This window comes from Peromyscus maniculatus, chromosome 4 (assembly GCF_049852395.1).
Source record: "Peromyscus maniculatus bairdii isolate BWxNUB_F1_BW_parent chromosome 4, HU_Pman_BW_mat_3.1, whole genome shotgun sequence".
NCBI classification, from domain to species: domain Eukaryota; kingdom Metazoa; phylum Chordata; class Mammalia; order Rodentia; family Cricetidae; genus Peromyscus; species Peromyscus maniculatus.
The window spans coordinates 14,866,358-15,007,403 of NC_134855.1; the positions used below are offsets into that span (position 1 = coordinate 14,866,358).

General features: G+C 50.2%; 2 protein-coding genes across 15 annotated transcripts in view; one reads left to right on the forward strand and one right to left on the reverse strand.

The window, feature by feature from the left end:
* The first annotated feature begins 4,482 nt into the window (after positions 1–4,482).
* On the forward strand, positions 4,483–73,367 carry Camsap1 (calmodulin regulated spectrin associated protein 1). 3 transcript variants are annotated; one of them, XM_006980993.4, is made up of 18 exons: positions 4,483–4,774; positions 26,365–26,627; positions 27,329–27,490; positions 40,511–40,591; positions 41,525–41,557; positions 44,039–44,180; positions 49,986–50,125; positions 50,213–50,309; positions 50,661–50,838; positions 53,699–53,790; positions 54,436–54,520; positions 55,112–57,479; positions 59,024–59,160; positions 59,678–59,886; positions 60,187–60,289; positions 61,551–61,666; positions 62,201–62,319; positions 72,265–73,367. In XM_006980993.4, exons 1-18 carry the CDS (start codon positions 4,621–4,623, stop codon positions 72,565–72,567), a joined length of 4,782 nt encoding a protein of 1,593 aa, XP_006981055.1. In that variant the 5' UTR covers positions 4,483–4,620; the 3' UTR covers positions 72,568–73,367. The 3 variants fall into 3 exon arrangements, with proteins under 3 accessions (XP_006981055.1, XP_006981056.1, XP_076425313.1); XM_006980994.4 differs by lacking the exon at positions 41,525–41,557 and having other exon boundaries at positions 4,502–4,774; XM_076569198.1 differs by lacking the exons at positions 41,525–41,557; positions 44,039–44,180 and having other exon boundaries at positions 4,515–4,774.
* Positions 73,368–86,349: 12,982 nt separating this feature from the next.
* Kcnt1 (potassium sodium-activated channel subfamily T member 1) overlaps positions 86,350–141,046 on the reverse strand; it is a 61,710-nt gene continuing 7,013 nt past the window's right edge. The window contains exons 1-32 of one of the 12 annotated variants that reach the window (XR_013050433.1): positions 132,324–132,839; positions 126,405–126,446; positions 119,745–119,824; positions 118,424–118,523; positions 116,037–116,093; positions 115,582–115,630; positions 114,698–114,757; positions 114,413–114,487; positions 114,262–114,345; positions 113,592–113,686; positions 112,484–112,664; positions 107,025–107,189; positions 106,546–106,682; positions 104,973–105,036; positions 104,775–104,883; positions 104,182–104,290; positions 103,821–103,970; positions 103,213–103,451; positions 101,696–101,942; positions 99,978–100,083; positions 98,635–98,807; positions 98,227–98,298; positions 97,973–98,107; positions 97,351–97,462; positions 94,060–94,161; positions 93,682–93,765; positions 93,433–93,558; positions 93,103–93,123; positions 91,969–92,339; positions 90,524–90,586; positions 87,165–87,252; positions 86,350–87,039 (exon numbers count right to left, since the gene is read on the reverse strand). Coding sequence is in view for 10 of the 12 variants with exons in the window: in XM_015999482.3 (XP_015854968.2) it covers positions 86,919–87,039; positions 87,165–87,252; positions 90,524–90,586; positions 91,969–92,299; positions 93,103–93,123; positions 93,433–93,558; positions 93,682–93,765; positions 94,060–94,161; positions 97,351–97,462; positions 97,973–98,107; positions 98,227–98,298; positions 98,635–98,807; positions 99,978–100,083; positions 101,696–101,942; positions 103,213–103,451; positions 103,821–103,970; positions 104,182–104,290; positions 104,775–104,883; positions 104,973–105,036; positions 106,546–106,682; positions 107,025–107,189; positions 112,484–112,664; positions 113,592–113,686; positions 114,262–114,345; positions 114,413–114,487; positions 114,698–114,757; positions 115,582–115,630; positions 116,037–116,093; positions 118,424–118,523; positions 119,745–119,824; positions 126,405–126,446; positions 132,324–132,610 (3,864 nt within the window). In the remaining 2 variants the exon portion in view is untranslated. Of the gene's footprint in view, positions 87,040–87,164; positions 87,253–90,523; positions 90,587–91,968; positions 92,340–92,451; positions 92,846–93,102; positions 93,124–93,432; positions 93,559–93,681; positions 93,766–94,059; positions 94,162–97,350; positions 97,463–97,972; positions 98,108–98,226; positions 98,299–98,634; positions 98,808–99,977; positions 100,084–101,695; positions 101,943–103,212; positions 103,452–103,820; positions 103,971–104,181; positions 104,291–104,774; positions 104,884–104,972; positions 105,037–106,545; positions 106,683–107,024; positions 107,190–112,483; positions 112,665–113,591; positions 113,687–114,261; positions 114,346–114,412; positions 114,488–114,697; positions 114,758–115,581; positions 115,631–116,036; positions 116,094–118,423; positions 118,524–119,744; positions 119,825–126,404; positions 126,447–132,323; positions 132,886–141,046 lie in introns of those variants that run through there. The other 11 variants (XM_015999482.3, XM_015999483.3, XR_013050434.1 and 8 more) reach the window with 11 other exon arrangements.

Genomic DNA, 141,046 nt, shown 5'->3' on the forward strand with positions numbered 1-141,046 from the left:
GGGGGTCGTGGTGCACACCTTTAATCCCAATACTTGGGAGGCAGAGGCAGGCAGATCTCTGTGAGTTCAAGGCCAGCCTGGACTGCAGAGCAAGTTCCAGGACAGCCAGCCTGCATAGTAAAATCCTGTCTCAACCTCCACCCCACCCCACCCCAAAAAAGTGTGGGACCCCAAAGCAGCTGCAGCAGAAAATATTTTTTCTTTTTCTTTTTTCTTTTTGTAGTCCTGGGTGTCCTGGAATCTGCTATGTAGACCAGGCTTGCCCCTAACTCACAGAGTTCTGGGATTAAAGGCATGAGACACCACACCTGACTTTGCAGCAGAAAGTCTTTACGCTTCTCAGATGGCTTCCTATTAGCTGCAGAGATGGAGGTCTCCACCTTCAGTTAACCTTCTCCAGTCTATATACTTTAGGCCACGAGCAATTAGGGTGCCGTGGAATAATCCTTTTGTATACTGTAAAGATTTGTCACTCGAATTGGTTTAAAAAAACACTGATTGGCCAGTAGCCAGACAGGAAGTATAGGTGGGGTGACCAAACTAAGAATTTTGGGAAGAGGAAGGGCAGAGAGGGCAGTTGCCAGCCAGACGCAGAGGAAGCAAGATGAGAATGTCATACTGAGAAAAGGTACCAAGCCATGTGGCTAAATATAGATAAGAATTATGGGTTAATTTAAGTGTAAGAGCTAGTTGGTAATAAGGCTGAGCTACCAGCCAAGCATTTATAAGCAATATTAAGCCTCTGAGTCAATTACTTGGGAAGCAGCTGATGAGTATTTGGGAGCTGCTGGCGGGACAGAAATGTCCACTACAACCCAGCAGCTGTTCTGCTCAGAGGACAGCATTATATGACAGCAACCCATGCCTGCTTTCCCTTATGGCACTGTATGCTATGACTCCCAGGGCCTGGTCTCTCTGTTATAGCAACTGCATCCTGTGCTTCCTGGGGCCTCTGTTCTCCTTTATAGTTACAGCAACCTGTCTTCCCTACTCTTCTGTTCACCTTTACCTCAACATTCTTAACAAGGGTTGATTTGGGTTGTCAACTTCATTTCATTCATTTCAGCCATCTCTCACCCCTCCTGCCATGTCTTCCCTGCCATGTTGGATTCCACCTTCAAACTGTGAGTCCTGAAGTTGCTACTTGTTAGTATTTGGTCATAGCATTAAAAAAAAAAATAATTAATACAGGATGTGAATACTCATTGTGAGGATGTCTGTCCCCTTCAGTCTTTTGTTTCACAAAAGAGACTGCCAGGGATAGTAAGACACCACCAAAACTCAAAGTCACTCTCCAGATTCCTGAACGAACTTCCCTCTCCTCCCCTGCCTCTCCCATCTTGGTTGAAGACAATGCTTAGGCCCAAATGGACTTAGATAAAATAGACAAATTCCTAGAAAGACACAAAACATGGAACCTGACTGAAGAAACAGGTAATCTGAGTAGACCTATAGCAAGGAAGAAAGTTTGTCATGAACAGCCATTTATTGGCTGGCAGGCTTGCTACACCTGCTGACCTGAGTTTGGTCCCTGGAATCCACTGTGGAAGAGGAGAGCTGGTTCTGAAAGCCATCCTTTGACTGCCACAGTGCGCTGTGGCACATGCACTAGCATGACCCTCCTCACCACAAGCCACCCATTAAGACAAGACCAAGGTAGGTCTATGAGATACTTAGGGAGTCCGTACCAACTCTTCCCCAGACTATAAGAGGGGCGGGTGTAGTGGCTCACACCCACAATCTTAACACTTTGGGAGGCTGGGCAGGATTACCATGAGTAGGAGCCTGGCATACAGAATGAGTTTCAGGCCAGCATGGCCAGTAAGGTCTTGCCTCAAATAATTAAACCAAAGCGAAACAAGACCATAAAGGAACCCTTCCAACTTACTTTATTTGGCCAGCAGCAATCTGCTACTAAAACTGCCACAGGCATCACAAGCAAACTGAAGACTAGACTCTGCCATGAACACTCAAAAGATAGCAGTAAGCAAAGGTAGGTACATATGAAAAGGATTATGCTCCACGCCAAGTGGAATCTCTTCCAGAATACAGAGGTGGATCAGTATCTGAAAACCAGTCAGCGTTATACACCACAGACAGAACAAAAACCTTTATGTGACCAGCAGGTGTAAAACAAAGCCCTAGACAAAAACCCCAGTTTCTGAACTGAACACCTTTAATCTCAGCACTCAGGAGGCAGAGGCAGGCGGATATCTGTGAGTTCAAGGCCAGCCTGGTCTATAGAGCGAGAGCGAGATCCAGGACAGGCACCAAAACTACACAGAGAAACCCTGTCTCGGAAAACCAACCAACCAACCAACCAACCCACCCACCCACCCAAACCAACCAACCAAACAACAAAAAAACAAAACCCAGTTTCGTAAGGAAAAACACTGTGATGACTTGGAATGGATGGATTTCCTGAGCTTGATAAGGAACACCTACCAAAACCCCACACTCATAATGCAAACTGAGATCAGATTAAGACAAGGAACCTGCTTTTCTCTGCTATGCCACAGGGCGCTGAAGGCTCTAGACCAGACAGAAAGGCAAGAATGAAAAGGCACCCCAGTGGGAAAGGAGGAAGTAAGGTTGGCTCTCGATCCACAGAGGACATGTCTGTATTTAGGACATCTAGAGAACCCACCAAGAGACCATCTAAACTAGCAATGGGCTCCTCAGAGCTGCAGAATACAGGGCCAGCACACCAGATCACTATCCCCGACCCCTTTCCACCTCGCTCCCATTTGTCAGCTTTGCCCTGCTACCTGCCTGGCATGACCCCACATCCCAGCCAGGCCAAGCTCTGCTGTTCCATCCCCTTTGGTCTTACACTCTTTTGCTCCTGGGGATCTGGGTTCAGTGACTGCTGTTTCTTACACACTGGGGTTTACATCAGCCTACTATAGCAATCCAGTCTACTGCTTCCTGGGCAGACCCACACCAAGCTTACTTCTTGCCCCTTTCTGCCCAAATGCCCCCCTCTTGTCTCTCCCTGGTTACCCAGTCCTAACAATTTTTTTTTAATTTTATTTTTGAGACAGGGTCCTACTATGTAGTTTTGTCTGACTTGGAACTCGATTAGAAACGGATGGCTCTGAAGTCCCAGAGATCCACTTGCCTCGGCCTCCCAAGTGCTGGGATTCAAGGTGTGTGCCACACCAGGCCTCTATCCATTTTTCTATTTTGTTTTTTGAGACAGGGTCTCATCTCCAGTATGAAGCCGGCCTTGAATTTCATCCAGATCCTCCTGCCTTCACCTCCCCAGTGCTGGGATAACAAGCACCGGATACCATGCCCAGCCTCATCCACCTCTTTTTGATTGCATGCATTCTCTCCTCCGCATCCGCTCTACCCACTGCCTTTTTTTGTGGGTAGGGAGGCTCTGACAGTGATAGAGGTTAAGCTTACAGATGGGGGCCAGTACGGCCACCCACACCCGAGGCGCTGGGTTCCTGCTGCTCCCCAGGGGCTGGTACATACACTGTCGGCTCTCCAGTGACATCTTCCGCATTGCGCATTGCGCACCCAGGTTTCACAAAACACTCTTGCTCCTTTCAAGCACTAAAATGCAGGCCACACGCGGCGTTGGTCTTAAGCTTTCATTCTCCCTAGGCGCCGAACCTGAGCGAGAGATCATGCCAGTGCCCATTTGCGGTGAGGGGTTCGCGGTTGCTCCGGACTCCAAGCGCTGCTGGGGTTGTTCTGGATCTGATGCCAGGTGCTCTTCCCGAGCCGCGCGCACTCTGCCTGCCCCGGTGGCGACGTCTCGGGATCTCCGTCGGCAGGCGCAGCGCCCGTGAAGACCTTAAGGGTGCTCAGTTCTCAGAGAGGCGGCCTTGTCAGAGGTAGAGACGCAGGAGTGAAGCTCTATCAACCCGCGGCGCCCGATGATACTCCCCCAAATCCCAGGAAAAGTGGAGTCCCCAGGAGAGTAGACTGCGCCTGCGCAGGACCCGGGCTGGGGGCGGGCCAGGGGCGTGTCTACTGTGGCAGAAGAAGGGGGCGAGGCTGGGTGGATGGGCGTGGTTACTGCGCTTGAGGATGAAGTAGAGGCGGGGCCAAGGGCGTGTCCACGACGACTGACGACCGGGACTGGGCTAGGTTAGAGGGGCGTACCCACTGCGGAGGAGGCGGGGTGGGGGCGGAGCCGAGGGTGTGTCTGGAGCGCCTGAGGAAGGGGACAGGTACTGAGCTTGCGGAAGGAGGGCGGGGCGAGCGGGGGGTACAGGGCGGTGCCTACTGCGCCTGCGGAGAAAGGTGGGGCTGCGGGAGGCCCCAAGTGCGCCTGCGTGACGCGGCGGCGGCGCGTTAGCTTCTACCCGTTGGCCGCCGCCTCAGCTGCCGCTTCTCCGGGGCCGCGCACGCGCCGCCGTCGCCGCCGCCCCCGGCCCGTCCCCGCATCGCGCCTGCCCCGCGCCTGCCTTGGCCGGCGCTTGCCCGCCGCCGCCTCCCCGGCCCGCTCGGCGCCTTCTCGGCCTCGGCTCGGCGCCCGCAGCATGCAGCAACAGCCCGGGTGGCGGCGGCGGCCGTGAAGCAAGGGCCGTGCGCCCGAGCGGGCGGCGCGGGAGGGCGGCGGCGTCTTTGTTGCGGCCGGGCCGCCGCGGCCTTTGTCTGCAGATGGACGCGGGCGGCCGCTCCGCCGCCGAAGGCTGGAGGAGGATGGAGGCGCCGCCGGAGGGCGCCGACCTGGTGCCGCTGGACCGCTACGACGCGGCGCGGGCCAAGATCGCAGCCAACCTGCAGTGGATCTGTGCGAAGGCCTATGGCCTAGGTGGGCGGGCGCGGCAGGGTCCGGGTCCGGGGGATGGGATTACAGGGGGACGAACGGGGAACGAATAGGGCTCTGGGATGGTACTTGAGGGGAACCGACGGAGCATGGACTGGTATCGGACGCGACCGGGAGATGTCGGGCGGATGCGGGAACCGGGGGATGGGACCAGCGGGAGACCGACTGGGGTCGGACTGGGACGGGGGATGGGACCAAAGGGGACTGCGATAGCTGTGGGCTGGGATCAGAGGGAGAGAGACGGGGAACGTATTGGACCAGGTATGACACCAGAGGGGTCGGAAAGGGGACTGACATGCGGGGAGATGAGACCAAAGAGGGTCGGACGCTGGACGAACCGGGCAGGGAGGTAGGACCAAAGGGGACCCGACGGATCTGGGGGATGGGACACTGGGTAAGGTCTGGGGACAAGGAATGGGAGACGGAGCCAAGGTTGGGAATGAGGCCGGTGACAGGGCCAGGGCGCGCCTTCGCGTGGTGTCGGTTCAAGACTTGCTGTCCTGGCGGCGGCCCAGGTGAGCGAGCGCTGAGGTCGCCCGGGGTCGGTCCTGGCACGGGACTGCGCTCGAGTGTCATCCATACTCTGAGTCTCCGGGTGGGGTGGAGGGTGCCTGTCTGGTGCAGTGTTATTCTCTAGCGACTGGACTGGCCCTGTGAGTCCAAGAAAGACTCTCTTGTCTGAATAACCACTGCCTAGGCATCTCCTACTGCAACAGTGACCAGAAAGGCTTAGTAGTTTGAGTAGTTTGAGGCTTAGTCCAAGGGGACAAACCCAGAGTCCCGGCTATTCTGGTTTATGTATTAGGAATTTTGATACTTACCAGGACATGAGCCATTGGAAACTCCAGAGATATATTTTGTGGTACACAGATTGTGCAGAAACCGTCGTGATCCCCTTTGGTTAATTCCTGTTGTGAAGAACAAGGTAACCTTGTGATGAAACCCCATTGATGAGGCCTAATATGCTTAGTGGATTAAGACGCTCTGGTTTGGTGCTCTGGGAACTTTGCAGTCCAAATAGTGCTGGTAATGAATTGACTGGGAGGCTCTAGTATCAGTGACAAGTGCCTTGTTTCAGGCACAAAATGAAGGGTTAAGAACTTGTGAATCCCCCTAATTTGAAGCATAAATTGCCCTTATTCTGGCAGAAACATTACAGACAGGCTGGGTTGCTGAGATAACCCTTTCAAGAAAGGGTTAGGTGACCACTTTAGAAAACTTGCTAAGCAGGTGTTCTCTGTGACAGTGGACTGTGTCGTTGCACCTCCCACTAGTCATAAGGACAGACATGTTTAGTGAGTTTGGGGAGTAAATAAACTGCTTTATTTTAAACTTATGCTGTGATGTAAAGCTAGCCGTGAGGAAGTAGTTCTTTCTCTTACAGTTTTCAGTTTTATAATTCTTGGTCACTGTTTCTGTTGGGTTTCAGGTTTTGCTTGATGGTGGAGAAACACTGCTGTGTAACTGGCTTTACCTGACTTTAAAAAGTACAATTGAAGAAGCTGGGTGGTGGTGCTCATGCCTTTAATCACAGCACTCCAGAGGCAACCAGAGAAACCCTGTCTTGAAACTCGTCCCCCCCCCCCAACCAAAACCAAACCAATCCAAAGCACTGAATAACCACTGTAATTGATAAAAAGGTGTCTGATACTTAACTAGAGCAGATAGTGAGTGTCTAGCCATTGGTCATATCTACCATCACCAGCCCCACAGAAACCTTCTTACCTTGGCAGACCCCCCCCCCACACACACACCATAAACCTTTGCTTGCTGTTCTGAGCTGTATCATTCAGTTTTTTGTTTGTTGTTTGAGACAGGGTTTCTTTGTGCAGTCCTGACCGTTCTGGAACTTGCTCTGTAGACCAGGCTGGCCTCAAACTCACAGAGATCTGCCTGCCTCTGCCTCACCAGTGCTGGGATCAAAGCTTTGGGCCACCACCGCCTGGCATCATTCAGTTTTGCATTTTTTTTTTTTTTTTTTTTTGAAACAGTATCTGGCTTGGAATTTCTTACTTAGACCATTCTGACCTTGAACTCAAGAGATCCACATACCTCTGTCTCCTGCTGGCTGGCATTAAAAGTGTGTGCAGACATACTGGGCTAGTTTTTCGTCTTTTCTAGCCTTTCTAGTGTTATCTTTTGAGGTTTTCCTTCTTTCTATAGTACGTTCTTAAGTTCATCTTAGCTCTCAGCATCTTTTGCCCTGCTGTTTAGTATTTGAACAAGGCTAGCCTACCACATGCCATGGTTCTACTCACAGGTGCTGGCTCATTTCAGATTTTTGCTTTTAAATATGGTGCATCCTTGTGTACAAGTTTTCACTTCTGTTTTAACCTTTGTGCTGGGCATGGAACTCAAGGCTTTGCTAGGCAAGTACTCTTGCTGAACTGCCTTCTGTGTTTTTAAGATTGGACATGTGAAAATAATTTACTCAGACTCTGTTTATTTACTTTCTAGTTTCTTTAACAGGGTGTGTTTAGTTATGTGTAGCCTTAACATTCAGCTTGGGATTTGTAGTATTGAGATAAATTTCCCTCTCTCGTTGTTGGCACCTGGTTTAGTTTAGTTTTATTCTAGCACCAGATTACTCATGAGATCTGATGCCTCATCAAATAATGGAGCAAATGAGCTTTATGGTTTTAGATTTGTTTTTTTGAGACAGGGTTTCCATATGTAACAACCCTGGCTGTCCTGGAACTGGATTTGTAGACCAGGCTGGCTTGGAACTCACAGCGATCTGCCTGCCTGTTTGTGCCACCATGCCCGGTGGTTTTAAAATGATTAAGAGTGCTCATATGAGGACTTGGGAGGAAGAGCAGGCCTGAGGACCACCATGGGGCCTGAGCCTAGGTGACCTCATGACCTGAGACAGGCCTCTGCTAGCAGAATGCACTTCATATGGGTGTTAGGAGGTCTAGTTCCCTTCCATTAATTGTTGTAAATGAGGTTTCCATTCTATACCCAGAATTTGGGAGGTGCCAATTTATATGACCAAGCTGGCTCAGCTGGAGAGGTACTAAAGGTGTTTGTAGCCTGGTATGAATTTAGTTCTACCAGCCAGGAGTTGTGTCTTTCGGGAATCAGGGTGGGGAGGGAGTTTTGGCAAGATACATAGGGGACCCCCTGCCCCCATAAAACTCTGATCCTATTCCAGGGGTGAATCTTTTATTTTTTGGCAACCTCTATGTGCCTCTCAGCTTAGGCTGCTGTTCTCTGGTCATGCTGCTTTTCATTTGGATGCTTCAGTGACAACGTAGTTTGAGTGGGTGGTCATAGGGAAGGGGTCTTGTATGCTTTATGTGTTATGCGCCTTTTGGTTAAGTCACGAAGTGAAACCAGTTTTCATTCTGTGTAGGAGTTGAAAATGTGGAACTGTGGGGCTAGCTACTGGAGACTCCATTGTCACTTGCCCCTGGGAGTCTATGATCCTGTACCAGGCTGCTATCCAAAGTGAGTGACAAGCTCTGGAGCTCACCCTAGGCCTTGGGCTTATGGTCATGAAGAAACATTTTCTCCAGAAATGATTCTGCTCTTGTGCCACAACCAAGATTTGGGGGATGTCCTGTACTTCTATTTTTAGGTTCCTTCTCTTCTTTTTCTGGCAACTCTTGCATTGCATTGACAGTCTTTTAGTTATTTTTTAGGAGTAACTTATTAGGCATGCTGAAAATTGTTCACTTAAATGTGTCTGCAAAGAGGAGCAAAGTCTGCTTAGCTGCAAGAGTGTGGTAGTGTTTGTTGTTTGATAGAGAAATTCCGAGGGGTGAGTGGAAGGACCATTTATTTGACAGGGTAGTGTGCTAGACGAGGGCTGCAGGAGTCCTGGCTTTGCTTCTGGTCCATTTGCATTGTGTTTGTGCCCTTAGCAAGCTCAGAGTATCTAGGCTTTGGTTTCAGGGGACAGTGGGGGAATGCGAGTTTTTATCTCTCAAGGACAGTGGAACACACAGGGACCGGATGAGAAGGCTCTCAACTGTTTGCAAGGAGATTGCTCTGTGGCTCAGCAGAAACTGATTTGTCCTTCTGCCCCAGAGCTGAGCTGTCCTGAATCCTAGGCCCAGTCAGGAGCTCATCCTTCTCATTTTACCAGCAGCAGCAGGCTGAGTAGGAGAGGGGTGGTGGCCTGGCTGGAGGTTAGGTCTACTAACCAGGAATGCTGCTCCCCATCCTCTTTTCTACGCCCCTGATCTCCCATGCTCACCAGAGTCCTCAGACTACTAATTTGAAAAGCACGCTGTAGAGGAAGAAGTCATAAGCAGGTCTGTGGCCCCGTGCAGCCCAGTTCCTAGGAAATCTGTGCTGGTGCTGCTGCTGGCAGCAAAGTGTTTTTAAGCTGATTGGTCTACCCAGTGTTAGGAGCAGAGCCCTTTCCTAACTCTAGGAGTCACCACATTGCCCAGAGTCATGGTATTGTTTGGTTTAGAGGCATTTGGTCAAAAGGAGTTCACTACTTGGAACCTCTTTCCATAGCTCCCGAGCTGGCTGGGGCTGCTCACTGCTCCTTTCTTTTCCTGGACTGGGCAGGTTTCCCTGGAAGCAGTCTGCACCTGGGCCAGTTCAGAAGTGTGTTACCGAGTTGTTCTAGGTCACAGTTATGTTCAGACTACTGGTTCATGAGTTCAGATTGTGGTTTTATTTATTTTTAAGTGTCTGGGTACATTGTCTGCTTGTATGTCTGTGCACCGTATCTGTACCTGGTGCCCACAGAGGCTAGAAGAGGCCATCGGGTCCCCTGGAGCTGGATGTACATATGGTTGTGAACTCCTTGTAGGTGGTGGGAATTGAACCTGGGTTCTCTGGAAGAACAGCTAGTGCTCTTTAGCGCTGAGCAATCTCTCAGCTTCTAGACTATTGTTTTTAAACAGCCTTTTGTTATTCTTGGCAAGTGAATTGGGTGTTTCTGGGTGGGAGGGTCCAGGATCCTCAAGTGTTTGCTGACCATGAGAAGAGAAGCTTGATGCTGTAGGAGCTGCTGGCTGGCAGTGGTTGCCATGACCCCTTTCTCTACAGGGTGTCTGGAGAAGTTCCAGTCTTCTGCTTTTGGTATTTCTGCTCTCACATGCACTATTGTGCCCACCTGCAGAATACTCATGTGTTTGTTATGTTCTGTGGGAGGAGTTTATGTTTTTAGGGTTGTGCTTATACATGTTCTCCTTCCTGGCCTGATGCCAGGAGTTAAATACTAATCAGAGAATGAAAATCTGTCTTTAATCTCTTAGCTAATCCTTTGTTTGACCCTCCGAAGGGTTAGCTGCTATTGTGTTTCAGAATGCTAATTTTGGCTATACATTCAAATGGCTTTTAATGTGTTCTTTCTTTTTACTTTCTTTTTTTAAAAAGAGTGACGGGGTCTCACTCTGTAGCCAAGGCTATCCTGGAACAAACTTACTGCTGCCATATTTCTTGTGTTGATTTTTGTTTCAGGATAGCCCTGTCAACTTCAGGTATGCAGATGTCCCCTCTATCTCAAAGTTGCACTGTTTAATAACCTGGATGGCTGTCAATTGTCATCTTGTCTGAGGATGACCAGCATGGAGCCAAGCTTACTTTCTTCCAATGGCTATTGTGTGCATAACTATTTTGCAGTATAGGCAATATAAAAGGAGAAGGCACATGGTGCTATCTACTTTGTTGATCAAAATCCTTGTGAAATGTGGACATTGATGAAGGAACTAGGAATAATGGAAGGGCTGGAGATGACTACTGGGACTGGGGAGGCAGCTCAGACACTAAAGTGCTTGCTAGGCGTGGGGCTGGGGAGATGGCTCAGATTGGTAAAGTGCTTGTTAAACAAGCAGGAAGACCTGAGAGAGTCCCAGGACCCATAGTGAAAAAGAGCCAGGGATGTTGGCGAGACGGCTCAGCAGCCTGACAACCTGACTTTGATCCCTGGAATCTGCGTAATGGAAAGAGAACTGACTACTACAAGTTATCCTCTAATCTCTACACATATGCTGTGGCATGCACAGGTATACATGCATACATTCGAATGAATAAATATTATTGTGTTGTTTTTTGAGACAGGGTTTCTCTGTGTAGCCCTGGCTGTCCTGGAACTCACTTTGTAGACCAGGCTGGCCTTGAACTCTGCCCCGAGTGATGGGATTAAAGATGTGCGTCACCACTGCCTGGCATAAGGTAACTTTTAAATAATAAAAAAGTCAGGCGTGGTGGTGTATACTTGTAATCCCATGCTGGGGAGGTAGAAATGGTTTATTTGACCAGCCAGCCTGGCCTACGCTTAGGCTCCAGGTCAGTGAGAGACCATGTGTCAAAGAACAAAAGTGAATCACTCTGAAGGTTGGTGAAGGCCTGGGCAGCCCAAGAGCAGGGGGTGGGTATCTGGCTGCACCATTGTGTAGCAGCCAAGTGATCTTGTGCATTGAGTAGATTAATTGTGCTGAGGTAGAGGCGTAAGGACTGACATAGTAGGTGATTAATTTGGGAATAGTCTGGGGCCAGGTTGTTTACAGTGCTCCTGGTGCCATCGGGGACTTCTTTGATGTATGTGCCTGGGAACACTTGAATAGGAGATGGTTTGCTGAGAGCCTGGGAATGTGCTTTGAGCAGTTATTCCCCAGTTGCTACAGTTTCAACCAGTCAAAATTAGAGGTGTATCAGTCTAGGTGAACATTGTCTTATGACCTGTGGGACCTGAAATGGAGCTTTGAAACCCGCCCCCCCCCCCCCCCCCCACACACACACAAAGACCTATAAGGAGACTCCTGGGTGGTGCCTCGTTTACACAGGAGCAGATGCCACTGGCAGGTCAGGTGAGGAAGAAGAGGGACTCCTTTGAGGGGATCTGGAATGCCCATACAGAGAAGGGGAATGGAGGCAGGTGTGGGTGCAACTTGCTCAAGCACAAGCCCAGGCAAGTGGAATTAGAAGCAGAGATTAGCTTGGACAAAAGGCTGAGTTTCAGATCTTGAGATGTCTTAGATAACAAATTGGTAAATCCTTGCAGGGGTTACTTATGGACTCCTTATGGACAGTTTCTGAGGAGGAAAGAGATCTGGGCTTTTTAGCAGGGCACAATGAGTACTGCTCACTATTTACCAAGTGGATACTTGTTTTGGACCTTTATTGGTGTACAATTTATATTCAGTAAAGCACATGAAAGCATATGGTTAGATAAAGTTTTGGTGATGTGCCTCCTCCAGACCCTGTAAGTCTCATACTGGCCTTTCTATACCTGCTTCCGCCTAGAGTTTCCTATCATTTGTAACATGAATTGTTAGATGGTGGGTGCCAGTTGTAGCACGAATCTTAAAAGGTCTTATTAATAAAAACAAACCCAGAGCCAGGTATTGGGGTGAACGCTGAAAGATCAGAGAAACAGAACAAGCCACGTCCAACCTCACCTTGCCAACTTCTCAGCTGATCCTGTTTCCTGAGACTGAAAGCCTCTGAGTCCTCATCTGAATTTATCTCAGCCGAACTGCTGCTAAAAAGCCTAAAAGCTTAAAAGACTCTAGTTCCTGGTCCTCACGCTTTATATACCTTTCTGCTTCCTGCCATCACTTCCTTGGATTAAAGGCCTGTGTCCCCATGCCTAGCTGTTTCCAGTGTGGCTTTGAATTCAGAGATGCGCATGGATCTCTGCCTCTGAAATGCTAGGATTAAAGGTATGTGTGCCACCATTTTCTGGCCTCTGTGTCTATCTAGTAGCTGTTCTGTTCTCTGACCTCAGATAAGTTTATTAGGGTGCACAGTATATTGGGGGACACAATGTCACCACAATCATTTAAGCAAATCAAAGTCCTGCACCTAACTTCCTTTACACAGTATCTTTGAGATTCATCCATATATCTCATGGTGTACTGGTCTTTGCTTAATAATAGTATTCCATTGTATGATTAGCCCACTTGTCTGTTGATGAATATTGTTAGGGTGGTTTCTAGTTTGGGGATATTATGAAAAAAGCTGCTATGAGCATTCATTTGCGTGGGCAGATTTTTTTTTTTTTTTTTTTAATGTTTCAAGACAGGGTTTCTCTGTGTAACAGCTCTGCCTGTCCTGGAACTCACTTTGTAGACCAGGCTGGCCTTGAACTCAACAGAGATCCACCTGCCTCTGCCTCCCAAGTGCTGGGATTAAAGGCATGTGTCACTTTAATCAATTTTAAAGCAATGGGCAGATATTTTTATTCATCGTAAATAGATGTAGGATTTGTAGGTCATGAGATAGTGCATGCTTAATTCATAAGAAAGTACGAAGTTTTCCAGAGTGGCTGAGTCATTATTTCTCATGAGCACTGTATGAGAATTCCAGTTGCTCTGCCTTTCATGTCAGCACCTGGTGGTGTTGGTCTTTATACTTTTAGCCAGTCAAGTGGGTGGATTGCGCCTTCCTACTGTGGTTTAGTGTGCATTTCCCTGATGACTAATGAAGAGGAGTCCTTTAAAATATGCCTTTTGTCCATCTTAATTTCTTGCATTGTAATAATAGCTTTTAGGATCTTGGACAATATAAGAAAAGTTAAATTATTTTGAGGTTTGTTAACATGTAGTTGTAAGACATTCTGCAAAGGTCCTGGGTGTTTTTACTCGGTTCCCCAATGGTAACTTCTTTTTTTTTTTTTTTTCATTTATTTATTTTTATTTTATGTGCATTTGTGTTCTGCCTGCATGTGTGTCTGTGTGAAGGTGTCAGGATCCCCTGGAACAGGAGTTACAGACAGGTGTGAGCTACCTGCCATGTAGGTGCTGGGAATTGAACCTGGGTCCTCTGGAAGAGCAGCCAGTACTCATAACTGCTGAGCCATCTTGCCAGTCCCCCCAGTGGTAACTTCTATAAATCTATTAGAAGGTTAGAACCAGATGTGGGACTTTGGCTCCCCTCAGAACCTCCTGTTACCCTTTCAGGGCTGTGACTACCTTGCGTGTGCTCTGGCTACTGCTGCTCTTCCCTTCTCGTTGACTGGACAGCCCGCTGACTTCACTGCTTAGACTAGCCTTCCCTGTAGCTCACACTCTGGTTGATAGTTCATAGTTTGTTGTTTTGTTTCTTGGGTGGTTTTGAGATGAAGCTTATGTAGGCCAGGCTCAACTAAAGTATGTGGCTAGGGATGACCTTGAACTCCCAGTCTTGCTGCTTCTACCTCCCCAAAGTGCTGAGATTACAGGTGTGTGTCATCATGCTGGACTTAGGTTTTCACGTTCATCCATTTCAATGTATGAAAAGTTTCCTCTGATGCTTGCTTTTTTTTCATTTGGATTGCTATGAAAAATACCATAGCCTAGGTAATTCATAAATGATGGAAATGTGTTGCTTACAGTTCTAGGGGCTTGGAAGTCCAAGGTGAGTGCAACGGCAAGGTCCTACATTTGATAAGGCTCTGGTCCTTGTTCCATACCCAGCACCCATAAAACTGGGTATTGGGGTACATGCCTGCAATTCTAGTACTTGGGAAGTAGAGGCAGGAGGATCAGGATTTCAAGATCATCCTTATATACAGTAAATTGAAGGCCAACCAGAACTACATGAAATCCTGTTTCTACCCCCACCCTACATTGAAACATTCTGAAACAATACAATCTGAATATACCAGTTTGATACTTACATGCTGAGGAATGATGAAGGGAAATAGTTTTGTGTATTAATTAAGCTATTATGTTTCCATAGGAGCAGAAAACGTTGTATGTACAGTAAAAACACATTACTGTTCATGACATAGAGTAGCCTTGAATCTAAGGTGAGGTATTTGAGGTTGTGTTTGTTGGTATTGTGTGGTGTGATGGCATGTACAGTGTGCATGCTTTGTGTTCAGAACCACGGCTGCAGTGAAGCTTCTTGATGAAACATGAGTGAACACTGCCAGAAACATCTTGGATCATTTGATTGTGAATTGGTTTCTGGTTGTTGTGTATTTGGAAACCTTTTACTATTATCATTTAATTCTCTAGTTCCCACGTTCAGTTATGTAGCCCCACATGGGCTCAAGACCTACAGTGTAAGAAGCTGGGGCCTAGAATCTAATTTATTTTGGTGAATGTTTGGGCATGTAGCAGAGAACATTTCAGACAGCTTCTTGCTCCCCTCCCTTGCCTTCCACTCCTCTTGTTCCTTTTGGCTAAGTAGACCTTTCTTTAAGGCTCTGCTGACCAGATGCAGGAGGTCCAGGTCCACGTGCAGTTCCCATGTGGACCCTCATAGATTACGGTATGGCACCATCTTTCATTTCAAAATCCCCAACCCCTGGGGATAGAATGGTGTGGGTGGAAATGCTGTTCATAGCTTGAGCATGAACGGGTAGAAGAATATCAGAGTAAGAAACTAAGCTGGTTGTTTTGGGGGAAGAACTGGAGTATGAGGTGATGAATTGGGGGCTTTAGTTTTCTTTCCAATCCTTTCTCTAATCTCTTAACATTAATCTTTTTCAGCGGTACTTCCCTCCTCCCTCTTTGTTCATATTAACTGACTTATTTAAGAATGAAGGGCCCAGGAGTTCCCAGATCCAGGTGACTTTCAGGAAGCAGGAGGAAACCCTTCTCTCCCCTGGGGATGTTCTGCCTGTTGTCACTCTGGAACCCCTCATGTTTCTATAGTCTCTACAGTGAGCTGCTTTGCCCCAGCTTGGCTTCTGTAGACTGGAGTCTGTGGACCCAGAGTCCGGCAGTAGGCATTTGTCAGTAAGTAGCAGCCTGGGCTTTGTGCGCAGTAGAGTCTGCTGGCTCGTGGTGTTCTTGCTGGCTGTGTCTAATAAACAGCCTGGTCAGTTGCTGATGAACAAGTGCCAGAGTTTTCATGCTCGTGGATTTGTCTGTTTTATTAGCTGTATCAGCTGTTTCATGTATTTTGAGTCTAGTTAGTAAGACTAACACTAAGGATTTTACTGTTTGTCTTTAGGAATTTCCTTTTTTTAAAGACAGGTTTCTCTGTGTAGCCCTGGCTATCCTGGAACTCACTCTGTAGACCAGGCTGGCCTGGAACTCACAGAGATCCACCTGCCTCTGCTTCCCGAGTGCTGGGATTAAAGGTGTGCACCACCACTACCTGGCCCCCTTCCTACCTTTTATCAGCCTGTTGTCCCTACTTAGCTGTTTTTCACTTGGTGCAGTCTGCTGCTGTGGTCAACTGCAGTCTGAAAATATTTCATGGAAAATCCCCAGAAATGATTCCTAAGTTTTAAATATCATGGCATTTTGACTAGCATGGTGGTTCTCAACTTTTCTAATGCTGTGACCCTTTAATGCAGTTCCTTATGTTGTGACCTTCAACCATAAAATTACATGGGTTGCTACTTCATAATTGTAATTTTGCTACTGTTGTATATCTTCATAATATGAATATCTGATATGCAGGTTATGTGATATGTGACCCCTGTGAAAGGGTCCTTCAACCCCCAGAAGGGTCTCAGCCCACAGGTTGAGAACCACTGGAGTGGCATGAAACTTCCTGGTATCTTACAATTGCTTTATTGTAAGTTGAACTTCATCAGTTATGTCTGTATAGGGAACAGGGATAGGTTTGGCACTACTCCAGTTTAGATGTCCATGGGTGTCTAGAAACCAGTCCTGGCAGAAGAGGATAGAAGGCACTGTAGTCCTTTCTGATAATGTAACAGTTACTTAAAGAATTTAAAGATTTCTCCAGGAAATCCCATGCCAGGGGAGGAATTTCTGGAGGAGAAAGGTGTCCTGGAGAGGGTTAATCTCACAGCTCTGATAACTTACATGATACTTATTACCTGATACAGTGCCTAGTTCCTGGCTTTTCCTTCCTCTTTTCCAAAAAGTGTAATGTGGCTAAAGGGAAGAAACAGATCTTTTTCTTTCCCCAGTCCAGTCTAAAACTTACATTTCCATTGACTGATTCTCTTCTTTTGGTAGAAGCCAGCAGTGGACTTTAGATTTTGCTAACACCATCTTCTTCTTTTTTTTTAATGTATTTTTTTTTTCATTTTATTTTCTGTGTGTGGGTGTTTTGCCTGGATGCATCTCTGTGCACCATGTGTGCTGGCAGAGGCCAGAAGAGGCAATGAGTTCCCCAGAACTAGAGTGACAGATGATTGTGAGCTGCCATGTGGGTGCTGGGAATTGAACTCCGGTCCTCTGGAAGAGCAGCCAGTGCTCTTAACCACCGAGCTATCTCTCCAGCCCCCCTTACTTCTTATTGAATACTGTTTGCATTTTATATATATATATATATATATATATATATATATATATATATATATATATATATATATATATATATATATATCCTCTACCTTTGGGCTATATCCCTAGTCATGATGTATCTGTTCCTATTTTTATTTTTTAATTTGTTTTTCCATCCTTTATCCCCTCTGTCCCTTCCTCATTTCTTTTTGAGACTAAGTCTTGCAATGTTAAACCCAGGCTTGCTGCAAACTGGTTTATCTTACTGAATTAGAAGTGAATTTCTTGTGAACAGTATATTGCTGTATTGCTTTTGTTGGTGTTGCTTGAGACAGGGACTCTGTATTATGTAGCCTTGGCTGGCCTGGAACAAATTATGTAGACCAGGCTGGCCTCAAGCTCACAGATCTGCCTGCCTCCGCCTCCCGAGTACTGGGATTAAAGGTGTGCGCCACCAGGCCTGGTTCTGGTGTGGTAGTGTTGTTTGTACCCTGTGTCTGAGAACTCCAAAGGACAGGCTGCTGTAGTTATCACAGTACTCATTTCTTCTGCCTTTTCTTGATGCTTAATTTTCTTCTGTCATTTTCTTTCTCTTTGGAGAACTTGCTTTAGCCATTCTCATAGTTATCTTTATTTTACTTATTTATCTTTAAAAATTATTTTATTATGGGAGGTGGAAACAGGTGGATCTCTGTGAGTTCGAGGCAGCCTGGCCTACAAAGTGAATTCCAGGACAACCAGTACTGTTACATAGAGAAACCTTGTCTCGAAAAACCTATCTGTCTGTCTGTCTGTCTATCTATCTATCTATCTGTATAAATATATATGTATTGCATATATTATATGTGTGTGTGTGTGTATGCATATAGATGTTTTTTGCTTGCATGTATGTCTGTGCACCACTCCCCTGCTTTGTGTACAGAAGAAGGTGTCAGATCTTCTGGAACCAGAGTTACAGATAGTTGTGAGCCGCCATGTGGCTTCTGGGACTCAGGTACTCTGCAAGAATATCCAGTGATCTTAACTGCTGAGCCATCTCTCCAGCCCCTAGTTATTTGTGTGTGTGTGACAGATGTGAAATGTGTGTATGTAGGGTGTTTGTGTTTGCCACCGTATATGTGTGGCGATCAGAGACAACTTAACGGGGTCAGTTCTCTCTTTTTTTTTTTTTTTTTTTGGTTTTTCGAGACAGGGTTTCTCTGTATAGCTTTGTGCCTTTTCTGGAACTCACTCTGTAGCCCAGGGTGGCCTTGAACTCACAGAGATCCGCCTGGCTCTGCCTCCCGAGTGCTGGGATTAAAGGTGTGCGCCACCACAGCCCCGCTCTCCTTTTTTTTGGTGGGTTCTTAGGATGGAACTGAAGTCATCAGGCTTGCCTGTAAGCACCTTTGTGTATTGATACCACAGCTTCAGATGAGAGTCCCACTGTCACTGAGATGGGAATTCCTTCCACAAGTATGCCTTTCCTCTGCTTTGGAATTTTCTTTTTAGCTTTAGAAGTTTGAATATATGTCTTGGCTCAGATTCCTTTGGGTTTTCTTGATTCATGGTTTGCTCATTGTCTTAAAATCAGTAGGTTAGTGTCTTTCACTGCATTTGGTAAGTTTTCAGCCATTAATTTGCTCTGTACTCTCCTTGCCACCTTCTTCCCTGGGACTCTGGTGGACAGTACCTCTCCCCTAGGTCTGTTTTCTTCTTCCCCAGTTCTGGTCTCCATCTTCTGCCTGTGGTTCAGATTGGATGGATGCTGTTGATTTAACCTTAAAGTCCGCAGTTCAGTCCTCAGTCATTGTTACCCTGCTGTTCAGCCTGTCCAGTGAGTTTCTAAATGTCCGTTGCTCTACTTTTCATCTCTATATTTAGTGCTTTAAAAAGCTATTTGCCGGACTTTGATAGTTTGCTTCAGAGTTTGTAACCCCTGCAGTCATTGTGTGCTGGCTGCTTTCAAATGTCAGATATGTTTCAACACTTGATGCATCTTGGTGTGTGTCCATCTAGAGTGGCAATTTCAGATGATTCCTGGTCTCTAAGTTATTACAGGAGGAGCCAAGGCTCTCAGACTCTTATTTTAGTAGCTGGTCTCCTGTTGGTTTGCCTGCAGCCTTGAGCTTCATGGTTGGCTGTGGTTCCAGTAAGTCCTGTGCCCCAGCCCTGTGCTCCTAGTTCAGTCTACTCCTCGGGCTCCCTGCTGCTGTTGCTTTAGGGCAAGAGGAACTTTCCAGGCTGGGTAGGTGGGACTCTGCCTACAAGATTGCTGCTTATGGTTGGCCATCTCTGCTTCCTAGGAGGAGATTGTACAGTTCTGACAATTTATCAATCCATTTTATAGGGCAGAACTGTGATTGGCCATTGATGGGCAGGACCACTCCTTGACCAGGACTTCCCTTTCTTTAAGCCTAAATTTCATGTCAGTACCCTAAAGATGGACTGAGGGGATTTTGGACCCCTTTATTTGTTCTTGCCAATGTGATCACAGTGAATAAATTGCTATTTTTCTGTGTCTCACTATCACTTGTCTCATTAATTGATGTATCGAGGACAGGTGGCCAATAGCTTGCTGGGGATGCCAGGGACCAGAATTATACACCCAAACCTCTGGTAACAGCTGCACATGGAGAGGAATTTCATGACCAGCAGGGAGGGAGAGTATCTTCTCTGCCAGGTGCTTTTGGTGAGACCTTGTTTGTTGTGTTCCCTGGTCCGTGGTGGCTGTCTTTGGCTTTAGGGAAAGATATCTGTGGCTGAATATGGTAGCAAGAGCACCTTTGCCCCACCGCATCGTGTCCCCATGTCCCCTGCTGCTTTATTGTTAGTGGGGCCTCCTGTTGATCCCCCCCCCCTTCCATGGACCGGAAACCAGTTGCCTTGCCTGTTTTGCCTGCTATATGGGAGTGAGCAAGCATCAGGCCTGCCTCCAGTGGGGGTGTCCTGCAGTGTGAGGACCAAGCCGGCCTCCTCTCTCTGCTTCCTAGTTCCCCTCTGCTTGTCCTTGATGTGTTTCGGGGTTTGTAGCTGCCTTCTACACAAAGGGGCAAGCAGGGATGGTCTGCTGGCCTGGCCTGACAAGAGCTCCCTCTGGCATATTAAAAAGCTATTTTTGCCTTTGGATTCTGTCGATGTGACTGTAGTGCTTTTTAGATGTGGATTTCCTTTTTGAGTCTCTGGTATTTTTAGTTGTTTCATAAATTTTACAAGTATTGGAAAATTTTCTGCAGTGTCTGCTTGAACATCCTTCTGCCATATTCCTTCTCCTTTCTGGGCCTGCGGCTCCTTTCTGTGGTCTGACCGCCATTGCCACTTGCCCTCCCTGCCTACTCCTACTCCTCATTGTCTTACTGTTCTTCATATGGATACTTACTGTCTGCTCATCTGCATCTCGCCAGTGTCCAGTCTTAATCTGCCTTCACAGTCCATTTTGTGAAACTGCTCAGTCATTGTGTGTGTATTGATTGATGTTCTAGAATTTCTGTTTTGCTCTTTCTCTAGTCTATCTCTTTTTTTCCCCTTTATTAAAAATACTTTTGCTTTTCTGGCTTGGGTGTCATCCACAGTCAGCTAGTCTGTGGCTGATCAGTTCTGTGGCTTTCTGTGGGTGCCTGAGCCTGACTTTCTTTGAATTTGTTTATTTTAGGGTTTGCTTGGCTTCCTGGGCTTCCTGGGCTGGCCTTGAACTCACCATGATCCTTTTGTCTCAGCCTCTCTAGTGCAGAGAACAAACACATGTCATACTCTTTATGTGGCACCACTGGCTGACACTACCGTCTGCTGCTGTGTTAGAGCTTTCACAGTTGTGGCCATTCTGGTTGCAGTGGATTAGAGCACATGGGTCTCTTGAGGTGGCCAGGACATTTAGATACACACTTGACTGTAGCAGGCTTTCTTGGACCACTGGCCCCCCAATCATGACACGGAGACTTACTAGTTATGAATGCTTGGCCTTAGCTTATGCTTGTCCCACTAGTTCTTATAACTTAATTTAACCTGTTTCTCCTCACTTGTGTTTTGCCGTGGGGCTTTTACCTTTCTTTCGTTCTGTATGTCCTACTTTTCACTGCTTCCTCTGTGTCTGTCTGTCTGGTGGCTGCCTGACTGGCTGGCTCTGGGTATCTTCCTCTCTTTCTCCCTCCTCTCTCTTCTCCTACTTATTCTCTCTGCCCACCAGCCCTGCCTATCATTCTACTGCCTAGCTATTGGCCGTTCAGCTTTTTATTAGACCAAGCAGGTGCCTTAGGCAGGCAAGGTGAAACAGAGATACATCTTTACATCATTAAACAAATGCAGCATAAACAAAAGCAACACATCTTTACATAATGAAAAAAAAACCCAGCATAAACAAATGTAACACATCTTTGCATAGTTAAAGTAATAGTCCACAACACCCGACATCCCTTCCCTTCTGTTTTGGAATCCTTCCCCACTCTCTGAGGTCCCCTTCTTAGCCTCTGACTAGAAGCCCAGCCTGCACACACCTGAGGCTACACTGTACAGAGAGGCTGTGGAACCTTCTTTCCCTTGGTGTATCTGTCCCTGATGCTGCTGAGGCATGTTGGTTTTGGTGGCTCTCCCCGGTGTGTTTGGGTGGAATAGAGGTGGCCTTATCATTACCAATCTCTCCTGACCACCAATTAGTTCCTTTGGCTTGTCTTCCTTGCCTGCCTAGCACAGGGTGAACTGCCAGTCTGCCTAGCTTCCATTCTCACTGTGCCCTCTTTCTGGGTGACTCAGCCCCATGGATACTTGTCTTTCTGTGTTCGTACATAGCATACATAAATGCTATATTTTTAGTTTGTGCTTGTGGCCCCCACATGTCAGCTTCTTCAGATTGCCCACCCCTATACCCCCCTTAGCCATATGTCCATTACGGAGCTCCTCTTTCTGCCATGGTCATCTTTTGGGCCATAGTTCCTAGTTTAGTCCTGTCCTGTGCCTGGCTGGTGTCCAGGCCTGTCTTCTACTCTGTGTAGGAAACAGCAGCAAACATTATTTCTTTGCCCTCTTCTTTCTATTATTTCCTAATACAGCCTATTCTAGTTTATCCTTTTCTGTGCTTCTAGAATGAAGCAGTATATGAGCCTACTTAGTGCCTCGACAGTCCCACTGAAGGCACAGAATCCTCTCACACTATTCTGAACTGTGTTGTCAGATGAGAGTCATTGTCATGTTTTGTTTTGTTTTGTTTTTTCTTACTTTCCTAAGCTGGACTCTGTGCACACTCAAGTGTGATGCTCCTTGTCATGGAAATTGCCTACTTTTTTTTGTCCTCTTCAGAGCCTCAGAGCATTTGTTGAGGGTGATGGCCTTCTACCTCCTTTTGGTGGCCCAGCGTGTTCATGCATTTCCCAGTTCCTATAGGTGCTTAGTAATTGTTGAATGAATGTTTGTAAACTACTGTCTTTGTCTTTAGTAGAGAAACAAGTTACTCAAAACACTCAGAAGGCATTTATAATGCCTTTGTATTATTTTTAAAATATCATTATCATTTTAAAATTATGTGTGTGTATGTTTTGGTATATTGCTATGGAGGCCAGAAAGGGTATTGGAACTTTTTTTTTTTTAAGAATTACTTATTTATTTATTATGTACACAGAAGAGGGTGCCAGATCTCATTACAGATGGTTGTGAGCCACCATGTGGGTGCTGGGAATTGAACTCAGGACCTTTGGAAGAGCAATTGGTACTCTTAACCTCTGAGCCATCTCTCCAGCCCCGGTATTGGAACTTTGCAGGCAAGTAGTTATAAACTACCCTGAATCTTGGTCCTCTGCAAGAGCTATATGTGTTTTTAACCATTGAACCATCTCTCCAGCCCTATGTTACTTTAAGCATAGTTATTGACGGCTAGATATTAGAAGAATAGGTGTGTGCAAACATAGCTTCTGACATGGACTGAGCTGAGTATTTTCTAGGAACAGTCACTGCCCTGGTGGACTGGGAAGAATGGGGGCTCCCTTTCTGAGCTAGAGACAGTTTCTGCCCTGAAGGGCCAGGAAGAGGAAGTTCATTCAGTTGCTGAGTGGGCTGTAGCACCCTATGGCTGGATTGGAGGGAACTCACAGGTTGTGGAGTCTACTGATCTGGGATTGTTGTCTACCTACATAATTGTTCTGATTCCCTGTCATGAATCTCAAGTGTTTAGGAATGATTATTGTTTGTACAGGATCCAATGTGATGCTGACATGAACCACTTCAGGCTGATTGTTTGCAAGTGACCCAGGAAAACATTTCCACTTGGACGTTTGGCTTGGCTGCTTTTTCCTGTCTTGCTAGTTTCCAAGTTCAGGCTGCTTATGTCTTTATACTGTGACTGTGAGCTCCAGATCCTCCCTAAGTCTGTCCAAGGCCAGCTCTTGGTTGTGCGTCTGTGGTGTCCTATCATCTCCTTCCCTGTAGCAGAGTGAGACTCTGGGGTTGCTCCTGAGCTGTGCTATTTTTGCTTTCAGAGAGGAGCCTTACCTAGGCTATCCAGGTGAGCAGGGAGAGTGCCTTAGACCAGCCAGAATGTCTTGAGATAGTCTAGACATCACATGGATGTCATGTAGGTGGTTCAGAGGAGGTGCCTGGGGCTAGTATACATGTTGGACAGATACACATTCATGGTTTTTGGAGTCTTAAGGTGGGCAAAGTCTCCTCGGGGTGAAGCAGATGTGTTCTTGGAATTTTTGAACATGCAAGAAAGACCTGGACAGAGCTTGAGGTATGGGCTGGAAGTCAGGCAGGGAGTAGCTCTTGCTGGGAGCCCTGGTGGTGAGATGCTGCTCCTAGGCACTTAAAGAAGGTGTAGGCGCCTAAAGTGACTCTTGTCTCTTTTTCCTGGCAGCTGCACAGACTTGGGATTGGGACTCCCTAGCTCAGGACCTTGCTTGATTTTACCAGTTCAGAGCCAGATCCCACAGTTGCTGTTGGTGTGATCTGTGCCTCTCAGCTCTGTCCCATGGAACTTCTCACTCTTGAGTGTGGTGTGGCTCCTCCCCTCTTTTTGTGCTCTTCACATGGCACTACAGCTCTTTCCTCAGCCATCTGACAGGGCAAGCAGAGGCCTTCCCATGTGGAATACCCAGGGCTCGTTCTTTTATTCCACCACGTCCTATTTAGTGTTAGAACTGTAGATGGCTTCAAAATAGAAGGCTACCCAGTGTGGTCATCAAGTATGGGACTTGACATCCACTAAGCCTGGGCAGAGTGCTTACAGCCTTCCATGTTGGCACTGGTGCTCAGCCTTGTTCACTAGTTTAGTTGCTATAGTGACCAAATTCTATGTCCACAACAGTGCTTCAGAATTAAAATGCCAGTGTAAACTCTGGCCATGTTGTTAAAAAATAAGAATCAAGGGGCTGGAGAGATGGCTCAGAGGTTAAGAGCACTGACTGCTCTTCCAGAGGTCCTGAGTTCAATTCCCAGCAACCACATGGTGGCTCATAACCATCTGTAACAAGTTCTGGTGCCCTCTTCTGGCCTGCAGGCATACATGCTGTATACATAATAAATAAATAAATCTAAAAAAAGAAAAAAGAAAAGAAATAAGAATCAAAAGTGAAGTCTGGGGATTGTGGGGCAGGGCTGGTAAGATTGCTCAGTGGGTAAAGGTGCTTGTCATATAAGCCTAACCAACATGAGTTCCAGCCCTGGAACCCATGTAAAGATGGGAGGAGAGAACCAGCTCCACATGTCTATCCTGTCTTTCACACTCATGTAGTGGCACATATATATGCACCCTCATGTGTATATATAATAATAAATAATTAAAAAATGATTGTAGGACAATAGCAAGGATCTAGAGACTCGTAATTAGACCTGGGCCTCAGAAAATAGTACCTACAGAAACAAACAGAAGGGAGCAGAGAAAGGATGCTGGGGCAGGGGGAGGTAGTCCCTGAAGAGCTGACCTTCTTTCACTGTGGTGTCTAGACCTGGCACAGAGCTAGAGGAGTTTGGATCTCTTCCTAGGTCGGGTTGCTATTGCTCTAATGAAACACCATGACCAGAAGCAAGTTGGGGAGGAAAGGGTTTATTTGGCTTACACTTGCATGTACTTCCTTCATAACTGAAGGAAGTCAGGCCAGAAACTCAAAAAGGGCAGGAACCTGGAGGCAGGAGCTGATGCAGAGGCCATGGAGGGGTACTGCTTACTGGTTTCCTCCCCATGGCTTGCTCAGCCTGCTTTCTTATAGCCCAGGACCACCTGCTCATGGGTGACACCACCCACAATCTAATTAAGAAAATGGACCAGGCATAGTGGCACATACCTTTAATCCCAGCACTTGGGAGGCAGAGGCAGGTCTGTAAGTTTGAAGCCAACCTGGTCTACATAGTGAGTTACAGGACAACCAGGGCAATATAGTGAGACCTAATCTCAAAAGAGAAAGAAAAAAGGAAAATACCCTAGAGGCTTGCCTACCGCCTGATCTAATGGAGGCATTTCCTTAATTGAGGTTCCCTCCTCTCAGATGACTTTAGCTTGTGTCAGTTGACGTAAAATTAGCCAGCACAAATGTCCACTGATTGTGGGGTGATTGTTTCTAATGTATTTCTACCCGTTTATTTGAATACCTTAGTGGTGATGGCAGCTTTCTAAACTCGGCTGGAGGTAGGGATGTTTGAGAAGACTGAACTCTCCATTCTCTGCAGTTGTGGATACAGACACCAGAGGTCGGGGGCCCTGGGTAAAGGAATGGGATTCTTCTTTAGGACTTTGTGCTTTCTACAAAGGATAGCTATTGATATCTTACAAGGCCAGGGTGGTGCAAAGAGGGTACAGAATCAGTGGTCACACATTTGGCCCCCTGTGTCTGCTGTAGGCAGTGAGTGCATGAGAGACCAGATTGCAATTAGTTCCTGTCTCTTTTGACATTGGACTTGTGGCATCTTTTTTCTGTGCCTCAGTTTTCTTGTCTGTAGTGTGGGCACATTATTCATTAGTCCTGATCCATAGAATTGTGATTAAATAGTGTGCTGCCTGAACCAAAGATGAGTGAAAGCTGATTGTCTTTGTTCTGTTGTAGTTACACTGGCACCAGATTTGGCTCATTCCTTAAAGAGAAGGCTTTTGAGTCTTTGCTGTTACCTTGATCTTGACTTTGGTTGGAAAGAAGACACACAGAGCTTCCTCCCAATAACTAATGCCACTGTGCTCACAGCCCCCTATTTGAGGTCACCAGATGCTGCATCATCCTAGCCCCATGGCATCTTAGTTTCCTTTGAGTCCACTAAGACCCCAAGACTTCTGTGCTTCTGTCCCACCGTCATTCAGGTGATGATGGCAGTTGAAGACGCCTAATATTGCCCCTGTTGTGCAGACGCTGATGAGGCTGTCTGTTGGCCCTGGACCTTTGAATGTTGATTGTCATCTGGTCAGTGGCTATACCTTGGTTGGCATTGTTCTGGAAGGTTCTCCTCTGTGTGTCCTCATCCATCTGGTGATGCTTCAGACTGGATTGTGCATGTCCACTCACCCAGTGCTCTCTCTTGTCATAGACAACATCCCTGAGGACCTCAGAGACCCTTTTTACATCGACCAGTATGAGCAGGAGCACATTAAGCCACCCGTCATCAAGCTTCTCCTGTCAAGTGAGCTGTATTGCCGTGTCTGCAGCCTTATCCTAAAAGGAGACCAGGTGGCCACCTTACAAGGACACCAATCTGTCATCCAGGCCTTGTCCCGGAAGGGCATCTATGTGATGGAGAGTGATGACACCCCTGTGACAGATGCTGACCTCAGCCAGGCACCTATTAAGATGGTAAGTCTCTGACAGGCATTCCTTCTGCTCCCTTGGCTGAGCAGGCAAGACTCAGTGCCCTGCTGTTAGGTGACAGATGGTGAGGTCTGACCATGTGTATTGGTAGTCGTTAATGACATGCCTGTATCTTAAAGACTGTCATCATTCTGGAAAGAGCAGCTTGCTTTTGGTTCTTCTTACTATGATGCAATGAAGTGTAAAGATGTAAGTGTGGTGGGGCACACTGCAGAGCCTTCCCGTCGGACGGCTGCACTAGCCAGAATCAGTTGCCTGTCCTCAGAGGCTGTGCCTCTTCAGATCAGCCTGGCACCTAGTCCACTATGTCCTTGCATTGCTTTTGTTAACTTGTTCCCTGGCATTTTGCATGCCATGCCTTTTTTCACTCAGTTTAAGGGTGACATGTTGTGGGTGAAGAGAAGGTTCTGAAGAGAATGAAGGTAGGGTGTGATACAGAGGAGGGTCCTGTTGGCATCCCAGAGCCTTAGGAGGCAGAGGAAGGGTGCAGCCTCTTAGCACAGCTTTTCCAGGTCCACAGAGGAAGCTTATAGTCTACTGGTGAGAGATGAGGACCTTGGACCACTGCTGCAGTCTGGAACAGTGCCCAGCCAGTGTTATCCTTTGCGGGGAAGCTAAGGCAGAAAGTTTTCTTGCATTGGGACCCATAAGAGGTTTAGGGTACTGACTGCTGCCTCTGTCCCCAGAGTGCCCACATGGCAATGGTGGATGCCCTGATGATGGCCTATACTGTGGAGATGATCAGCATTGAGAAGGTGGTGGCCAGTGTCAAGCGATTCTCTACATTCAGCGCCTCAAAAGAACTTCCGTATGACCTCGAGGATGCCATGGTATTCTGGATCAATAAGGTAAATGCCTGTTAGCTCTCTTCTTGATCGAGAGCTGCCTGCTTTTTGTTCCTCATGCTGGAACCTAGCTACTAGAGCTTGTTTAGGACTGACTACATGATACTGTATCCAGCTAGGTGTCCAGTAGATTAGCAGACAGTCCTTACTTCTGGGCACTGAGAGTAGAGCAAAAAAAAAAAAAAAATAGGTTTGTGTGTGGAAATGCACATGTGTGGTTACAGCTAATGAGGTGTCATTTTTATCTGAGATACTTGTATATAGTACTTGTTCGCAATCTTTGCCAATAATTATTGGGGAAGAGTCAAGTTTCTTGTGTATTCCCGTGTTTGAGTGCTGGTTGATTTTTATCAGTGTGTACGTGTGTATACACATGTATTCATGTGGGAGTACAGATGTGCACATGCCACGACATGCCTGTGGAAGAAAACCTCAGGGGTTGGTTCTTGTTTTCCACCTTGTTTGAGACAAAGTCTTTGGAACTCCACCTCCCATTTTGCTGTAGGAACACTGAAATTTCAAACTACTGTGTTTGGGGTTACATGCTGTGCTGGCTAGTTTTAGGACATCTTGGCTCAAGCTAGAGTCATTTTGGAAGAGGGGACCTCACTTGAGAAAATACCCCACTAGATTGGCCTGTGGACGAGCTTCTGGTGCATTTTCTTGATTGATGATTAATGTGGGAGGGACCACCTGTGCTGGTGGTCTTTGGTGCTATAAGAAAGCAGGCTGAGGAAGCCAAGGAGAGCCAGCCAGTAGGTAGCCTTCCTCCAATGGCCTCTGCTTTGTTCTTGCCTCCAGGTTCTTGCCTTCACTTCCTTCAATGATGTACTGTTACCTGGAAGTGTAAGATGAAATAAATACTTTCCTCCCCAAGTTGCTTTTGATCATGGTGTTTTATCACAGCAATAGAAACTGTAACTGAAACACATGGTTTGGGGGATCTGATTTGGTTCTTCATGCTTACTTAGCAAGTACTTGACCTACCTACTGAGCCCCTTGTCTTAGTTAGCCTTTCTATTGCTGTGAAGAGACACCATGATCACAGCAACTTTTGTTTTTCATTTTTCTTTATTAAGAAATTTTCTGCTCACTCTACATACCACCCACAGATCCCATCTCCTCCCACCCCCCAGCCCTCCCTCCCAAGCTACCCCACATCCCCCAAATCAAGGTTTCCCATGGGGAGTCAGCAGAGCCCGGCACACTGAGCCTAGGCGGGTCCAAGCCCCTCCCCACTGCACCAAGGCCCACAGGAACTCTTATAAAGGAAAACATTTAGTTGGGGTGGCTTACAGTTTCAAAGGTTTAGAACCATTATTATCATGGTGTGACATGGTGGCATGCAGGCAGACATGGTGCTGGAGAAGGAGCTGAGTGTTGACATCTTGACTTGCAGGCAACAGGAAATGGTCTGTCTCATTGGGCATATCTTGAGCATATATAAGACCTCAAAGCTCACCTCCAGTGATACACTTCCTCCAGCAAGGCCATACTTATTCCAACAAAGCCACACCTCCTAATAGTGCCACTCCCTATGAGCTTATGGGGGCAAATTACTTTTCAAACTATCTCCTGCTCCCCCCCCTTTCTTTTAAAAGATAACCCAGGTTGGCCTCGAACTTGTCATGTAGCTGAGGATGACCGTGAACTCTGATTCTCCTGCCTCCCAGGTCTTGGGGCAGACATACAAACATACACCATCATGTCAGGCTACATCCATATTTCAAATAGACACAGTATTTTTGTCTTCTGATTTGTCCCTGGTAGACATATGTGCTGATTTGAGATTATGAAAATTATGCACACGGCCACATAGCTCTCCATCCCTGTCCCTTGTTCTTGGGTCACAGACAAATTGGCACTGTTAGACTTTAAACTGTGTCTTGGTATCTGCTTATCCAGCCATATTCCCACTCTAGGATACTTCTTTTTTTTTTTTTTTTTTTTGCTTCAGTTTTCATAAACAGCTCTTTCTTTCTTATTTAATATTTCTATTTGTATTTCATAGTTTTTTATTTCTTTAGCATTTCCATGGCAACTTACAATCCTTATTTACACACACACCCCTGCCCAGTGTGGCTTTTCTGGTTGTTGGTAGATTGTAGGTTTTTTCCTTGGTCAGAGTCATTAGATGCAGTGTGTGCTTCTGGATAAATGTTCTCCCCACTCTGCATCCAGGGTGAATTGCCTAGCATCCAGCAAGATGGAGCTCTCTTGCAGCCTTCACTACATTTGTGTGTTCTTAGAGTCCTTTATACAACTTCACAGGAGCCTCACAAGCTTCAACATTGAGGTCTGTATAGCATATTGAGTTTCTTTCCTTGTGGTGTCCCTCTGGGACCCTATATTCGCTAGCTTAGATAGTAGAAGCCTAGTCTGCCTGCATTTCTGCCATTCTGAACGCCTTTTCTCCTCCTAACTTGAGGTATAGTCGATACATCCTTTCTGTAGAGCCCCACCCCGATCTGATTGTGCGTGTTGGGTGGAAAGTCTGTCTGACACAGGACTACAGCTGAGCAAGTGGTATCATTCTGGTTCTTTGTGATGAAGGTGACCTGAATCATCACTGGTGGTCACTTAGGGTTTCCTTATCTCCTAAGTGATCTGGGTTGTACCATGGTCCATCTTTCTGGGGCTCATTTAACTTTTTGGTGTGTGTGATATGCATATATGTGTTTGCATGTGTATACGTGTGTATATGTTCATTGGCATGAGTACATGTGGAAGCAAGAGTTCAAAAGTTGTAAATATCTTGCCATCCAGGTTTTTTTTAAATAGGGGCTCACACTGAATGGACTGCTCCCTAAATGGCTAGAGTGCGTGGCCATTAGTCCTAGGTCATCCTATTCCCATCTCAAGTGTTGAGATTTATTTATTTATTTATTTATTGGTTGGTGCTTGGGGTTCTGAACTCAGGTCTTCATGCTTGTGCAGCTAGCGCTTTACCTTCTGAGTCTATGTCTCCAGGATTTTACTGATGCCTGTGGTTTAAACTCACTCTGCTGAAACATAACTTACATGCCACATATGGACATGGTTCCTTGCATTTTAACAAGTGATACCATCCTTTAAATAGCCAATTCTGTCATTCTCAGAATGTTGCCTTAGGCTCCTTTGCAGTTAGTTAGCCCTTCCCCCAGGCCCAGGCTCATACCCATCTCCTTTTGTCTGTCTGTCTGTCTGTCTATCTATATTTTATGTGCATTGTGTTTTGTCTGCATGTATGTCTGTGAGGGTGTTAGATTTCCTGGAACTGAAGTTACAGACAGTTGTGAGCTGCCATGTGGGTGCTGGGAATTGAACCCAGGTCCTCTGGAGGAGCAGTCAGTGCTCTTAACCACTGAGCCATCTCTCCACTGTCCCCCTCCCCCATCTGCTTTCTTAATGGGATTAGTTTTGCTTCATCCAGGTTTTGCTTAAAATGTTCTTGCACTTGACTTTTTTTTACTGCACCAAATGTATCTATAAATAGTTTGGTTCTGTTTATGCCTTGTAGAATTTCTTTATATGACTGTGTCATGATTTGTTTGTCATTCTTCTGCTGAGGGACATCTCAGTGCTTTCCAGTTTTTGAATAAAGATGCTGGGGCATTTGGATGTATCCCTAGATGCTAATACTCTTCCTTTGAGTGAGTACTTAGTACCATTGCTGGGTCAGATGAGTGTATTTTAACATACTTGATTAAGTTGTTTTGTTTTTGACAGGGTCTCACTCACTATGTAGACCATGCTGGCCTCAGTCTCACCAACTGCCTGTGACACCAAGTGCAGAGACTAAAGACCTATTCCACACCCAGTATTTAGTTAGGTCTTAAGAAAAAACTGCTAGAATATTTTCTAAGTGGACACCTTTTTAAATTCAGGGACAGGGTAGGAATCTTTTGGCTTTGACTGTTAATCAGTTCTTGATCATTTGGTCTTTGATTTAGGACATTTGTGTGGTTGTGTAGTAGAATCTCTTGTGTTTCCAGATGTCTATATTTTTGCAAGTTCTTGTTTGAATATTTTGCACAACTTTTATTAATTTGTTTTTTTGTGTGTTTGAGATAGGGTCTTACTTTGTAGCTGAAGCTGGCTTGGAACTCTGTGAATCCTAAGCTGTCCTTGAACTTTTGATCTTCCTGCCTTAGTCTCTTGAATGTTGTGATTACAAGTGAGTGATACCATTCTTGGTTTAAACCAGTTTTTAATTGGGTTCTTTGTCTTAATCTAGTTGCACGAATATGTGTACCTTGTTAGGAATGTATGTTGTGACTTTCTTCTCTTTTACCATTTCTTAACCATTGCTTTCCCAAAGCAAAGGTTTCTGGGATTTTAAAGCCTAGTTTACATTCTTTCTTGCTAAGTGATTTCTGCCCTGCCCCAAGATTCAAGGATTTGCTTCCTTGCTTCTTCCTAGTGGTTTGGTGGTCTTTGCTCTTTCCTTGAGCTTTCTGATGTACCTTGAGGTTATTCACTGTGCAAGAAGCAGGGAAGGGATGTAATCTACCTGCTTTGTGCACAGAGAGCAGTTAGAGATTCCCTATAGCAGAGATTTTTCTTTCCTCTGCATGTTACTGTGGCAGTGGCTCTGTTGGGTCCCATTTGAGCTGCACATGTGAGTCTGTCTCAAGATGTTCCTTCTCCATTGAACTATGTGACTAGTTCCATGGTAACTTGAGGTGAGTGTAGCTTATACAGACAGTAGTCTGTAATAATAATTTGAATTTAGATAATACATGGTCTTTGAACTGGATTCTTTTTTATTAAAGAAAGAATTGTTTTAGCTCTAGTAGGTTGTCTTCATGTCCTCATGAGTTTTTAGAATCAACTTGTTGGTTTCTACAAAAAGCATTTGTAGGGATTTTGATTGGAATGATTTGAATGGATTTCATTGAAACTAGATCAGTTTGAGGGGCATGGATGTGGTACCCTGTTGAAGAATGCAGTCCATTGTCATACTTTTGTTCATGAAATTTATCCCCAGCATTTCAGTGTTTTGAGTGTGTGTTTCTTAGTTCCATTTCCAGTTGCTTGTTGCTAGTCTGCAGAAACACAGTTAAATTAAAAAAAAAAAAAAAAAAAGCCCTTTCCCTTATGGAATTGGTTAGGACCTCTTGTAGAATATGGAGAAGTGGGAGAAGAAAGCTTTTGTTTGTCCCTAATCCTCAGGACCCAGATAGTGGTCTGCTATTTTTTTTTTTTTTTTTTTTTGTGGTCTGATTGTTCTTTATTTTATATCTAGCATCCACTTATGAGTGAGTACATACCATGACTGTCTTTCTGGGTTTGGGTTATCTCACTCAGGATGATTTTTTCTAGTTCCATCCATTTGCCTGCAAATTTCATGCTTTCATTGTTTTTCTCTGCTGAATAGTATTCCATTGTGTATATGTACCACATTTTTTTTCATCCATTCTTCCGTTGACGGGCATCTAGGTTGTTTCCAGGTTCTGGCTAGTACAAATAGTGCCGCTATGAACATAGCTGAGCATGTATCTTTATGGTATGAATCAGCATTCCTTGGGTATATGCCCAAGAGTGGGATGGCTGGGTCTTGAGGTAGTTCGATTCCTAATTGTCTGAGAAACCGCCATACTGATTTCCGCAGTGGTTGTACAAGTTTACATTCCCACCAACAGTGGAGGAGTGTTCCCTTTGCTCCACATCCTCTCCAACATTGACTGTCATTGGTGTTTTTGATCGTAGCCATTCTGACAGGTGTAAGGTGGTATCTCAGAGTCGTTTTGATTTGCATTTCTCTGATGATTAAGGATGTTGAGCATTTCTTTAAATGTCTTTCAGCCATTTGTGATTCTTGTTTTGTGAATTCTCTGTTTAGCTCTTTAGCCCATTTTTTAATTGGACTGTTCAGTACTTTGATGTCTAGTTTCTTGAGTTCTTTATATACTGTGGAGATCAATCCTCTGTCAGATGTGGGGTTGGTGAACATCTTTTCCCATTCTGTTGGCTGTCTTTTTGTCTTATTGACTGTGTCTTTTGCCCTGCAAAAGCTTCTCAGTTTCGAGAGGTCCCATTTATTAATTGTTGTGTTCAGGGTCTGTGCTGTTGGTGTTTTATTTAGGAAATGGTCTCCGGTGCCAATGCGTTCAAGAGTGCTTCCTACTTTCTATTAAGTTTAGTGTAACTGGATTTATGTTCAGGTCTTTGATCCACTTGGACTTGAGTTTTGTGCATGGTGGTGGTCTGCTATTTTTACTCTAATGCATCCCCCCCCCCTTGTTTTGATATTAGGACGATACTGGCTCAAAAAAGATATTGGGATGTTTTCCTTTTTCTGTTCTGTGCAGTAACTTGAATATGATTGGTTTCATTTCCATTCTGAAACCTTTGGACTTGCTGGTGAAGCCATCTGGGCCTGGAGTTGTATATGGGTTTAGTTGTGAAAACTTCTATATATACTTTAAGTTATTTAGATTTTCTGTCTAATTTTGTGTCAGTTTTGGTATTTGTAGCTTTCATGGAGTTCATTTTAAGTTGTTGAATTTATTAGCATAAACTTTTGACTTTTTTTTTTTTAACTTTTTGGGTAAATGTATCTGCAGTCTGTAATGACCCTGTCTTCATTTTCTGATGCTGATCATCCTTTCTTCCTTGTTTTTTTTTTTCTGGTTTACCAACTTTATTAATCATCTTCAGAATATTACATGTCTCTGCTATTTAATATTTATTTTTTCTTTACCTTTTTTTTTCTTTTAATTTATTTTACTCTCCTTTTGTTTTTATTTCATCTTAAATTTATTTATTTGTTTTTGTTTTTGTTTTTTTGAGACAGGATTTCTCTGTGTAACAGCCCTAGCTGTCCTGGAACTTGCTTTGTAGACTAGGCTGGTCTCCAACTCACAGAGATCTACCTGCCTCCTGAGCATTGAGATTAAAGGCACATGCCACCACGCCTATCTTTCGCACAACCATGCCTGGCTTACCTTAAATTTATTTATTTAGCGACAGGTTCTAATTCTTTAGCCCAAGCTGCCCTTTGAGTTCCCAGCATTTCTCCTGTCTTAGCCTCAGTGTTCACCTCTTGAATGTTGTTACTGGCACATAGCAACTGAGCATGTTTGTGCAGTGATGTTCCAGCACCATGTAATGGTCGGATTCAGTTAGCACATCCATCATCTCAAGCATTCATCTTCGTTATGGTGAGAGCAGACAAACCTTGTTTCTAGGGGCTGGGCAAGTAGCACAGTGCCAGAATGCTTGTCTAGTGTGCAGGAAGCCTTGGGTTCTAGTCTCAGCACTAAAAACAAAAGCAAAATAAAATGTTTCAGCTATTGGAAGCATTACACACTCTGTCTTCATACATTGTTAAGGTAGAAGCTAATTCATTCAAACTTGCCTTGCTTCTCGTCTGTGAGGCTACGAGGTGGTGCCTTCCCTCCGGCAGTGCTTTGCTTTGTCTCATGTACTTGAGTATGTTGTACTTCATTCCCTTTAAAATACTTTGTTTCACTTGTGGTTTCTTGTTTTATCAGTGGATTATCTGAAAAGACTTGTTTGATTTTTTTTTTTTTTTTTTTTTTTTTTTTTTTTGAGACAGGGCTTCTCTGTGTAGCTTTGCGCCTTTCCTGGAACTCACTTGGTAACCCAGGCTGGCCTCGAACTCACAGAGATCCGCCTGCCTCTGCCTCCTGAGTGCTGAGATTAAAGGCGTGCGCCACCACCGCCCGGTGACTTGTTTGATTTTTAATATTTGGAGGGAATTCATTCCAGAGACAGCTTTGTATTTGGGGTTTTGTTTTTTTAAGATTTATTTTTATTGTTTTTATTGTGTGTATGCGGGGGTGGGGAGTGGGGCTTGTGCATGTGAATGCAGGTACCTGCTGAGGCCAGAGGTATAGGATCCCCTGGAGCTGGAGTTACAGGTGGTTGTGAGCCACCCTAAGTGGGTGCTTGGAACCAAACTCAGATTCCTTGAAGAGCAATATGTGCTGTGAACTGGAGAGTCATGTCTCCAGCCCCTGCTTTTTGAGTTCTGGTTGAATTTGGTGGTGTGGTTTGAATCGTGGGGTGACTGAGTCCCACTGGCAGCTGGTGGTACCTGTCTGTATGTGTTGCATTCTTCCTGCTCCTGGGCCTGAGGGTTGTTCTCGGGGGGAACAGGCGTGGCAGCACTGTCTGTTTCATGCTTCCTTATGTCTGCTCTGCACTCCATAGGTTCAAAGTCTCTTATCAGGGTTTGTGTATTTTTATGATTAACCCCTAGTCTTTAAGCTGTGTCTATCACCAGTGATAAATAGCTCTTGCCCCAGAGGTTTCTGCATTTAGAACCTAGTATTTTTCCAGCTGCCTGTGAGCGGTATTGGTGTGCCTATGCTGTACCTCTTTAATCCTTTGTAATTGTTTCGTGTGTGTGTGTGTGTGTGTGTGTGTGTGTGTGTGTGTGTGTGTCTGTGTGTGTGTGTGTGTGTGTGTGTGTCTGTGTGTGTGTGTATCTCACTATATAGCCTGGCTTGCATAGTCTCATTATGTAGATTATTCTGGCCCCAAACTCACAGTACCTGCCAGCCTCTGCCTCATGAATGCTGGTATTAAATGTGTGCACAGCATACCCAGCCCTTTTACTCTGCTGTCTTCTTCCTATTTAAGTGCATTCTTGAGCACCGTGTAGTTTGCCATCCTCATTTATGCATTTGATAGCCTCTGCTTTATCATTAGAGACTAGACCAGTAAGAGCGGTGTGATTGTGATTGTCCATGTGGCTGAATTCTACCATCTGGCCTGATGTCTGGTTATCTCTTTTTTTTTTTTTTAACTTTCCATCCTTTCTTTCTTTGGGTTACTTGAAGTTCTCCAATATTTCATAGGAGTTGCTGTAGGTTATGACGTGCATTGTTAGGTTGCCCAGGGCTACTGTGACCAGAGTGATGTGTTCATGGTAATAGGAGACATATTTTTCTCCTAGGACTTTTGTCGTTGTCGAATTCATTTTGTGGCAGCCCCACCCAGTTATGTTCTTTCTACTTTCAACAGTCACTTGTTTATTTTGTTTTTTGTTGTTTTGTACTAGCTGTGGTTGTTGCTGTGGAGGCTGGTGCTGACCAATGCTTTCTGGTCCTTGTGCCCTCCCCGATTGTGAAGGACTAGCAGTTCACAGTGACCATGCAGTTTCCACACTGCAAAAAGATAAGGGATTCTTGATATATTAAGGACATTTTTTTTAAAGGACATTTTTGTGTATGCATGGGGTTGGGGGGAACATGCGTGTATTTTAAGTGCAGGTACACAATGAGACCAGAGGAAGATGTCTATTTGTTTTCTTCTCTTCTTTCCTTATCCGCATGACACAGGGTTTCTCACTGAACCTGAAATTCACCATTTTTTTGGCTAGACTGGTTGACCTGCAGTGATCCTCTTCTCTTTGCCACCCAAAGTGTTGGGGCCACAGGTGCACATAGTCATGCTCAGCTTTAGAAAAAAATTACATTTTGTCTGTCTGTATATACAAGTATGTGTGCTTATACTCATGGTGCCATGTGGGGGTCAGAGGACAGCTTGTGGAAGTTGATTCTCTAATTCTACTGTGTGGGTCCCAGGGATTGAACTCAGATTATCAGGCTTCGTAGCAAGTGCCTTTACTCACTGAGCCTTCTTGCCAACCAGCTTCTTCCACCTCCCCCCTCTTTTAACACTGGGACTCACTGGACCAGCTCCCTAGCATATACATACACACACACATACATACATACATACATACATACATACATACATACATACGTGTGTGTATTTATATATATATATAAAATTTACTTTTGGTTTGTTTGCTAATTGATTCATCGATTGATTAATTGATTGACAAAATCTCTCTATATAACCCTGGCTGTCCTGGAGCTCACTCTGTAGACCAGGCAAATCTCAAATTCACAGAGATCTGCCTGCCTTTGCCTTCCAAGTGCTTGGATTAAAGGTGTGTGCAACCTCACGTGGCCTGTATTTGTATTTTGAATGGGGTATCACATATTCCAGGCTAGTCTCATACTGGTTATCGCTATGTAGTTGCAGTTGAACCTGAACCACCAATCCTCTTACCTCTACACCAAAGGTTACACCTAGTTTTATGTGGTGCTGAGAACTGAACCTAGGGTCTTATGAATATTAGACACTCTACAGACTGAGTTGTACCAACCCCTTCCCTTTTTTAAGAGACAGGATTTTGCTATTGATTCTAGGCTGGCCTGGAGCTCACTATGTAGCTCAGACTAGGCCTCAAGCTTTCAGCAGTCTTACCTCAGACTCCCAATGTTATTTATTTGTTGGCATTATTTACCAGGCTCAAGAAAACATGAGGTACAACGGAACCTCTAAGAGTTTTTTATTAGGGAAGAGAAAGAGTGGAGGTGGGTAGGCCTGCTGAAAAGAAAGGTGCTGGGGTGGGGGATGTGTGCTACCTCTGGCGAGAGGGAGAGAGCGGGAAGCGGGTAGAGCCTGCTTTGATAAGTCACCTTGTGCATGCGTATATGGCTTATGTGGCTACGCCACACATGCATGTAGATTACCTGATCACACTGCATGCAGATTATGTGCCCATGCATGCACAGGTTGTGTAGGACATAAGGCCCTGGAGTGACTAAGCATTTTGTCTGACTGCTGACAGCACATGCAAGGTCATGTGACTCCGGAAGTGCTAGTATACTAACTAATACCCAAGTGCTGGGATGAGCTTTGTGCACTGCCTTGCCTAGCTTAGCTTTGCTCTTGTGTAATCCTTAGCAGTGTCTCAGATTTCTAGGTGTCCCTAGGTCCCATTTGGAGCTGACTGCACTTGCACATTGCCAGCTCCATTTTCCCACCCACCTGTTAACTCTCGTAGTGATTTTTATAGACTGAGTATGCATTCACTGAGCCTTGGCTTCCTGGAAATCACTTAATAGACTTTTTTTTCAGGTCCTGCAGCTGGATATAGACAGTGGTTGACAGTCTCTGTCTTTGGATGAAGATGTTGCTTCTTGATTGCAGGGTGGGCACTGGGGGCTAAGATGACAGTTTTTGTCCCAATTATGTTTTTAAAGTTAGTACTGACTCTTATGGTCAGCCCTACTTCCTCCTCAGAAGATGGGGGTGTGTGTCTCGTATCCTCCCAATCCTCTTCCCGTCTGTCTCTCAAGCCCGCTCCGGGGCTAGCTGGTGTGCTCTCCCCTCTGCTTTCTGGGCCACGTGACTCACAGTAGATGCTTGGTTTACTTTGCCATGGTTATTATCCTTGATTTTGAAAAATAATGTATATTTTCCTTTAAAAATGCCCATTCTATCAAAAATTTGAAATTAATTTACATTTTAGGCACAAAGATAGGATTTTATATAGTACTTTTTAAATGGTTTTGCTTTCTTTCACTGTGTATCTGAGGAGGACCTTAAACTTCTGATCTTTCTGCCTGCACTTCCCAACTTCTAAGACTACAGGCATGAGCCACTTCAACCAGGGTTTTTTTTTTTAATTTTTTTAATTTTATTTTTTAAATTTATTTTATTTTACAATACCATTCAGTTCTACATATCAGCCATGGGTTCCCCTATTCTCCCCTCTCCCACACCCTCCCCTTACCCTCAGCCCACCCCCCATTCCCACCTCCTCCAGGGCAAATCCTCCCCCCAGGACTGCGATCAACCTGGTAGACTCAGTCCAGGCAGGTCCAGTCCCTTCCTCCCAGACTGAGCCGAGTGTCCCTGCATAAATAAGCTCCAGGTTTCAAACAGCCAACTCATGCAATGAGCACAGGACTTGGTCCCACTGCCTAGTTGCCTCCCAGACTGATCAAGCCCATCAACTGTTTCACCTATTCAGAGGGACTGATCCAGCTGGGGGCCCCTCAGCCTTTTCACCCAGGTTTTGTTAGTGGCTTTACTCTGCTTCAAAAATCTGACTGTTGGGTTGGTGAGATGGCTTATCAGATAAGGATACTTGCTGCCAAGCCCGCACACTGGAGTTTGGTCCTTATCTGCATGGTAGAAGGAGAGAACTGCTTCTGCAAATTGTCTTCTGACCTCCACATGTGTACTGTGGCACTGTGAGCACAAGTACATGAACACACATAGAGATTGACAGACAGACAGACAGACAGACAGACAACCCAACTGACTATGTGCACCTGTGGCCTTGCTCTGGGTGGGGCAGAATAAGCGGTTGAGAGCCGCCATGTGAGTGCTGGAAATGAAGCCCAGGTCCTCTGTAAAAACAAGTGCTTTTAACCACTGGGCTGTCTCTCCAGCCCCTTTATCTTCGTTTTAAAGAGATTTTCTACCTTCTTGATGTTATGTCATTCACATATTTATTTTTGTTTGTTGATGAGCCATTCAGTACTGCACATGTTCACCTGATTGTCACTCTGGCCACTCCTCTAAGTATTAATGTGTATGTTTACAAAGTCTGCTATTACACAAATTAAGAAATTGTATTGTGTGTGTGATGATGGATGTGTGGGTGCACACGTCGGCAGGCTGTAGTCAGAGAACAACTCTGTGGAACTTGTTCTCTCCTTCTGTCTTTATGTGGGTTCCGGGGATAGAACTCCAGACACTAGACTAGAGTGCTGAACTATCTCACTGACCCCATATAAACAGAAATTGGACACTGTCTTAATTTCAGGAGAGATTACTTAAATCTGTGGTTTTAAGGGATTTACAGCTTGGATTTTATAACTGAATTTTATTTGGTGTTGACTTTCTGTGGTCAGAGGAGGTGTGACCCAAGATTAGGTAGATTGTTATGGGTTGTCTGCAGACAACTGTGTTCACAGTGTGCATGGGGTCTGGCCCTCAGGATTCCACAGTGGTGAGGGAAGAGCCTTACTGGTATTTGGAGGTATTTGGAGGTATTTGCAGGAGCAGGCTGACCCTGTCACTCATGGCAAGTTTTGGGTCACGTAGAATCCAACTGTTCTGTATCTTTGTAATTGGCCTGATGGCACCTGTGTCTTAAGAGTTAACAGCAGGTGCTGTGGGATCGCCTGGTGATGAAATGGAGATATAGGGGATGACATGGGGGAGCAGTGGCCTTCTTAATGCATTTTTCTTCTGCCTTAGGTAAATCTTAAAATGAGAGAGATAACAGAGAAAGAAGTTAAATTAAAACAGCAGCCACTGGAAAGTCCCGCTCATCAAAAGGTAAAGAGTAAATTTAATTTCTTCAAAACACATTAAGTTAATATTGGTAATTTTTTATATGTCTGTTTCTACTTGATCATTCTGTATTTTTATCATCCCAAGCAAGCCAGCCTCTTAGATTATCCTGGTGGCTGATTCTCAATGCCTCAATTAGGAGTTACCATGAACAGCCTGTCTTCTATTCCTCACCCCCAAAAAGGGCTCATGGTTTGTTGAACAGGGGTATTCTGGGAGGACTTGGGAGGTTCAGTAATGGAAGTAATGTAGCCTGAGCTGGGAGTGAACTTATGAAGGTAAGAGATTGAGCAGACAATGCCCTGTAGAAGCTGTGCCCTGCAGATTCTTGACATGGCCTGATAGGTGCCATGAGGCCGGCGGCGGTCTGAAGCCCAGTGCCTGGAGCCAGTGGAAAGTGTGTACCTTGGGATGGATGCAGATGGGTGCATTCATTCCACATTCTGGCTTTGGCCTTATCCCTGGCCATTTTCTCTTTTGTCAAGGCATGTGTCACAGTCAGTGGTGTGTACACAGGAGTGCCTGACTGTTGACACAGTTTTACCTCTGAGAGCAACATGTCTTCTCCCCTTGTGGTTTTCTCTCTATACTGGCCAACTCTAGTCAGTCGGGTCGAGTGCCTCCTTAATCCTTGGATGGGACAGACAGACATGGGCATAGACCTCTAGCCTGGTCCCCTTGACTTTCTCAAGTTTGGAACTATTCTTTGCCATTATGGAGGATAGAGTTGTGAAGGGGACAAGTTATCTTCCAGTTGAATTGCCTGTATTGTGATCAGCTGAGGTCATACACACTGGAAAGCCTTTGCTTCCCAGAGGCCATCTCCACCTCTTGCGTGTGAGCGTGTGTGTGTCATGGCCACACCTGGACCCGCAGTGCTGACATTCCTTTCCACCTTCCTTCCTGCTTCCTGAGCAGTCTCCCTCCAAGTGGTATTGGAAGTTAGTACCCGTAAGTGACTCAGGCCACCAGCCGCAATCTGCAAAGCCATCTTGTTGCCATCATGCGCTTCCATTAAAATTGCTCGCACCCAAGACTGGGTTTTTGTTTGTTTAAATGTCCACCTGGGGGTTGTGTTACATGTTCTCTAGCATGAGCCCTGCTGGCCACGCTGATGGGCTTTGTTATGTGGCACTTTGGAATGCCATGTCCATTTACTCCAGGTTCTAAGTGATCTCTAAGTGACCAGTGTAGCATAGCTGACAGGACACTGTTGTTCCTAGTAGACACCAAGATAGTGACCTAGTGGCTGGCATCAATCCTTAACCCTTTTTTCCTGCTGTTACTTTGCCTGAGGGGCAGTATCTACCATGACCTTCCCTAGTACCTGTATTCAAGGCTGTCAGGTTGGGAAGGTGTTCTCCTACTGAGGGCACAGGCGGACTGCAGAGAGGGCTCCTGCTGGTGTGTCTTGATGTGGTCTCCTTTTGCTGTCCCTTAGGCCTATATAGAAGTCAACTCAGATTCTGCAGGCTGAGTTAGGTCAGTTCAGATGCAGGGCTTCTGAAATAATGAATTTTCACACAAATTTTAGAAACCAGGATTTGGTTTAGTAATTCTAGCAGTACCTAACAGGTGCCCAATTCTGGAAGTAGACTAGTTTGTTACTGCCTTTATAGGAAATGCCTGGTGCCAAGTGGTACCTTTTCATGTGAACTTTTGGGCACAGATCTCTTTGTAGATGGTTTGAGTGTGCCCTTTGATTGCCTGGGTCCTGTAGCTTCATTATTTAGCCCAGATTGTCCTTTGGGTTCCCACCTGAGGGCCCCATGTAAACTTAGGTTGTACTTCCTGATGGTATGTTAGTGAGGAGGAGGAGGAGGAGGAGGAGGAGGAGGAGGAGGAGGAGGAGGAGGAGGAGGAGGAGGAGGAAGGCATGCTTAATGCGTGTTTGAGTCCTGGGTTTGACCAAGGCAAGGGCTTACACACTCAGGCATCAGAGGTTTGGTTTCAGATAAGTTTCATGAAAAAAGAGAAATATAACCAAAAGCAATCTCCCTTAACTTTCCTTTGTTAGAGAGGCTATGGGTGTCCTGTAGTGGTGTTCAGTAACTAGACCAACAAGAAAACATGTGGTAAAGGTTGACAGGTTATGGGTCTTATCTAAACATTTCACAGCTAGAAGTTAGAAGATGTGAGTGAGCAAAGCAGTCCTGTGAGCCTCCTGGGCCCCTGTAGTTTAGTGTCAGCCCAATTTTTACCCATGCCATCCATCTTTACTCAAAAAAACCATTTGCTTTACTGCATGCCTGCTCACTCCCTGTCTGCTCTCTCTGTGAAAGCCTGGCCTGGAGCATGCTGTGATGCACTGCATGCTGGAACCTGTGGACTTTGCACGTGTGGTACAGTATGAGGCGGGTTCCCTGTGGTAGTACGTGTCATGGGCTCTGAGAAACAAGTTAAAATGTGTGTTGGAACATACAGTCAACACAAAACAAGCCTTGTTGCTAAATCTAAGGGAATCGGTTCCAAGTGTTCTGATGAGCATCACTACTGGTTACGAGTATCTGTAGAGGCATCAGCTTGCAGTCTAGATTCCAAGATGATTTTTTGATTTGGACTCACCTGCAGAACTCTCAGAAACCAACAGTTCTTGTTATAGGCAGGTGCTGGCTTTCTTTTAGTTTCTGTTGTGTATGTGCCCCCTCTGTAGAAAATTTGGCCGTTGGGTCTCCTGCCCTGGGCACTGATGCAGGCAAGAGCAGTACACTGCAACTCTCGGGGCGTTGTCTCTGCACTGAGCAGTCCCCTCTCAGCTCAGCTCTCTCTGAACGTGGGCAGAGAGGCATGGGCTGTGGTTCTTAGAATACCGACAGGTAGCTTCCTCGGGTGTGCACATAAGGGAGCCTTGGCCTAGCATTTGCTTGATGATCTTGTGGGTTTTAGTACTGATGTTTCACTTGTAGTTCTTGGTGGCTGGTGTAGTAGTGTGAGAAATTTTGTTTAACCTGGTTTCTGAAATTTCTCAAACTATCAATTAATGCTATTTTGTAATTCTTAATGACCAATGTTAATATTGATAATACTTAGGAAAGTGCCTGTAGCTTGGGTCTTTCAAGCTGTGAATGCTCACTGTTTAACTTGTTTCTCATTAGTTTGTAATGCATCGGCTTATGATAGTATAGATATTGCGTTTTGTCTCCTTCCTGAGTGTACCCACCGCCAGAGTCAGTTTAGAGTTAGACTGGCCCTGGTGGTGTTAGCAGTGGATCTCTGCCATCCAGTGTACCCATGGGCCCCAGTCCCTGGATCTGACTTGTTTGTTCTGGACAGAGGGTATCATCCACACAGTCTGAACTTTTCCAGGCAATAACAGTTGGTCTTCATGTGGCTCTAGGCTTGGTGTAAATCTTGCTCTAGCAGTGTGCCTGTAACATACACAGGGTGAAGCGATCTCACACGCAGAGACCATTTTCCTTTTATCAACTGCAGGTCCGCTATCGGCGAGAGCATCTTTCTGCTAGGCAGTCACCCTACTTCCCGTTGTTGGAGGACTTGATGAGAGACGGCAGTGATGGCGCTGCTCTCTTAGCGGTGGTTCACTATTATTGCCCAGAGCAGATGAAACTGGATGGTGAGTGGAGAACGAACACTTCCCCTGAACAGATCTGAAAGGGACCAGTGTGCATTTCACATGCAGGAGAAACCCAAGGAATTAGCACGGAGTCCCTGTGTTAGTTGGGATACTACCACGTACTAGAAATGCCCAGACACCAAATACTTATTCATAATCTGCATCTTATGTGATGTGGAAAGCGCCCACTAAGTATTTGGATAATATGTCATTGTGTTTTGTGACTTTATTTCTGTTTCAGAGTGAATGAGATTTAAAATCCTTCCTTATTGAAACATTTAGAACCTAAGCCAGATAGGGTGGCATTCACCTTTAGTTCTGGCATTTGGTAGGCTGTTAGGACCAAGATCAGCCTGGGCTGCATAAATGAGACCCCTGTCAGAAACCAAGGGCAAATAACTGTAGAACTTTCTGAAGACATGAGAATGAATGGTAGATTCAGTCTGTCTCCTGCCGTGGCCTGATGCCAGAAAACCTCTTTCTGGGTGCTCGTGACCTGTAGCAGGGAGGAGGAAAAGGGAACGGTTGTGAAGGGCATGGTACAGAGCTGCCAAGGTGCTGTCAGTGGCTCGATGTCCTAAGTCTGGAGTGGGCAGGTAGGAGGCCAGGGGCCCGACCAGTGCCTGCACTGGGATAGTGTCTCAGACTTTAGCCCTGGACAGCTCAGGCTGTTGTTATGCCTACTCCAGGCATGGAAGTGCAGATAATACATTTTTTACAGACACAGAGGTGACTTGAAAGACAGGGAAAGGGGCTGGAGAGAGATGGCTCAGCGGTTAAGAGCACTGATTGCTTTTCCAGAGGACCTGGGTTTAATTCCCAGGCCCACATGGCAGCTTACAACTTTCCGTAACTCTAGTTCCAGGAGATCTGAGACTGTCATACCAATGCACATAAAATAAATTTTAAAAAATTATTTAAAAAGTAAATAAATAAATGTCTAGACAAACAGATGTGGACTAGGTATTGAACAAGTGAATAACTACCGGAACCATAGAACACAGCCTGAAGTGTCTATAAGGGAGGTGGGTGCCTGACATGTGTATGTCTGAAAGCAAGGAGCTTAGTAATTAGTGAACTAGGTCCATTTCAACCAATCCTGACACAATCCCAGAGAAAAGTAAAGGGAAGAAAAAGAAGTTTTGTGACTGTCTATAGATTGAACAACTGAATTGTAAGTTCCAGGAGCTGGCTAGCCAGAGAAGCAATACAGTTCACCAGCTAGAATTCTGGAGCTGCCACAGAAAGGTAGAAAGACTGGCTAGCAGCCATGCCTGGGGGTGTCTTTGAAAGTCAGTCTGAAGAACAGTGAGAGCCTGGGTCCCCCTTGCTTCCAGCAACACCTTCCATGTCCAAGGCCTGGGGATATGAACATACTTGGGGGAGACCAAGCCTGTAAGTCATGGTCTCAGACTCCAGCTTGGGGCAGGCAGGGGTGAGGTGACCAGAATCAAGGCTTTTGTGTGAGCTTCTTCCAGTCACCGGTACCAGTAAGCCTCACTTCCTTGCTGGCTTCCACAGGCTTATTTGCCCCACCTGCAACTCAGGGAAGAGTCTTCTTGCAGAAACTGGTCTTAAGGACAAGACCCACAGTGACTGAGGTTTGCCATCAGCTGGCTTCTTGCTTTGGTCACCTACAGCAAAGCCCACTTCCTGCTACCTCCCTCTAACAGTGAAGGGGTGCCCAGACACCCCTGACATTGAGGAGATCCCCTAACTGCAGCTATAGTTCAGAATATACATCAGTAAGAGGCTGGGGACCTAGAATGAGTACTGGGAAGGGGCATCTAGAAGACTGCCATATGGTGTGTCCACATTAGGTTCCATAGAGCTCTGAGGAAGTATGCATTTTGGTGTCTGAAGTGTAAGAGTCTATTAAAATGTTAGATGGCTGTGTAGAAAAAAAGAATCTCCCAGAAAAGAGGGGGTGGGGGGAAGCAAAGGAGAAACTAGAAAAATGAGATCTATATAGGAGGAACTAACAGAGAATAGAGAGGATTTAGCCAAGGGAAGTGTAGATGCCCCGGATGAACATAAAATTTCAAGAGTCCACTGGATGTGTCTAGTTGAAGGACTGTGGTGGTAGACATTCTAGGAAGGCCCCAAATAACTTAGTGGGAAGACAAAGCAGGTTACAGAGTAGGGAACTGTATGACGGCAGCAGATCCCTCAGCCAAGTCCTGGAAGCAGCTCAGCGTGCTCTTTCTAACCTTCCTGCCTCTGCATTCCAGGCTGCTGCGGAGAGGCTACATAGATCACTTCATTATCTTCGTAGAGTTTAAAAGACGTTGTATCTTGTTGTAATAAAAATTAAAAAGTAAGCTGGGCACTGGTGGCACACACCTTTAATCCCAGCACTCAGGAGACAGAGACAGACAGATCTCTGAGTTCAAGGCCAGCCTGGTCTACAGATTGAGTTCCAGGACAGCCAGTGCTGTTACGCACGCACACGCGCACACGCGCGCGCGCGCGCGCACACACACACACACACACACACACACACACACACACACACACACCTGTCTCGAAAAAGCAAAACAACAAAATTAAAAAGTAAATTTAGCAGTAAAATAACAAAGTAGAAACATTTTAAATGTTTTAAAGAGAAACTGTAAAACTAAAAGCTGTTCTTTTGACAGATCAATAAAATAGATAATTTTCTGGACTGATGAGTCAATAAAACAGGGCAAAATAAAGAATGCAGAAAACAAAATGACATAAATTCAGGTCTAGTAGATATCAAATAAAAACATGAAGAGTATTCCTATGCTGTGTATGTTCAGTGTATGTGACACAGCTCTGTATTGGAGAAAAAGGAACGGGAGAGCTAGAGACATAACTACAAGACAGATGGACTCAGGCGTGAAGACGTGCATATATCTTCGTGGGATGACTTTTTGTGAGAACTTTTCCTGGTGCATTTACCAAACTTTTAAGGAATTGACAGTTTCTATGGTTTATAAATTGTGTCAAAGAGGGGGCTGGAGAGATGGCTCAGTGGCTAAGAGCATCTGGCTGCTCTTCCAGTGGTCCTGAGTTCAATTCCCAGCAACCACATGGTGGCTCACAACCATCTATAATGAGATCTGGCGCCCTCTTCTGGCATGCAGGCAAACATGCAGACAGAACACTATACATAATACATAAATAAATCTTAAAAAAGAAAGAAAGAAAGAAAAGAAAAGAAGAAAAGAACCTGGGAAAAAAATTGTGTCAAAGAATAAGGAAGATGGGATGTTCCTGGTCTTTTAATAAGAGGATTATCCCTGACACACTGGGAAGAGACCCCCAGAAGACGACAGTTAAGGCTGGCTTGTCTTGTTACCAGAGATTGAAACCTTGTATAAAATGTTGGAAGACAAGACTCTAACCTTTGTACCTCCTTTTACACAACTGACTGAGTAGGTGCAGTTCCTGGCCTGCCAGTGATGTTATTTTACCTGGTAGTGGCTGTGGTCTCCAGGCTGCCACAGCTGGGGACCAAAGCATGAGCAGGAATAGTCCTTTGTGTCCTTTAGGTTGACTGGGACAGAAGCCCTGGAGGAGGAACCCTGTTGATAGCCCAGTAAGTCCTAAACTTTTCTGTAGTTCTTGGAAGAGGCTTCACATTCTTAGATGTGGAGAGGCTGTATCCCAAAAATGATAATTTCTTAACTGTTCTGTAAATATATTGCCAGTCTAGTAAATACTTTTGTTTTTTACCAAGATTGACAGACAACACGGGCAAAGTTGTCGCATTTTATTTTGGCATAAATTTAATATGTAGCAGACAGCTCAAGGAATTTGTTTTTTAAATCTAACCTTCCCAGGGTACTACTTCTCACGTTTATGTTTGGAGTAGATTAGGGAACAGAGGCTTTCCCGGCAGCACTGGTGTGTTTATGGCTCAGGGACGTCCTGAGGCACACTATTTGAGACCTTGTCCAGGCTTGCCACTTGTCCCAGCGACGTCCTTTCACCCTGTACTCACTGTTTTCACTTGTCAGGCCTTGAAGTCTCCCTGAAGCCACAGTGCCCAGCCTTTGCCTTTCTTGATTTTCAGGCTGTTGAGTTGGTCCATTGTCCTTTGGTTGGTTGGTTGGTTTGGTGTTTCCTTATGATGTGTCTGACTCAGACTACAGTGTACATCCTAGCATCCATGCCCTCTGTGCTCTTGGTCAAGATGGTGTGTGCTGGCCTCTAATCTTAAGACCCCTCAAGAGAAGTGCTTCATGTTTCATGATTAGCTGACTGCTTTGTGGGGGAGGCCTTTGGATTCTGAATCTTCATTCGTCATCTCCCTCCTCATCCGATTTTCACCACTGGAGTTTCCAACCTCATTTCCTGTTTCTTGGTTCTTAGCTGGCATTCTGCAGTGTCTTCTCCCTGCTGATTCATGGATTGAACTCTCATTACGATCTTATGACCTTAATAGCTTATGTTAGATTCCATTTCTCTCATCATACTTATTGCTCAAGTTTTCACAGATTTTAGCTGCATTAATTTTGAAGAATAAGAACATGGGGTCCTTGTTCTGCAACTGTTAGATTTTGTTTGATTTCTCACTGTGGCTTTGGCCCAGGACAGTCACTTGGAGCACATAATAGCACGCAAACCGCAGAAGAGATGTTCAGTAGAGAGTTGTGTGTTGAGGGTCCACATGGCCTAGAGGGCAGGGAGGGCTGGGCAATCAGGATACTGTGGCAAATAGGATTTCGTGACCAGGTGACTGCCTCACTCAATGTTGACACACCCTCTTCTTGGACTAATGACCTAGACTGGAAAACAACATTTGAGGTCTTTGAAAAAAACTTTTGTCTTATTTTTGTACTTGAGTATGCTGGACGAGTACTCTCTGCCCGCCCGCCCTGCCCCCCACCCCTTTTTCTTTTTTCTTTCTTTTTTTTTTTTTTAAGGTGGCACATATTCAGAGGTTTGCATTGTCTCATGATCCTACAACTGCTGTTCACTGGCTCCTACTAAGGAGCAGCTGGACAAACACTGGAGACCCCTTCTCAGGGGTCCTTATTTACTGCCTGTACCGCATTTCCCAGCGGAGGGTCTGCTCCTGAATTTTCAACCTGAGAGGTTGGAAAGGTCCTCACCTCTTCATAGAGGAGGCATGTACTATGTGTCATCTTGATTTGGAGAATTAGAGACCTCGCTTAACAACTGTAATTTTGTGCATATCCTGGCCCCTACCCTTTGCAAATATGAAATTAACCTTAGGCAGAGTTTCTGCTTGCTGAAGGAAGTCCAAACATTTCTTTAAAGTCATTTTAATATTATTGATATATGTGGGTATTGGTGCGGTGGCGTAGATGTGGAGGTGAAAGGACGTCTTTGTGGACTTGGTATTTTTCTACCTTTCTGTGAGTCCTGGGGATTGAACTCAGGCTGTTGGGATGCAGGGCAAGAGCCTTTACCTGTTGAGCCATCTTGTGGACCCAGAAACACTCTCTAGAAGGTGATGTCCACTGTTCGTCTTTTGCCTGCCCTCCTGCTGGGGATGAAGCCCAGTGCCTTGCACACACCAGGCAAGCACTCTGCTACTAAACTCCACCTGCAGCCTGCCACGGTCATTTTAGGAATCCAGTCTCGAACTCTCATAGGATTTATTTTATAAATGCGGGTTCTGGAGATTTCCCATATTTTCTTTCTGTGTTTAATGTCACCTGTGAAACTTACTGTCTTTTAAAATCCCATAATCTTACTATATCACCACCCCTTCCACATAGAGTTTCAGTTCAGAATTGTGTATCTACACACACCCATGTGAGCAGAATATGCATATTGTAACACAGTCTACCTGACTGATTCTACTAGATATTTGCCTGAAGGAGGTGCCATCGATGGCCGACAGCCTGTATAACATCCGGCTTCTGAGGGAGTTTTCCAACGAGCATCTGAACAAGTGTTTCTATCTTACCCTGGAGGATATGCTGTACGCTCCCCTAGTGCTGAAGGTAAAGCTGCCATCAGACATGTACTTAAAGCCAGCTGCCTATGAGCAGGTACTTACTGTGCGTGGGTTGTTGTGTGTTTTGTTTTAGCCGAACGTTATGGTTTTTATTGCTGAGCTCTTCTGGTGGTTTGAGAACGTCAAACCAGATTTTGTTCAGCCCCGAGATATTCAAGAGCTGAAGGATGGTGAGTGGCAACTGAATGGTCATAGTCTTGAAAGCCCAAAGGATTGAGGAAGCCCATATATCTGTAAAGGCCAAGGTGTCCTGTCTGTCAATGCTTGGGCAGACCAAAAGCCCAAGCTTGCCTTTTCTGTCTGTTCATGTTCTAATCTGTGCTGTTTTTCAATTTGATATTTGTAACAGTCTTTGAGGGTCAGCCTATGGCCTCACCTGTTAAAACCAATTTTGAGAAGTTTGGTTTCAAGTAAAAAGTTGAGTTGTTTTCACGGTTATAAAAGCTGTAGGTTCTCTGTTTCTGGCTGATATTGTCATTATAAATAATAAATATATTTCTGTAAAATTGCTATTTCTGTAGCTAAAACAGTGTTACAGCAGAAGAGCAGCCGACCTCCCGTCCCGATTTCCAATGCAACCAAACGCAGTTTCCTGGGTAGTCCTGCCGCCATGAGTCCGGCTGACCTGCCACCACCCACTCAACCTCTCCCTGAAGGCAGCCATCGGTACCACCTCCACTCGGAAGAGCCTGAGTGTCTGTGAGTCTGTCGTGTTGCTTTGGGGTCAGTTTACCATCCTGTTTCCTTTTCACATAGTACTCTGAGAAATCAAAACTCTCTCTTAATCTAGGTAATGCAGAAAGCACCTGAGTAGCTAGCTCCTGCAGCTGTCTGTCCTCCTGACTGTTCCTCGTCACTCAGTCTTCTCTCTGGAGGCCAGGAGTCTGGAAGCCTCTTAGTTGCAAGGTTTTTAAATAGGAGTATTTATGTAATGTAATAATCAATACAATTTAAATACATCAAACTGTAGTATAGAAAGGAGATTTCTCCATCGCCTCGTCACAGTGAATTACAGCTTCACAAGTGGTCTCTTGGGGAAGAGACTGAGGAATAGTCCAAATTTGCTCTGAAATGTAGTCTGATAGAATTTAAGAATGAAGGATGCTCATCTGTAAGCAATACTCGTTCATTTGCTTCAGTGAGCAATGGATTTGACAATGAGACAGTAAATGGAACTCTTGAGTGTTTTTTGAGAACTGATTTTTGTCATTAAGACCTAGAATTCAGCTGACTGGATCCAGGTTGATTGGCTACAACCAGGTCATTGGACATGTGGGATGAAGATGAGAGAGCTCATTTTGGAGGGGGGTTGAGCCTCTTGTGGGGGAGGAGGCCTGTGTCTGGCTCAGCTGAGAGAAGATTTTAAAATGAAAACATAGTTTTGAAGTATGGAGAGTGAATTGAGATTTAAGGTTAAAACAATACTCAGAAGTGATTTTGAATGGCACATGCAGCTGAATGGCTGGTTAGACGCATGTTGGAAAGGACCTCAGCTTTCTCAGATTGACACTAAGGACGCTAGAGGGTTGAGCCAGGAAGGGAGTGTTCAGAAGGCCACAAAGCATGTCGGATGGTGCTGGGAGTGTTTAAGGGCTGAGACTCACTGACAGGATCAGATCCTTGGAGCAGAAATGGAACGCTGTGTGTGGCTCAGAGCCCATGGATACAGATGGTAGCATCTCAAGGGCAGAGCTACACAGCCACATGGCTCCTTCTGTGGGTACCTGGGCATTCTTGCCACAGTCCCTGTACTTTGTGGTCAGATCTAGTACATGCAGTGTGTATGTGTGCATGGCAGTTGGTTAAAGCAGCATTGATATCCCATGTGTAACAGTGGCTGTGAAGGCTTTCTCATTTATCAGACTCTTCCCTGGAATAGCTGTGCACTGTTGCACATCCTGGCTCTGTTCTCTTTGGTTTTCACTGGTCCTTGTGCTGTGAGTGGCTGTAGGTTTGTAACCTTTACTCTTTGCTAGGGCTGGTGGGAGTCTCTCCTTGCCCTCTGCTGGGCTCCTCTGGCTTCACTGTGCCTTCCACCCTTTCTGTGTGGTTTTCCTCCTTTTGTCTCCTCTGTCTCTGAAGGACCTTTCCCTGTCTTTGTCCCTTTGGGCTTAACCATAGTAGCTACAGCCCAGGGTGTTGAACGCCTCTGTGTTCCTGCCCGCACTTTCTTACTGTCCCTTGGCCGGGTTCTTCCCCACAGTGCGATAGCAAACTAGCTGCCCTGCAGGGTAAGAGTGCTTCCTGTTGGGCAGTAGTGCCAGCCCCCATGGGTGTCAGGCTGCTGCAGCTGCACCCATTGGTCTCACGTGGGTGAGTGTCCTTCCGGCCACAGCCATGAATCCTCTTTTACTCAAACTGTGATGGAAGAAGTAGAAAAGGTGTGCATGATTGTGGATTTTTTTTTGTGGCTGTTTCCATATTTGGCCTGTAAAATGTGTGAGTGCCTTTCTTGTCCATGTAGGGTTCATGCTCAGGTTATTCTCAGTATTTTCAGTCAGTTTGATATAGTGGAATCATCTTTGTGGTCCTTTAAACTTATTTTTGTGTTTTTGAGACAGGGTCTCTCTATTATAGCCTTGGATGGCCTGGAACTTGCTGTGTAGACCAGGCTGGCCTTGAATTCAGAGATCCCACTGTCTCTGCCTCCCAAGTGCTGGGATTAAAGTCATGTGCCACTACCTCCTGGCTTGTGAGTGTGACATTTTCATACTTACATATCGTGCATTGTTCTTACCCCCACCTCCACCCCCACCCCTTGCCGGTCCCTTTTGTGGTAGTCACTTGATTTTTTGTGTCATGTGCTACACCCAGAAGTTGTACGATCTCTGTTTGCAGCTTTGGGATTTGTGAGCGTTTGTGTTTGTGCACGTGTGTGCACCTGTGTGTGGACGCCAGAGGTGGATGTTGGTGTTTTCCTGGTCACACTCCACCTTATCTTTTGAGATAGCCCAGAGCTCACTGATTTGGCTAGACTAGATGGTCAGCAGTCCTCTCCAGCGCAAGGATTACAGATACGTGTTGCCCTGCCTGGCTTCCTTATGTGGGTGCTGGCAGTTGAGCTCAGGTCCTCTTTATGTTTGCAGGGCAAACACTTGACCAACTAAGCTGTCTCTCCAGTCCAAGTTTGAGATTTTTATCTCAAATTCAAAACTTTGGTTTTTTTCGTTTAGTTTTATGGAAAATATTTCCCCAGAGAAACCTGCTGACTGCTCCCAGCTTGGTACAAGTTTATAATGCTTTCTGTTGCTTACATGCCTTTGCTTTTCACTCTTACATTGGTTGGTTGGTTGGTTGTGTGTGCTGCATACATGTGTGTGTTTGTGTATGTGTGTATTTATGGTTTCACACACACCATGGCATCCATGTGGAGTCAGGACAACTTGTAGGAGTAAGTTCTCTCCTTCCACTGTGTAGAACTAGCACTGTGTAGAATTTAGGCTGTCAGGTTTTCTCCGCCAGTGACCCTCTCTGCTGAGCCATCTCGCCAGCCTCTGCCTTTGCTTTTGAACTTGAAGTTTGATAAACTCATTATTTTCTCTGAATTATTTTTATTTAGTGGAAAAGGAGCTTCCACATTTAGTCCATCCCATCCTTTGTTGCCACTGAGGCAGAAACAACAAAAGGTGTCACAGGCAGAGGACATCCCTGGTGAGAGCATGATTCTCTTCTATTTTCCCTGTTGTTACTTTTTCTTTGTTACTGTAGTAAAATAACATTCCTCAATATTGAATGATCTTAATCTAATGTACCCATTTTAGTTAATAATAGCAGGATAATATTTTTTTCTGGTTTTTATTTTAAAGATTTATTTTTTTATGTATGAATGCTCTGTCTGCATTTATACCTGCATGCCAGAAAAGAGCGTCAGATCCCAGTATAGATGGTTGTGAGCCACCGTGTGGTTGCTGGGAATAGAACTCAGGACCTTTGCAAGAACAGCCAGTGCTTTTAACCACTAAGGCATCTCTCCAGCCCTAGCAGGATAAATTTTAATTTGTACTGATACAACTTAGAATTTATAGTCTTGTGGTATAAATGTCATTTCAAATCTGGTAAGTTCTGTGCAGCATGCACAGAATGGCAGGTGTCCCAAGCATTCTGCACCGATTACACTGTACTTCACTTATTGGAGCTACTGGAAGTTGTACTCTTCTGGTTATCTGCTTTCCTGAGTAGTGTTGTGGGTTGAGTTAGGATTCATTACCCAAGAAATGGCTATTACATTAAAAGAACTTCAAGTGGTACAGAGTTGGTTACTTAACATTGAATGTGCTTATTTCCTCCAAACCACAGATCAGCGACACAGATCGAATTCTCTAACTCGGGTTGATGGTCAGCCGCGAGGTGCAGCAGTAGCATGGCCAGATAAAAGAAACAGGTGAGTGACTTGGAACTGTTTCTGCTCAGGTGCTCCTTAGACAGCAGGTCTCCAGATGTGTTCCAGGGACCCGCAGAGACTGGCCAGGCTGTTCAGGGAGCTGGCAGCCAGTGTTTGCACAGCAGTGCCAGCATCGGCTTGTTCTCTCCTATGCTCGTCCTCTCCTGTGAGCCCCTGGGTACTTGGCAAGTGGCTGTGTGATTTGTGGTGTCCAGCAGCAGAGGAGATGTGAGGGTCTACAGGTGTCAGAGAGGTCTCTAAGAGCAGTGGTGCCACCTACACTGTCCATGTCATTACTGTCATGGATCTAGTGGTGATACTTATTCTGGGTTTAAAAAGTGTCTGGGCTTTCATTTGTAGTGTGCTAAATATAGTAAATCAAGGCTCATTGGGGCCTTGGTAACTTTAAAGGGCATATGAAGGTGTGCTGGGAGCAAAATGTTTTTGAGTCATTCACTGAAAGTTACCTCTGGTGCTCTTCTGCCCTAGAGCACTTATGTAATGCTTCTACATGGAAGATTGGCACTCTCTCTCTCCAGACCTTGAACTCCTCTCCGACTTTTGAACAATGGGTTTCTCCTCTTGTTTCAGGCCTGTGTCCCAGCCAACACCCTTTGCTCTCCATCACGCTGCCAGTTGTGATGTGGACCCCAGCTCTGGTGACAGTGTCAGCTTGGCCCGCTCTATCAGTAAAGATAGCTTGGCATCCAACATCATCCACCTGACCCCACAGAACCAACCCCATCCTTCAGCCGGAAAGACCAATGGGAAAAGCCTCCTGAGCAATGTCAACATTGAGGATGAGGAGGAAGAACTTGTGGCTATCATCAGGACAGATGTGTCTCCCCATTCTCCAGAGGTCTCCAGGACCTCACCTCAGGCCCCAAGCCTGGTGGCAAGTGTCAGGTCTCCCCAGAGACAGATCGACACTTTGGAGAGTAAGCCTGACAGTTTTTACTTAGAGCCCCTGATGCCAGCAGTACTTCGGCCAGCCAAAGAGAAGCAGATTATCACTAAGGAAGATGAGCGTGGAGAAGGGAGGCCGAGGACCATCATGTCGAAGAGGCCCAGTGAGGGCTCCCAGCCTCTGGTACGGAAGAAAGGGACGGGGAGCCATGGCAGTCGTGACCTGAACAGAACTTTCACCCCAATTCCTTGTTCAGAATTTGCTGCAAGCATTGACCCTGCAGAGGTAGGACCACAGTCAGCAGAAGCTGCAGCAGAAGGGCAACCTCTGGCCATGGGTAGATTCGATCCACTACCTCAGGGCCAGGCTGCTGACGGCTTCTTCCTCCATGTAGGCAGGCCTGAGGAAGATGAGGGGAGGTGGTATGTTGGTTCACAGAGTCCCAGCTCCCACGACTCAGAACCCTGGACTATCCTGAGGCAGGACTCTGACTCCGATGTGGTAGACGTAGAGGATGCAGAGCAGGATTTCATTGGTGAGGAGCATCCTATGGTTATCCCCAGATACGCTGGTGAGGAGGAATCAGCCAAACTACAAGAGGATATGAAGGTAAAGGAACACGAAGACAAGGATGATGCCAGTGGCCGCTCAAGCCCGTGTCTGAGCACGACCTCTCAGCTCAGCAGCATGTCCATGGCAAGCGGAAGTGTGAAGATGACCAGCTTTGCCGAAAGGAAGCTCCAGCGGCTCAACAGCTGTGAGACCAAGTCCAGCACCAGCAGCTCCCAGAAGACCACCCCAGATGCATCTGAAAGCTGCCCGGCCCCTCTGACGACATGGCGCCAGAAGAGGGAGCAGAGCCCTGGCAGGCACAGCAAGGACCCTGCCAGTCTGCTGGCTTCCGAGCTGGTGCAGCTCCACATGCAGCTGGAGGAGAAGCGCAGAGCCATCGAAGCCCAGAAGAAAAAGATGGAGGCACTGTCTGCACGGCAGCGCCTGAAACTGGGCAAGGCAGCCTTTCTGCATGTGGTGAAGAAGGGGAAGGCTGACGGCGCCCCACAGCCCCTGAGGCCCGAACACTTCACTAAGGAGTTCACACAGCACAACGGGGAGGACTTGGATGACGGCACTTGTAAAACTGAAGGGTTCCTTGTCAAAGAAGATCAGAGAGATCTCAGTGAGTCTCAGGATGTGGCGTTTGCACAGCTACATAAACCCAGGGACCCGGCTTCTCTGCATGATGGAGAGAAGCACAGAGTGATTTCTGCTGCTCTCTTAGAGGACAGTGTTGGCGAGGTGGATGTGAATGAGTGTGACCTGTCTATTGAAAAGCTGAATGAGACCATCAGTACACTGCAGCAGGCTATACTGAAGATCTCCCAGCAGCAGGAGCAACTTCTCATGAAGTCCCCCACAGTGCCAACCCCAGGCGCTAAAAATAACTGCCAGGACCAAAAGGTAAAGGCCCCAGTCCACTTTGTTGAGCCACTCTCTCCAACTGGTGTGCCTGGCCACCGCAAACCCCCACGGCTGGGCCAGGGCCGGAACTCCCGTCCGGGAAGGCCGGCTGAACTGAAGGTTCCAAAAGACAGACAGCAGGCTTGTTCCCGGAGCAAAACCCCAACACCCAGTATGGAGACACTCCCACATCCTCGGTCTTTGCCCCCAAGCACCCATCCACGGTCACCCTCCGACCCAGGTGGGGAACCCCCTGAGAAGTGTCTCTTTGACAGTTACAGGCTCCATGATGAGAGCAACCATCGGACATTTGTCCCGTCCTCTTGCAAAGATGCAAACATAGTGTCAGAACAGATGAACTTTAAGGAGGGTCTGGAGACAAGTGTGAAAGAGGCAGGGCTGAGCTCCTCTGCCATCCCAGGCAAAGAACACACACTTACGGAAGAGCCGCTGAGGAGCAAGGCCAGCCTCATTGAGGTGGACCTCTCTGACCTGAAGGCCCCGGATGAGGATGGAGAGGTGGTTGGCCATGACAGCTCGGTGGAGCTTGGCGGAGATGGCGACCAGAAACCTGGGGTTGGTTTCTTCTTCAAGGTGAGTGGGGTGGTAGTGTGTGAAATGGTCATGAGGTGTGCTCACATCGCCTTGGGTATGAGGATCTCTCAAGAACTTCTGTTCTAAACCAATTCCATAAAAAGCCAGGGAAGAAACATGTTTGACTTAGTAGGCTACAGAAACCTCCATCCTCAGGGTGGAGGGTGGACCCAGTCAGATGTAGTCACAGGTAGCACATCCTAGAACCCAATAATTTTCATGAATCATGAAATACTTGATTTTCAGATGACTTTTTTTTTTTTTTTTTTAAAGATTTATTTATTTATTATGTATACAGCATGTATGACTGCAGGCCAGAAGAGGGCACCAGATCTCGTTACAGATGGTTGTGAGCCACCATGTGGTTGCTGGGAATTGAACTCAGGACCTCTGGAAGAACAGTCAGTGCTCTTAACCTCTGAGCCATCTCTCCAGCCCCTCAGATGACTTTTTGGTCATTTAAAATTGTAAAAAATGCTCAGAACTTGAAGACTGCATAAAGATATCATGACCTGCATGCTGAAGTTTTCCCACCCCTGATACAGAAACCTGACCACAGAGAAGCTTTAGAAATATCTCTGTTTCTCCATCCCGCACTTTCTCAGAGATGAAGAAAAGTATGGACCTGGGGTTTCTCTTCTGTCCTGACCATGTCTGTTTCCTCCTGACTACCACATGGCATAGTCTCAGCCTTACAAGATGCACATTTTATTGACGTGTGTGTGTGTGTGTGTGTGTGTGTGTGTGTGTGTGTGTGTGTGTGTGTGAGAGAGAGAGAGAGAGAGAGAGAGAGAGAGAGCGCACCAGAGCCTGAGGTTGGCATTGGGTGTCTTCCTTGCTTGCTCTCCACCTTATGTGTTAGATGAGACTGGATGAATTCAGGGTGATAGGGCCATAGACCCTTACGTATTGGGGCAAGGTGTCTTACAGAGCCCAGAGCTTACCATTTCAGTTAGCCTGGCTAGCTAGTTTGCTCCACAGATTCCTTATTGGGATACAGGCAGGCTGTCTTCCTGCCTGACTTTTTGTGGCTTCTGAGGATCTGAACTCAGGTCCTCATGCTGCCCAGGAAACATTTTCTCTGCTGAGCCATCTCCTCATTCCCATTTGTGCTTTGTATGGTATGAGTGCAGTCACATCAGTGTGAGCTCAGTTTGTGGAGAAATGTGTGGGTTTGCAGGGAAACGGAATTTGTTGCAGGGCATGTGGAAGGTCATCTAACTGAGGCTATTTTGATGGCTTGGACTTTTTTGATTGTGTCACAGTGTATGATTAGCTCATTCATTACTTAAAGAGTCAGGATCTGGTGGTGCATGGCTTTGGCAAGCAGAGGCAGACACATCGCTGAGTCTGAGGCCAGCTTGGTCTACATAGGGAGTTCTGGGACATTCGGGATTACATGGAGCCTGTCTCACCCTTTTCCCCAAAAAAGTCAGATTGTCTAAGTGTCTGTTGAAGTCCATACTTGATCAAGGTACATCTAGGTTGGATCGTTGAAGGAGTTTCTTTTGCTGTCACTGACTACGAAGTGATGGGTTTTGTAGGATGAACAGAAAGCAGAAGACGAGCTTGCTAAGAAGAGGGCAGCCTTCCTTCTGAAACAGCAGCGCAAGGCCGAAGAGGCCCGTGCACGCAAGCAGCAGCTGGAGGCTGAAGTGGAACTCAAGCGAGATGAAGCCCGGTAACCTCTTCCTCAGCAGCCTCCAGCTGTGTCTAGTGGGAGAGCAGAGCTATCCATCTGGATGGTAGACAGGGCCAGGCTGACCCACCCCAATTGGGGTGGCATCTCACCCCCACTTCACTCCTTCCTCACCCCTGCTGTTAGCACTTAGCATCTGCCGGCCACGACAGTACTCATCTGTGCAGCTGTCACATGAGCCCCTTCCCTTGGGTGATCCTTTGTGTCCACAGCACCCTGTGAGTCCTGTTCTTCACTCCCCATGGGGATGATGAGGCTACCAGTCTGTAGCCCAGGAAATGAGTTGTCTGTGGTCCCAGTACTCTTGAGTTTCCCAGGTGACTCAGTCCCCCCCTGCCCCTTCACCAGTGCCTTTTGCCCCTAACTCCCACAGCTCTAGAAATCTGCAGAGAGCGCCTCAGAAGCACCCTGGGGAGGGCTGCAGGAGCTGGGGCTGGTAGACTTGTCCCTCGGAAGAGTGCCTCTGACCCAGTCTTTTGTGGATCCATTTTGCTCTCAGGCGTAAGGCTGAAGAGGATCGGCTACGGAAGGAGGAGGAGAAGGCTCGGCGAGAGCTTATTAAACAGGAATACTTACGGAGGAAGCAGCAGCAGGCCTTGGAGGAGCAAGGACTTGGCAAGCCTAAATCGAAGCCTAAAAAGCCTCGGCCAAAGTCAGTGCACCGAGAAGAGTCCTGCAGTGACTCTGGAACCAAGTGTTCCTCCACCCGTAAGCAGCCTCATCCAGCCCCCATGCTGCACTTGGTGTTTCGTGCTCGGCTTCTTTAGCTCAGTGTAATTTCTCAGGACCTGTGTGAGGTGGGCAGGGTAACAGGGGATTATCCCTTCCAACAGGCTTGAGAAATTGAGACCAAATGTGATGCTTTGAGATGGCAAGGGGCGTCCAGGGTTTGGGCCAGAGAGTTGGCTGGGGTTGGCACAGGGAAGCCCTTTGTCACACAGTGAGTTACGGCGTTGGGAATGGGGCTGGGAAAGCTCTTCACAGTTTGCTGATTTCTTGTCCCCGCAGCTGATAACTTGAGCCGCACTCACTCTGGCTCCAGCTTATCCTTGGCGTCTGCAGCAACAACAGAACCTGAGAGTGTTCATTCAGGGGGCACACCTTCTCACCGGTAAGGAAGCTGTGGGCATCTCGGGGCACTTGCCAAGAGGGAGAGACCCTTCCAGATCAAAGCTGAAGGAGTTGAGGAGGAAACTCGCCTACCCCCACCAGAGCTCATCAGCTTGTGACATCTTCCCTCAGTCTTTCCCCTGACCTCCTGTCAGATGTGTGCCCTTCTTGTCACACACATTGGAAGTGTAGGGTGACACCTAGCCCCATCGCCCACACACTTCAGTGTGTATCTCAGCGTCATACTTGTCAAACTGCCGTTTTTTTCTGATCCCCAATCTGTCTAGTCATCTGCTTTCTGTTCCCCCATAACTAACACCCTGACAACTGTTGCCCAGCCTGGATCTGTTGAAATGCTGTTAATTCAGGACTGTCCTCCATCTTTTCTGGTCTTGACAGTTTTGCAGCCCGCCCCCCAGTCACTTGCTCTCAGCTGGGACAACCTGAAGTGTGAATATCTTTCTCAGGCTGTGGGTCAAGCAGGGGCCAGTGTGGGTTATTTGGATCATTTAAAGTGGTGGTTTCCATTTTCCACCAGCTGTTACAACTTCCCCTTTGTGTTACAAAGTCATTTTGCAGGTGCTGGGGGTACCTGTCCAGTGACTTTTCACTGCAGGTTTAGGAACTCCTGCATGTTTCTGACTTTTTGTTGTAGCTGGGGTTCATGTGAGTGTTATCATGTATGGGCATCAAATGAATGTTGTTTGTGAAGAAGCATTTTCCTGCCTCCTCGGAGTCTAGTGACTTTTTGTCTCCCGGACTTTGTGGAGGACTCCTGGGAAACTTTGAATGGTGCTCTAGTTTTGTTCTAGACGTTGCTTACTCAGCTATATTCTACTCTCAGCCCTGTCAGCCTGTCTAGAGAGCATCAGCCTACCTTCTAAGCAGTTTTCTCAGTCTTCAGGCTTGGTATTTACTGTTCATGATAGAGTGTCCCTGCATGTGTAGCCCAGTCCTGCCAGGAATCAGACAGAGTATGGGTTTTCAGACTAGCCCCACTGTGGTCCCTCCTTCCCTGGGTCTCATCACTTGTTGGACAGCTTTAGCCACCTGTACTTGGTCCTCTGTTGCTGGGCCTGCATCACTCACTCCCTGAACTCATGGTGGTACCCTCTGGCAGTGGCTAGTAAAACTTAGCAAGTCCTCCACCTTCACAGGAAAGCCTGCTGCCACAGTGGGCATGCTTCTTGCCCTGGTGGTATGGGCGGCCAAGGCAGTGGGAGAGGAGTGCAGCCTGAGCACCTTGTCTTTTTCTCCTGCAGAGTTGAATCACTGGAAGCCTTACCCATCCTGAGCCGCAACCCCAGTAGGAGCACAGACCGAGACTGGGAGACTGCATCGGCAGCTTCCTCTTTGGCCTCTGTGGCCGAGTACACGGGTAACAGCCACCGTCCTCTGTAGGGTATATTGCCCACAGGGGCACCCGGGTGTAACAATACTCCTCAAACTACATCTTTATTTTGGTCAGAAGGTCTTTTTTTAATTAAGTACTTACCCAGTGTCAGAGCTGTATCTTACTGCCGGGTTTCACAGCAGGGCCACAGTAGAGGCCCTGACCTATCCTCACAGTTGTCCCAACTCCCTGTTACTTTGAGAGCAGAGCTAAAGCGGATCAAACATCCTTTGTACTTGAAACCTTACGTTTTCAGGTTTCTGGGTTTGTAATTTATATAGTAAAGAGAATCAAGTCAGAAAATAGCTACAGTTACTTTAATCTGTTTTTGTTTTTTTTTTAATTTATAACTGCAAATTCTTTTGAGTAGATTTGAAGAGGCCCTTATGGTCTGTTTTCAAAACTGCATAATTGTCCATCACCACAGCTTTCTGTATTTTACTTCTGAGAAAAGTGTTGCTCTTTTGTGTGTGTTTGACCTTGTTACTAATTTTGCAATTTTTGATCTGATTTTTTTAGGTCCTAAACTCTTTAAGGAGCCCAGTAGCAAATCAAACAAACCAATTATTCACAATGCCATCTCCCACTGCTGTCTGGCTGGAAAAGTGAATGAACCTCACAAGAATTCAATATTGGAGGCAAGTGTCAAATTTCATGATGGTTGTATGTAGAATAAAAGGTGCTTGTAGATTACAAATCTGTTAGCCCTTGGTGTTTGCTTAGAGGTATCTTCTCTTTCTGTTATTTTAAGCTACCCTGTTACTCAATAGACATGGAGTCTTTTTCTCCTGATTACCAGGGAGTAGGGCTTGGGCCCCCATAGAAGAAAGCAATTTTGAAAGGTAGAGAAGGATAGAGCTTTGATTCATTAAAAGTCTATTAATGGTTTCATGTGGGACAAACCTAAACATAAGGCTTTCCAGCTGGGAAAGAAGACACTTCTGTTTGTGGCATCCATGATGTGTGGGCCATGAGAGGACCAGGACCCTGATCCAACAGCCCGTATTTCTTTCTGTGGGGGGAATATATGGTATGTTGTTTTGGTGTTGTTGTTTTTATTTTGGTCCTGGCAGTGGAACCCAGAGCATTATGCTTACATAGTAGACAAGTACCCTGCTATCAACCACACTCCTTCCCCAAGAGAAGGTTAGATGGTTTTAAAATGAAGAACGAGTATAAATAGTTTGGTCACTGAGGACAATGCACTTGAGACAGAAAGCAGGCAGTGACGCTGCAGTCTGCTAGTGAGTGTCCATGGTTGGAGGCAGGAGTTACAGTGAAGGGTAGGCTTTGGGGGCACTTTGGGCACCTGAGTCACCAAGAACTTAAAAGTTATGTCAGGTGAAATATGGCTGTCTTTACTGGGTTGGTTGTCAGCTTCCCTGAGGCTGTCTGTGTCTGCTGCTACAGCCAGGTCTGGGTATAGTAGTTCATGCCTATAATCGCAGCACTTACAGGATGAGGCAGGAGGATTACTGTGAGTTTGAGGCTACCCTGGACTGTAGTATGAGACTTTGTCTCAACAAAAGAACAAGAAACGATGTTAATAGCCTTACTAGATACAAGGACCCAGAAGGCAGTGAGAAAGTGAGGGTCAAAGTTAGGGTTTGCCATGCTTTGTACAGTTGCGAGCTTTCAGTCTGCGTGGTGAGGAGGGAGGCCCACATCTGCACAGTGAATCCTTTCAGAGTGCGGATAGTGGTGAACAGTGTGCAGTGGCCCAGGGTGGGCCACTCTCCAGGGGGAGGAATCATGATGATGGAATCCATGATGGTTCTGTGAGTCATGCATGCATGAAGACAGCCACGGACTTGAAAGGTTAGTGTGAATGTCTGATTCCCATCAGATGTGGGGTCACAGGGTATGGGCTTCAGATAGGAAACAAGGGAACTGAAAAAGTGCACAGCAGCGGCAGCAGGGCCTTGGGCAGAGCTTCAGGCTGGGCCTTGTAGTCTTCAGAACAGCTGACCCTCAAGCAGTTGCAAGAAAGACAGGGCATGCAGTTCAGGCCAGGTGAGAGGGGGACTCTGGGCTCGGGGTCTGGTCACAAGTCCCAGGGCACTGGGCCTCTGTGGGCCAAGGCAAGACCAAGACTGGCTTTACCCCAAGTCAAATGAATATGAGCAGAGGAAGACAAGAACTGATTTATTTACCTCTCAGAGGGTCAGAGGGAGCAGGTGAGTGAGGAGCAGGGCCCCTGGAGGGAGCTCTAGGGGAGGAGTGTACTCCTGACTCCCTTTAGAGGGCAGAGCCTGGAAAGTGTCCTGATTTCATAGGGAGCAAATGAGACCTGAGGTAGGAGTGACTTTGGGTCCTGTCTGGAACAGAGGAGGCACAGTTAGTGGAGGGGAAGGTTAGAATTCAGAGAATTCAGTGAATTCAGTGTGCTGACCTTGGGCAAGATGCATACCCAGGAGGTCTCTGGATGTGGACACCTGAACTTTAGGGGTGAGCTCTAGCATGGCTTTTTAACTTGGCAGGAATAGAATTCTGGTAGGAGAAAGCTATGAAAGCAAATGCTTTCATATTTCAGGGGGGTTTATGAATGTGTTGCTGGCCTTGGGGTATAAGACAAATACACAACACTGCTCTATCTTTCATCAGAAATTATTATGTTTTCGTAATTACAACTAAGCCCGCTTCCTTATTTGCTTGTTTTTAGTAGTAAAATTGGTACCTCTGGAAGAGCTTGTTCCTTCCCTCCTGCCAACCCATCCCCCCATCTCTCTTTCATTCCCCCTCTCTCTTCCCCCTCTCCTTTGGTCTTTTATTTATTTTCATATATAATTTTTAAATGTATTCTTTGAGAATTTCATGCATGTGTACAGTGTATTTTGATTATACCCACCTCTCCCCCCCCATTCCATCCCAATTCCATCTCTTCCTTCTCTTCCTCTTTGAGTAACCCACTGAGTCTAATTAGTGCTTCCCATATGTGCATGGCACAACCATCTGTAACTGATTCCAGGGGATCCACTACTCTCTTTTGGCCTCCTTGGATACCAGACACACATGTAGTCGTCACACATACATACAAGCAAAACACTCATACACATTAAAAAATTTTCTTATTAGAACAACACATGGCAGTAGTTGTGTAGCCTTATATCTGGGTCTTCTTTTCTCTGATGGTATTCATGTCTGTCTTGGTGTTACACCATGACAAGAATGTGGCTTTGGAGTATGTTTTGAAGTCAGGTATGGGTTACCATCTCTTCTTTTTGCTCAGGATTGCTTTTCTATCTAGGGTCTTTGGTACTTCCATATGAATTTTAAGGTTATTTTTTCTATTTCTGTGAAGGATGTCACTGGGATTTTGCTTGGAGTTGCATTGAATCTGTCGATTGCTTTTGATAGGATGACCACTTTCTCAATAGTAATCCTACTAGTCCATGAGCACAGGAAGCCTTTCATCTTCTAGTATTTTTCTGTTTCTTTCTTTGGTGTCTTAAAGTTTTCATTTATAGAGGTCTTGTTTTTTGTTTGTTTGTTTTGTTTTGTTTTCTTGAGACAAGATCTCTCTGTATAGCCCTGGCTGTCCTGGAACTTGCTCTGTAGACCAGGCTGGCCTCCAACTCAGAGATCCTCCTGCTTCTGCCTCCTGAGTGCTGGAATTAAAGGTGTGTGCTCCCAGACCAGGCTTAGAGGTCTTTCACATCCTTGGTTAGTGTTGTTCCAAGGTTGCTTGTTTACAGGCTTTTGGGGGGGCCGGGGAGGGGTTCTTTTAGGGGGTTGTGGGGAGGATTTGGGAGGGGCAATTTTCAAGGCAGGGTTTCTCTGTGTAGCCCAGGCTGTCCTGGAACGTGCTGTGTGGACCAGGCTGGCCTTGAACTTTTGGGATCTGCCTGCCTCTGAGTTCCAAAGTGCTCAGACTAAAGGTGTGTGCCACAGTATTCGGCTGGTTTTTTTTGTTTGTTTGTTTATAAAGACCATTGTGAATGGGATTACTTTTCAGTTTGTTTGCCACTGGTATATAGGAAGACTACTGATTTTTGTATGTTAATTTTGTTTCCTGTCACTGTGATGAAAGGGTTTATCAGATCTAAGAGTTTTCTGGTGCATAGGACCCTATCACAATGAATAGAGATATTCAACTTCATCCTTTCCAATTTGTATCCCTTTTATTTGCTTATCTTACTGCTTGAGCTAAGAATTCCAGTATTGTATTGAATAAGGGTAGAGACAGTGGGTACTAGGTCTTTTTCCTAACTTTAGGGGAACTGCTTTCTGACTTTGTCCCCATGTAAAACAATGTTGACTGTGGACTGGAAATATACAGCTATCTTAGTTAGGATTTCTATTGCTGTGAAAACATACCATGACCATGGAAACTCTTATAAAGAAAACATTTAAGTGGGGTGGCTTGCTTACAGTTCAGAGGTTCAGTCCATTATCATCATTGTGGGACATGATAGAGTGTATGCAGACAGGATGCGGCTACATCTTGATCAGAAAGCAAAAGGAAGTGGACTGTGTCATGGGGCGGTATCTTAAGCATAGGAAACCTCAAAGCCTGCCCTCACAGTGACACACTTCCTCTAAGAAGGCCATACCTCCTAGTAGTGCCACTCCCTGTGAGCTTATGGGGGCCAATTACATTCAAACTACTACAACAGTCTTTATCATGCTGAGTTACATTTCTTCTGTTCTTGATTTCTTCAGGATTCTTCCTTCCCCTCCCCTCCCCTCCCCTCCCCTCCCCTCCCCTCCCCTCCCCTCCCCTCCCCTCCCCTCCCCTCCCCTCCCCTCCCCTCCCCTCCTTCCTCAGATTTACTTATTTTAAGTGTATGTATGTGCATCACATGCATTCCTGGTGCCTGTGGAGGTAAGGAGAGGGCATTGGATCCCCTGGAACTAGAATTAGAGATGTTTGTGAACCACTGTGTAGGTGCTGGAAACCAAACCCAGGTCCTCTGCTAGAGCAACCAGTGCTCTCAACCACTGAACCATTTCCAGACCTCCTTCAGCACTTTTAGCACGCAGGGACGCTAGATTTCATCAAAAGCCTTTTCTATGCCTGTCAATGTGACCGTGTGATTTTTGTCCTTGAGACCACTTACATAATTTAAAACATTTATTGATTTATGTATATTGAATAATTCCTGTATCTCTGGAATAAAGCCAGCTCGATCATGGTGAATGATCTTTTTGATGTGTTCTTGAATTTAGTTTGCAAGTGAGTTGTTGAGAATTTTTCATCTGTTCATCAGGGAACATGTCTATCTTTGTGAGGAGGTCTGTTATGAGTCTGTGGAATTGAGAGAGTTAATATTCAGCATTAGTTCTGGAAGCTGTGTGTGACTTTTGCCGTTTTGTGGCTCTTGTATTTGAGTCCCCTCCTTTCTCTAGCTGAGAGTGCTGTTACTGCACAGAGATGGTGACAGCAGTTTGCAGTTGCTACACAACTAACACCACACCCAGAGTGCACTAGGGACCGTGCGCTGCCGAACTGCACACTCAGCACTGCTGTGTCTCCTAAAGGGCTGGCGTTTGGTGTCTCGCTCTTGCTCCTTTCTTCGTCCTGTGTATTCATGTTTATTATGACATGATGAAGGAGGTGGTTTTATGGTCCATTTGGTGTCCCGAATGCCTCCTGTGTGTGGATTCTCTTTTCCTAACTCTGGGGAACTTACTGTTTGTAATCTTTGGAAAATGTCTTGTATGCCTTTAGAATGAGATTTTTCTACATCTGTACTTACAGGTTTTGTCCTTTTCAGAGTGTCTGTATGTCTTGGAATTCTCATTGGTCCACTATTTTGTTTTTGTTCTTGTTTGATTGTTTCAGTTTCTTCAGGGGGCACATATTCTGTCCTTGGTGCTTTTTATTCCTAGCACTTCAGACAGGCTTTCCTGCAGTGTTTCTCTTTGTTGAATTTCTCTATCATATCATCCATGGCCTTATTTTGTTCATTTGGCCTTATTTGTGTCTTTGGAAAGACTTTTAATTATTATTTTGAATTCTCTGGAATTTCATATAACTCTCATTTTAGGACTTGATTAGTTTTTGGTGGGGTTATGTTGTCTTGGTTTTATATATTTATATACACATGTATAGATATGTGTATATAATATACACATATAATATATAGAATATACATATTTGCTTTTATAGTATATATAATATGTGCACATATAATATCTTTTTTAAATGTTTATTTTTTATTTTATATATGTGTGTGTTTTGCCTCTGTGTCAGTCTGTGTACCATATGATGCCCAAGTTGGCCAGAAGAGGGTGACAGATCCTCCAGAACTGGAGTTATGGATAGTTGTGAGGCACCATGTGGGTTCTGGGAATTGAACTCCCATCCTCTGGAAAATCAGGAAGTACTTTTAACTACTGAACCATCTTTACACCTCCCATTTTTTATATTTCTTGTTACTGTATTGGGATTGATGAATCTGGTGTTTTATTGCTTAAGTCAGCTGTAGTCTTTCAGCTGAAGTATACAGTGTTCAGTTGGGATGTGGTAGTGTTGGGTGTGCAGTTCAGAAGATGGATCCTCCCCGAAGGAGCTCAGTACCTGGTCTAAACTCTGTTATTCCCTGAATGTGGTGCTAATGCTAGAGCAGCTACCCGAAGCTGCTTATTATCACTGCATATGGATTAGCCAATTAACCACAGTGGCCCCCTTGACTTCAGTAACTGCTGGAGGATAAACGTCCAAAGACAGTATGGAGTGTACGCAGATCTTAGTTAAGATTGGTAGTGAGAGGGAGGGAGGGAGGGTGGATAAGGGAAGATTAAATATTAGATAGACTTTGAAAAGGAAAAAACCCTCAATGTGGGTAAAATTGGACGACTCCAGTTTTACAGATTTTAGAGATTGTTAGCGCTATGGAAGGTGACAGTTAGGAATTGAAAGAGTGGGCCAAGGGGAAAGGTGCTTGTCACTAAATCTTAAAACCTGAGTTTTGAGATCCCCAGGACTCACACAGTGGAAGGAGAGAATTAACTCCTGCAAGTTGTCCTCTGACCTCAACATGTATGTTCCCCAGCACAAATAAATAAAAATGTAATTAAAAAAAAAAAAGAGGAGGGGATAAGAATGAGAGCAAGAGTAAGAATGGTGGGAGTAAGAAGTCCTGTGACGTGGCCATAGAGTACAGAAGGCTTCATAGTAAACCAGATGGGGAAGCGTGAACAACGATGCGCTAACCTGAGTGGACAGTGCACAGAGTCATCAAGAGACTCGCACGGGAGGGTGGAATTTAAAGAACAGAAAATAAGGAATGAAGAAGAAGGTTATGGAATGAATCACTGCCATAGCTACACACATTGGAAAGGTGGAACTCTCCGCTCTCTCCAGCTTTAGCAGGCTCCACTGGTGCTCTGGTGAAGAGGAATGAATGGGCACTGTGGGCCTCTGCCCGCTTGGTGCAGGGGGTTCCAGCGAGGGAGGGAGGGAGGGAGGGAGGAAGGGAGGGAGGGAGGGAGGTCTGAGTTCTTGCTTGGTGCTTCTCTCAGTCCCTTCACTTCACCACGGCCTCTTCTGGTCCTGAGGGCCAGTGCATGGCCACTTTGTAAAAGAGAATGTGAGCTGTTTCGACTAAATCAATGTACATGTCTCCTCCCACCGGTCCAGTCTGGGATGTGATTAGGGACAGAGTGGCCTGTGATCAGACTTCTCTCCTCATGAAGATTTTCATACAGAGAGGCTGTCTGTACTGGCATCATGGCCCTGAGAACACCCTCCCTTCAGACATGCAGAAGACCTCCTGGCTCAGTTCTATTACCACCTGTGCCAAGAAGATGCAGGCATGGGGTACACCTCTATGTGCAGGTGGTCCCTTGGCTTGCCTCCCCTAAGGGCATGCAGCACAACTGGGTGTCATATTTCCTGCATAGGAAGACCCTTTTTGAGACTTTGTATCTAGGGTTGGTCATATGGTACCCAATCTGCCGTGTCAAACAAACTCTAGAGGGAAGGCAGAGTTAATATGATGATCAGTAGGTTAGGTGCAGGGAGCCTTCCTGTCAGCCAGTGATTTGGATACCCAGGAAGCTGGAGGAAGTTGAAATTCCAGCTTCCTCACAGTGCCTGCCACACACCAGCTGCTGAGTTAGACTGGTCATGGCCCAGGAACTGCTGTACTATACGTTCTTTTTGCTCGGGAACCTAACGTCCACCATTCCTAGAGATGGTACCCTTCTTCCTGACGGGCTCATTCCAGTCATATTTCACACTGTTAGAGTTGAGGTCAGTGTTATGTATACAGACTTAGATTTTCTTTTTCCGCTTAATCTTTTAAAAATTTGTAAATTCATGATGGCTGGAGAGATGGCTCAGCGGTTAAGAGTACTGGCTGCTCTTCTAGAAGCCAGGGTTTGGTTCCTAGCACCCTCATGGCAGCTCACAACTGTTTATAACTCCAACACTAGGGGATCTAATGCCCTCTTCTGGCTTTCATGGACATTAGCACATATGTGGTACACAGACATACATGCAGGCAAAACACTCTGGGTCAGTGAGGTGACTCAGTGAGTGACAGTGTCTGCAGAACAGGCCTGACAGTGCGACTTTGATCCCCAGAACACATGTGTAGATGAAAGGGGAGGACCAGCGGCAGATCGTTGTCCTCTCACCTCCACACATGCACACTTCCTTACCTCATACACATGGACGACACACTACTACTATGAAATAACTAAACACGAGAAGTCCATTACACTGACAAAATCACATGTATTTATGAAAATTGTCTTTTCTAAAGCCAAGAATCATAAGGCATTGTTTTATATGTTTATAAATCTTTAAAATTTTTGGCTTTATGGGCAAGAACTGGAACCTCCTTTCAGTCTGGTGTACACTGTGTGTGTCACATGGTCCCAGAATCTCCCTTGCACCTGCTGGAGACAGCAGGCTGAGATTGCAGTGCTCCCAGTAAGGGATGCCTGGAGAGTTGAGGAGCCCAGCCACTGTGGAACTGCTGGTATAGCAGTTTAACTGTAAGATACGCCCTGTCCACTGGTGTGCATGTCTGTTCTCACGCACCTTCAGCAAGCCTGGTAGCAACATCATCATTTGACCTATTAGCTTCAGGTTCTTTTGCTGTATGAGGATCTGGTTCCATGCCAGTGGTGGTGCATGCCTTTAATACCAGCACTTGGGAGGCAGCCGGATTTCTGAGACCAGCCAGGCTGGGCTATAGAGCAATTTACAGGACAGTCAGGGACACACAGAAAACTCCTGTCTCAGGGTTGGAGGCGGGAAGGGGGAGATCCAGGTTCCAGACCACAAAATCCACCTTTTTTTTTTTTTTTTTAATTTATTTTTTATTATGTATACATTGTTCTGTCTGTACATATCCCCACAGGGCAGAAGAGGGCACCAGATCTCATTACAGATGGTTGTGAGCCACCATGTGGTTGCTGGGAATTGAACTCAGGACCTTTGGAAGAGCAAGCAGTGCTCTTAACCTCTGAGCCATCTCTCCAGCCCCAAAATCCACCTTTTGAAAGCCATAACTCAGTGGGTTTTAGTATATTCAATAGAACAGTGCAGCCACTGATCTGCATCCTGTCTCCTTGGATTTCCCTCTTCTGGACTTTGCATGTAGACAGAATCCTAGAATACATGGCTTTGGGGACCAGTGAAATGGCTCAGGGGTAAAAGCACTTGCTGTGCAAAACCCAGTGATCTGAGTCTGATTGCAGATACCATGGTTAAAGGAAAGAGAAGACTAAATAAATAAATAAACAAATAAATAAAATAATAAAATAATAAATTTAAAAAAAGGAAAGAAAAGACTCCTGAAAGGTGTACTCTCACCTTCACATGTGCAACACGCACACATGTACACACACACACACACACACCGTGTAGCCTTTGGGTCTGTCTTTTTTATTTGGCTCCCTGCTTTTGCAGTTTAGAAGTATGGTTTTGTGTGCCTAAATATTCATTTTCATGTTTAATTATAGACCTTTGTATAGGTAGGTCTTTCATCATTGGATGGATATGTGGAATATGTCAACATTCAACTATAGATAGCGAGCATCTGAGTTTTGGCATGGATCTGTTTTCTCTTTTCTCGTGTGTGTGTGTGTGTGTGTGTGTGTGTGTGTGTGTGTGTGTGTGAGAGAGAGAGAGAGAGAGAGAGAGAGAGAGAGAGAGAGAGAGAGAGAGAGAGAGAGAGAGAACACACTAGGAATCGCTAGGCCACATGAAAACTCTGTGTCCACAGTGTGTGTAGAATAGCTAGAATCCTTTCATGGTGACTACACAGTCTTTTTTATTTTAGCTGTTCTGGAGGGCGTGAAGTGATGCTCACTTGGTTTTGATTTGTGTTTCTCTAAAGTGTAATGCTGTGAAACATATTCTATTGTGATTCTTTAGTTTGTCTCAGCAGCCTTTTCCTTGCTTACTTCGACTAGTGAAATCTCATTGGCACCTGATGCTCCATCAAGTGGCCAACCATAACTTTTTAAAGTAGGGAGGCTATGCTGGACCCGTTTTAGCTTTTCTTAGAAGTGGGTGCTATTAGACCCTTACTGCCTTGGAATAACACCTGCCTATGGGGCAGTTATGGTGACCTGGGGTGTAAGAGTGTCATTCAGTGTTTCCATCTCTTCCCACTCCCCAGGAGCTGGAGAAGTGTGATGCCAACCACTACATCATTCTGTTCCGAGACGCGGGGTGCCAGTTCAGGGCGCTTTACTGCTACCAACCTGACACTGAAGAAATCTACAAACTCACTGGCACAGGGCCGAAGAGCATCACCAAGAAGATGATTGACAAGCTGTATAAATACAGCTCAGACCGGAAGCAGTTTAACCTGATCCCAGCCAAGACCATGTCCGTCAGCGTGGATGCACTCACAATCCATAACCACTTGTGGCAGCCCAAGCGGCCCACAGTGCCAAAGAAAACCCAGACTCGTAAGTGACCATGGCAACCAGAACTGAGAGGATGCACTGGTGGGATCCCTATTTATTATTTTCATCCATTTGGTACGAAGTGTGAGGAGCCACGGACAGTTTTTTACAGAGGTTCCTACAGAACAGAGAAGATCCTCTCACCCCTGCACACCTGGACGCTGGGCATGGAGTATACGGGAGTGAGTGCTGCGCTCTCATGGGCACCGCTGCTGTGGCCCTGCTGACCACTGAGATCCCCAGAAGGAGAAGGTCCTGGGCTGTGGACCCCTCACTTGAAGTTCTTCAGGATAAGTTAAATGTGATCTGCCCTCTGGCCCCCTCACCCACCCCTTGCACATTGCCTGACGCCCCACGTTGGACAGCTGTAATCGTGCGTGATTGTAGGGCCGAGGCTTGCTCTCGGGTCAGGGTGTTTGAATGTCTTCATAAAAGGAGTTCGTATGGGAAATCTTTTTCATTTTAGAAATTGTATGATATTTATTGACTGTGTCTACTGCCAACCTTTATATCCAATTCTAAGATTTCTGAAAAAAAAAAAAAATCCTGTTCCTTGCTGCTCAGAAAAAGTTTACTGAAAATGCCAGTTCACTAAAAGCACTGAAATCAGCAAAGTTTGTCTTCTGCTAAAATGACGTTTACATATTTGGAGTGATTATTTCTGCCACACAGTCGGGAGGGTTGTGGGTACTGCTAGCTGACGCTGGCCTCGTTGGGAGCAGGCAGCCTCAGCCGGCTTCAGCCACCACTGGTTAGGTCTGGGGAATGTGCTGATTGGTTCACTTTAATAATAAAGGCAGATTTTGGTATAGTAGTGTACTTTCCACCCTGCGGCCGCCGGTTCCTTCGTGGTGTTGTGATGTCCTGGCTTGCCTGCCGTAGTTCTTGCTTCTGGAGGAGCAGCATGCTCAGTGGGGTGTGCAGTCTCAGGTGAGGTTGGTAATTCTTCTTTGTTGCCTCTTTAAAAACTTGGTGGTTATTTGCAGTTATTTCAGAATGATGTAGCTGCTTCGGGTCCTTTTCTCCTGGTCCCTGTGCTGGCTGACTCCATCCGAGCAGACATTCCTGGGGAGCAGAGGTGCCCAGCGATGGATCAGCTGTGGGAAGACCCTGGAGTCTTAGTTTTGCACATTTCTTTTTGAGAGTGTTACTTGAATCTGTTTGAATTGCGGGAGAGAATTGAGGTAATAGAGGAGACTTGACGAGTGTCACCACTGGCGGGGCCGGGTAGACAGAGGGAAGGAGCATGGGGCAGAAACTGAGGGCGGGAGGTGGTCCTCCTCCTCTTCCCTTGCGACTGTGTCTCCAGTCGGGGTGGCACTGTGTGAGCATTGAAGTCTGTGACCGCTTGTCACCAGCTGTCCCCCGTGTGTCTTCATTTCTCACTGTGCACTTGATGTTACCATATTTATTTTAAGGAAGCACTAAAATGTAATAAAGTAACGAGCTGGCTTTCTGTTACCCGCGTGTGTGGTCGTCACAACTCCTTCCGCTGACGCTGTCCCCAGCTCCTGGCTTCCAGGCAGCTGCATATGACTTTTGTGTTGCCTTCGAATTTGATTATTTTCCGCAAAGAGTTGGAAGACCTGGTGTAGAGCCAGGAGGTTGCATTTCTTCTCAACTTCTGATGTGATGGGTCAGCATGTGGCCTGTCCCGAAGGCCATCTCAGCACCCAGGGTCTGGATGAGAGCACAGCACCTTGTGTGTCAGGCGGCGGCTTGGCGGCTAAGAAGCAGCCCTGCCTCTGTGAGCCACGGCACAGCAGCGGATCTTGGTAGGGTGTGGTGGTGACCTAGGGCCTTCCGGCCGAAGCATGCTGTGCTTACAGGCACCACACTTCCCGAGTCCTCCAGTGTGGGGTGCCGTGCCTTGACCGGCTGCTGAAGGCCGCTCATCTTGCGCTGCCTCTCGGGTCTCCAGCGGCATTCAGACAAGGTGCTCGGCATTCAGACAAGTTATGGTGGGACTTGGTACAGAAAGCGTCAAGTGACTCAGTACACGATGACTCATGTGGAGCATTCCACAGGATGGTTGGTATTAAAAAAGCTTCTCAGAAATAGATGTGCAAACACGTGGGGAGGTGAGGGGCCTGTGCAGGTGTATATGTGCGCACACGAGCATGGCAGGCATACATGTGTGTAGACATGGGATGTACCTGTATGTGGACTTGGGAGTATGTGCACATGGGTGTGTGTGCATGCCAAAGATACTATTTCTAGTGTGACCTTTGACCTGATGGTCTAAGTGTGTTCCTGCAATGCAATCTCGTCAGATTTTTCAGGCCCAGACTTTTTCAGGCAATATTGAAAAATGACATAATATAAAATTTACTTCTAGATTGTTTGAAACTATGATTGTTATTTGGAAGAAGAAAGTATTAAAATAAATGTTTCTGTTGAAAGTTAATCAACTTGGATAAACCTTTACAGATTGATTCTGGTTTTTTAGTAAAATGGTTTTGGTCTTGGTGACCTGAGCCTATCCATGGTTTCATTTTATGGTTCGTTACCTGTGTCCAGTGCCACATGTGGGAAGCTAGTACTGTCTTTGGTGTTGTGGCTGTGGCCAAGCCACCAGCCCTAGCTGGGAAGCAGCCATGTCCAGCACCCTCTCATTCCTCACAGATTCCTTTGTGATAAGCTTGTACCTTGTAGGCTCAGGGTCTTTCCTGGTGTCTGAGGTGCACTGTGGGGGCATTCTGGTATCTGGTATCATTGGTGTTCTATGCTTTGTGCTGCTGTGATAAATGAAAGTCATGATAAATAAAAGCCATGACCAGATGCAACTTGGGAAAGAAAGGGTTTATTTGGTTTACAGATTACAGTCCACCATTGAGGGACGCCAAGGCAGGAACTGAAGCCGAGACGATGGGGTAATGCTACTTACTAGCTTGCTTCCTCCTGGCTTGTTCTGCTGCCTTTCTTACACAGTCTGGGCCCTCCTACCTTAGCAATCAGGAAGATGCCACACAGACATGTCCACAGGCCAGTCTGATGGAGGCAGTTCCTCAGGGGGAGTTTTCTCCTCCCAGATAGTTTTGGTTTGCATTGACAGAAGCTATGACAACCTACAAAACTGTGAAAGGTGTTCTCAGTGTATTCTGGTGCCACTATGTGTCCCATTTGAAGGCCTGTGCTATGGGCATGGTTAGGAATTTTAGAGCTATGACAGAAGCTTCCCTCACCAAAAACTTGGGCTCTGCAATGTATCTTAGTGTACAGATGATAGGTTCCTCCCTTAGTTCCCTCAGCCCTCATACTGTTTGCCAGGGTTGTGACCTGGGACAGTATTGGCAATAGTAATCAGTGTCCTCACCCATCCAAGGTCCCTGAGTGTTGTTTGCTTTCGCTAATCATTCCCTGAGTAGTAAGAGGTACCATGGCAAAACCCGAGGGACAGAGATGAGTGTCTGAGCCCAGGCTGTGCTCCATGGATGTTGTTCCCAGCACAGTAGTGTTTCTTCACGGTCAAGGGGAGTAGTACACACCTAGCCCTGTGGTAGCAGCTTTCCCATGAGAAGGGAGGCCCAAGTCAGCCTTGTTCTGAAAGCTGTTGTCTGAGGAAAGGCCCTGGCTGGTGTTCCCATGCAAGCTTCAGAGAGCTTCCGCACACCAAGACAAGATGCAGGGTATCCCAGGTTTGTGTCCTCCTGGCTGGAAATGATCCCGTCTTGTTTTCTGGCATAGAGAGAAAGAAGCCATCACGCGTAGGCAGGAGGTCAGGCCCGTGTGTTTGTGGAGGTTTCCTGCATGTTTAATGATGCGGGCCTGTGGGAGTCCTGTGCAGCCCCTGCCGCTAGTTCTAGAAGGCCACAAAGCTGGGTGACCTGAGGGGTGGCCCTGCGCTTGATGTCGTGTGGGGGTCAGGGAACGGCCAGACTCCGGGATCTCGAGCCTGGGCTTCTGTGGTTATTTTCAGCTGAGCTGACACTGCTCTTGTTTTCAGAAGGCAGCTTGGCCTCGGCTCTATGCTGGGCCTGCACTTCAAGGTCGACCTCCTAAAGGGAATAGAGCGCCCTGGCGGTGCTGTGTGCATTCTCGCGAGGTGCCTGCTGCACTCGTCTTTGTCCCCAGGGGCTCCCCTTGTGTACCTGACTCCTGGGCTATATTCAGTAGCAAAGGTTTTACCCAGGCTTAAGTGCCTAACTGCCCACTCACACCGCTCCCCTTCCTGTCATTGTTGCAGGTTTGAGGTTGTGATCAGAGTATGTGGTGATGGGAATGGAGGGTGCTGCTGCTTCAGTGGCATTTAAGCCTTTTTTTTGCGGGGGGGGGGGCAGCGTTTCAAGACAGAGTTTCTCTGTGTAGTTTTGGTGTCTGTCTTGGAACTCACTCTGTAGACCAGGCTGGCCTCGAACTCACAGAGATCCACATGGCTCTGCCTCCCTAGTGCTGGGATTAAAGGCGTGCGCCACCACTGCCCAGCTAAGCCCTTTTTTTTCCCTGTGTGTTTCAAGTCAAGTGATTGTTCGGCTCACAAGCAAGTCTGTTTCCTTTTTCTTGCCCCAGGAGAGCACACCCAGGCAGGAACAGTGTTCTGGGGGAGACGTAGCCACTGCTGGTTAACAATGGATCCTGTCCCTACTCTGGGACTTGTGGTTCTACTTGGCATCAGAGGAGAGTGCCATTTGCTATTGCTCTGAAATTGTTCATGTTTAGTTCCAGGAATCTCTGTGGGGCTGGGTGATGACCACTGGGTACAGAGACATCCCCCTGTGTCACTTGGCAGTAATGGGTGGATGGTCAATAAAAAGTAGTTAAACTTCTGTTAGGTGAGCTCAGGGAAGCAGCTGCTTGCCCCTGTACCTGGGTGCAGGGGTCCTTCCGGAAGGCAGTAGGTTTTAACATCAAGTAGCTCCTGGGAGAGCAGGGAGCATGCCCTCGCAGCTTCAAATGCCAGGCGTGCTGGGGACAGTGAAGTCACAGAGCAAGCACTTGACTAGTGCTATTTGTGGACCTGCTGTGGATGTGGACCTGGGTCTGGGGCTCTCTCTGGGATGGTAGGTCTGCTCTATGAGACTGTCAGTCTGTAGAAAGAAACCCTTCTGTAGACTCCCAGAGGCACTAGTGGGCTGGTAGTTGTCACGGTGTGTGTGTGTGTGTGTGTGTGTGTGTGTGTGTGTGTGTATAGGACTGGAGCCCTTCCAGGATCGTCTGCCCTCTGCCCAGGCTTATGTCTCCTCCCTCACAGCTGCAGTCTTATGTGCCTGACATCTTTTGCCTAGAGCTACAGAAGTAGATAGGGTCTCCACCTCTGGGTATCTTAAACCAGGTGGTCTTGGTGCCTTCCAGGCCCACCCGTTGCCAGGAGTGCCACCCTGCCACAAACACTGCAGGGCATTTCTCCTTTGGAGTGGTTTTCCTTGCCCCAGATCGCAGCTCCAACCATTGAAGAACCAGCCCAGTTTGCAGGAAGTAGTTGTGAGCCGCCTGACATGAGTGTTGGGAAGGAAGCAAACTCAGGTCCTTGGGAAGACCAGCAACCCCCTAGTCATCTCACCGGCCCCTTGTGCTTGCTTTAAGAAATGGCATTCCTTGAAGGTATTCAATAGGCACAAGCCAGAGCATGTAGGTGCAAGCTGGACCCCCTCATCTCTGCCTTCCTCTGCTGCCAGGTGGTGGGTATTTTTCCTTGGACTGTGTCTGATGCCACTCAGGATGCCATGTGAGCAAGCCTGTGCCACTATGCACCAGCACTAAGCTGGCACTTCACAGCCAAGCTTCGCCTGTGGGCAGGATGGAGATGTAGGGTGGCTACCCCATGAGGAAATGCTTGTGAGACTTGAGGCTCCCTGCCCCTGAGAAGGAAATGCAGCCAGCACATAAAGCAGGCAGTGGGCTTGGAGGCCTGATGTGCAGTCATTCAGGTGGCAGAAGAGGGTACATCTCAGACCCCGGAGGCTGCTGGGCAAGCAGGAAGGGAGGAGCCATTGCCCTCTGGCTTCCTGGTGAGAGAAGTTGGGAGGATTTCACAGGAGGGTACCACAGGTCCTCCTCCTGCTGCGTGGGCCTGTGGGCCTCGCTGGCGGTCCTGGCCCACAGTGGGCTCATGGGAGTCCTGGAGGGTCCAGGCTTTGGAGCAACAAAGGTTGTCATTTGATCAGCCATGTGTTCATCACGGCTGAGCTCCTCTCCTGTGAGACTCCAGTTTCCTTGGCCCATTTTCACTCAGTTTTTATTGGGTAGTTCTTTCTTATGAACTCAAAGGAGTTCTTCAGAGAACAGAGGCAGGAGCCTTCCATTGTGTGCACAGCAGATAGGTCAAGCTGTAGCTTTCTAGAAACTTTTAGATAAGGTCTCACTAAAAAGCCCTGCCTGACCTGAAACTCACTGTGTACACCAGATAGCTTCAAATGAGTAAATTTGTCTTTTGGGTGCTGGGGTTAAAGGCATGCACCACCACATGTATTGTGTGAGCTGGGCAGTGGTGGCGCACACCTTTAATCCCAGCACTCAGGAGGCACAATCAAGCGGATCTCTGTGAGTTCGAGGCCAGCCTACAATGTGAGTTCCACCTTTATGAGCGTCCTGTGGATCAAACTCTGGTCACCATGCTCACACAGCAAATGCTTTCATTCACTGAGCCGCCCCAAACTATCCTGTTTGTTGTTTGAGGTATGCACTGTCTTTGTGCCTTGATGGGCATTTCTGACCACGTGAAGTTGACCATATTTCCATCTCTTCATGTTGGTTGTACTTTTTGTCTTGTAAACTGGGCTATACAAGTTTTTGCCTATTTCATTATCTTTGGCTAATTGACTTAGCTTTTCCTTTTTCTTGTTGTCTTGTGATAAATATTTCTTAAGATCTCTAGGGCTGCATTATCAACCTTTTATTATTAGTGTTGAAAAATCCCCTCTCTGTGGGGTCGTGAAGACCTCTAAAGTACCCTCTAAGCCTTGTTGGTTTGGGCTTGTTGGTTTCCTGCCTGTCATACACCTGGGGTTGGCTTTGGGCTGGGGATGGTGTAAGAGTCTGGGTTTGCTACTCTGTGACTTTGTACCTCTTCCTTGTGGCCCTTGGTCTGTGGGTAGGTGGGGTGAAGGCCCCACCCAGAGAGTTATGTTCCATACGGGCAGAGGAATTGAGACCACAGATAACAAAGCTCTTGAGAAGACTGGGATGCTGGTGCCTGGGTCTTCCAGGTGAGCCCTGCCAGGGCCGGTGCCTCCAGCTGGCCTTGCCCTGAGAGTGCTGGGAGCTTGTCTGTAACCCCACTCTCCTGCTAATGGCATCCAATGTAGGCAGCACACACATGCAAAAGACTTTCCTGTCTACCTTGTCCTGAGCAGTCATGCTCGACTCAGCTATTTCCTGCAGTTGATAGATGCACTTGAACTCTTAACATTCGGTGAAGAGAATTTGTTGTTGTTGTTTGTTTTGTCTCTGCTCTACAGTCCTTGGGGCTCTGGTTGTCTTCCTGCCTCCTTGTCGTGGTGCAGCTCCTACCCACATGCTGGGCATCCTCCTGGTCCTACTATGGTGTTCCTGTTGGTAGGTTCCTTCTCTTAGTGTGCCAGCATTAGGTCAGGTTTTATAGGATAAATTTTATCCCACTGAAATGATGGTGAGTCTTTTCTTACTGTGACTTCTTCCTGGTGTTTAGACAAACCTGTTTTTGTGGCATGAGTGAACCCAGCTCTATCCTTTCTACACATCATCAGAATGTTTTGCTGACATTTTGTAATGTTTATGCTGAGAGAAAACCGAGTTCTGTAACTGTAGCTCCAGGAGCATTGGACTTGCACAGTCCTGGAGGCTAGAGGCCTGAGGTAAGTAAGGGGTGTCAGGACAGGCTCCTTTGGCCACTTTCCTCAGCTTGTGGACAGTTTCTACCCTGTGTCCTTCTGTATCTGTCTTGACCACTTAGAAGAACACCAGTAAGATGGAATCCCCCATGACCTCATCTCCTTGGTTCTCTTCTTTCAAAACCTTACACCAAACCCAGTCATATTCTAAGGTTCTGGGGTTTAGGGCCTGAACATAGGAATTTGGGGTATACTTTGCCATGGCAAATGTCATCTCAGCAAGGCTTCTCCTTGGAGAGCTGACCTCACATGATTTTCCTTCCATTTTTCTGTGGTGAAATACTGGAAACTACCCAAAGAGCACAGTAGTATGTGTTAGATACGAAACACAACTTCCTAAACTGAGCACTCTGGGGACTGAGGCAGGGGGATCATAAGCTCACAGCCAACCTGGGTTATATCGTGAGACCCTGAGGTGTACAGGTGAACAACCAGGAAGGTCTCAGTGGTCGTGGGCAGAGCAGGTGATGGACAAGATGGTGGCTCCTATAGGGACAAAGAGCTTGGTCTACACTGACTGCTGCCTGGGTTGGTGATGGCCCCGTTGTACCTCAGAGGTTCACCTGTAACAGGGATCACAAAGCCGGTTGAATGTTCCAGTTACCGACTGGTCTGGGTCTACTAAGATGGAGCGTCGGGATGAGATAAGTGAAGTGGATTTACTAATTGCAGAGGACAACAGGAATCAGAATTCTCTAGGTTCAAACAGTCAGGGAGGATGCAGTCCTCAGTTGCAGGGCTATTGGAAGGCAGCCCCCATTTGATGTCTGGACACTGGGCTAACAGGACTCACTGGGCCAAATTGCTGAAGTCTATCCTGTAGGGACTGGAGCAAGCTTGACAGTCCTGACTGCTCCTGCGTGGCTCCCCATGCTCTATCACCAGCATATGCTATGGTGAGGACTTCTGTAGGGTTTGGGTTTATGTATATGAATGTTTGTACTGCATGTGTAGATTGCAACACATACCTGCAGAGGTCAAAGAAAGCATTGGATCTCCTGGAACTAGAGTTACAGATGGATGTGACCTCCTAGGTGGGTGCTAGGAACCAAACTTGGGTCATTTAGAAGAGCAGCAATTGCCCTTAACCACTGGGTCATCTCTTCAGGCAACCCTCCCCCACCCACCCCACCCGCTTTTTTCCTTTTACAGGGTCTAATGTAGCCCTGGCTGGCTTGGTACTTGCTATTTATACCAGGCTGACCTCTGCTTCTTGACTCCTGGGGTCAAAGGTTTATGCCACCACAATGTCTTCATTGTCCCGTAGTGGGTGAGATTCCTTCTTCTCACATGACTTGGAGACCTAAATGTTTTTCAGGTGAAGTGTTAGCAGGGAGCTAGGGCAGTGCCTCCAACTAGGGCTTCCTGAGGACTGCTGAGCCAGCCTCTGCAGGTCAGCAATGCAGCCTCACCATTTGCTGGTTGCCCTTTGTGGCTTCCTTGGGACCTCAAGATGGAGAGTCAGTGTAAGTACCACCCAAAGGTATCACTACCACAGCAGTCTAACCTGATGGGATGATGGAGGTCCTAAGAAGTTTAATTTCAAAGTCCAGGCTTGTGCCTTGCTGCTCTGAGCTCTTAACATGGGCCTGTGCCTCAGTTTCCCTGGTCAAGGGAGAACTCACTTGCCCTACAGTCTTTGAGAACATCCCTGAGTCTGTGAGGGAGGAGTGCCTTCAACCATGCAAAGTCAAGGCCATGGTCCTGTTTTGCATCCCAGTTAGCAAATGTGTGCTTCAGGCAGAGGCTGGGGATGAATCGTAGCTCCAGTGCCTCCCGTCTCCTGGACCACTGCCAGCTGTTTAGGACATCTCTGTCAATCCATGTGTAGAACGGTAGAGCTGGATGCTCCCACTTGGAGGAAAGGCAGGCCCTAGGCCAGGGAAACACTAAGATGTATTGCAAAGTATAGGGGTGGGGCTTGCTGTGTAGACAAACTGCCCACCCCTGGCAGGCACCTTTTAGGGATACCTGGAGTTGCCCATACAGACCTCCATGGGCATGGACAGTGACTCCCCCTAGGGCTCTAGGCCAGGGTTGAGGCTGTTTGTCTAGATAGGCAGATGTTACCCCCAGCTCCAGGCTAGATCATTGTGGGTTCCCTATGTGAGATGCAGTTGCTTTGGGAAGCTATGTTACAGGGCCTTGGGGCAGACAGGCACCCTCTTCTGCAGACAGAGGCCCAGGCTGGAAGGTTTGCTCTAGGATATAAGCGATCTCTGCTTAGAACCTCCAAGCCCAGGGCTGTAAAACTTCTAATGTCACGATGGATGTGGCCAACACCCAAGGGTGTTTGTTTTGTTGTTCCCACCCCAGGGATTCTAACTGAGCCCCCCAGACCCCAGGTCCTAAGTGATGTGGTGAGGCTGGGGGCCGAGGCTGTGGACTTCAATGTGAGCTCAACCTGTAGCACTGTTGGCTTCCCTACCACACCTGCCATTGCTCAGCTCCTTCCGGAACACTGCCTCAGAACCACCCCGTTCTCACCCGCCCAGCCATTTGAAAAGTCCTGGGACTCTTTGAAGATGTGCAAGTGTAAGACTCATGACTCACTGGGCGTGGTGGTGCACTCAGGAGGCAGAGGCAGGCAGATCTCTACAAGTTCAAGGCCAGCGTGGTCTACAGAGTGAGTTCCAGGATGGCCAGGGCTACACAAAGAACACCCCCCCACCCTGACCCCCCACCACAAAAAAAATTGTGACTCAGGAAAAAAAAAACAAACAACCAAACCCTTTGAGGTCATTAAGATGTGACTCCATGGTGCCTGTAAGATGAGGGGTCAGAACGACAGGTGGAGAGCATGATGGGGCTGAACATGGCCTGGGGTTTCTGGCAGAGAGAGACGGAAGTCACACACTTCGGGAATCTGTCTTGAGATGCCTCACAGCGTGAGGTACATGGGGTGGGTAGAGTAAGAGGGACCTAGGAGATGGGTCATGTCATGCTTCCTTCATGTCCGTCTTGCTTTCTGTCCGTTGTGGGTCTGACTTGTCATTGGCCAGCTGAGGCCCCCTCCGTCAGGGTGGCGGATGTATAGCTGGACTGATGTCACCCCCACGTGCAACTGTTTTATCCTTTGCCTTGGTCTCTCTCTGCTCTTGCTCCTCTTCTGCACTAAGCGCTTAGGCACCTACATAGCGCTTCCCCTGCCTGTCACCGCACAGCTTTAAATAGATGCCACTGAGACAGCCTAGAACCTGCAGCAGACACCGAGGCACCGCACAGGCTCCCAGCTCTGGGCTCCTCACCGCAGAACCACTGCCAGTCCCGGCTGCTCCTCACGACACTGCTGTCACTGCGCTTCACTTAGCCACAGGCTGCAGCACCCGAGGCTCTTGGTGCTATTCTGAGCAGATTTTGGTAAGATTAGTTAGGAACAAGAAAAATAAAAGGCTTCTTGCTAGTCTTGTATACTTTGAAAATTCTGTTGCAGTGCTTAAATTCTAGATCCTCTTGGGCTGGGACAGACCCTCTCCACTTGGAACAAGTGTTTCATGAGAGCCCTTAAGGCCAGCAGAGTATGAGGGCTGGGAGAATTGATGGGGTCCAAGGATGGCTGGGGACAGGGATCCTGAAAAGACAGGATGTCCGCTACAGAGCATTTACCCACCAACCCCACAGTTCCCCAGAGTTTTCTTGAGTGCGAGCAGCAGGAAATATTAGAGGGATTTAGATTGTGGAGATAAACAGAAAATACAGGATAGCCTCGAGAGGGCCTGGAACCTATTTAACGGTCTTTGCCCCAGGGTATTTATAGAGACGTCAAGGGGTGGAGCAAAAGACCCCCCAACCCCAGCACAGCCAAATGCAGACCATCTCAGACACCTGCACTCAGGCCCATGGTCCAATCATCCTCTCTATGCAGATCTCCTCAGTAAAGCCATGAGGAACCTGAAAACAGGCTCCCACAGTCCGTCAGGCCTGGAGATGAATCAGTGGAAGCTATGGAGGTTCCAGGGGTGCAGGTGGCTTTTATTGATGATATTTCACAGCACACAAATCCTCCTGAGCCAAGTACCAGTCTCAGGGCCTGGCATCTTTAGATGCTAGCAAAAGGCTGGGCTGAAGTATCTGCCTATACCTGTGGGGGACCCCCCCCCAACATACACACACTGAGAGACTGAAAATGTGTTTCCATGCTGTAGATGCACAAGAGAGTAAATACCCCAACCCAAATATGGGTCAGGTGGCTTTCCCCAGGGTGCCCCAGAGGTGGCAGCTCTTCCAGCATGGGCTTGAAGGCTGTAGCCCCATCTAGATGAAGACCAGCTTGTCTCTCCTGTTTCTCTGGGCTCAGCAGCCAGGTAGGTGGCTGAGCAGGGAGATGGAATGTGGGTACAGGCTCAGACCCCTCCTGCTACAGAGTGATGGCCACTGATAGACCCTATGTGAGTCTGGCCGCCCTAGCCCAGGGTAAACCACCTGCTTCTCTACCTAGGCCCCAGAACTTCTTCCCTGAGTCCTTACAGCTAACTCCGTTCCATAACACCTCACCAGGGCTCATGTATACTTTCTGAGCAAGTGGGTCCCAGACAGGCAAAGAGTGGGTGGGGGTAGGAAGGCTGGGTTTGCAGGCAGGCCATGGGAAGGGGAGGTGTGGTCCTAGGCACCTTATCAGGCAGGTTACAGCAACTGCCTTGCCCTACCGCCTGCCCACATGCTCTGACTGGGAGAGCCTGGCCCTTTGGTCAATCTCTTCCCCTCAGCCTTCCAGGACACCCAAAAGCACACAGGGGAGGTTCACATAGTCATATCAAGAGCACCTTCCTCCCCAGGGTGGGGTAAAGATAGATTTCTAGGAGTTTGGGACCTTAGATGAGCTGTTTCTACCTAGGGGGCATGCTGGACCACAGGAGGAGGCTGATTGTCAGCTTGCCAGGGGGTCCTCTGGAAATCACACACACACACACACACCCTGGGGCAGCTGTCCAGACCCAGCCACCCATAGCCACAGAGAATTTATTACTGTTTTGAGAAGGCCATGCTGGCCATGCCAGAGGTTGGGGGCTAGTCTGTGAAGTCTGGAAAGGGAAATACATGAGGCAATTCTAACCCTAAAACAGGTGAGCCTCCGATGTGTCCCAGACCCAGTGTCCTGGAGCCTTGATGGGCTGCCTTGTTCCATGCATGCCTGCAGGATATATCCATTTTAGTAGAAGGTTCCAGTTCTGACCATACAAACCACAAACAAGAATGAAGTCAGCTGCCAGGAGCAGTCCCTGGAGCCTTGAGGCATGGCCAGAGCCCAGAGCTAATTGTGCTTCTCAGATCAGGTGTTTAGAGACAAGACTGCTTTGAATGTGTGAAATGGTCCATGGAGACGCATCGTTTACCAGTCCTGTGTCCCCAAACGCCATGGCTGGGGAAGTTCAAGTGTGATAACTGGAGACATCACTCAACCCCTGTAGGCCATGGCCACAGGACTCCCTCCGTAGGCCATGGCCACAGGACTCCCTCCATAGGTCACGGCCACGGGACTCCCTCCGTAGGCCACGGCCGCGGGACTCCCTCCGTAGGTCACTGCTGTGGGACTCCCTCCGTAGGCCACGGCCTCCGTATGCCACGGCCTCCATACGCCACAGCCTCCATACGCCACAGCCTCCATACGCCACAGCCGTAAGACTCCCTCCATAGCCACGGCCGCAGGGCTCCATAGCCACAGCCACAGGGCTCCATAGCCACGGCCACAGGGCTCCGTAGCCATGGCCACAAAGCTCCATAGCCACGGCCACAGGGCTCCCTCCATAGCCACAGCCACAGGGCTCCATAGCCACGGCCACAGGGCTCCGTAGCCATGGCCACAAAGCTCCATAGCCACGGCCACAGGGCTCCCTCCATAGCCACAGCCACAGGGCTCCATAGCCACAGCTGACTTCAGGACTCCTTGAGGATACACTGGTGGCCCCTTCCCCACTCCATGCAGGGGCTGCAGAGCTCAGGCTCAGGCTGGGGCCTCCTGACAAGCCCCTCCTCTGTTCTCCTCTTAAAGGGCACGGTGCCTTCGCTGGTTGGCCCTTTGCCTGGTTCTGGGGAGAGGCAGCTCATGGGCCCTGGTGTGGTCTCAGAGCCATGCAGAAGCTCTGATCAGAACAGCACGCTGGCTGGCTAGAGAACACAGCTGGCCTCCATGCAGGGGGACTCCCCAGGTCCAGGTCTCTGCTTCTCCCACTCACCCCAGCGCCCCCTCAGAAATGGCTGAGTGAAGCCACACAGACGGTGGGACCCGGGGCAGTGTCCAGTCCCTGCTGTCACTTCTCTGCTGCCAGCCTCACACCTGGCCAGACCCAAGTCACGAGTTGTGGTACAGCTATGTAAAGAGATGCAAATCATACATATTTGTAAAAAATAGGTTAAAAAGTGCCTCCTGCCAGCTTCCAGGGGGCCCAGTGGTCTCATGACTGGCCACACTGAGAGGATTTCCTTTCTGGGGGCAAGTCTTAGAGCCACCGTATAGTCGTCATAGTGCAGCCTGCTTGGGCCACGCCAGCGCGTGACGATTTCCCCTGTGTTCTTCTGTGTCTGCCTATGGGTCCCAGCGTGGGCTTCTTGGCTGCTCAGAGCTGTGTCTCGTCCCGGGTCGCAGGGTTACAGGATGACAACTTGTTGCTACAGCTGCTCTTCCGACTCTGGGAGCTGCTGCCCACGTGGGCCAGGGGATCGGAGCGGATGAGGTACCTGCAGAAGATACCAAGGAAGGCCCCGGAATGGCAAGTCAGGTAACCAGCCACACCAGACCTGTGCCAACTGTGGGCCCTGGAGCCCTATGCCTGATGCTGGGAGGGCCAGTACTTTGTACTCACACAATGTCATTGGGCTCCAGCCTCGTGTCTGGTGGGGGATTGATGAGTACGTAGGAAAGAGTGTTCTGGTGATGGTCGTTCATCTCGTCTGCAAAGGACATAGCCCAGGCATCACCCAACCCCATCCAGCACGGCCCTGCTGGGCCCTGGGGAGCCAGAGGAGCTAGTTCTCCATCTAGCCTTTCTGGCCATATACTGACTGATCCTCCCTGACACCTGTCCTTGGCTCCTGCCTGCACTGGGCAGGGCTCAGCCAAGAGGAACGGCAGAGCACTGGCTCCCACTCTCCCAGGCAGCTGGCTCGGCTAACAGCCAACCTGAGATGACATCTCACCGATGGAGGAGGTGGGTGCTGACTGAGCAGAGGCACTGAGCACACCTGCACATGCCTGCTTCCTACAAAGCTGTATGGGCAGGTGCATATGCCCACATGTACACACACCCACACAACACCTGAGTGCACTTGTGCACAACTGTGCATGCCTTCACCTGCATATATAACTGTGTACACTTACACATACCTATGTATACCTATATATATCATCTCCACACTTGCAAGCACCTGTGCATACCCCTACATACATGTACCTGCACATAGACCTGTATATACGCATAAACACTACTGATCACTTGCACATATGACACACCCACATTCCTGTAATACCCACATGCACAGCTGTACCACTGCTAACATACACACACCATCTGCACACCTTTATACCCGCATGCCCTTCCAGAAGCTGCCCAGGCCTTCCTATCACCCTCCTGAAGTGCTCGGCAGGTGCCACCGTCCCTGGGACTGGGCGGGTCACCTCTACTCCCTATACTCTGGTCTCACTGACCAGAGAACAGGGCCCTTCCCTCCTGTGTGTGGCTCTGCTGCTGCTCCTCCTCCAGGGACAGAGACCAGGCGACAGCCCCAGGGTGACCATGGAATGCGACCCCTAGGAATGTGGGTGGTTCTGGAAAAGCAGCCAGTTACATCATTGATGTCTATGCTTGGCCAGCAGGGCACCATGGCCACATCCAGTGCTGGCAATGGCCTTGAGCTTGCTGGTCTCAGTTTACCCACTTCATGTTTAAAGGTACCTCTGGGTTCCAAGGACATACAAAATGAAGGTGACCTGGGACAGGGCATCTTCTGCCTGGCCCCTTTCATTTTTCTTTATCCTTCGTCCTGCGAGGTGTAGCTGACCCCTCTATGAAATTGAGGAAGCTGCCAAGTAACCAACTAGGCTAGGATAGGGCATGCCTTGCCTCTCAGAGCTGCAGTCCCAAGATGAGGGAATACGGCACAGAATGCTTCTGTAAAGTGGGGGTGCCTATACCTCAAACAGTCTGTGCCTGGGGTAGTTCCAATGAAGCCAACATCTCTGTCTACTTCTTCAGGGTAGGACAGCCTGGTGGCCACTCTCCATATATGGGGTGCTGTTCTGTCCCATGAGCATCAGTTCTTGCCCCCCCCCAATCCTACAGTTAAGGCCCCCCATGTTGTGGCTTATGCTGGGAGCCAAGTGGGAGGTGTGTTATCCTGGGACCAAGTCCCTCCTGCAGCTCTGGGGTAGGCAATGCAGGGACAGCAGGGGGCGCACAGGAGCAGGAGTATCCATTCAGTCATGCTCATGCGTGTCTATCAGGGCCACCAGACGGTCATCCTGCAGGTGGGGCCGGAAGCCCTGGCTATGAGAGGAAGCTACTGGATCCTCTCTTTAGGCCTGGGCCCTGGGCTACCATTCTCCTCCAAACAGGGGCAGATCTGGGAATGTCTGAGACTTGCAAAGCGCGTGGCGGGGGGGTAGGACTAGGTCTGGCTTTGTGCTTCTGTGGTGCTGAGCTGAGGGGGCCGTGCCAAATCCCAGGTATGCCAACGTGGGGCTGTGGTCAGTCTTGTGAATCCAACTGCTTGGCCTGGGAGAGCAAGCCAACAGCCCTGAGGTAGACTCAGCATCCACATGCTGGTAAAGATAGACAGCAGGTGCAGGGGTAGGTAGGGGCGGGGACATGGCCTGGCTTGAATGTGCTTCTAGAATGGAAACAGGTTAGGCCTCTGCAACAGCTCTGCTTCCCCTCACCTTCTCCCCACCGCCCCAGATGAGTACCTCCCAGACCCAAGCCCTGAGCATCTATACCCATTTCCCTATGTAGCCAGAGCTTTCTAACCTGAGCCTCAGCTTGCTCATCTCAGAACCAGAATCACTTCAGGGCTGTGCTCTTTCTCCTGCCTCCTATACACACAGAGCTCCTGGGCACAGTCCCACACTGGATGTTGTCCTTGATGAGCAGGTTGTGACACTCTGGCCTCACATCCTGACACCACACCATGCTGCGCATAGGGTACTGTGAGTCCCCGTTGCCAAGTTCTAGCACGTTTTCCCCAGTGAGCATACAGGTGATGCTCAGTGAACACTCAAGAGCGTCCTATGATCCTGCAGGAGCTGCCCAAGCCCTCGCCTGCCTGCCTTTGCCTGGGAGCCACACAGGAAGCAGATGTAGCTGGGTGCAGGGTATGCATGGTTCATGGAAGTCACCAGGCCCAGCTCAGAATCCCAAGTGGCCAGCAGAGGGCCCGGTTTCCATGAATGCTGGAATGCAGGGTGGAAGGAGGAGGAAAACCACACCCCGGAGATGCCAACACTTCGCTTCTGTGGCTGCCCACAGCCATCCTCACAAACAAGGACCCAGCTAAACTGACATCTACTTGGGCCTAGACACCCCTCAAGCTCCCAGAAAACCTGTGTGGAGGGGAGGCGCCGAAGGCAGTGGCTTAGCCTTTGCTCTGGGCTCTGACCAGGTGGCCTCCGGTGTGGGAGGTGCTCCTTGGAGAAGGTGCTCAGCAGCATTAAAGCTTGCAGACGAGACGTGAGTAGATCAGCTCTGTCTCAAGCAGACAGAAAGAGTCTTCTCCTGAAGCCCGAGTCTACCTACCTGGCTTGGGTAGTTCAAGCCTGCCTATGCCTTGGCACAGAGTGCAATGCTAGTTTCTATCCTCATGTCTGAGGGAGGAGGCTCACTAAGACACCCAGAGACTTTGGGCATCTGTGGGACTAGCCAGAGAGGCCAGCTGTTGCTGAAATGGCCTGCTGCCTAGTCAGGGCAAAGCTAGATCACATGGCACATCCTAACAACAGAGCTGGGTAAAGTATTTGGGGTTATCCCTGGGGCCAGGGTGGATACCATCATCTGGGGGCTCCCATGGCTCTCAGCCAGAACAAACCAAGGAGGAAGATAGAAGGTCTGAGAACCCACTGTGGACACACAAGTCCCTCCATTCTCTCCTGGTCACTGTCTAGCCCAGCCAAGGTGGCAAAGGGTTGGCACATCCCCTGTGTGGTGGCCGGTATCCACTGGAGCAGAATTACCTTGCAAATATCCCAGGTTTACCCGATTCATCACATCACTGGCTGTTAAATTTGCTACGTCCTCTATGGAACACATAAGAGAGGCACAGACAGAAAGAGAGAGAGAGACAGGTCAGCAAGCAATGGCGGGGTGGGCACGCTGGCACAGCAGAATGCAGGGCAGTGGCCAGCTACACGCAGACACCGTCCACACCGGGACTGCGGTGGCCAGCACCAGCCACCTCCGAAGCAAGTCAATCGCCAAAGGGCATCTGGTCCTTCTCTGCCAAGCACTGGCATGTAGGGGGTCTGCAGAGGCTAAGAGGCACACAGGGCAGGTGCCAGTGCTGAGCTTGGCCACGTGGGCTGGGCTTTGTATCTCCTAGTCCTTGCCATAGCTCATGAATGCTGGAATCTCCTGAGCCTCGGTGGCCAGTTCCCCGGAACAATGGGTTACCCAGGCTGGGGTACCGAGGAGGTCACTAGATCTAGGGCATTGGAGGGACACTCCACACTGTGTGCACATGGCTGGGAAAGGCTCTGGGGTGGTCATGCTGTTCTCAAAACCCTGGTCTGTCTTCCCCAGGCCTACCCCTTAGGGAAGTCTAGCCCTGCCTTGTGAATATGCCCAGAATGCCCAATATGCATGGCCAGCACATGGCTCGGCCCCAGTGACCCCTGGGCAGCTCCCTCTACTTGGAGGAATCTCTAGGGCCCCATCTCAAGTGATGCTAGACATCACAATGCTGGGCGGGCCTCGGCAATGACTGAGTGTTAAGACACTGAGAGTCCGGGGAGGCACAGGCCAGAGTAGAGATCTTGGGCCTCCTTTGACCTCATCAGCAGAGGCAGCCTGGTCAAAGTCACATAGATGTTACCCAAAAATGGCACAGAGAGAAGGGGGTCACAGAAGTCTGTTCTGCATGTTGTTCAGGGCAGTGGCCAGCTACACGCAGACACCGTCCACACTGGGACTGTGGTGGCCAGCACCACAGAGCTCTAACGCAACAGAAATGTGATGACTGCCTTGGGGAGGAGAGTGGGATGGACAGAGGGATATGTGGGTCATTCTACTGACTATCCCTGACCTATCCCTGGCCAGGGACCCGCCAACTCCTTGCCTTTCAAGTCTCTCATGAAACGGGAAGACTGCACTTGTATACCTAATGAAGGCCATGAGCTTTTGGGGAGATGGCTTGGCTCGCCACTCTATTCCTTTCTGGGTCCAGTCCCTTACTTTCTGGTGGGGAAATTGAGGCTCCAGAGTGGTAGAAGTGAGCCAGTGTGGTTCACTCTGCACCTTCTCCATCCTGGGTGGGTACAGACACTCCTCTGCCCTTCACTGGGCAGGCCCCAGTGACCAGTGGATCTGGAGCCATGCCTGCTGAAGGGGTCAGGCCGATGGGAGATGCCCATCCGCTGCTCTGCTATGGCCCAACCTGCCCCACCTTGTCGCCTGCCCTTACCATAGCCAGTGGTGGGCAGCCCCAGGTGTTTCATCCGGTTCTTGACCAGCTCCGAGAGCTCCTGGCGCTCCGAGCGTCGGTAGAGGCTGAGCCGCTGCTGGGTGATCCACTCTGTGGCCGCAGGCGCCTTGCCCGCCTGCTTGCTGCTCTTGCGACTCAGCTTGCGGGCCCACTGCAGGCTCTTACGGCGCAGTAGTGGGTGCTCTGCTGGGTCAGCACTGCCCCCGTGGCGGCCATGGGTGCTGCCACTGCCAGAGGCAGCCCGTGTGCCCCAGGACCCCTTGGCCTCCCGAGTGTCGTCGCAGTCCTCCATGTTCACCGAGATCTGGGACTGGGCAGGCAGGAGGGCTATTGCCTGGGGCCCCTTGTGCCTTGAGGTACCAGGGAGGAGATGGGCTCTGGACCCACAGTGTGAACACCGGCCTTCTCCAGGCCAGAAAGACTGTGGGGTCCTGTGTTCCCACCTGTACCCTAATCTGCCCGGCCTCCTGGCTTGCTCAAAGTCTGATCCAGGATGGAGCCAGCCTGTCCCCAGGGAAGAGGATCCCTAGTCTATCCAGGCCATCACATCTACGGGTCTGGCTGGTCCCTCTGGCCTGGCTTATCCTGGCTTTGCCCTAGTATAGGGGCCCCTATCTACACCACAGTTTCCCCATATGCAGGTGGTACAGGGATCCCCATCAAACACATCCTTGGGAGTCCGTGCAAACAGACAGGGTGTGGTAGGCTGTGCATGACTGAGTGGGCATGTGAGGTGCTGGGGAAAATGTGGGGACCCCATTAGGCAGTACCTTAGAGAGACTGAGAGGGATAATGAGGGTGTGGGGGTCAGACCAGCCCATAGGGGTACCTGCCGCTCTGAAGGCTGCAGTGGAACCTGTTGATGATGCATGCAGCTGGGCTGGGGTGAGGGGTACACTGGATGTGGGTAAACCCACGTGACTTCCCCCGCCTCAATTTCCCCATCGTATAGGAGGATGGTAATTGCGAGAGCCCCCCAGCCCTACCCTGAACAACCCAGTGGCCAATACATTTTCCTTCCCTGCCTGTTTCCCAGGGGCCTGATCAAGGTAAGGAAGAATCCACGAGGCACAGGGGAAGCGGAAACTCCACATGGGGTCCGGGAGTGCTCACCTGGGCTCTGAGGTCATGGGGCTGTAAAGGAAAGCAAGGACTGTGTGGGACCTGTGGGTGGCTTTGCCCCTACCTCAAAGTCCATACAGAGCATGCAGGGGGCAGGATGGTAGGGGGCATGCTGCCCACACGGGTAGACTAGCTGCACCAGACCTCCCCTGACACCCCACCCAGTCCCCCTGGAGGTCTGGGATACTTCCCAAGGTCACCATTCTTCCCAGAGTGGCAGTTGCCCTCACGGGAGGCACGTGTTTTGGACACTGAACCTGCCTAGATGGCAAACAGTCACACACAGGTCCCCAGAGCTGGACTGTAAGAATTATACAGTACCTCAGAGGAGAAGACGTGGCACTCGGTCCTGTAGATGCCGATGGGGATCTCAGCACTGGAGGAGCAGAGTTTCTGGAAGAGGCGGCCATAAGTACGGATCCACAGGTCATCCTCAGTTACCTTCATCTGCAATGAGAGGGAAGTCCTACACTGAGGGGCTGCAGGCAGTGCCCAGAGCCAGGACCACAGTGTCCCAAGGATGGTGCCAGGCCTGTGTCGTATGGCACTGTATACCCAGCCTGCACTTACGGCACAGAGGTAGCCGGAGCCTGGTGTAGTGTCAAGGCCCAACAGCAGCCTGGTGATGGTGATCATGTAGTCCTTCACGAAGGACTGTGGGGCAGCAGGGCCGCGTAAGGCAGATGCTCCAGCCTCAGCACACTCAGGAGGCACCTGCCTGCCAGCCCAGCACGTGAAGTCTAAAAAGGACCAGGACCCAAAATCCCTAGAGTGGTACCAGGGGACCCCTGAGGACAGTGAGACCTGCTGCTCCAGCGGGAACCAGTCTCAGAGGACCTGGGGAGGGCTGTCCAGAGTAATGGGACCAGATCTTAGACAGAGAGCAACTGTGGGCTCTGGTCCAAGGATCGTGGGACCCTGCCAACTTCCCTCCACATCCCAGCTGACCTGGTAGAGAAGTGTATCCAACATGCTGATACTAAACACTCGGCCAGCAGCAAATGGGAGGCGGAACATGAAGGCCAGGTTGGAGCCATTCTCTCGTTCTCGCTGCAAGAAAGGGGTCCTCAGAGGGTGCATAGGATTGCAGGTGGCCGTAGAATTATGGATGGCCGTCAGAGTAAAGATATGTACATAGGGTGTGTCCATGTGTGGTATGTATATGTATGTGTGATATGTGCATGCATGCATTTTGTATGCATGTATGGTATGAGCATGTGTGTATGGTATATATGCATGTGCATATGTGTAGTATGTACATGGTATGTGTACATGGATGTGTGTCTGTGCACACACCAACAGACTTCTGGCCAGCAGGACTTGACTATCCAGCTGCATCTCCCAGACACACTCAGGGCCAGAGCCTAGGGAGAGTTTAGAGCTCTGGGAAGAAAGCGGGGCTCCAAGACCCGTGAGATACGCCCTGTATTTGGAACCCAGGGCCTTGCACACACTGGGCAGGCATGCTATGCTAAGCCACACCCCTAGCGTGAGATTCTCAATACTCTTAACAATTTGATCTTGAATCACATTTTGTGATGTCAGGGACACAGGGGCATGTCAGCAGGAGGGGTACGCTGTGCGTGTGACTGCTCTTCACAGGGTCCACAAAGTTCCAGGCACTGGAGCTGGTGATCCACAGTATGAGCTTTTTGGGGCACATGGCCACAGACTTAGTGGCTCAGAACTTCATTTCAAGGCTCTGAGGTTGGAAGTCTAACGTGGGCTTCCAGTGGCTGAAGTCGGGGCCAGCTGGGCCTTGAGCCCTTGGGAGGCTCTGCAGGACCCTGTCCCCACCTTACCCAGCTCCTGGGGATGCCCAGAGTCCATGGCCTGTGGCTTCTTCCTTTATTCTCAAAGCCAGCTGTGGAGCCTCTTCCTGTCTCTGATGCACTGCCTGTCATGTCCTGTTGCGATTATGTGGGGCCAACGTGGGCATGGAGGACCACTTCCCATCTCAAGTTCCTTAGCACGGTCCCGTCTGTCAAGTCCCTGTGCCTGGAAGGGGCTATTCATAGGCTTGGGAAAGAAGGCAAGCTTTCTTCCAGGCTACTCTTCCAGGAAGCATCCACAAAGGAGCTCAGGTGAGTGCAGACCCAAATCAGCCTGCACTGGCATCTGAGGACACTTCCCCCAGCATAAGGAGTTTGCTTCAGGGCACACAGTCCCAGAGGCCATTGGGAACAGCAGTAGTTACAGGTTGGCCTTTCCACCAGTGAACCCTCTACCGGTCACATCTTCCTGGCGACAGAAGGAAGCACACGGGACAAGTGGTGATCGTGCCTCTCATTTTGTCTTTCCGCAGGCCAGTAACAGAAGAGGGCAAGTGTCGTGGAAAGTGCCGGGTCAGAGAGAGGATGAGGCTAGGATGTGTGGGCTTTACTGGCCCATGAAGAACCAAGTATGCCTGAGCTACAAGGCGTGGTTGTGCCACGTGACAATCCTGCAGTCATGGCCCCTGCCTTCCCACTATGGCGTGCACCTTGTGAAGATTCGCCACTGTGGTAACTCAAGCATTCCCCTGGCTTTCCTAAGAACAGCACTCAACAGGAAGTGACCACACGTCAGGTGCCAAGAGATTGGAAGGAAAGGGAGGGCTTCAAATGTTAGTGTCTTTCCAGAATGTTCCCTTCTATTTCAGGCAGGGAGTGTACATTTCTCTTCTGCGTGGACAATCCTACAAAGCTTGGTGCTCATGATACACAGGCCTTAACAGCGGGTGTGACAGGGGATTCTACCCTCCCCAGGAAGCCGTGGCACCAGCAGCCTGCCTCTTCTTCTTCCTTATCTTGTCTGCCCAGGGCCCAGGACATCGTCCAGTGTGGATCCCAACCCCTCAGCATCCATGAATTCACTACCACGGTGTCCTGACTCCTTCAGCGTGTCCTTGTCATCTCTGCTGTCACAAAGCCACGTGATGGGCCCAGGACCATTCACGGCCTTGAGATGGGCAGCAGCTTGCAAGTCCAGGATGGCGAGAGGGGCCAGCCACTAGGTCCATGCTACAGGGCGTGGATGAAAGCCCCACCCTCCGCTGCTGACACTGGTCATAGAGGGCCTGGCTGTGAGCGAGCCAGTTACAGTCTGTGTACGCTGCCTTCACCCATTTACAGGCTGCCTGTGAGGAGCAGGTTTGGCTCCAGGTGTGACTGTATATAGGGACACAGGCTCCACGATGACTGCATGTCTGATCTACTCTCAGTCACACTGTGAGGACCCCCATGAGATGTGGGGCAGTGGTCTGAGTGCCCACTCACATGATCCTAGCACCTTTGACTGTTTAGGCAGCCTTGACCCTTCCCAGCGTGGACCCAGATGCTGGGCAGGACAGAATCCAAAGACGTGAGTAGGCTGGACAGCAGGAGCCACAGTGTTGTCCGGGGGTCTGCCCACCTGGCTCCCTCATGCTTCTCTGGCTCAGCCAGACCCCAGGCTCTCATGGGCCACTTCCCCTTTGACCTAGCTTCAGGTCAGCATTGAGCTCATCATGTGCAGTAAGAAACCCTAAAGCTTGTCTGTTCTGCCTGATGTCTGGAGTCAGGCCTGGCCCAGACAGTCAGCCATGCTGGCCTCCGGCAGCTCTCCCCAAGGCCACTGGCTCAGGCTGAACTTGGGACTCACACAGAACAGCAAGCACTGGCAGCTGTGGCTTCCTCATCCACACTTGGCCTCTGCTGTCCTTAACACACGGCTTCCACTGTCCTTACCCCAGTGCCTCGTCATCCCCTGTGTGGCTAGCAGGGAGGGTCACAGCCACCATACATCAGAGCAACACAGACAATGGCCTGTACCCATATAGTAGTTGCCCATATTCCTAGTGGGTTCCTGGGTCCTTAGTGTGTCTCTAATGCCGTACTGGGTCCCTGGGTCCCTGGGTTCCACATCTGGCCCAGCTGATGATACTCTTCATGGAGCTGACACCCCTCATGGAACCCCAAGGTCAGAAGTGCAAGAGGTTTTTCCCCTCTCTGATCCTCAGTGTCTGGGACGGAGGCGGCATCTGGTACTTGGTGGGTTGTAGGTATCTGTTACCAGTTCTGGCTGATTCCAGAGCGGATCACGCCCGACTCGAAGGTGCTCAGAGAAGTAGCCCCATAAGGAGAGCCTTGCCTCAGCTGAGCCTCTCTCCTTAGCTCCTGCAGGTTAAGCCCATTCTCCCACAGCCTTGCTCCCTCCCCTTGCCCTTGGTCTCTTTGGGCCTTTTGGCAAAGGACGGCCCACCGGGAAAGGTCCACTTACCTTTTCCAGTTTGGAAAGAGCCAGCGAGTAGCTGTCCTTGGCACGGAACTGCATGAACCGCATGTTGGAAGGGTGGGTGAGCTCTGTGGTGATGCTGAGGCTGGGGAAGAGCCTGGGGGAGGGATGATCAGAGGAGTTGTCCTCCAGTCAGGGCTGAGGGTCTGAGGGGGTCGCAGGCCTGAGGGTCTGTGGTGGGTTTTATGGCTGTGGGAGTCTGTGCTGTGGAGTCTGTCTATGGTGGGTCCTGTGGTCATGACTGGGTGGCCTCTTGTGGGTCTTATTGTTACAGCTGTGGGTGCTGGTCTCTGGTAGATCTTGTGGTCAGGGCTGTGGGATCTGTGTTGGGTCTTGTAGTCATAGAAGTGTGGTCTCTTGTGGGTCCTATGAGGAGGTCTGTGAACTCTGATGGGTCCTATGGTCATAGCTCTGGAGTCCATGGTGGGTCCTACGGTCATGGCTGTGGGGTGTCTTGCAGGTCCCATGGTTAGGGCTGTGGGGTCTGTGCTGGGTCCCATGGTCAGGTCTGTGGACTTGGGTGGGTCCTTTGGTGGGGGCTACGGGTTCTCACAGTGGCTCCATATCCATTTCTGTGGAGCCTGGCTCCCGTGGGTCAGGTGCTCACCGAAACATGGTCTGCACGTTGACAATGGTCTTGGCGTCTGCCATGTAGTCCTCCTCAGCACTCATGGTGCTCTCCTTGTCCACCACCACCAGGTTGTCAGCATAGATGATGCCGCACTGCAACAGGCTGTCCAGGCTGCACGGGACAAGGGGTACGGCCATAGGATCCCCCCACTAAGACCCTCTCAACCCCCCCTTTCCCGCTCTGGGGTGGAGGGACTGCAGGCACTCTGGCCGAGGCTGTTCTCATCTTACTTGTCCACAGAGCCCTCCATGTAGTAGACCATGGGGAAGCAGCAGATGGCCTCCAGGAAGTGGTGGTCGGGCCTGTGGGGACAGCAGGGCCTGGAGGTGTCATCCGCTCTGTGGTTTACCCTCCCCACACTCTCGGGGCCCCAAAAACATGGGACTGAAGGGGATTGAAGACCGAATGGTCTGCCACTTGTTCAGCTCGGGGGAAACTGAGGTCCTGGACTGGCTGAGGTTATACAGCCAAGGCTGGACTTTGGGGGCTCTGGCTGCCACGCTTCCGGAGACCCTGGATTAAAGGAGCTGTTGTTTTGGGAATCCCCGTGGGCCTGCCGGCGTAGAATACGGCCGGGAGCTGGCCAGCAGTCCTCCCGGGCGGGAAGCGAGGCATCACGGGAAGGCACGCTGTCTCACTTGTTGTCAAGCAGCAGCACTATGGGGTTGAGCTCCCGGCGGGACCGGTAGTAGGCGCGCAGAGGCACGATGAAGTTGTAGAGCCCGTTGCCTGCCGTCTCGGCGGAGACGATGATCAGCTTGTTCTTGAACCCGTAGGCCTTGGCGTCTTCGTAGCTGTTGTGTTTGCAGCCCTGGGGACGTGGGGGACCGGGCTGGGCACCACCCTGGCTGTGGGAGAAGCCGCTGGGCCACAGTCGCAGGGACGGGCAACGTGTAGCCCGTGGGAGCCCCGGGGAGATAGGGGGCCACCAGCCACCAGGGCTCATCCCGCCGGCCGCCACTGAAGTCAGGGGCTCACAGAGCTTGGTGGAAGCCAGCCAATGCAGCATTTAGCTACAGAAATACAGGGGCCAAGTCATGTGTGCGCGCGCAATACATGTTCACACAGTGCATTGCCTAGCTCTGACTACCACAGAGCCCAGAATCAAGGCCACAAGCAGCATCTGATCCTGTTTCCTAAAGCCCCTTTCCCTAAATTGAGTCAGACCTCAGTTGGAGGTGCCTGGTCCCAGCCCGTAGCTGGCCATGCATAGTGAGGAAGCATGAGAGGCTGCCGAGCATCAAAGGGTTCAGATCCCCAAACAATGTGGAACAGGGTGTGGGTCCTGAGTAAAACCAGAGGCCACATGCCTCCAGCACGTGAGTGCAAAGGATGCTTTCCTCTTGGCAACACGCTAAGGAGAACTATTGGAAGGATCTAGAAGTAAGAAAGCTGATTCAGGGTGGGTCAGGTTAGAAGCTATCCTGCCCTTATCTCTGCAGTGACTGAACATAGAAACATTCGCTTTCACAGCGGGACAGCATGGCCAGAGATGTGGCCTCCAAGTGCTCAGCCCAGATGCATGGGCTGGTTCTATCATGGATTAAGTTCAGTCACACTAACCACTGGATTACACTCTTCAAAGGTCAACAAGGGATCCGAAGGAAGGCAGAACGGGGGAGTGACAGGCATGTGCTGGCTTAAAGAGTGACAAGGCCTTTGGAGCCTTGGGTTCCACCTGACAGGAGACCCTGGCTCTGCCTGACTCTGGTGACAGGTTATACGAGGAGAGAACAAGTCCTCCTCATCTGGAAACACACAAGGTGTTGTGGGGCTCGGGGCTCGGTGGTCCTAATCTGCTTTCAGCCTGTTCGGAGAAGGCTGCTGTGAGATCAGAGCAGGGAGGCAGAGAGCGGGCGGGCGGGGTGAGGTAGGGAGGCGTCTGCTTCTGCTCAATTTTGTGGCACCACCAAAATACATGGCCACCAAAGTGGGACAGCGGTGGCCACAGCGGAGTCCAGCTGCGGAGCCTCAGCCTTACCTTGTCCAGCCTCAGGCAGCAGAAGGGAGCTTTCACAGGCAGGAGGTGGCATAAGGTCGGGGAGCTGCCAATGTAGGGCGAGTTGGGGGGGTAGCCCTTCACGTACCTGGATGAAGACAGGGACCACAGCATGGCACTATGGCATGGTGGCCTGGCCACGTCAAACCTACCCTTCACCTAGAATATTCATGGAGTCTCCTGGTACTAGCAGAGATGGCTGGCTTACTGTCTCCTAACTCCTGATCCCCATATCTGCCTAGGGCAGCCAGAGCTGAGACCTCAGGGATCTGTCCCTGCTTCCCAGGCTAGGGCTGGGACAGGCACACCAAGGTCCTAGAGTGGCTCAGGCTGAGGTGGGGTGCAGAGGGGCCACTTGTTGATACTCCCCTCTGCAGGACCCAAGGAGTGTCACTGCCCATGAGGAAGCCTCCCAACGATCAGCCCTCAGCTACTCGGGTGGGGGACAGGAGAGCAGCTCGTACTCCATGGGACCCTTATGTCCCTGGGGGGAAATTCCACACACAGTATACTCAGTGCATACATTTAGACACATACACACCGAAGAAAACACAGGAACAGATGCATGCACATACACACATACACACGTGCGTGCACTTGTATACGTGTACATGCGCACAAACACATGCACACACAAGCAATACCCAGCCACTTCCACACATGTACATATACATCACACACACACACACACACACACACACACACACACACACACACACACACACACACACACACACTCATATTCTTTTTCTCTCCCCCTGCCCCAGGACCTGGAAACTGAGAACACCAGGGCCGTAATCACCAGTCTCCTGAGTGATGCCCATGGCACCGCAGGTCAAGACAGGAACTCAAGCCTGTGCTTCCAGACTAGCCTCTCAGAAGGCTGCCTCCCCTCCCCCAACCCTACAGTGCCCACTACACACCACACGGCCGTACTCTGACACTGGGCCCCGGCCACAACCCTCCAGTTCTGTTTCCATGTGGACCCACGTACTTTCTGTCTGCAGGATCTGGGGGCCCCACCACTGACCCCTCAACCTTACAGCAGCTCCCACCAGGAGGATGCCCTGACGAGGTCCAGGTAGCTAAACTGTTGGGGACTTACTAATGTCCCTCTTGGTCTCAACCAGGAAGGTTTGGCCTCAGACCCCAGCCAGGCTGGCCACTTGAGGTAGGCTTGTGGTCTCTGGTTCCGGACAAGGTCTTGCCAAATCACCTGCTGGTGACTTCTACCGACCCTGCCCCGAGAACACCCACCTGAAATGAGGTGGGCCATACCCCACAGTACCAAGAGAAGCTGACCCAGCTATGACGTTAGCTCAGGAATGTCTGTGGGTCACTGCCTGGCTCTATACCGATTCATGGAGTAACCCAGGGCAGACAGCTCAGCGGCTGAGCAGGTATGGGGCTCTGCTGCCCCATCACCCACCTGCTTCTGCATGCCACTGTGTGGGGCTGTGAGTCTCCTTATCTCTGACGCCAGCCAAGGTCAAGGGGAGGGTACCAGCCCAGTACACCCCTGCCAGCACGCTCTCGAGTGCTCCCAGGACTAGGCTTGGGGTGAAGTAAAGGGCCTCTGCTCTGATTCCCTGTGTGTTGGGGCCCCCAGAGGACCCCATTTGTGAAGCGGGGATTGCCACTGTCCCCAGCACTGGGGACCTTCCCTTCCCCCTGATAGTGGAGTTCCATTCAGCACTCACTCAACCACAGAGAGGCCCTCGTCGTCCGAGGGCGTCACCTCATCCTCTGACTGGTCACTCAGCAGGTCGCAGGGCAACAGGGCTGAGCCGTCTGCCACCTCCAGGACGGGGGCGATGCTGGGGCGCCGACTGCCAGAGCCGTTCTCCGTGGGCAGAGCCAGCTTGCCGCCGCCGCCGCCGCCGCCCCCACCACTCCCACCCTGGGAGGGCCGGCAATCCGTGTTCTGCAGGTCCATGGCCACTGTCCCTGGACAGAGGGGTGGACCCTGACCAGCAGCCCTTTCCACCCCCCTCTCTGGGCCAGCTGTGCGGCCTTCGGAACTTCAGCACATCCCCGAGTCAGTTTCCACTTCCGGACAAGGGGGACCCCTGAGTGGTGGTGATGTTGAGTAGACCCCACGGGCCCCCATCCAGGGCCCCATCCAAACTGGTTGCTGTGGCTGAGTCTGACCTCCTGAGGGTGGGGGCCCTTGGGGCTCATGGGAAACTGGTTGATCTGCTTTAAGGACAGGGCTAGGGAGGGTGGCCACACAGTAACACAAGATCAGGGAGGCCATTGTGCACCTGCTGGTCTCTGTCGCCCCCACCTCAGCCCAGGGCTGCCAGGTTGTGTCGGTGGCTGGCTCAAGGATGCGGCTCATAGCCTCTGTGGGCCAGAACTGAGGGGTGGTGGGAGGGCTTCCTCAGTCACTCTGTCTCAGGCATGGGGGTGAGCAAATATCAAGCAATGGATGCAGGTTGGGCTGGGCAGCAGCAACCCCGACCCTGAGCTCTTTCTCAGACGTGACCACCAGGGTGAGCTGTTATCACAGGAGTGACAACTTTAGGGTCTGGCAGGCAGCTGCTGGCACGTGTCACACTTGGCAGAGAATGTGTACCACAGAGTCAAAGCACAGGGTCCCTAGAGACCACTCAGGCTGGGCATACAGTGTTCACTTGTTTTGTGAGTCACAGCTTGGGCCTAGCACCACACCAGGTTATTGCCCTGGATAACCTGTGGGTCCGTGGCCTGAGAGGGCTCAATGACCTGTTCCTGTTCCCCACTGTCCCCTGCAGGGCTGATAGGGGATGACACATGCAACAGGGACCACCTTCTGAGTCTTGGACCAGCCCTGATCAGGAGGTCACTTGAACCAGTTCTGGGAAGACTGCAGTCCCTGAGAAGAGCCCTGAAGCTAAGATGTTGCTAACTTCAGACAATCTACACCTGGTGGATGCTGGGGCCTTCATCTATTCAAGGGATGCCCTGGGCTGGTAGAACTACACGGGCCTCTGGTTAGTAGTATATCTACCACAGTACCCCACAGGCTCTCGGTTACCCAGGTTACTGATGCTCACTAAAACTCTGGCAGGTGAGGGGGGACCCCAATTGGACAGATCCACAATGTGAGGCCCAGAGAGGCTCACACTGTCCTGGGAAGAGCTGAGTCTCTGGGGTCTCCTGCCCAGTGGCAGGTGGAGTGTGGAACACACCCTTGGAAACCACGCATCGACCTCCTGCCTCCTCAGCTGCTCACCCATAGAGGCGATGATGCTGTGCACTGGCAGCCGGGATGGTCCCTCGTACAGCGCCTGCCCTGCAAGGCCTCGCCTCTTCTGCTTCTCCTCCTGCTTGAAGATGAAGGCTGAGTTCTCCTCCTTGGTGATGTTGATGTAGAAGCAGGTGTCGGAGGCGCCCAGGATGTGCCGTGGCCCCGGGTTCAGCAGGATGCTCTTGTTCTCCTCACGCTTCAGCCCAATGAGGCACACACCATACCTGAGCAGACACGGCCTGGAGCTCGGGGCCACTCTTGGCACCCCGTGGCTCAGGCTGCCCTCCTGAGCCACTCATTCTCTTTCCGGGGACCCCACTGGGACCTTTTGGACAAGCCCCTCCCCTCGGGCGCTGGGGACTTGAGGACCAGCCTCAGGAGACGCTTCAGAGGGCAGTGGCTATGTGGCAGGTTCCCACATGAAGCCTTGTTCGGGGATGTCCAGCCTCACCAGGTGGGCAGAGCCGGGCTGCGCTGTCCTTGGCAGCCTCCTGCCCCAGGGCCCCACCCATGCCGACCTGGTCCTGGGAGGGGAGGATTTGCAGCCCAGTGGTGGTGGGAACAGCAGGCTCCAACCCCTAAGTCCCACGTACTTCTTGTGTGCGTGGAAGGCCGCGTAGGTGAAGCTCTTGCCCTCATACTCCCGGAAGAATTTGCTGTCACCCATGCGGATGTGGTACACTTCGTTGCCCGAGCAGCGCCCGTACATACGCTGCCACTGTTCCGGAGACTCCTGTCCTTCCCTACCAGAGCAGCAGGGTAAGGGGCCGTCACCTTCAGCCAGGGCTGCCCCTCCTACCCAGTTGGTTAAATGCACCCTGCATCACCCTGGACCCCTTCCTGTGCCAGACCTCTGCCCACTACATGCCCTCCTCCTCCAGGGAGCCCGCCCTGCCTTGTGGGGTTGATCGGGACGGCCAGGGCGTGGTAGTCGGTCTGGCACAGGGCACTCACTGGCCACGGGATGTGTGCACCAGCAGGGTGATGAGGGTGGAGGTGGCCGGGCAGATGCAGTTCAGGGCCAGCATGGCGTACTTGCACTCCTCCTCGCATACCACGTGGTCTGTGGGGACTGCAGGGTCAGGGCCCGCCACCCCCGCTGTCCCGGCCCCTCCCCGCAGCACCCAGGTCGCTCTGAACGTGTGGAGACACTCCCGCCTGAACAGCCCGCTCGTTACGGGTTCAGCACCTCTGTGAGCTGCACGTTGAGTCCCAAAGGAGCACCTGCATTTCTGGGGCCACCCCAGCTCTACCCAAGTGGCCCTTACCTGTCCCCCAGGTGCCCGTCATGGGTCCTGTCCATAGAGGTTCTGACCAGACAGTGCTCTTGTCTCCCACCCGCTCCCACTGACCTTGGCCCCAGGCGGAGGCCAGATCATCTGCCAAGGCTACACCGTGGTAGCTCCCCATATTCTGATGCAGAGATCCGGAGGGCATCTTATCCCACCAGCGAACCCTCCTTGAGCCTATGAGAGGAGTACTTCACCCCCACCCTCCGCTCCCTGGCAGCCTGCACGCCCATGACGTCACAGGGCCCCCAAACACACCAGCAAATTTGACGTGAAACTTGTTTTCGGGCTTGAGAATCTGGACGTAGAGGGGACAGTTGGGGGCAAAGTCCTTCACAGCCCAGGCTCGAAGGATGGTCTGGTGGTCCTGCGGGGGAGGTGTGGTTGGTGTTGGGGGGGCCTCCTGCTAACAGTGGGCAGGCAGTGCAGGCTGGGGGGGAGTGTGCCCGAACTCACCGCAGCAGTACGGTCCACCTCATTCCTGCTGCTGAGGATAAAACAGGCCTCGCCGTTGTCCATCCTGCAGAGCACCAGCCGCTGAGCGAGGCTGCAGACCCAGCGGACCTCCACCGGAAGAGGTCACGTCGGGAGGGGCCGGGTGTGTGGAGCGAGGGAGGATGGCCCAGCAGAGGGCCTTGCTACGGTAGTCAGGCCCGGCCTGGCGTGGCATCAAATCCTGCAGTGCACCCCAGGCCTCCCAGCCTCCCCAGATTCTCCTGGAACATTCTGGGCAGGTCAGGATGCCTGGACACCCACAGCAGAGTCCAAGCTCAGATGCTGAACAAGGCTCATAAGCCAAGCCGGCCCTGGAGTTACCAACTGACCAGTGGGGACTATTCAGGGCTTCCAAGCTGTGACATGATGGCGGCTGAGAGGGGACTCTGAGCCACACTCGGCCACATTCATCCACACCCTGGGCTCTGCTGGCTGCTGTCAGAGGCTTAGGATCGGAAGGAGTGGGTCCCTCTTGAGACCTTGTCTCACTGGTGCTGATGACCTAGGTTCTAGGGCAGTAGACCTTACATGGGCACCGGCGAGCATCTGGGGCTGGTCTCCTGGGCTCCCACCCACCCTGTGTTGGGCCACAGAGCCTGTCCCCTCTTCTGCCTGACCACTCAGCAGCCTGGACTTGGGTGGTCATTTCTAGCTCCTTCCGGGTTCCCAGGAGACTGGCTATAGAAACAGCTCAGCCCTGCTGAGAGCCAGTCGGGGAAACCTTCACCTCACAGGCACGGCAGTAAGGCCTCGTGCCTGCTCCACAAAAGCTGTGGGTGCCTCCCTGCCTGGCAGTCACTTCCTTTTTCCTGTCTGCCAGCCCAGAGCGGGACACAGGCAAGTACAGTCTCATGTGAATTGGGCAGGAGCCCCCAAAAGATTGCATCCATGGGAGCCCCACCCAGCTCAGGGTTCAGGATGAGGGACCTGGGCCATTGTCCCGTTTGCCCTGGGCCCTGCCTCACCTGTACCACACAAGCAAGGGTACAGGAGCCTCCCGGAATGGAAACGTGGCATGAGAGGCTTTGGGGGAAGAATCCCAGATGGTGCAATAGCACATTCCAGTTCCACGTTAGCAGCACACCCCTGTCACCTTGAGTCACTCTGTCAACTTGTCTTCACATCAAGAGCCACCCTCAGCCCTGTGTCTTCGCCATTGACTCTCAGCAGCCGTTTTTTTTCCACCCCCAGTCTATTTTTAAGCTCCCTGAAACCTGACAGAGAAAATCCCCAGACTCAGAGCAAGAGAGGGAAAGTCGCCCCGAGGCAAGATCCACAGCAGAGGAGGGCACGGCTGGACGAGGCGTGTCTGTTAGGCTGTCTAGCAGGGGCTAGCGTGTCGGGATGGCGCTAGGGTCCCACTCACCTGGGCCTCGACCCTGACCATTTCACCCACCCTGGCCCTGCCTCCACCTGGGAACCCTGCTTGCCTCAGGCTCTGTGCCAAGCTAGCCTGTCATGGCCCTACCTCTACGTGGGGACTCCCCGTGGCCTCAGGCCTAGGTCTGGCTGCGCTGTCCTGGCTGGCACTCACTTGGCTCGCATGAGGTCCTGGTCCTTGAGGGCAGAGCCCTGGAGGTAGATGACTCGCTGGGACCACAGGGGAATCTGCAGTACCCTGCGCACCTGGACATCCATTTCGGAGGGACACAGGATGACCACGTAGTAGTCCTGCTGGTCAGGCTCGATGTCAGTGCCTCTGAGCAGGGTCCTGTCCCCCCAGCCTGTATTGTTTCCTGGATGGTGTCATTCCCAGGGCCTTATGGGACCACCACAGACTGCCACCCCCTCACCCCCAACACACACACCGGATATGATAGCCAGGGTCTGGAATGCTCAGGAACCTTGCCCAAGCATGTGGCAGTCTTGTACAGCGGGGGGTGGGGTAGGGGTGGGGGGGTGGGGGGGGGCTGGGGAGGTGGGGGGTAGGGAGGGTGGGGGGGTTGCTGGGAGGTGACTGCTCTGGGAGCCTGGAAGAAATCTGAGACTCCCCAGGGGTGCCCATAGCCTCACCTGGAGCCGGGGGTGGGCATAGAACTCATTGAGGAAATCCATGAGGAGGTCAATCTTGAGGGAGCTCACACACAGGACCACGTGCTTTTCTGTCTGTGCTCGGTGGCGGCTGTAGTTACCCCCTGACTTCTGTCTCTCCATCCAGAGGTAGACAAGCTCTTCAAACTGCGGAGAGGGAGCAATGGGCACAGGCATCCAATGGGGGACAAAGGGTGGGGGCAGGCTGTGGAGTAGCAGTGGAATGGGGGGGGCTGTCCAGGGTGGAAATGCCAGCTGATGAGGAGAGAGGAAGAGCCGGCCTGCTTGGCTGGCAGGATGGGGGAGGGGTGGGGACAGTAACCTTAGCAGAGCAGGGTCTGGAGATGGCATGTGTAAAGTGGTGTCAGAAACTGTGGTGTGTGACCCAGGTCATGGGAAGTCCAGCTCGTGGCCTCAGAAGCTACCTGACCAGTAGTGGGTGCCAGAGCCTGTACTCTGGACATCTGGACAGACATGAGAGTCCTGACCCCACCTATCAGCTTTCCTGACAGTATTAGGAAATCCTCAGCATTGAAGTTAGGGATTTCTCTCTAACAACAGTGACCAGATCAGGCATCAGGTTCCTGATGTGGAAGCCATGCATTCAGTCCTTGCCAGTGGGGTCCTCTCAGACTGGGTGGGAAGAGTTCTGAGGACTGCCAGGTTCACATCTGCCTGGGTCATGTGAGCTGCTCAGCACTGGCTCTGCCCAAGGCCTCACAGAGCATGTGGCTCTGAGGTCAGATGTCCACTGCCTGTTCCATCTTGAGCATCAGGACCACACGTGGCTTTAGCCCATTTCTGAGTGGACTGTGGCTGTAGGCCCTGACTGCTGTGTCCACTCTCACGGTCTTCATCCCACTTCCATGGGTCCTCACCAGGAGACCTGTGGCCGGCTTCTTCAAGACCCTGGGGTTGGGGAACACAGGGACCCCTGCAGGTGGTCCATGGTAGGGCACTGCTGCTGGAAGACCCAGGCTTGCTTCCAACCTCTCTCAGGCCTGTTTCCTCACTTGGAAATTATAAGAATAGTGCCTGTCTTCAGCAATTAACTATGCAGCTCACACATGATTGAGCCGGTATGATAATGAGTATTCAGAGACCGGTAATGCCTGGGGGGCACTCACCAACCTAAGACAGAGCACCTGTGTGGCCTGGGCAGGTGTCTCCATGACGGGTAAGGTGACCTACTGATGTCTCAAGCAACCCAACTCAGAGGCTCATTTTTTAATAAAAGGGGGACCTGTAGGGTCCTGGCCCCCGTTTTGGGTAACTGTCACCTTGCTTGTGGACCTTGACCTTGATATCCTCCCTATGCTAATTCCCTGCCAGGTTCCATCCTCCTGAATGCTTAAGGGAAGTTCCTTGTCTGTGTATCCCGAATAATGGGGCGTTAACAGCTTAGATGCAAGATTGTAAAACATCAGTAGTGAACTTCTGCCCTCTGGGGTCCTCCCATTGTGCTGTAAGCCTGTATTTAAGACCTCCTACCCCCTTCAAGAAATGACATTCGACATTTAAAATTAAATATATGTATATATATACATATATATAATTGAATGAATACTGCGAATGTAATCTATGAATACCACAAATGTGATTAATATCATGAGTGTAATTAATGAATATCATGATTGTAATTTAAAAAATAAATTAAAAAAATAAAAATTAAAAAAGAAAGAATAGTGCCTGTCTTGCACGCTATGATGAGGGGGTAAGAGAGCTAATGAGGGGTTAACAGTGATTCCTAAAGTGTATGACTGCTCAGAGTCTCAAGATGGGAGCTGATTTGGAAGGCGGGTATGGCTGTAATTTGTTGACCTGAGGTTATCTTGGGTTATGGCAACTCCTAAATCCAATACCCTTGTAGGTGGAACAAGGGCCACAAGGTCATATGGAGATGGGCGTAAGGTGGAGGATATGCTCAGGAGGCCACCACAACCATGGGAACTACCAGACAATGGACCCCAGGTACTTCCGGTGCTCCCCAAGTACCAGCCCCACCGCAGCTTCGTTCTGACCCGGCCTCCAGAACACCTGTTATCTAAATGTTTGGACATTGAGTCTTAAACACTCAACCCTAGGCCCCCACGGAGGAGACTGAGCCTCAGGGTCTCAGAGCCTCCAAGAAGGCAAAGAAGAGTTCCAGTCCTGTTCCATTTCATAGTGACTCTGGGGTTACTGGGCAGGGGCAGGGGCTCATCCTCACTTGGCAAAGGGACTGGGTTATCCAGAGAGAGTCCAGATAGAAAATGGAGGCTGAGAGCCACATGGCTGGATTGGGGTTGCCTGTCCATCTTTGGCACTGTCTTCAACTTCTGCTGGGTCAGGGTATCATGGATGAATCACTGAAGAGCTGGTGGGCTACAAGATGAGAAGGCAGGACGGGATTCTGACGCTTTGCAGAGGGGATGGGGATGGGGCAGCGTAGTGAGAACAGGACCTATAGTGGATGAAGGGGGCCCCCAAAAGATTCGTGCTCCTGGAACCTAGGAATGTGACTTCATTTGGAAAAGTAAAAGGGGGCTTTTGTAGAGATCAGGGTGTAGCCTTTAGGTGAGGAACCTGGCGTGATCTTGATCAGGATGACCACCAGGAGCTGTGACAGTTAAATCTTGGGTATCGTACCATCAAAGCCTACACTGGAGAAGTTGACATGGGTGCCAAGTCCAGCAAGAAGAAAGGAGACGGGGGGGGGGGGACGAGCCACAGAGGAAAGGCCATGTGCAGGGCAGACAGTTTGGAATGATTCATCTATAAGCCAAGAGACACCGAGGGCCGGCAGCTGAGGCAGGGCTAACTCCATGCCTTTAGAGTCCTCTGAGAACCATGTCACTGACACCAGATTTTGGACCTATGACCTTCGTAACTGTGGAGGACAGGTGTTCCTAAGTCCACAGTGTGTGGCCACCTTTCAGCAGTTTCCGGAGACACCTGCACACTCCAGCCCAGGGACTCTGAGCATAGAGGGGCCAAAGCAGAGCCATCTTGGGTGTGAAGACCCATGAAGGGAAGCACAGTGCAGGCTCAGACACAAGGTTAGCTAACAGAACCTGACAAAATTCAACAGACACCAGCATGACACTATGAAACGTCACAAGCCGTGTTTCAGGAATTCAAGGCTGGTTAATACTAGACAACTGTATACATTTTAAATGTGTCAAAAAAAGCTGTATATATAAAACTTATGACCCTAACAATTTAAGGAGAAAACACTCAATTGGACTGATCAAGCATTTAATTAAAAAAATTCTATGGGCCGGGTGGTGGTGGTGCACACCTTTAATCCCAGCACTAGGGAGGCAGAGGTAGGTAGATCTCAGTGAGTTTGAGGCCAGCCTGGTCTACAAAGCGAGTTCTAGGACAGCCAGGACTTATACAGAGAAACCCTGTCTCAAAAAACAAAAAACAAACAAACAAACAAAATCTATAGACCGGATAGATGGCTTAGTGGTTAAGAGCATTGGCTGCTCTTCCAAGGATCTGGGTTCAATTCCCAGCACCCACATGGCAGCTCACAAATGTCTGTAATTCCAGTTCCAGGGGGATCTGACACTCTCACACAGGCATATATTTGGGTAAAATACCAGTGCACATGGAATAAATAAGTAAATAAATCATAAAAATTGGTCTCCACAAACTGGGATGAAAAGGAAGGTCTATGCAGGTTGCCAGAGGGCCATCAGAATGAGAGCTCAGAGGCTTAAGGTTTGGAGAGGAAGTGTGGACTGTCACTTCAGGGATGGTCCATGGAAGCTGACCAGTGACCAGCATAGCTTGCTAGAGATACACTCCACACATGGGCACTAGCAGAGCTCAGAAGCAGAAACGCAGTGTTTATACAGGACAGAACTACAGCAGGACCTGGGGAAACTTAACAAGAGCTTTGCGCCCTGCATAAAACAACAAGTGTGAGGTTTCTGAGCAAGGTGTGGTGGCACATGCCTTTCATCTCAACATTCCTGAGGCAGAGGCAGGAGGATCTCTGTGAGTTTGAGGACAACCTGGCTTACATAGCAAGCTCCAGGACTACTTAGAGAGATGCTGTTTCAAACCCTCACTTAACAAAAAAAAAAAAAAAAGAAAGAAAGGAAGGAAGGAAGGAAGGAAGGAAGGAAGGAAGGAGGGAAGGAGGGAGGGAGGGAGGGAGGGAGGGAGGGAAGGAAGGAAGGAAGGAAGGAAGGAAGGAAGGAAGGAAGGAAGGAAGGAAGGAAGGAAGGAAGGAAGGGCGAGCTTTGCAACACTCCAGGAATGTCAGAGACTTGCTAGGAAATGCTGAAGGCCTCATAAGCCACAACCTGGTTCTTGCCACGTGTGTCTATAGGATTCTCATAAAAATCCTCACATGGGGAGTTGGTCTTGAACCTGCTTAAGGCTGAGGCCACAGGTGGGTACTACCAGAGGCCTGGCCTGGGAATTAGAAATCTTACGCAGACTAGCAAGGATCCAAGAGGCTTCTGAACTGGAGGAAGGAGGGTTGGAGACACCTTCCAGAGTATTCTATGCAGAGCGTCAGGAATGGAGGCACTGTTGGAGGGACAGAGGGATGTGCATGGGGCTGAGGCGGGCCCATCCCCATGCTGCCATACACGCTCTGTTCTGGGTGGGCCCCGGCCCTCCACGTGAGGAGCGAATCTTAAACTTTTACAAGAAAACAGACTTACAATTGGGGGAGGGAATGAACCTTATAGGTAAGAGAGGAAAATGTTAAGAGACGTCAATGTTAACATATTAGACCTTGTTAAAACCCCAACAGCCTGTAGAAGGACAGGACCCTTGACTAAGGCAAGGAACGAGTTCACAGACCAGCAGCTAGAAGCAGAATGCTCCAGGACTGGCGTCTGGGCACAGGGAAGCTAACAGGTGGTGGTGGTGCCCGGAAGGACAGTGATGCCTGAAAGGATCAGCACACTGTAGGCTTTCAGAGCAGTTTACTCAGGACAGGGGCAGTGGAGGGGCAGGCAGCTCCTTCTGGGAGAAGTAAGGGGGTGCCTGCTGGGCTTGGGGCTCAGTGCTGCAAGGCCAGAGATGGGACAAGCCCAAGGTCAGAGCTTAGGGTCAGCAATGACACCTCAGTTGCCCCTTGTAGCCCTAAAAGTTGCTTAGCTGTGGGTGGGAACGAGGGTGAAGTTCACCCCCACAATGTGTCTCTGCATGGGTTCTTACGGGGGTCACTTGGGCACCCAAGACCCTCTGGAAGGAGAAGCCTGTGCCCCCTGGCTGCTCTTGGGCAGAACGCCAATCCGCAGCTCACCAGCCAAGGGAGAACCTGGGCAATGACCCACCACAGAGCAGGGAACACCTGCCCGGTGCTCTCCCCCAGCGCTCTCCTGGGAACGACCTTCCAACGTGTTCACAACCTCCCTGGGTCCCTCCTGTCCTTAGGCCACTCCTCAGGGAGTGGCCTCCTGGCTGTCCCCGTGTTGAGCATGGGGACTCACCTGCAGTGGGAGCACCACAAGGGTCACGCAGATCAGGATGACCACCAGGAGCTGGGAGGGCCAGATCTTGGGGGTCACATCACCAAAGCCCACAGTTGAGAAAGTGACGATGCAGAAGTAGAAGGAGGTCCGCAGGTTCAAGTTCCCACCTGCCCGCTCCAGGTGCTGGATCCCGCAGGTCCTAGACATCCAAAGAACAGGGCTGCAGCCTTGGGGGAGGCTGCAGCCATGGCGGGGAAGGGCTGCAGCCGTGCATGGGAGGAGCTGAATGGTAAGAGACAAGGCTGCAACGTGGAGTGGGCTGCCTGAGGTAGCTGCTGTGGACAGGGAGACCGGGCCTTCCCCCCTCCCTGAGGGGTAAGGCTCTACCAGTCCTGGGGACCCTGTCACATAGGACGACCTAAGTGATGCATCCCTGATCACTGGGATACCGAGTGAGGTTGTAGAGCTAGGCCTGGATGCCCATCGCCCGCAGGTGGACCTTGGCCCCCTGGCACTGAGTTTAAGTCCGAGCCCGGGAAAGCTGCTCATTCTAATCAGTGGGGAGGAGGTGGGGCTGCAATGGTGAGGGGTGCGCTTCTGCAGCGAAGGAGCGTGGCCGTGGCAGTGACGGTGTGGGGCTGCCCCAAGCCCTGCCAACCTGCACTCCAGGCCCTGCAGTCACGCCCAGGCAGCTCATCCTTGCCTGGGGTACAGCAGGTGGTGACTGGGCCTCTTGAGGACATGGAGCAGGGCCGCTCTATGGCAGATGCAGGAAGTTGGCGGGTCTGCCCATGTGACCAGAGCTTCCCACTCTAGGTGACCCTCCCAGAGACCCTGGCTGCTTCTAGACTCTGTTCTCAGATGGAAGTCAAACCAAAGGTCCCCACTCCGCCCAGGGGCCGGTTCCCCTCAGAGTTGCAAACAGTCAGTTGGGCGGGCACCTGCAGGCCAGATGTGCTGTTGTATCCCTGCTCTCTGGACACGAGAGTTTGGAGCTAAGTTCTACAGCTTTGTGCTCCTTCTCTCAATGCCTCTTGTCATATCTTCTAGGCCCGAGGTCTGCCCGAGGGGTGGGCTAGCCACGGCCACCTGATGGGACGGACCGTGAGATGTCTAGGGCACTCACCCCGTGAAGACGAGGCATAGCAGGGTACAGAAGAGGATGAGCACCTGGTTGAACATGGCGGACTGTGTGCGCAGGATGGCCCGGTGGAAGTCATTCTGCAGAGAATGCGGCCATCAGAAGGGCAGGGCTCACAGACGCTCCCGTACATAACAAGCAACATCCGGTCGGTCCCACTTCCAACCCAGGGGAGGGCTACGGGCATCGCTGCCCTGTGCTGGTCACCCAGACCTCAGCTTGGTCTCAGGATGATGAGCCATGCCTCGGGTGATGGCAAAATGTGCCAGAGGGCAGAGAGGTGTGAGCACCTTTAGCTTCAACTGGCACAGGGCTGAGTCACGGGGACCGGCCAGGAGGAGGCAGGCTGCCAGGGAGACAGCTGCCATCCTGGCTTTCAGTTACAGGAGGAGATGGGTACATCCCAGCAGAGGCTGCCCATGGGGGTGGTTGGAGCCTCCATTCTTCTGGCCCTGGTTTTGTGGCCCAGTTCTGGTTGTGCTCGCTCACATCTGCACACCCTGTCCCACCTCCTCAGCCCCGGGAAAAGGTGTCTTCACAGAAAGAGGAAGCTCAAGGTTGGACCGGAATGCACCCCTGTGGCCTGCAGGCTATTCCGCCGCGGCCTGGCCCCACCAGCAGGCGGGAAACTGCTCTGGAGCTGGGTCTCACTTACGATCATGTTCTCCAGCGCGTGCTTGGCCAGCCAGCAGTTGAGGAACACGGGGATGAACAGGTTCCGAAGGGGCGGCCAGAAGACCTGTGGTGTGTGGGGGAGAGGTCAGGTGGGGCCTGGGGAGCCAAGCGTGGGGCGAGGGCTCACCCACCGTGATGATGAAGGGCAGCGTGTTGATCATCTCCAGGACGAAAGAAACGTGGAAGATCTGCTCCCAGATGTTGCCCTGGGGGCCAGAGGGTACTTCAGAGCCAGGAAGGGGCGGGACCAGGGCCACAGGGCGATCGAGGGCAGGGGAGGGGACTGGGAGATTGGGAGACAGGGAGAGGTAAAGGTTGCAAGTGTCTTCGAGTCAGGGGTCGTGGTGCTAGGGGAGGGGCTGTGGACAAAGGGCACGGTGGGGGACCAGGGCGGGGTAGGCCAGGGAGGAACTCACTTTGTAGCTGAGGTAAATGAGGAGCCATGTCTCTAAGAAGCTTATTGTGGCCACAATGACCTATGTGAAGAGAACAGAGGGGCTTGCAGCAGATCTAGGAATAGGGCCTGACCTATGAGAGACTCAGCAGGCAGCGTCCTAACAAAGCTGGGTATTCGGGAGCGCGCGCGCGCGCGTGCGTGCGTGCGTGCGTGCGTGCGTGCGTGCGTGCGTTCCTACAGGGTTGCCTGCACCCTTGCTGCTGAGGTAAGACGGTCTTGATTGGAAACACTTGCAGGCAGCTACTCTAGGCCTTAGGGCAGATAGAGGGCAGTCCAGACTCCGCCCTGCTGGGGCACCCTGTGGGCAATCAGGGCAGGTGAAGCAGGAGGGGTGGGGGAACCCCAAGAGCACCACTACAGCCACCCTAGGAGGCAGAGGTGGCAGTGAGGGGACGAGGCTCAGTTGGCAGTACTCCTTGGGCCCTGGGTGGGGATGGGCATCTGTGAGTCCCATAGGATCCTATGGGATCCTCCAGGCTAGGGACCCAGGCCTCTGGGACATGGTTGGGGGAGACCCCCTCAGAAGCTGGCCGGAGTTACTGACCCCTACTTCTACTTCCTAGGAAGACAGTAAGGATAGGGTGGGTCAGCAGGAAGGAGAGGTTCTCACGGAGAAAGGGATCACGGGGGAAAGCATGCCCTCAGTGGTCTCTGGGAAAACTATAGTAAGAATTGCTAGACCTGGGTCTCTCCCTCCGGAGCCTAAGTCCCCTGCTTACTTAGTGAGCCTGAGTCCCTTGCTTGCTGAACATGGGACTTCTGCTCTCATACTTAACCCTCTCCTTACCGAGTCCACACAAGCAGCCTCCGCTGTACAGGGAGGAGAGGTAGGCTCAGACTCACCTGGATCACCCACAGAGCCATCTTCCTCTCCACCCACAGGATGGGTGCCCTAGGAAGAGAAGGGCGGTGAGGCCGGAACAGGGTCACATCTGCCAGGGCACTTCCTCTTCAGGCTCCAGAAGAATGTTACTAAGGTGACGTTCTTCTGACAAGTGAGGGCCCAGTGGCCAGATGTGGGGGGTGAGTGTTGGAACTGACATATGCTTCATTAAGTGACTCCTCTCTGATGGGGGAGAGCCTCGGCACTGACTTCAGCCAGGGTGCAAGGGTGTGGCTGAACACGTCCCGGGGAATTTAATGGGCCTCAGGTTAAGGCTGGGCATTGGCTCCACGGAGCCAGACAGTTAAACTCCCACTGATCACAGCTGTCTGCCCCCGCCCCCCGCCCCTGGCCCAGTCCCACCCCTGGCCCAGCCCAGTGTGGCCTGGCGAGTGGGAGGCAGGAGCAGACTCACCAGTGGAACTCAGAGGATGAGCCATTGAAAGTGTAGTTATACTTCGGGCAGCCCCAGCTGTGGAGAGACAAAAGCACTGGCCCAGCCACAGACCTCCAGGGCCAACGCCAAGGCTCCTTTCCAGAGCTGCCATGGGCTCGGGGTAAATGGAAAGGACACCCACTTGCTCACTCCGGGCCCACCATATGTCCCAACTGGAGCTGATGCTCTAATGCATGAGGAGCCTCCCCAGCCCGCAGGGACCATGTAGGAAGGCTCTCTAAACAAGAAGCATAGAGAACACATCCCCGTCTGGAGAGCTGGGCCCTGCGGTGAGATGCTGCTCAGGAGGAAGTGAGGACTCAGCCTGTGCTGATGATGAGCTCCAGGGATGGGCCCTGCATAACCACCCATGGCCCAGTGTGGACACTTACGCCCCCTGGAGGTCAGAGCGGCCTGAACAGGAGTCAGAAAGAGCATTCCTACCTCAAGGAGATGCATTAATGACCCTCATCCCCAAGCCACTTGAAGATAAGCATATCCAAGCACCTTGGAACCAGCTGATGAGAGATAGCATGGCACAGCCAACAGGCTAGCTCTGCTCCAGGCCATAACCAGCACCAGGGTCAGCTACCACAGGGACCTCACTGCACATAGAACCCAGAAAGGGGCAGCTCCTACCCTCTTCTCTTCTCACTTGAGCTTTATTGGGGGTTGTTGCACTTAGTATCTAAAGAAGTCTCTGAATCATCCACCCACCCTCTCTCTCATCCTCTTATCTAACATCTATCTACTCATCTTTCATCAGCAACCACTAGCCTATCCATCCTTTACCTCCCTATGGTCCGTGCATCCACCTATCTATTATCCATCATCATCTGATCTGTGACCTGTGCCCATCCTTCTATCCAACAACTATCCATTCATCTCTCATCAACATCCATCCATATGTCTATCTATGTATAATCTCATCTTTGGTCCATGCATCCATCATCACCTGATCCGTAATTCATATATCCATCTACTAATGCATCCTCTTCTCCAACATCTACTTAGCATCTCATCTTCTATCTATCCAGCTACCCATGCACCTATCCATTCAACCATCTACCCATCCAGTGTACCACTAGCCATCATTCACCCATTCATCCATCACCCAAATATCCATCATCTACCCACCCTCCAGCCCATTATCCCTGTTAGTGATGGTGATGAAGACAACAGACTTGGGTCCTCTAGGGAGGTGGGAGCAGAAGTCCTGAAGCCTCTGGGACTTGAGGAAGGTGAAACAGACCCAGAAAACAGTGTTTGAGTCAGTTATAGCCTCTTTTTCTCCTCAAACATCCACAAAGGGTTCTTCCCTCCTCTGACCCGTGCATTGATGAAAGGTTTGTTCTCAGTAGCATGTGAGGGTTTCTGTTCTGGGAAGTCTAGTTTTCCTGAAAGTGGGCAGCAGATGGAAATAAGGAATTCAGTAAAACTTTGCACACAGGCTCCTGGGTCTGGCCTCCTGTTTGGAGATTTACAGGACCCCTGCAGTTCAAGAAGAGCCTGCTCCGAGTAGCCCAAAGGTAACTCAATGTTGGCAGGGTTCACAGATGGCCCAGTAGTGGTATTCACACCCCAGGCTCTGGCTAAGGAGTCCTGTGGCATCTGAGTCCACTTGTCCAGCCCACTGGTGTGCAAATTAGAGGCCAACAGAGTTCAAAAGAAATGGTCCCAGCAGAAGTAACTAACAAAGAGAAGGGGCAGGCACAGCGTCCTCAGAGGGATGTGGGAAAGCAGGAAATGACATGCAGGAACTCAGACCTGGGGGAGGAGCGTCACCTCAGAACTGAGAGAATGGAAGAAGCAGAGGAGGAGGTAGGGGTGACAAGCCTGCTGGTGGCCCGGGGCCCAGCTTCCGAACCCCACAGGACACAATTCAAGACAATCCTGGCACCGAGGGCCTCTGGACCAGCCCAGAAATGAACCAGAAGCATGCGGAGGCCTCCCTAGGCACCCTGCGAGGATCTGGGCTGGGAAACAGCACTGGTGTCTCAAAGCAGCCAGGCAGTGGGAGGACTACTGAGAAGACGTCAGGGGAGGAATTCCCAGCCTCATCTGCTGGCCTCCTCAAGGACACTGGAGAGCAGGCCTTCTTCCTCGAGGCGGTTGGAACACATACACTGTGGCTGCACGCACAGCACCACACTGGGGGGCCCCCTCTTCGCGCTGACCCAGTCCCCATTCTAGGCATGACTCTACGTTGGGGTAAGAAAAGACTCCCAAGGCTCTGGTGACTGGGCTTCTTGGGAGTCTGGTGAGGTGCTGGTCATAGGTCTCCCACACAGACGCCCAGAATGCCAGTGGGGTTTAATGGAAAGGCTCAGCCTCAGGACCCCGGCCCCAGCCCCCAGGTTACCCACCATCCGATGCCCTGGTCTGGGTTGTCGAGCAGGACACGGACGATATACAGCAGGCAGGTGAGGAGCTTGAGGGAGAAGTTGAACAGCCGGATCCTCAGGCCTGTGGGGAGGGCAGGGACATCAGGGCTGTCAAGCTCCGAGGAGCAGGCCCACCCACCCCGCTGGGGTCTCTCAACAGCTCCCTCCTGAAGTGGCCCTGCATGGACCTCCATCTCACACTCGCATTCCAGATGCAGAGGACAGATGCGTCTGCACCACACACGCCCCCGGACTCCTCTGACCATTGAATAGATGAGGCACTGAGGCTTGGTGCAGGGGCTTGGGGTGCAGGTGCTTGGGGTACAGGGGCTTTGGGGTGCAGGGCTTGGGGTGCAGGGACATTGGGGTGCAGAGGTTTTGGGGTGCAGGTGCTTGGGGTACAGGGGCTTTGGGGTGCAGGGCTTTGGGATACAGGGACTTTGGGGTGCAGGGGCATTGGGGTACAGGGGCATTGGGGTGCAGGGGCTTTGGGATACAGGGGCTTTGGGGTGCAGGGGCTTGGGGTACAGGGGCTTTGGGATACAGGGACTTTGGGGTGCAGGGGCATTGGGGTACAGGGGCTTTGGGGTGCAGGGCTTTGGGATACAGCGACTTTGGGGTGCAGGGACTTTGGGTTGCAGGGGCATTGGGGTGCAGGGGCTTTGGGGTACAGGGGTTTGGGGTACAGGGGCTTGGGGTACAGGGGCTTTGGGGTGCAGGGCTTTGGGATACAAGGACTTTGGGGTGCAGGGACTTTGGGGTGCAGGGCCTTGGAGTACAGGGACTTTGGGATACAGGGACTTTGGGGTGCAGGGGCATTGGGGTACAGGGGCTTTGGGGTGCAGGGCTTTGGGATACAGGGACTTTGGGGTGCAGGGACTTTGGGTTGCAGGGGCATTGGGGGGTAGGGGCTTAGGTTACAGGGGATTCCCTGAGGGCACTTCCCTCATGGGAACAGATTTAGGACACTTGGCACCACAGCCTGACCTCCAAGCCCCTTCTTGCATCCTGGGTAGGTCCAGAGTGGCCAGGCTTAAAGTTGGGGAGGAGAAGGGGAAGCGTGGAGGTGGGGATCCCAGGTTGTGGGCTGGAGTGGCACAGGGGAGGTGACCCAGCTGGCTCCTGTGGGCAGCCTAGCCCCGTTCAACCCAGTGGCCAGTATGGGGGGGGGCATGTCTCCACAGGTCAAGAAATGGGAAGCCAAGGTGACCTTTGCCCTCTGCCCATATAGCTGGCACAGCTCCTCAGGCTCCCAACCCTGCCCATCCCTCTCCACCCAGAGCTCTCCAGGCCCCCGACTCACTGGATCTTTGGTTTTTGATGAAGAACAGCTTGAGTCGCTCTTTGCAGGTGTTCTCGTTGACATAGAATTCCACCTGGACCCTGAGGGAGGAGAGGAGGCTGAGGCCTGGGCTCAGGGGGTTCAGGCTCAAGGCAGGGGCTGGAGCCTCAAGCCAGAGCCAGAGCCCCAAGCCCAGCTGGGTTCTTTCAAACCACAGGAGCAGAGAGGAACTTGGGAGGAGACAAATGTCCCTACTTTGGCCCATCCAGGTCTGTGTCTGAAGTAGCCGTTGGTCCTTCCAAAGCCTCCCCTTGCTACACCTGCGGCCACTGGTGTACCATCTGCTCAGCATCCAGAGCCCCACAGGCCCCAAGGAGATCAGGGCCATAGCACCCATGGAGCTTTGGGCATTGGGTACTCAAACCTAGTAAAATGTTCAGGAGCTGACAGTCATTATGTCTGGTGGCCTTCAAGGTTTGTATTGTGAGGCCTATATTCATTATCATCTCGGGGATGGTCAGAAGGGCCAGCAGGAAGTGGTCATCCGTGAGCTGCCCCTCAAGTCATCCTGTGGACCTGACCTCCATCCATCCCCTCCCATGGCATTGCACACAGAGGCCGGTCTCTGAGGCGTGGCCACACTTATGTTCCCAGGGGTCCCAAGATCACCCAGAGTAAACGGCGAGTGAGCATCTGACTACTCACTTATGGCCTATTGCCACACCAGGAAGAGCCATGTGTTCACTGAGAATAATTCTGGCTAAGGGAAGACAAGCCGCTGTGCTGAACCCCCAAGCCTCGGACATAATCCTAGGCCCTGCCCATCCCATTCAGGAGCAGGAGATGAAAAGGCCGCTGTTGACATAGGAAGGATCATGGGAGTCCGAGTTTGGAGCCTGGACTCCTGAGCAGGTGTAGTCAGCTTGCAGCATTTTCCTCCGTGAACTAGGGCAATCACGTGCCCTAGAGTGGCCCATGGCTCACTGTGATGGACACAGGGCTCCCTGGACATGTGACTCCTACCAGCACAACTTCAGCACCACCACCCCCCAAAAAACCAGGCTGAAACTCCCCCAGGAAGGAATGAGGTGGGACACAGCACCAGGGACCACAGCATGGTATAGGATCACAACTCAGAATGGCAGAGGGACAGTGTGTCCTGAAGGCTTGTCTTGCTGCCTGGAAGGATCTTGCAGGCCATGGAGAAGGCTGCTGCCTCTCTATGGGCAAAGGAGACAAACATGAGCTTCACTCCCTGTTTCTACCCTTTCCCCGTCACTGCTTCTGTCTACCAGGGAAGGCGGCACCAAGCCCAGGGTGGGTGGACTCTGAACACCTCTGTCCTCTGATCAGGTACTGGCTCTGTCCAGACAGTTGGAGAGTTGGATGTCAGTGTCTGGCTGGGGCTGACCATTCCTGCAGGTCCCAAAGTGTTTTAAATAGTCACTCTCAGGCCAGTGCGATGGCTTCGTGGGTGGCAGCACTTGCCACCAAGCCCGAAGACCTGAGTTGGATCCCCAGGTCCCACGTGGTGGGAGGAGGGAACTGACCACTGCAAGTTATCCACCAACTTTCACATGCCTGCTGTGGTACACGCATGCTCCAACAAGCACACACCAAATACATAAATAAATGCAGGTAATAAAAACATATTTTAAAATCAAATCACCATCCCCGAAGCCTGGTGAGTTCAGACCACTGTGTGCACAGCAGCTTTGCTGTGCGTCCTGTCCATGGGCTGAGGGAGTGGGTCACAGTGGTCTGCTTGTCAGAGTTCCCTGAGGGCCCAAGGGCCTGGTCATCTCACTTGGACCAGGGCACTATTGGGGTCCACCCTGGACTGCATAGCAAGCCAAGCTTCCCATAGGCGAGTAGGGGCCAACCCAGTGCTAATGGCTGGTGTACCCTGGCATATCCCACTATACTTCTGAGTTTCACTTTACCCGGCATCCCCCACTGTACCAGTATACGTCGTCTGCTATGCCCCACATACTACACTGTACACCAGCGAGCTCCATACCCCACATCATTCAGCATACCCACTATGCTACAACACACCTCTGCACCCCACTTTATCCATAACACCCCCACCGTGTCCCTACAGTGCCCTGGTGTACCGCACTGTGCCCAGTGCAAAACCGTACCCTGCTGCGTGGCAGCCCAGGGTTTTTATAAGGTGCCAGGACCCCCAGGCAGGAAAGGACACTGTGGGTGAGTGACTGAAGATTCACTTGTGCCCCTTTCTCTTGGAAGGAGCCTGAGGCTAGGTGGACAGCCTGCACAGGGGTGGGGGCGGGGCAGGGAAGTTATCAGGTGGCGTGAGGGACCATCTGTATCTTAAAGGCATGTATAAAGCTCACGAATCACTCTCCTGGCCACCCACCTCCTCTACAATAAAGACCTCAGGGAAGGGTCTTCCCAATCTGTGGGAGCCCATTTTCAGGTTCCTAGTGGCTTTACCCAGCAGGTCTGAATAGAGAGGATGATTGGACCACAGGCCTGAGTACCAGGTGTCTGAGATGGTCTGCACTTGGCTGTGCTGGGGGAGGAGGTCTTTTGCTCCACCCCTTGGCATTTCTATAAATACCCTGGGGCAGAGACAGTCTGGGCTGATGAAATAGGTTCCAGACCCTCTTTAGGCTATCCTGTATTTTCTAAATAGTCTGTATTTCTGTTTATCTCCACAATCTAAATCCTTCTACCTAATATTTCCTGCTGCTCATACTCAAGAAAACTCTGGGGAACTGTGGGGTTGGTGGGTAGCCATCCCACACCAGTCTTCCCACATGCTCAATCCCGCCCCCCTCAAAACAGGGCCTTCGGCAGGTGACCAAGACCTTTGGGCAGTCTCTCTCCATCTCCCTTAGAGCACAGACCACAACCTTTCTGATCCACTATGGTTCCTGCCCCTATCTTTGGCTCTGCTCCCATGCCGCCCCTAAATGTAGGGGCCTCAAGGATGGTGACAGGAGGCTTCTGTAACCTGCCAGATCAAGGCACTAAATTCCACCTGCCATGGTGTGCCCCCAGTGGCTGGGATGTCTATTCACTGCCCTTTGCTGTTTGTGTCGGTATAGACATGATGAAGCATTCATAAGGTGGCATGTGTTAAGAGTTTAATCCCTAAGAGGCAGGAAGAAGATAGGAACTAAATACAGCTGCGGTGTGTGTGTGTACTGATAGGTGGTTAGGATTAGGTAAGATCACCAGGGAAGAACCCACAGTCAGTCCTGGTGGCTTTGTAGGCAAGGGAAACATTAAGTCATGTGTGCTCCTGCTCCTGCCATGTAGGATGCCTGGGACCACCTCAGACCTCTGCCTGCAAAATGAGTATCACCAGATGTGGGTCCTTGACATCTGACCCTGAGCTGCGTAAGCTCCTCCTCTGTCACTCAGCCTGTCTACGGACTGTCACACTCCCCTTGGGCAGAGTTATCCACTGCAGAGACACCAATGCCGCCTCTCCCCTCTCATTAGAGACGAATGCCCCAGCACACACTGGAGAAGCACTTGTGTGCCCTTCTTGCAGCCAGAGCTCTAACCACAGGCTCCGAGTCCTCCCAGGGACCCCACCTGGGGAAGGACAGAGCCCTGACCCTCCCCCTGTCCCTGCCGCCCCATCTCACTAGACATTCTCGTGGCACATTCCTGTTGGACATCCCCTGCTGTTTCCCAACTGTGTCTGGCCACCGCCCCCAGGTCCCCTGAGCACCCAGCCCTCCACCCCATGCCCATGACCACTTCCAGCTCCACTCTCCAGGGTCCTGGACCCTCAAGGACCCTTCTCATCATCTTCCCAGGAGCATCTTGATATCAGAAAACTCTGCCACCTGTGACGACCAAGAAGCCACCATGGCACTGTACTGCTCAGTGAACAACTGGGAACCTGGGACACTCAGCCCTGCCCCTTGCTGGCATCCTCCCCCAGCCCTGGAAAACGGATCTGACTAATGACATCCTCCCTGAACCGGTGTAGCCCTGACTAATGACATCCTCCCTGAACCGGTGTAGCCCTGACTAATGACACCCCATAAGCAGAACACAGCCACCTCCCAGAGGGCAGCCCATTAGGCTGCCAGCACCCATTTGATGGACCCAGGTGTATTGCAGGCAGCGCCCACTTATGGCTGAAGGTGTTCTCCTGGAAGAGCAGTGAGGCCTGCTTGGCTCCCTTGAAGTCAGAGCTCTCCAATGCCAGAGAAATCAATGCGTCTTCCTTTACTTTTAAATTTTTAATAAACTGTGGCCACTCACTTCCTCTAGCGCCACACCAAACAGGGATTGAAACTATCCATTTTACTCCAATCTGTGTTTAAGACAGCATGCGCGATCTGCCCTAAGGAAAGATGGACACAGAGCACGGTCTTATAGGAGCACAGGGAGTTTGTGAATAAGGTACACCTCCTATAGCTCCTGCTCGCAGGCACCTTTGGGTCTATATGAAGCTCCCAGGAACCATAGACACTGTGCTGGCCCAGCAGGCAGAGTCTAAGCCTGAGAGTCACTCTGCCTCTCACCTGCCCTTGGCTTAGCTCCCTCACTGGGAATGGGAACAGTGATGGAGTAAACACTCCCATAGTATCACACGGTACCCAGAAGATGTAAGTGCTTTATCAACGGTGGAGTTAAGACGTGTCCCACTGTGTCCCTTGGGAATGAGCTCAGAAAGAGGATACAGTGAGAGATAATGGTATGGGGCCCAGGGGCTCATGGTGCTGGCATGGGGGGGGGTCAAAGTTCATGCAGCCAGAAAGCCATCTCAGGTCTAGAATGTTCAGTGTGTCACAGTGCAAACTCACAGCCTGGCTACATACACACCAGCCATGCCCACAGACACCGGATAGAGCACAGGCCCAACTAGTCTGAGCCAGAGCAAAACACACGATCCACCTTAGGGTGGAGTTAGAGGGTGGAGCCACAGTATTGGCTTCTTGGGTGAGTGGGTAAGAAGGACCCAGAACAGGCTGCCAGGGGCAGCTCAAACCTGCTCCTCCCTGCACCTGCAAAGGGCCAGTCAAGTGGGAAGGGATCTGGTGCCCCCCAACCCCAAGCTTTCATAATCCCCAGGGGAGTCGGTAGAACTCCATTTGTGACACCCTCCTGTGGCTCTGGACCTTTTTTGAAGGACCAGGTGGGGCTCACAGCTCTCCTAGCTCCTCACTGCTGTCCTAGAGGAGCTCCCCAGGAAGGCTCCCTTTACAGTGCTCCAGGCCTCAGCCCCACAGAGCCTGGGGGCAGGCAGCGAAGTCAGGCTGCCCAGGTATGGCTCTTTAAACTCCACTTGGGAAACTGAGAAAAGGGATCCATTTGGCCTGGGAAAATGGGCACCGGCTTCTCAAACTAACTCCCCTGGCAAGGGAGCTTTCTTGGGACTCAAGGGCTCTCTGAAGAGCCTAGGACATCTACTCTGATTGGTGCTGGCTTTGGGGCAGCATGGACCCAGCCTCAGCCCTTAGGCAGCCACAGACAGGTTCCTGCTCCCCCACCACGGCCAGGTCTGAGGCCCCGCCCCTCAGGTGCCTGGGGAGGAGGAGAGTGTGCATGAGGTGGGCACCTCTGTGCCATGACTGTTATCTACTGCACCACAGGGCCCTAAGCTAGGAGATGGAGGTATAGGCTGTGGCCCCAGCTACCCAGCCTACAGCTGTGGGGTCAGAACAGGCTGAACCACAATAGCAGGGAGGCACCCCAAATGGCCAGCAGCTGGGAACACCGAGCAAAGGGTGGTTATCAATTCTGACCATTAATCAATGGGAAATGACAGACAAGGCTCCACTTGGAGACCACATTGACAATAGGGGATCTGGGTCCCAGGAGCATGCCAGTAACAGACTTCCTTGAGGGGCCCTGCCTGTCCCAATCTCAAAGCCTTTGTCGCCTGACCTAACTCCAAGCTGAAGACAGAGAGGCACCCAGCAGAGCCCTTGGCCCTTGTAGACTTTAACCCACACGGGAAGCAGAGAGGAGCTAAGGTTGTAGGCTCTGGGGTTACATGAACACTAACTAACCATACAGGCACCGTGGCAGGCCTGTGTCCTGTCATCTGGCTGCTGCTGAAGATCTGGACACCACTGGTCTGGGGCACTGTGATGGTGTGAATGAGAATGGCCCCCATAGGCTCATTGATACTTGAATGCTTGGTCCCACTTGGTGGAACAGTTTGGGAAGAATTAGGAGGTGTGGCCTTGTTGGAGGAGGTCTGTCACTGGGGGTGGGCTTTGAAGTTTCAAAAGCTCACACCATTCCCAGTTAGCTCTCTCTGCTTCATGCTTCTGGATCAGATGTAAGCTCCCAGCTACTGCTTCCTCACCACCATGATGGACATGGACTCACCCTCCGAAACTGTCAGCCCCAATCAACTCTTTTTCTATAAGTTGCCTTGGTCATGGTGTCTCTTCACAGCAATAGAAAAGGAACTAACACAAGTATCCACCTCTGGGGAGCCCATTTCCTGTCTGCAGATTCCTCCCAAGGGGACCATTAATCATGCATCTTCAGCCCCAACCCCCAGGACCAGAAGCAACTGCTGGTCCTGGGAAGGGCTAACCAACACTGTCATGTTTCTGCTTGGTTGCTGGCCCTTGGTCCTGGGCAAGAGTAGCCTTTCCCACGGGGCCTGGTTCTCAGGGGTATCGGGATGCATCTGTCCCTGAGACAGTCCCTCCCCTATGAAGCACTTACTGAGACAGGGAAGAGTCCAGGCTGAAATCTTCCACATGAAGCCTGGAGACAGAGTGGACACATCAACACAGAAGGTGGATGAGGCCCCAGGACCACATTAGGATGCCAGGCAGTATCCCAGAGCAATAGGGTATGCCAGAAGCACCCCTCCCTGTGACCTCTGGAGCCCCAGGCAGGACAGGTAGTGTCAGGACAGGCAGCCTAGCATGCAAGGCGGTAGAAGCCAGGCCTACCCCTTGGAAATGGAGAAAGCAGCCGAGTCGGTAGGTGCTTGCACATGCAGGCCACTCTGCACTCTGACCACAGTAACAACCACAATGACAACAGGGCCCTACCTTTAGCCAAGAGACAAAGGTCTGCCCCTCTCCCATTCATTGTTAAGCCTGTCTCAGGCCTCTATGTGACTCTGTGTCCAGCAGTAACCCTTCTGGTAGCACCAAGGAAACTGAAGACAATTTAGTCCCTATACAGGATCACAGTTGGGCACAGGAAACCTTGGATGGCCTGTCTCTTGGTTTCCTGTCGCTGGGCAGGCCGGGACTGGGAGCTGGTGTTTCTTGGGTGACTGAGGTGCACTCCTTTACCTGTCAGCTCTAGACAACCTGACCTTGAGTTTCCCTAGACTATCCTGCCATGGAGAAGGGGCTCAGGGTCAGGATGATAGAGGTCAGCAGCTCTGGAGTACTGGCTTGTGTTGGGTGCTGACAGCATTCTGTTCCGGGCCAGCCCCTCCAACCAAGGACTTCAGAGGGGCCACTCTCAATTTTTAAAACAACTGCTTTCCAGGTGATAAAGATGCAGTGAAGATCACTGCAGACCTCAGGCAGCATCCAGTACAACCTGTGTTGGGACCTCTGTGAGATGAGGATCCTTCTTTACTTTCCAATATGTGGCCCATCTTGGTCCTTGGGTGGACAAGGTGGAGGATGAATGTACTCCTGGCAGAGTCAAGGTCCCCACTGGTATGGCAATGGGTGGACAGCTCTGCACAGTACAGGGAGCCCAGGTTTAACTGGGTGTGAAGTTTGGGGGTTCCTGGGAGCTTCCAGATTCCCTGCCTGTTTGTGTAGCTGAGATTCTCTTTCTCGCCCCAGCTCTGCCCTAACATCTAAGATAAGGGTCTGAAGAGCCTGGCAGAGTTGTGGCTTCCTGTGATGGGAATAGGATCATGTCATACCTAGCATGGAGGGCCAGACCTGATGCTTACAACCCAGATCTGCTCCCTAGGTCAGACCAACTCCCATCTGCATGGGCACCATCTGGACTCCTGAGCCACGCTGCATGTGTGGAGTGCCTGAGGCTGGGACGAGGTGACTCCACTGTATTCTGAGAGGGCTACATCCCCACTGTCTGGGCAATTCCCACCTCTGCAGTGTTCATATCTCCCCTGTGTGTAAGGGGCAGGGCATCACTGGCTGATGCAAACTCTGCCAGCGGCTGGTGCCAGGGAATACGAGGTTGGTCACCTGAGCTACCTGCCAAGGGGGCCGCAGAGGGCAGGGAGTGGTGGGAATGAAGGCAGGTTCGCCTGCAACATCCAAATCCAAGATGGCTTGGCAGCATCTGTGCCAGCGACTAGTGGCCTAGGTACCACTCTGCCTCCCTTACCAGCACGACAGCCCTAAGGAGCTTGGACACAGGATAAATGAGGGCTACAATCTGGGTTCCTCTCTGTACCCATAGCCTGCTGCTTTCTTCAGAACCTGGGGCTCCCCACAGGAGCCTTTGGGTAGACACAGGCATACCTGACTTGAACCATAAAGGGTCAAGTTCAGCTAGGCACCTTCCTATGAGTCCTCTTGGCTGATGGGAGGTCAGGGTATTTGGGGGGTCCATTTCTCTCTGTACCCCATGAACCCTGAATCTCAGGGGATGCTTTTGGGCATTCAGATAATTAATTTCATGTTGGGGAGGTTCCTATAAGCAAACAAGGGCCCACTTATTCTTCACTGGGTTGTATCCCCAGATTCACAGGCTATAGCCACAACCCCTGGAAGCTCAGGGTATAACTTAACGATATTGGGGAAAATTTGCAGAAACTAAGTTGAAATGGGGTCCTATTAGGGGACCCCATGCAGACCAGCTAGTATACTGGAAGGAAGAGTTCAAGACTCAAGCCACAGAGAGGGACAGAGAGGAAAAACTGTGTGACTGCATGGGAGGATGGCCTGAATGTGGGAGAGGCCTTGGAGCAGCCCGCCCACATCCATTCCCAAATCCATGAGAAAATCAAGTTATATGGTTTCCACACCCCAGTCTATGACAGCCACCCCCCCAAAACTCAACACACTTAAAAAAATCTGTGTCCACTAGAGGGTCCAGGAGGGAGTGCACCCCATAGCGGAGCCTGGTATCCATGTATATTATAAGAGGATAGACCATTGTCCAGATTGGCATACCTGGGAGGGGGAGAGAGCAGAACAATAGGGTATCAACTGAGGCAAGCCCCAGGGGGTCTTGGGGGCAGTGTGTAAAGCTGGAGTGTGTCCAGCTGTCAGAGTAGGGGATGAGGCACTTGGGAGCCTAGAAAGGGTTGGGGTGCTGTATGAAGGCCATTCAGTAGAGCCACTTAGGGTTGTGGGCCCATGAGTTCTGGACATGGAGGACAAGGACATCCCGACAAGGAAGCTCCAAAGAGCCACCTCCTGAGCCCCAGAACACTAGGGTGAATGAAGCTGGGACAGGGAGAGACTCTGGTCCCTGCGGCTGGACTGGCAGACGGGGACCTCTCGGGAGAACATCAAGGCAATGTTTGAGCCTGAGAAGCTGCCTTGTGAAGGCCTTAGCCTTTGAGGGGGGGTCACTCACATATGATGGTCAGGAATGGAGCCTGGGAATGGAGTGGACCCGGAGTCTGGCTGGCTATTGAGAGACTTGATATCACGGTGTGTAGCCATGTCCCTACTGAGGTAGTGAGTGAGTGGTAAGGAAGCAGGTGGTGTCAGGAGGTGTCAAGACGGGGTCTTGGAGTGCAGGTTCACAGCAGACATGTGTTGCCTGGGAAGAAGGTTGAAGACTCAGGGACTGGAATGTCCTGGGGGTAGGTCACAAAGCCGTAAGGTAGGGGCCTTAGTCCTCAGAACACTTGGCTTTGGGGCGCTTGTGAGGGGTGTGCAAGTATAGGGCAAGCTCAGCTCAGAAGTAAAGTGGACAGTTGATCCTAGACGGGTCAGCTTGGAAGCAGGCTGGGGTGCCAGTGAGAAGGGGGATTCCTGGCACCCTTGCCCCAGCCTCTACTCCTGGGCTATGCCCTGATGAGGAGGTCCCTCCTCCTGGCGTCTGCCCTCAGTGGACTGAGAGCTTCTCTACAGTGTAGGCTCAAAGGGGTGGCCCCAGTGAAGACATGCGCAGGGGGTGGGGCGGGGTGGGGGTGGAATTCGGCAGTGCAAGAGGCTATTCTCTGGGCCTCAGGGATGGAAAGCAGGCCTTGACCAAGCTTCTGCCCCATCCATCAGGCCCTGCCCCAACTCCATTCCAGCACCATTGACTCTCCCACCTCTACACCTTTACACTGAGACCCCAGGGATGTCAAAGGGTAGACGATTCTGGGCCCTGAAACTCCCCACAGCAGTGTCTGTGGGAATCTTAAACCCCTTCCTCTTCCTGGGATATGGAGGCCCCACAGGTTGCCAAAACTCTGTTCCCTGGGCTCACCTCCTAGACCTTTTTGTAGCCTCTACCCACAACACAGCCACCACAGCACACCAGGACACCCGCTCTCTCGGTCCCGCTACCTACTATGAAATAACACTGGTGACCTACCTGTCACTTGGCGCCTCCAGAGACTCCCAACATATGCCACTAGGGACAATTTCCAGGACCATCTCTGCCTTCTGGCCCCTCCAGTTGTCCTGCAATCCCGGCCCCATGGGCGCAGCTCAGGTGTGGCCTCTGACCTGCCTGTGCAGGGGCTCCGCCCCACCCCCTGGCCTTCCAGCTCCTGCTCCTGGGGTGTGCCCCTCCTTACTCCCTCACTGCCTCAGCCAGTCCCACAGAGAAGAGAGGTGGGAGGGCTCAATGGTGGCCTCAAGTCCAGTGAATCCAAGGGTGTAGACGGAGTTCCAGCACCTGACCCACTGAGAGGTTCACTAATGACCTGGCCCTTCCTGGGTTCCAAAGCTTTGGAATAGCGCCCCCCTCTGCCCAGCTCACATTTCCTAACCATTCTAAACCTCAGGGGGAGGCAGAGGAAGAAGGGCCAGGTTGGGTGGGTGAGAGGAACAGACACCTGGCCCGCTGTATCTATGAGAAAGTGCAGTGCTTCAGGTACTATGTGGGCAGGGTCACGCCACCAGTGTGGACATGCATGCGGGCCGTGAAGATACTTTTCTCCTCTCTCTGCCTCCCTGCCTTCCCAGTGGTGGGGAGGCACCAGGCTCTAACTTCCTGGACAGCAGCCCAGACATAGGACAGGGACAAGGGCAAGTCACAGCCCACGATCTTGCCTGGAAACTTCAGTAAACCCAGTTCCTAATCTGTCCCTCTACCCCATCCTCCTCAGCTGAGATCTGCCTTGGCTCCCAACTGCTCATCATAGCAGGTGTTCAGATGCCAGCTAGAGGCCCAGGTGGCACCTGGGCCTAGCTGGGTAGACAGCTCCCTTCTCTCTGCTCTGCAGAAGTAAGCTGGCAAGGACCCTGCAAGTCAGGGAGAGAGCCATCCTTGTTAAAGGGCCAGCAGCTTAGCTTGTGGGCTACAGGGCCAAAGGCAGCCGCGTGCAGAAGCGCAAATGGGGAGGGCTTCCTGGAAGAGGCGGCCACAGAAGTGTTGCACTCTGGGCTAAGACGCAGGCTGGGCAGAATTGCCATCCCTGCAGCTCACCTCTCATAGGGCCAGGTAGGCTGGGGAGGGAGCTTCCGGGATCACCGGCCCACAGTGTCCACTAACAGAGGGGAGAGGCCAAGAAGGGTCCCTAGGGCTTTGAGCTGCACTGACTATCCTCTTGCCCCGAGCTGTTCATCAGCTGTGGGAGGCCCCTCAAGAGCTACTTCTGGCATCAGCCTTCCCATGTGAGAAGCAGGAAACTGGTAAAAATGGGGGAGTCAAGGAAGGAAGGGGGTGCTCTGATCACCTTAGTCCAGCCATCTGCTGGGACCAGCCACTGCCAACCCATCAGGCTTGACCCAGCACCGGCACCCCACCCAGGGTTTTCACCATCCCTCGGTCCAGAAGGCCCTGCCAACTCTTGTTCATCCTTAAAAGCCAGTGCCCAGGAAGTTGCCTGGCCTGGTCCCATCCAGTCCTGACCCAACCGCTACCGGAACAGGCTTCGAGCCCACGATGTGCCCACACAAGGCCAGGTCTGATTCATTTCATCCCCCCCCTCCCCCCGGCAGCAGCCAGCAGGGTTCTTGGCACAGGCAGGTGATGGCTAGGGATTCGCTGCTGCAGAGACCTCAGTGTCTTCATCCATGAAATGGGGTGCCACATCCTACCTGGAGCTTGCAGGAGGATGAAAAGGGTGGGCTCCCTTCTGCAAAAGCCTCCTGCATCCTGGCTGCCCAACCATGCTGGTGCTCAGCCTGTTCATGCCTTTACTGGCCGCCCCCCACCCCCCCAGCCAGTTTGCTATGTAGCCAGCCTGGGCCTCAGCTGCTCACCTCTGAAGTGCCTACCTCTCCACAGTGTCCCTCGCTGAACCCACCCGCGAGGGGCTTTCTGGAACAGTGTGGGCAAGGGCCACCTGACCCAGAGCCCAGGTCATACTTGCTGGGCCCTAGGTTCAGCCTCTAAGCAGGGGGCCAGGGTCTAAGTCTCCCCAGGCCAGGCTGAAGACAAGGGATGGTGGGGCGCCAGGGCGTCCTCTTCCCAGGCTACAGGCAATACCAGGCGTAGGGGGAGCAGAGCCCATGCTAAACAAAATGCAAGCGATGCGAAGCCCCTCCCGCGGGGTCCTGGTCCCCCAGCAAGCGTCCCTACCTCTGGCCCACGTCGCTGCCTACGGAGCCCCCTCCACGGGCCGGCAGCAGAGGGCTGAGCCCATGCGGCTCCTCGGGGGCTGCAGCGCCGGCTGGGGTATCCCCCGGGCCCGCCTTGCCCTCGGACGGCGAGCGCGGCAGCTTGGCCCGCGCCATCCTGCGGGAGCGCTTGGCGCGGGTGGCTGTGGCGGGGGCGGCGCCGGGCGCAACCACCGCGCGCTCCTCACCCTCAACGCGCAGCACAGTGGAATGGTCCGGGCTGGGGAGGGCGTCGTCTTGGCTCCCCATGCACCAAGGTCGGCCCCAGGCTCTTATCCCAACCTGGATGCCTCAAGGAGGACGCAGTTCCAGTCGACAGCTGTCCTACCTGCCTCCTACCAGAAGTAATAGTAACGGTGATAGCGGCCACTGCGATGAAGGGAGGGAATGCAGGAAGGGTAGCGGAGGAGACAGCTCATGTGGCCCTGGCAGCTCACCTCCAGAGGAAGTTTGGTGGAGAGATGAGATAGTCATCTCTGCTGGGCATGTACCCACGTCACAGGGTACTCCTGTGTGTCCTGGGAACCATTATCTGTTATTCAGCATGGCAGGAAGCCCAGATCCCCACCCATCTTCTAATCCCTCCCTCAGGCCTGACCAAGTGAAGTGAGCCCACTGGTCAGATGGGAAATGATAAGCGTGTGCCTGTCCTCCTTCCTGTAGATGCTCAGGGTCCTCACCCTCCAATCCTGTCCCAAAGCTGTCGGGATTCAGCCCACAAAGGGCAGTTACTGATGCCAGTGCACTGGATCCCCATCTTGTGGGGGGCAACTCCAGATACAGGGTATTTGTCTGTACCAGGTACCCGGGGACCTGCACAGTGTCCCCTCATAACCTGAGCAGAAGATGGGGAGGTGGCTCGGAGTGATTAAAGTCCTTGCCACACAAACACGAGGACTTGTGTTCAATTCCCAGCACATACATTAAAAAACAAAACAAAACAAAACAAAGTCAGACATGGTGGCAGCACACACTTAAAATCAGAGAGCTGGAGAAGCAGACACAGACAAACTCCTGAAGGTTGCTGACCAGCTAGCCTTACCAAATTGGTGCGCTCCAGGCCCCACTAAAGAGATCTTGTCTCAAAATACAGAAACAAACGAGCAAACAAAACCAAGGGAGAACGTGACTGGGGAAGGCACCGAGGTTGACTTCCAGCCTCCACAGACACGAGCACGACACACTTCGGCTCACGCTCACATGAACAGACACATCCATCCGCACACTCCCCTCCCCACTAAACCAGACCAAACCAGAACAGCCTGAGCAGCGCACAGCGGGGAGACTGAGGCGCTGAGGGATGAAGTGGCCTCCCCCACTTCATGAGGAGCAGAGCGGGCATTTGTCGGAGGACTAGATACCTCTGCAGCCACAGGATAGGGTTTGTCTAGCCCAGGCCATTCATTTCCCAGCGGAGGCTGCAGGTGACTCGGCCAGGTAACAGGTGGGTCGTAGCAGACAGGTGTCTATGCTGGGAAGTCTGGCTATCTGACTTCTGGCTGGGTACAGGAGTCTCTCTGGTGCACACTAGTCCTGACCGGCTGCCACAGCTGCAGGGTCTCCTGGTCCACAACAAACTCACATCACAGACCTCACAAGATAGCAGCTCACTATTCTCCTTTTCCTGAATTCCTTCACCATTGGATGGACCATCCATCCTTGCTGGACCTCCATGTACCCTGGCAAAACAAGACAACAACTCAGAGGACTGAGCCCTTTGCAGGGGCATGGCTGTACCATCTGCCTCTGGTAGAGAGAAGCCATCAGGGCCGGTGGGCAGGGCCGGCGGACTGGGCCGCTGAGGGAAACCAAGGCGTAGTTTATGACCTCCTTCATGGAGCCACTACTGTGCTTGAGAAATGACTGCTAAGGGGCCCCCCTATGAAGATGAGCTCATCTTAAGCCATAAAGAGATAGGTGGAATAATTAGTTCTTTAATGAGATACTGTACTTTTTCTTCCCAGTATCCTGCCCGCAGCTACCACAGAAGCTTGGGATCAGCAGCCTTGTGGGGCCATAAATCAGCCTGCTATTCTAGATTATCCAGAAAAATGTGATTCTTTCTCTCTCTCTCTCTCTCTCTCTCTCTCTCTCTCTCTCTCTCTCTCTCTCTCTCTCTTCTAAGCATGCTTTCCTTATCACTTTGGACTATCCCCTCCCCCAATATTTTGGGCATCCTTACTCTTTCACTAAGGTCTCTATCCTCACCACATGATTGCTTGCCAGCCATGTGTCTGAACCCCATGCCAGCTTAAATGGCATGACTTTTCCCTTCTCTCCTCCATTTTCTTCCTCTAACAACAGCTGAAGATTTTTGCAGCTTGCCTGCCCGGCAGTTTTCCCTTTAAATTCGAACGAAATTGTTTTGTGTTTAAAAAAAAAAAAAAAGATTGCCTTGCTGGCAATTCCAATTATCTGCCCCAGCTCCAAGTCCTCATAAAACCAGCCCTCAGTGTCTGAGCAAATATTCATGTGAGCATCCCCTGACTACACTTCATCACAGCTCTTCCTAGCCCTAGAAGAATGAGGCATTTGTATCCAAGTGCCCCTGCAGGTGGGAGGAAGCCCCTTCACCCTTCCCAGAGACCCAAGAAAGGACCATGAAACGCCCCAAGGCATGTTGTGGGATGACCCACAGTGACATGTGGGGATCAAATTAAGACACATCAGGGCACAGTGTAACCCAGGATAAGCTGCAGTGAACAGAAAGTGCTGGAAGGACTTACAGCCACCCAGGAGCAAGGGTAAGGGGCTGCAAGAATGTCAGGGATGCAGGGCTCCATGTTCAGAGAGAACACATCCGCATCGCTGAGCCATGGCAGAAAGCCACGTGTGGGTTGCTCAGATGCCATATCTGAAGAGCACAGGGGGACAGAGACCTAGCTGCTTGCTTCAGCTTGTGTGGCACCTCTGTCGTGGGCGCTCAGAGTACCATGGGTCTTCATGTGTCCATGCAAATTCCCCGATTAGAGTCTGATAACAGACAAGAGGGTGAGCCCGACATCTCACCTGACGTGACTTGGAGCTGATCTATGTGAAGATCTTGGTGATAGTTGGGAATCTGAGGCAGGTAGGCAGGACCTGCTCTTCTTGTTGCTAAATCACATGGATCAGAGCAGGTATATTTTTAAGCACAACCATCACCTCTGGTTCCAGAGTCCAGTGCTATTTCCTGTGTGGGAAGAGTCGCAGACCCACATTCCTTGGCACCTGGGCACAGCGGAGAGTGTCCAGTTGTCAGGGAGCCTGGTATGGAGTGAGTCGAAGCAGGAAAGATGGGTACCATGTGCCAGGCTTGGACAGTCTGGAGCCCCAAGTCTCCGTGGGACGAATGACATAGAAACCAAGAAACAAATGATCTCCTTTTAAGAATACTAGGCCGCAGGGGGCTGGAGAGATGGCTCAGAGGTTAACAACACTGGCTGCTCTTCCAGAGGTCCTGAGTTCAATTCCCAGCAACCACATGGTGGCTCACAACCATCTATAATGAGATCTGGTGCCCTCTTCTGGCCTGCAGGGATAATGCAGACAGAACACTGTACATGATAAATAAAATAAATCTTAAAAAACAAAAAACAAAAACAAATGAACAAACAAAAGAATACCAGGCTACAGATGACATTTCAAGTGGCCTTACAGGGAGAAATGTGTAGATCAAAGCCAACTGGAGTTGTCCCCTGTGGGTGAAATCTGCAGGGGCAGGTGGTGTAATGGAGGGCATTGGAGGGCAGCCTTCCAGACCCAGGGTAGATAAATGAATGGAGAAAAGGATAGAATCCAGTTCCTGAGACCCTAGCCAGGACAGAGCACACCAGCATTACAAATATCCACAAAATAGTGTCAGAAGCAGGGTACTAAGAATAAGAGACAACCATCCCAGGGAGTTCAAGTACCAAAGAAAAGAAAAGGGAGCCAGAGACTACTATACCCAACAAAGATGTCACCCAAGTCTATAGGAGAAATCTCAAGTCAGAGCAGTGTACAAGAACAAGGCATGCATGCAGAAGGCCCTTTCATCCTGGTTACCATTTTAGACTAAACTAGGACAACCGCAAATCCTGAGAATTCTTCCCACATGTCCCTGGTGGTGGATGGGTGGCAGCAACTAGCTGCCCTAACTTGCATTGTTGTCTAGCTGGGGAGATATCAGAACCTCTTAATAAGGTCATTCCCCTCAGACTGTTCCCATAGACAGAGCATGGGGCCCTAGGGCATACACAGCTGGATGCCCTGGATGCCTCAGGCAAGGTCCAGAACTGGGGTAGGTCCAGAGCTGGGCACATATAGCCCTTCCTACCTCTGGGGTTCCAGAAAGGCAGTGTGGTCATATGCACGGTGAAGAGAAAGAACAAAAATGGCTGCGTAACAGCCAAGAGGTGAGAGAGTCCCAGTGTCTGCACAATAAGGAACAAACCATTGGAGAGAACACCACTCAGTCTCAGCAGGGAGGAAGTCTGCCACATGCTACCACAGTGACTGATGTTGTACTGAGAAAGGCACTCAGAAAAGCATAGGCCCTGTGGCACTCTATATGATGTACCCAGAGTCCTTGGCTCCATAGAGACAGACAGTAGAGGGTGGATGTCAGGGACTGGGGCTAAGGAGTCAGTGTTAGTGGGGATGGACAATGCTGGCAGCTGTACAGCAGTGTGACTCTGGGTACTGTACCAAGTGAGAGAGAAAGGAGAGTCTAACTGCCAGCAAAACCTAACCCCAGGCCACAAGGAAACTGGCCATCAGAGCTAGAAGCACTGTTTAGCTTATTGAGCACAAGGTTCAATAAAAGGAGCTCTGAGAGACCAGATAAGTATGCTTATCTCCACACACTGGGGTAGAGAGAGATTTTACAACTCAGGCTCCCTGAGGGCCCAGGCATCATCCCAATATTATAGAGTAATTACATTGAATCCAAAGAGATGGATGGAAATGGAGTTACTGACTAGGCAGATGGTCCTGATCACATGGCAGAGGCAGACACTGGTCTAGGCATCTGAGAGTGGAGAACACTGTCTTTGGACCCCTGGGCAGAGTCCCCAATTGGCCTCAAGTGTTTAAATATACTTAGCATTTAGAAACACACTACACAGGGAGGGAAGAGCTATGCACTGAATTCCAAGAAAATAAGCTAAAGGACACAACACACTCAGATACTCATCCTCTTCAACCTCCTGAACTTGAAGGACAAACAAAGGAATCTGTGGACACAAGATGGAGAAGGGTACCTATCAAGGGCAGAAGGAGCTGGCTTTGGGTTTTCTGCAAGGAACAAAGTATGAGGGAATGGCAGTTACAGGAAGATCTAGTGGGAGAAAAAGAGACAGAGAACTATTACACCCTGCTAAAATATCACCCAGATCCCAGATACATAGAGATGTCTCAATTGCAGAGCAGAACACAAGAACATGGTGCAGGCACAAATACCTTTCTTTGTGGTGGGGGTGGACAACTTCCAAGGATATTAGCAGACAGTTCCAAGAAATACCAAACTGAAGTGCTCCATAATGGAAGCTCCACAATGGACGCCTGTGGTCAGTAGGAGCCGATGTAAATGGATTACAGCAAGTGACAGATAATTATACAAAATCTGGTTACAGAACAGATTGTAACAATATTAAAGCTTGTCGAGTAAAGAGAATAATATAATTAGCAAACATTGGGGGTGTGCAGGGTGCTGTGATTCAAAATAAAGATGCTCTGACCTGGGACTATGGACCTCACATCATCCTCACTGGAAGGACAGTCCCTGGGGACATCCTTAGGCGGGGGTGTTCTTAAGGCATTACCACAGGGCGAGGAAGTCACAGATTGAACAGAGGCCAACTAGAAGGGTCAAGAGTCAGGACACCTGAGCATCAGAGGGGACAATCACTGACATAGGTTACACAGGATTCTGCTGGCTTCTAGTACTAGAAGTTTATTGGCTGTATCATGCATGTATCTCACAGCTCTGGGTTGAGGAGTCCCATAGCAACTCTTGCCTTTTCCAGCTTCTAGTGACCACGTGCATTTCTCAGTGTGGGGTCTCTGGTTCCCTTCATCTCCATTATCACATTAACCTCTGACTCTAATCTGGTCTGCTTGTCTCTCCACTAGGAGACCCTAGATGGTACCAGACCACCTAGAGAATCCTAAATACTATTTCACCACAAGCTCTTAATCCCACTTGCAAAGTGTCTTCTGTACTATATGATCACAGGACTCCAGGATCAGCACAGTGATATTAACACAAGATGTCACACATGACAAGTCAACATAACTGCAGAGTTAGTACATGATTCTCAGAGAGGAATACAGGAGCTATCTCTGTCATTGTGGGATTGCCATTAAACTTCATTACTTTGAGAGCTAGTGTCTTAGGGTTTCTATTGCTATAATAAAACACTAAGACCAAAAAGGAAGTTGGGGAAGAAAGGGTTTATTTGGCTTATCATATCACTCTTCATCATTGAAGGAAGTCAGGACAAGAACTCAAACAGGGCAGGAACCTGGAGGCATGGAGGGGTGCTGCTTACTGACTTGCTCCACATGACTTACTCAGCCTGCTTTCTTATAGAACCCAGGACCACCAGTGGAGGGATGGCACCACCCACCATGGGCTGGACCCTCCCCTATTGATCACTAATTGAGAAAATGCCTTAGTGCACAGCCACAGGAGAGGGTTTGTTGGGGAACTGGTGGATGATGGAGGCTATGACCCACAACAGGCCAAGTGCAGGAGGAGACCTTGGGTGCTACAGAGAGACCCAATCCATGTCTACAGGCCTCAGGCCCTCCATCATCTCTATGTTAAATCTCTCCGGCTTATGTTTTGAATTCCTTCCCCCACCCCAAGTCCAATACCCATAATCTGCATCCCAGGCAAATGCTGCCTCACTGAACTGCAGCCCAGCCCTTTGCCCCTCTCTTAGAGGACACTTGTGACTGCATTTCAGAATCACTCTGCTCTCCCAAATCCCCCCACAGAACCACACCTTCAAGGTAACATATGGTCTTAGTCTCTGGTCTCAGGAACCGGCCATGGACATGTTTTGAAGGTTTTTGTTCAGTGACCTGGGAAAGGGTCTCTGGCAGACCCGTTAGCTATATGGGTGGTCCTTGACTCTCCAGAGGCCCCCATCTCCTGCATCAAAAGGATGCAGGTGGATGTGAGGCAAGCCGGGTGTCACAGTGGTACTGAGGGAAGGGGGCAGGACCTCTCAGTTGTTGGTCTGGAGCCTGGGAGGGCAGAAACAACTTTGTCACGTGGTGGTGGTGGGGAAACTGCCTAGCCCAATGCCATATCTTCCTCTGAGGACATTACAGCCACTGCCAGGCTCAAGAGGGTCTCCTCCAGGTGAGACATAGATCAAGCTCCCCTTCCCCTTCCAGGCCAATGCAAAGTAATCAAGTTGACAGTGGGGTAGACTGAGGCCTTGGGCCGAGTCTGTCAGGGCCTTGAGGGGCAAGAGAGCCCCATCTTCCTGGGGTAGCCGGGTGGCACTTGCTAAAGAGCTTCTGGAGGGTGGAAGGGGGGTGTGGGTGGAGAGGTGGAGCAAGATGGGAGCCCTCATGGGCCAGACCCTGAAGGTGTGGCTCTGCCCACATCCAAGCAACAGAAGATGGATAGGGGAACTGGGCTCAGAACTTCACCGTATAGTTGCCCAGACTGACTCTGCTCCCAGGGAGCTCTCTCTCTCTGGGTGTCCAAGCACTTCATGGGACTTGAGACCCAGGGACAGTACGCTGGACCCTACAGAGCTAGGATCTGCCTGGCCTTGCTGGTTGGTGGCTTTCCTGCCCAGCACAGAGTGATGAAGACTCCCACATAAGTCCTCAGCCTGCCCTGAAGCACCTTCACCACCCTCCCCAGTTCAGCCTGGTCAGGACCCCCTCCTTCCTACTTCTTACTGCTACCCCCCCCCCACTGCAGGCCATCTCTCCCCTAGAGGAGATGGGGACTCTTCTTGGCTGCAAAGGGTCTTTTTCTTAGGCTCTCAGGGAAGTCAAGGTTGTAAGGATGCAGTCTCCACCACTAGTCCGAATATTCAGAATCAGCTGGCAAGCTGGCCCTTATTGTTTCTGTGAGGTGGCTGACTTATCGGGAGGTTCCTACTCCATTCCACCTCATCCGGTATGAGTTGGACTTCTCTTATGTCATTTCCACTTTCCAGTGTGCTTCCAGGCTACTGAGGTTCTCCTAGGAAAGCAGCCTAGCGCCCGGATGAGGCTGGATTGTCAGGTGCCATCTTCAGAGCTGGTACCATGGGGACAGGCATAGCATTCTCCCCATTAGTGACTGCCAGCTTCTTGGTTCTGGCCTCTTATGACACCTGCACCCTCTGATGGTGGTATTGGTGTTCTTGGGCCACCGTAACTGAGTGTCTTGAAGTCACAGTACCCGACAAGCTCTCAGTCCTGGAGGACAGATGTCCAGAGTTGGGGCTGGCTGGTCCATGCCAGGTTAGCTCTGCAGACCATAGCTGTGTGGCCTCAGCAAGGTGCACTTCGAAGAGCCTGTTCCTCACTGGTGACATTGTTGTCTATTCCCTTAAGCCTGAGAGGCTGCTGCCCACATGAGTGTTTGCAACCCCTCCCACGTGTGTATGTTGTGTTGTGTGCATGTGCATGCACATGTGTGTAGAGCCAGAGGACACCCTTTGGTGTCATACTCAGAAACACTCCCCTGTTCCACCTTTGTGACAGGCT

Excerpts from the sequence above, each read along its gene's own strand:
- Camsap1 (XM_006980993.4), top strand. The coding sequence starts at position 4,621 with ATGGACGCGGGCGGCCGCTCCGCCGCCGAAGGCTGGAGGAGGATGGAG. Across the intron at positions 41,558-44,038 it reads GGTATTGGAAGTTAGTACCC|GTCCGCTATCGGCGAGAGCA; the intron begins GTAAGTGACTCA and ends TATCAACTGCAG. Across the intron at positions 53,791-54,435 it reads ACAGGCAGAGGACATCCCTG|ATCAGCGACACAGATCGAAT; the intron begins GTGAGAGCATGA and ends TCCAAACCACAG.